Raw genomic sequence first — 132016 nt, forward strand, 5'->3', positions numbered from 1 at the left:
CTATGCTAATTAGCATTTTATTGGCTGTCCAAGGTACCAGTAGATATCATCACAATTGTCGTTTTTCTTAAATAACCGCACCATTAACCTTCAAAGTGTCCGTTTGGTTTAATTTTCCACCCGTAACCTGCTGTCACACAACCCCAAAACAAACAAACCAATGCAGCATAAAGTAATTAAAACATGACTCACCCTGGCGGAGTTTTCCAAACTAACATTGCGACGCAGCGGGAGACAACGCCGAAGAGGCAACAACCAGCGACCTGATGTCGACCCGAGCAGCATAGTGTCCACTGAACTGTTGTAATGACGCAGTGATTAACAAGTAAAGTTAACGCAACCAAACGCACCACGAACATATACTTCCGTTTGATCATTTTCAAAATAAAATACGACACTTTTCACTGTTCCTTTTTACCACTACACTATACAGCTAATTTGGTACTTAATTAAATAAGTCTGAAGTTACATATCTTCACTGAAAATTAAACTACTTTTTAGTTAGAACATATCAAACTCATTCCTTTTGTAATAAGGTAACATAATATAAATGTAGCTTAGTTACATCGGGATGAAGCGTGTATGACAGTTTTCATTGGAGGGAAAGAAAGCCACATCTGAATTTAGACATGTGACCTCTCCAAAAGGAAAAAAGGGAACCTAAAAGGCCCCACTTACTTTTTTTAAAGGTAACAAAATTATACAAACGGCACTCTGCTGGCTGTTGGAAGTAGTGGCATTCAACTGGAAAATGCACAGAGATCCGTGTAAGAATGACAAATTTATTACCATATAATTTTGAATAATGAATAGCTGATTAGAAAGTGTGTAACATCATGATTGATGGAGACTAAAAACTTTACAATTGTGTTTAAAGAAGGACTTTGATGATTTATTTAGTTTATTTAGTTTATATTTTGTTTCCAACAATGTTATGTTCTATGTAAAGCAATTCAGTGACCCAGTTGTTGAACTGTACTCCATAAATAAAAATTTCTTGCCTTGAATAACGACACAAATCCACAATTAAATGTACTTACCAACTGCTGTGCCGCTACTGAATTACACAGGGAATCATCTAAAACTACCTGATCACTATTAATGGAGAAATTACCGAATATTCTGGCATACAAATATGTGAGAGAAAGGAAAGATAATACCACACAGTGTGACATCACTTAATACTCGAAAAAGTCTTTCGGAAAGACACAAAATGTTTTGTAAAAGGCTATGCTTTATGTTGATCACCAGCATCACCAGTTTCCGGTCATTCCTGTACGAGTCACTGTGAGAAAAAAAAACTACCACCGGAAGGTGGGGCTGTAGGTCAAGGAAACGATACAGAAAGGTGGGCTCAAAGTCTCTTACCGGGGTCTGAAGTTACAGGTGGTGGCTACACCTTCTCCTGTCCACATAAGGTAAGTTAATCATTTGGTAATTTCTTTACCTTTAGCTATAACCTGACGTGTCGTTTCGTTGCCATGTTGAGGTGCCAGTTAGAAGTACACACAGCTGTTTTTTATGTGCTCTGCACCCGTATGCGGTGTGAAAACACAGTCAGGTCACGTAAACCCTCAGTCTTTTCCAAAATCCTTTTTTAAAATTCACTAATCGTACAAACAACATCGCTCTCTAATACATATATCCATGACCCATATATCGCCACGGATTAGTGTGGCCCGACATTGATTTGTCGCTAAAATCAGATTTACCTGCTTTAATTTATTTAACTTCTTTGCCGATATTAACAACAAGGAACTAAGAGTTTGGCAGTAATAAAAATAAAAAGTCATCTTTCACTCAATGTTCCGTTTCTGTGTAAGCAAATGTTATTTAAAGTGCCGTGATTATGAACGTAGTTTGGTGGAGGGAATCTGTGCTAGAAAGCTGCCAAAATAGTCACTTGGGACAGTTAATGACTGTTTATTGTGGAATCCCAATCACTACTGTTGTAAATTTAAAATTTTGTTGTCATGCTAGGTGATATGCCCTCTGATAGGCCATGTACCCCGTAGACCTGCCAGCTGTGGGTGACACTGAGCTGAAATCGGCATCTGAACATTACCTTTCTTCTCTGGATGCCAGATCTTGCCATAATGAGTGGTTTCAGTCATCAAAGACCTCAAAGGTACCATAACAGCTTTGTATGACTTTTACTAATGGTCCTCAACTGAGGAAAAAATAAAGAATGAAGAGCTTAACAAGAAATTTGTTGTAAGACGCTTTTAATTACATCACAGTTTAAAATATCTGAATGTTAATTAATTTCAATCTGTGTTTTTCCCCTAGAACTCAAAGGTAGTCACATTTTTTACATGAGAAACAACAAGTTTAGAATTCAAATATTTTATATTTTACATTATAATTAGCTTAATTATTTACCTGCTCACCAAGAATGCTGCAGTTTTTTTAATTAGTCAGTTAAATACTCGCTCATTTTATGCAAAGTACACATACACAAATACAAATAATACACTGTGATTTGGTATTAAAGTCCAGATTTAATTATAAAAAAATAGTTTAGGGAGGTTTTATTGCTTCATTATAAATCAAGCTGTTGTCTGGAGATCACAAGGTGCTTTTTTGTTTGTTATCTCATGATAACAAAGCTCTGTTTGGTGATAACCTGTCACTCACCTGTTTTTATCATTGGAAGTTCACTTGCAGTTTGATAAAGTTAAAGAAATAATCATTAAATTACTGTCTGCTTCACTTGATCATACCTGATCAAATCGCTCTCATGACTGTTTGAGAACAAACCTGAAGTTAAGCAGAAAGTATCTTATTATCATTGGGAAAGATACTGTTCTGTGCATCCAAAACCAAACAAATATCTATAATAATCAAGACTTTATCACCTCTCACTTCAATTCCTGCAGCAACTAAGTGGGAACCTGATGATTTTATATCATTACACCCTTTTTTAAAAGCCATTTCCATCTGTGCACAGGTGGCGATAACAGCAGCAAACGTAAGGCAGTTGCAGCTGTTCGAGGATGATCAACCTGCCTGTGCGCTGCTGGCGCTTCACCCTCCAGATGACCACACTCAAGGTTTGAACTAACATGTTCTTTTCTACAGGTGTTAAACAAAGACTAACCCTCGCTGCTCTACTGTTACCCTCCAGTTGTGGCGTTATACCTGCACGAGAAGTGGTGGCATTTGGATGACGTGTTGCGAACATCAAGTAAATCCAGATGTGGTTTAGTGTCAGTAAGTGTACCGACACATATATTCACACCATTGTAACAGTGTTATGTCACACAGCTTTACAGTCAGTCTTTACACCGTTTATGTCTTGTAAAATTTGCATTTCAGCCATACATTTAGCCAATCGTTACCTTTATAGTTTTACACTCTGGGGTTGAAACATCCCTGACTGTGAATCACTGATTGAGTCAAGAGGTCAAGAGTCAGTTTCAGTTTGCTCTTCTCATACAAGTAAAATCTGTTGCTTTTGTTTTTCTGAAGAGATTTGGTCTTTTCCCGTTGACTATTCAATAAAATGATCAACTGAACTGTTTTTATAGCTGGTTTTCAGTCATTCTTTCACTGATATCAGTGTGAAAATGACTTTAAAATTGTGTTTTGTGGTTCTTAAAAGGCTTTGAGTTTTCAAAATGACCATTGTTTAAGGTGTTTCGGGGCTTGTTGGTTTACAGCAACATTTTAGTTTCCATTTAGGATGAATTAAGTATTTGTTTTAATTTAAATTTAGGGCTATTTTCCTCTCTTTGGGAACTTAGTTATGTTGGTTTCTTCAGGCCTTGACCTTCAGTAGAGCTTCACTGCTGAGTGTGAAGCAGCTAGGATGAAAGTCTGTTCTTCCAAATCGGTGGCCGTAATTCTCAACCAGAAAAAGATGGAGGGCTTTCTCTGGGTCAGAGATGACTTTCTGCCTCAGGTGGAGGACTTTAAGTATCTCGGGCTCTCCCGTCTTCAGTGACGAAGTGACCCTTCGTCAGCAGAAATAAGGACGCTGCTCCGGAAGGAGAAGCTTTAGATTTACTGGTCTTTATTCGTTCCAACCCTCACGGATGGTCTCAGATCTGGGTAGTGACCGAAAAAATAAGATCATAGATAAAAGTGGTGGAAAAGAGTCTCCTTCCAAGGATGGCTGGGCTCAGCCTTAGAGATAGCTCAGAGTAGAGGGGCGACTCCTCCGCATCGAAAGGAGTCAGCTGAGGTGGTTCATCTGGTTAGGATGCCTCCTGGGAGGACCTGTTGCCTCTTGGACCCGACCTCGGATAAGCGGAAGATAATGGAGAGATTCTATCTTTGGGTGTGAGAGTTTCTAGTTTTAACTCCAATGTGTGAAGCTTTAGCAGCTCAAATATATATATATATATAATATATTTTTTTACAGTTAGGGACAAGTCAAAGTACTGTAGAGATGACTAAACAGCTGATTAAAATACATTATTTAAAAGCAAATTCAACATTTAAGAAGAAACAAACAAACCAAGGAGAACAAGTCAGACTTTTTACTTACTGAGCTCATAAATTCATGTCAAACTTTTTCTGTAGCTGGGATCAAATTTAAGTGTAGATTTAACTTATGAGCGTGTTGTCTGCAGGTGCAGTCGATTATGGAGAGAGTGATCGTGTTCCTGCTCAGTCAGGTGGTGGAGAGGCCTCCAGTTGGGGAGGTTTCGTTCTCCCTGCACCCCCGCTCAGAGAGCTGTAAAGTGCTTTGGAGGAACAGCCAGGCGGTCGGCTTCTACACCATCAAACACAAAGGTGGGATGGTGAAGGGTGGGACAGAGTGTGGAGGAGGACAAAAAGACAATAGTTAAATTATATCCACAAACGTTTCCAGATTATTTCCATCTGTGGGAGTGCGACGGGGGAATTTTACTCCTACAAAATGGAAAATGCCGATCAGCACGACACATTGTGTACCACTTGTTTGTTGTAATATTAGAGAATACGTTTAACTTCAAGCATCAGTAGCTGTAAGAAAGGGTTTGTTTGTTTCATCTTTCAACCCAGAAAGAGTTTGATTCCCTCCTACAGCTCCCAGCTCAGGCAGCTGTGCACGCTGTGAAGCACGTTTTAGACAGTAATGTTGGGGAACTTCGAGGTTATAAGTTAGAGTATAAACTTAAACTCCAGACTGTTGTTTAAAGGCCCTCCCAGCTCCAATTTAGTTCAGTTTTCCTGCAACATCCTTTTAACCCAAAAACATGGAGCTACAGAGGAATTTCTAAATGAGTTCATCAGAAAAGTCCAAATCTTGGGAAGTATTTTGTCAGTTACCAGAGAGGGATTCAGGACGCAGATGCAGGGTCGTGGTTTCAAGAGGGTTTTATTATAACCCTATGAAAATTAACGAACATAAAATCGCTCCACAACGGGAGGAAAACAGAAACGCTATGAACACTTCACAAAGCAAAGTCACGCTCTCAAAGTGAGGCGGATAAAACAAAGGCGCACTCGTTACAATAACAGAGGCTCTATAAAACTTTAAATTTAAGGCTCTCCTTTAACGGAGGCGACTTTGAATGGTTACAACGAAAAATCACTCCGTAAAAATGGAGGAAAAACAAAGGCTATGAAACTTACCGTCACAATAAATAAAATAAAGAGACAACATACTGGCACAAGACAAGGGAAACGCAGACTATTTGAACACACGAGGGACCAAGGGGAACAGGTGAAAACACTTGGGAATCAGGGAAGACAATCAGACGCTTGACACGGGAGGAAGGGCAAGTAACCTGAAACGAGAGGACAAGATTAGTGCTCTTTCAAAGTAAAACAGGAAATGACGGGACAAGATAAACCGTGACATATTTATGTCTTAGAAAGCCTTGAGGGTGAGGGGGTGAGATAGCAAGGTAGCTATCCATGATGATATCATCTACCTTTATGTTTAGTTGATGTAATTTTTGCATAGCTGCCCTTTGATATGCAAATATTACCAGTTCTTTGGAGAGTTGTAGACTCTAATAGTTCGTAATTACCAGGCACTTTTGTTGTCTCTGAACTTCAGTTTAAAGCCCTGAGATGATTTGACAACTAAAGTGGGATTCATGGTGGAATGTACATATGAACTGGCGCCTCTCCCATCCAAATACAGAGTGAAGGATTACTGGTGTTCAGCCAGTCCTCCAAAATGCTCACAGCACATGGTTGAAAGTTTGCTTCACTGGAAGGGAGGGGCGACCACAACAGATTGTGAAAAACAAAGGTGGAAAAACTCAGAAAGTAGCTGAACTGGACCATCTTTATTATTTTAACACAAAGGAGGTCTTTGTGCACATGGGTCTTGTAGCAGGTCTGAGCATACACCCATCCGTCACTGGGGGGCTGGAGCCTATCCCAGCTGCCATCAGCTGAGAGGCAGGGAACATGCCGGACAGATCGCCCCCCCAGCACAGGGCCACACATGAAACAAACAACCACACATGCTCACAATCACTCCTCGGGCCAGTTTAGAGGCACCAGTTAACCTGACATGCCTGTTTTTGATGGAGGGAGAAAGCTGGAGTACACACCACAGAAACAAACCACACCACACATGCAGCCCTCCTCAGATTCTTCTCCACATTTTTGAGGCAAAACACAACAATTGGTGTGTTTGCAAAGTTGTGTGGAGCACCAACACAGAGCAGATCTCCACCCATGGCCCTTAGGTGGTTGATATACCAGAAATCAACAGCTGTTTTACTCCTATTGTTCAATAAGACATATGAACATTTACATTATTCTTCAAACAAATCGATATTCGTGTTGTTTTTTTCTTTACAAAGCAGGTTAATGACAGTAAAGCCTTTATTTAACTCAGAAAACCTCTTGTTAATAGAGCCTTAGACACATATCTCTGACAGTTGTATGAAATGCAAATTAAATGTATACCAATACTGGGGATGCATGTGGAAATTATAAAATCACATGATAATATCCAGAGTATCTGTCAGTTTGAAATGATTGATGAAAGGTAGGTGTGTCCAAACAAAATGTTCAGCCTTAGGTCGATCACAGGATTTCTTCTGTCGCTTCATATTGGTCTGACTCAGCCCATTGGGAATTAATGAATTCTGTTTAGAAAGTAATAAAACAGCTTCGGTGAAGTGAAAAAAAAAAGCAGCTAAAGACTCTTAGCTCTTAGCTAAGGACATTCAGGTGATAAATATCCAGACGGATTTGTTTTAAATTAAAATATTTACTCCCCCTTGTGCTGTTTAAGGCACCCTGTGCGACAGCTGGAGCAGCTGCTGCTACCCGCTGCCCGTCCTGGACACGGTGCTGGTGAGGAGGAGCTGCAGGAGGAGAGGCTTTGGCCTTCAGATCCTGGAGGATTTCTGCTCCTCCTTCTCCACAGAGGAGTTTCTGGGAGTCAGCTCTCCTATATCACCCAATATGGCAGCAGGTCAGATGAGGTTCTCTTCTTCGGTTGCCAAAGTATTGCACTGCCTGCATTCATGCCAAAGGGGGAATAACAACGGCTACATACTCGGAAACACCCAACCACACACCCACTTGTTCATTTATGTTTGTTTGCAGATCAGACACACCATGTTGTAATGACATTTTAAGCTCAATTCCCAAACTAAAGCAACACTCATCAGAGATCCCAGATGTTAACAACCAAATCTGGAAGTTGGGGAGTGTGAGCACAAGATGTGTGACTCTCAAAAACGACCAAAACCAGACTTGGAAAATGCGTGTAAATACAGCAGCTGGATAATGCAGTTGGGACATAAATCAAGTATTTACATGCTTAACTAGATTCAAATGGGCCTAGGTGCTCTGTACATACTCTAAATATCAATCTTTTTGTAAAAATAAAGTGTGAGAGTATGTTAATACTGTTATAACACAGTTATTGTAGGAAGTTATTTAGGATGTTAAAGTAAAGCCCTTTTTACACTGGTCAAAAAGTTGCTAACATCTGTTTTTTAAATGCAATGTGGAAGTTTTTTTTAATCAGCATTCAGTCCTGCATCAAATGACTTGTTTATCGGCTCAGGCTCCGATCGGTATTGATTTTTATGTGAGGGTGCAGACAACTCACAGACTTAACTAGCCTATTCAGTCCAGAGAGTCGTACTTATCAGTATGTCTGATGCGTCTCTGATGGGTTTCACTCTGGATTTCTACTGTAGAGATCTAGGTAAGTCACACAAAACTGAGGATTTCTTAAAAAAGCTAAACTTTGCTGAATCTTTCAATGAATCTTTATATATGTTTCGGTCTTATCTGACGGTAAAACAGAAAGTAAAGAACATTGAAAGGACATGATCTCCATCCACCTCTTCACCTTCATATGTCAAACAGTTTGTTTCCTCAGTTTGTTTGTGTGTGAAAATGCTGTCAAGCATATGAAATCACCGCCTGGCTGACTGTATAAAGAGCTGAAGACTCATTGTGACTGGTCTAGTTTTCTTACCTCTACTTGGGTTTTTCCAGAGGTGACACAGCATCTATTGAAACGTCTATCAAAGCTGCAGATTTGTAGTTTTAGCCAGGATAATTCATCCGATTCACCATCCCACAAGTCTCTTCTTTCACTGAAAAGACCTGCAATGCTCCTCGTAATGGTTCACAGTTTATTCCAGCGTGCATTTAGTTTACAGCTGCCCCCTTTTCAGATAATTAAACCTACATATGTTGATGAGTAAGCGGGTCAGTGGGCGAGTATTCCTGAACGGGATGGTTAACAAAATGTTTTGTGTTTGCTTTCACTCAGACGAGCAGGAAGTGTTTAAATTTTTCATGTAAAAGTCTGAATTCTTTATAAAAAAAAGACCCATAGAGACACATAAGGGTAATTAAAAAAGTGAAATAAACCAGAATTATCTCTTAAGGTGCATGCAGCAGGTCACGTGACACTTAAGTCCGCTCAGGGTTTGTTAATGCTGTGCATTCAGTGATCAGGAGGTTCCTGCAGCAGCACGAGGAGTTTCGGGAGTGTCTGTACGAGGTGGAGGCTCCGGGAGGCTGGACTCAGCGGCGAAACATCTGGCTTAATATCCAGCTTGGCCGCTACTCTCTCAGTATGTTTTATTAGCTTACATTAGCTTAAAGATTAGATGCTGGCAAGAATTTCACATTTTATAAATGTTTGCTCAACTAAATCATTCAATAAAATGTCTGGCTATTGACATAAGGTGTGTGACATCATTTTAATCGAACTTTACTATTTGTTTAGGCATTAAAGAGGAGAGCGGTCCACCATCAGGACAAATGCAGCAGGTGAGAAACTCACTTTCTTTTAAATGAAATTGAATTAATACTTTTTAATGATAACTACAGTTTGTGGTAGTGGAGCGGAGAGAACCCAAATGCAGGTCAGCAGACTGGAAGCAGACAGAGAACTATTGATGACAAAATAGAAACGGTGCTTCGGTACGTACTGTAGCGAACTCAAGTGTGGAATTTAATACAAACTTAAGATTTTAAATGACTGCAACATTCTTTTGTGGGGATGGTCAGTATGGAAATACCAGATGGGGGATTCTACATCAAAGAAGAGAAATTTACAACCACCTTTGCCCACAAAAGCATTTTTGGGGGAGTTTTCTCATCCCCTCTTTCCACAGACCTGTGCCATAAATTTAGATAAATGCATTAATAGCTTAGTGCTAACTAAGCTGAACAAACAACGGACCCTCTCAGGAGAGTATTGGGGAAAACCAGAACAGGACCCCTCCCACCATATATGGTTCAAAGTAAACAATGGTGACAGTTTGCCCTGACTCTGATTCAAGCCAGAGACAGTCGCTGCACGGACCTCTCAAAGGATCTCACCCTGAATCACTTTTTGGCTGAATCTTGAAACTGTATTAAATGTGCTTTGTATCTTTGTACAAGTTCTTTCATGTTCTCAGTGATATCACAAGCTGCATTTTAATACCTTTTTCATGATCATACGCGGAACGATACGGAAGATATTATTATTTTGGAAAATTACTAATCATCCTATGGAGCCACATTGCCCCTGAGTGGTTCATAGTACTGAATAGTTAAACCCAAACTAATCAACAACTTGCATATGACATGTGACATTCATATGAAATAATGCAACTATTAACCAATTCTTCAGCTGTTTCTTATTGTATTCTGTGTTTAACACAGGAAAATAACATTGGTTGGTTCGTTATTCATACGTCATAACTTTCCATCTGAATTTTGAGACTCATAACCATCATGTTATGTTATGTTGTTTTTGATGTCTTTATATCCTAAGTTTATGCTATATCTTTACCCTTTACATCTTAACAAGTTATGGTGTTTTATCCTCTGAACAAATGTTTATGAGACGGAGGAATGCAGGAGTCGAATTCCTTTGACCCAAACCTCCTTGCAGGTCGCCTTACAAAATACGCCCAGGCAGACGTCACAACAGTTTCAGGCATACCATTGGCTGAAAGTGTAGCGTAGGCCTACGTCATGCCCCGCCTCCGCGAATCAAACTCCGGAACCCGCGAGGAAAAGTCAGAGTTATTGTCCGGTCATGGCATAAGATCGCATAAGTTCTTGAACAGAATATGGACGGAATATTGAAAGAGAATATTGAAGGTCCAGATCAGTAGAGAAGATGAAGAGCAGAGAGCTCGAGTTGATGGAATGAGAGTCTGGCGGAGAGTCTTTGAAAATGGCAGGAGAGGAAGATGAGATGGAAGAAGAAGGTCCGAACAAAGACAGAAAGAGAAGAATGTAGTAGAAAGATACATTTTGCGTTTTTGTTCGTCCATCATCCTGTCTCCTTTCTATAGCACGTTTTAAACTCTGCTGCTGCAGCCTCCTCACCTATTTTTCATCACCAAAAGGAGCCAGCGTTCAGCTTGTCAACCTTTTTGTCAATCTTTTGTGAATTTAAGTTCACCTCATCAGAGTTGGTCAGCAACCAAAACCAACTCGACCCTTGGACAAACTGTCCATTATTTGCTGTGAATTCAGACACACTACCTCGCTCGTCTTCAAGCTACCAGAAGGAAGGCTTATTAATCCGGCGCAGGAAAGCGACCGGTCCAGTCCCTACAAGTCAACCACAACGAAGGCCGCGAGACGCGGAACAGAGAGAGACCCAGTGGGACCCGCTGGCGATGACCTGTGGTTCGGAGCTGACCTAACCGTAAGATCTGCCCTGTTCTTACATTTCAGACGGTATGCGGTGGGTGTCGAGAGAATTCGCTGTTAAAATGATAAATCAACCCAAGTTGTTAGCTTTTAAATTCAAATAGTAACACAACGCGACTATTTGAATGATTCCGGTATCCATCCATCCCCTCCCCTTAGTTCTTTTCAATTCACTAAGTGTTTATTATATAATCATCCATATTCAAAGCATTTCTCCTGTTGTCTTAAGGTTCATGTCTTTGGTCATGTCATTTTAATAAATAGTTCATATATATAAATATAAAATTAACCGGCTTTTGTGTATGTGTTCTTTACGTACGTGTGAGTCCAACAAAACGAGAATTCACGAGTAGTGACTATATGAGACTGGAATTTATTAGTTATTAATTAATCATTGATTATTAATTTAACATACCAGAATCGTAAGATTCTGTCTTTTTCCTTCGATTGAAGGTGGTGCCCTAAAACGAGGTTAAATAAGGCTTATTCAGATAGTGAGAACTTTCGGATAAATCCTTATATCTTATCACATCACGCTACGTGTGTCTGCTATAAATATATATTGTTGGTGCCTTGTGTGCCGGCGATATATAATTTGGCTACAGTACTGAACCCTATGTGGAAGTTTTGATTCGAAACACTGTCTGTATCAAGAGAAGGACGTCTTGCTTCAGAACTGAAAGTGAAACATATGTTCCTCTAAACTGCAGTTTCCTCTAAACTGCACCCCACTTGAAATAAAATATCCTTCCTTCCATGCAAATAATACTAACACAAGAAGTCACAAGAGACAAAAAGACAAGAAAACATTCCACTGTAATATTTTAAAATCACATTTGTTTACACAGAGATGTTTCGAACATTTCAAAAGTTTGATTCTTTGTCAAAGGACCAAAACTGGAAGTAGATGACAAGAATCTAATGGCCCTTTTCCACAAGTACTTACTCAACTCGACTCAGTTTAAGTCTTTTCCATTACAATGGAGTACCACTTCAGCCTGGGAGAGGTCGTTATAACAAGAGGGCCCGAAAATCCTGGGACGTTATTTGTATGCGACACCTTCTCATTTGGGGTCGCTCCATCTTGTTCTCACTGGATTCTTTCGTCAGCCATCAAGCACAGAAGCGTCTGCACATCATCGTTGGACCACGGTGTTGGTTTGCGTGTAGCCGTTTACCTCATTGACGATCACAGAAATAATAAAATGTCACGGTTACTGTTGCAGAGTTTTTAAAAATGGCGGGGTTCTTGTGAAGGAGTCGCTTTCATGACTCATCCAGTGACATCACCTCCCTGGCCAATCAGTGGCCTGCAGTCTGTAGACGTCACATTTTCGGCTCGACTCAGCTCACTTGGAAGCCCGGATGAGTAGGTGTGAACATGTACCTGGTACCAGGTGCTACTAGCTAATGGAAAACCCTAAAAACTGAGTCGAGTTGAGCCGAGTAGGTAAAAGAAGAACACAGAAGACTGTGATCACAGAAAAGGCCAAAAACACAAAAAAGCATGAAGTAACTATGAACAACAAGACAAATCACAACTAGTCAGATGCAAATGGAATAAATCCGAATTAAAACCAAAGACTAAATAACACAAACAAGAAAAAACAAACCTTAATACCAGGAGCCTTTTCTGTAAGTGTGTATTCAAGTTTTAGTTTGATTAAATTGTTTCCTGGTTCTCATCAAAACGTTAAATCAGCAACATATCAGTTCGGGTTAAAGTCGGTTGGGAGCAGGTTTATCCACTGTCAGTATGAATGCATTGTGTACTTTGAACAGTGTTATATAAATCCTCCTCTACATTGTTGTGCCGCTGGGTGCAATTGGTGTATCGATCATAAAAACAGAAGCTAATCCCGGCACTAATCATCTATGACTGGAGGATGAATGTTTCTGGAGTCAGCTGGTGCTCCATTTTTTTCCTTTCTTGTTTCCTAATATGTTCATTTGAACTCATTGAAATATGCATGTTTTTTTACATTTAGCTTTTTCCAGGTGCTTGTCAGCCTTTTGATTGACTTTTCATCCATAAACACTGTAAATGATGCAATACTGTCATATCAACAGCTCTGATAATCTCTACATTGTGCTTAGCTGAGTCAGCTTTTGCAGAGTTGTGATACAGTGTGTTTACGTACATTAGCTGTCATCGAAACCTGGACATCAGGTGTTTAATTTAATGTAGTAAACGCAAAGATAATAAAGTGGTTTCTCCAGTCACACCAAAAACCTTAACAGCTCTAATATATAGATACAGTTACACTATTGATCCGAGAAGGAGCTTAGGAGTGTAGCGGTAAATTAGCATCAGATGCGAGTAAACAATTCTTTCTCATCAACAGTAATGGACCAAGCTGGAGATGAAAAAAGCGTAACTCATAGAAGTGCATGTTTTATATATCAATGTCATGAAGTAATTGTACTTGGAGATCTACATCTTTTTCAGAAACATGCTGATAATGTAATGTTAACAAACCGAGAGCAGTACACGGCTTTCAATGTAGCAACGAGAGTGAGGAGAGGACGAGTGTTGTGTTAAAAATACAAGAAGCTGTTAGAAACACAAGAAGCTGGCTTTATCCATCTAGCAGGGTGGACTGAGTGGGCGGGGCTTGGTAGAAGGAGGAGGAGTGAACTTAATGAGTGATGTCATTTTGAAATGAAAATCAGAACGGCTTGTTAAATGAGTTTTCAAATTTTCAAACAAAGCATAACTAAATAAAAATATCAAGGTTGTGTTTTTGGGCAGTTTTACACTTGCTGATGTCTTCGGATACCCTAATATATAATCCCAGGAACAGAAAAAAGTCATTTTTTACATAATATTTCACCTTTAAGAGTGCTCTTTCTCAACATCATTGAAGGCTGCAGGAAAACCTTTTGTTTATAAAAACCTATTATATGTGATCTGATTACAAATGATGGTTGGTGGGGGGAGTGATGACAATGTAATGGACATTTCATTAGAATATATAAATGAAAGCAGATGTGTAAGGTGTGTTTATCGAGCTGATTATGCTTTTCTGCATGCAGATTCATGGAACGGACCTGACCTCACAGAGCACCTGTAACATGAACGCTCCTCTGCTGACGGCCTCTGCTGAGCGACAGATTAAACCTTACGATGTGAACCAAGGACAAACCTCCCCGAGCAGCGAGCTCTCCGGGACAGGATGTAGCTCGGCAGCCCACGCTGCTGATGTTGTGGACTCTGAGCTGCTCACCAGGCCCCAAATCACAGAGCAGGCGCTGAAATCCAAGGCGGCTCTGTCAACAAAGCACAGTGGCGAAGAGCCAGAGGAAATGCAAAGAGGGGCCAAAAGAGCCAGAGTCACACATCGGGCCAAAGTGCACAATTGTGCAATGTCACTGAAGTGACTGACATCCACCTAAACCTTATAGATGACTGTATTTCTGTATTAGAAAGGGAAAAGTTTGAAGTTCTTACACAGAAAAAAATTATATAGTAAAATATAGTTTATGTTGCTGTGTTTCCCGCCCGTTTCTCAGGACAATCAAATGAAAGTCACGGTTTTGTCTCTTTTTTGTCATTTTCAAGCAACAAGAGTGAAGATGGAGGGATCACAGTGCTTCTCAGCTCAGAACAGTTGTAGTAACCCTCAATCTGTATTTATATCACACTTTTTCAAGCAATAATGCAACTCGAAGTGCTTAACAAAGCAAAAAAAGAACACAAATAAAGAATAAAAAACAAAATATAAAGAAATTTTAATGAATGGCAACTCTGATAAAAACATTTAAAAGTGAAATGTTGATAAAAACAACAAACAAATGTATAAAAAGAAGTGAAAACAGAATAAAACACGAAATATCCAAATTTATTGAAATTGTTCAATAAAGAGGAGGAAAAAACGCTTTTTGACTTCCTGTTTACATTGACTTTTTCAACCTAACCTTCACAGAATGCTGTCCCCGCCGTCGGGACATGCGCTGTTAAAAACCGAGCGCTTCTCTGTCGTGCAGATGTCGGAACAGGAAGTTTTGGAAATAGGAGAAATCTCGGGGAAGGGAAGAAAAGAAAAGTTAACATTTTCTGAAAGATGAGCCGAATTTATCACAACACGTCTTTACAAAACAAACCGGTACATAATGAGAAGTTTGACCGTGTGTGGTCACCGTCAACGTATGAAAGGTAGGGGCTTAAAGTTAGGGCGGTTATCCCTGATAGGCGGAGGCCCTACCAAACCCCAGAGGAAAACTGACATATTTTCATTTTTCTCACCACAAAGAGCAAATCGGCCTACTTTACTCATTTTAACGGGTTATTTTGAAGGCAAAAATATTACGGGTGTATTCGATACAGTATTGATGGACTGTGGCACTATTTCACCCTACAGGAACATGCAGCTTTTGCAGAAATTCAGCATCAACAAACACTTCATAACACGTTAAATATCAGGACATTGGCTGTAATAAGCCAGAACCTGATCCCAACACTCACATGGGGAAATTTCTGACCTCAGCAATTAAGCGATAAAAGTCTCTTTACTCGAGATAATTTGATTAATATGTTAAATTATTAGTGTAAACTAAATATTTCAGATTTTCCTAGATAAACAAAACTCATATGCACACATCACATCTGTTAAAAAAATAGTTTGACAGTTTTGCAACATTTTAGGGATCAAGTTATTAATTTAGATGACTGCGGGCTGTGTACTGTATTCATGTGTAAACAAGCTACTACAGCTCTGATTCTACAGTTGATTGAATCTCCATTTCCCATTTAATCTTAACCAAAATATAAATTATATTTACAGTTACTGCAAGCTAACACCTTCTGAGAAAGTGTGAGCAATGTTGGGTTTGTTGTTTTCCTAAAAGTATCAATTGAATTATTTGATATAGCCAAGTCTTTTCTTCTCTCACACAGCGGTCCTGGAGTCCTTCTGGAAGGAAAGCTGCTGGATGTTTCCAGACATTCAATCAGCGACACCAACGGTCAAAAGGTACAGTTGTAAAATCCAGTTACTCATCAGGAAAATACAAAAAATATATATTTATGCTTTTTTTTTTACCATGAAACTGAGTATCTAAAGCTGTTCTGTCTATTCTATTTGAAAGGGTTGTATAGTCTTTTAAAGAAACACTACATTTCTAGAAGTTTGTGAACCTTAAATGTATGTGTTTCTGACTCATTCTGAAGTAGAACCTTTGTTATGCACATTTTTTGGGCCTAAGCTGTTTTGGAGCACCTGCAGGCTGAGGACTTTACGGTACCACAAAATGCACCTGCAACTAAATAAAAAACGACTTTTGCCACAGTAAATAAATCACAAATGAAGTTTAAAAAAAGAAAGAACAAAACTCGATGACCCAAGACAAGGTTGTTTCAGGAAGTGAGGAAAAAGAGAGACACGGGACAAGAATAAAAATCTGATTGGATTTTATTGCTCAGAGAAAAACATAAGGAAGATAGATAGATTCAGAGTTGGCTTCTTGGTTCTTATCAATAAGTAACTGATTAGCTCTCTTGTTCTGCTGCTTTTGCATTTGTTCTGTCCACTGTCCTTTGCCCAATTGACCGTGTTAGACTTTAAGTCAGGTTTCTTTCTATAACACTTTTAAAAACCAAACACATCGGTACTCAAAGTGCCGTGACCCGACCTCAGGTAAGCAGAAGATAGTGGATGGATGGATGGAGTTGTGGTGTAAAAATGCTGCTTGAGCAATGATATTAGATTATATTTCACCAATGTGAACAGCAAAACATCCACATAGAAACTGTAAATATGGCCCTCTGTGTGCGGTGGATTGTTATTATTGTTGTTTTACCTTTTTGCTCGTTTATGAATGTGATGGCGGCTAAATACGCAGCACTTGGAGTCCCTACGGGGACAATAAAGTGTATCATATCGTATAATATTTTTATTCACTGAGAACCTTTAGATTTATAGAAACACTGACAAGAAAGTAAAGTGCTGTTACAAATTAAAGACCTAGATGTAGCAAGCTTCTTTCTCCTTCTCCCGTACTGATAAACGTAAAAATGTTGGATGTGGGCAGAGTTGATTAGTCCAACACCTTTCCTGAAGTCTCGAGAAGAGGCTGCTTGCAGAAACTTTACTAAGCTGGTGTAAACATAGACTTTTAATCCGTGTGAAAAATACTTTTTTGGACTTTGTGAATGTCTGTCTGATAGCAAAAAGGTTACAAACCACCGCCTGAAGTAAAAATTTAGAAAATATCACACTTAACATAACCACCGGCAGATAAAATTCAAACTACCACTTGTTTTTGTTGCTTTCATCGCGTAACACTCCCAGGTCCGTTTCTACGTGCTGTACATCAAACCCGGCCGCATCCATCAGAGGAAGTTTGACGCCTGCGGGAAGGAGATCGAGCCGAACTTCAGTGACACCAAAAAGGTCAACACTGGCTTCCTCATGTCCTCCTACAGTGAGTGGACAACAACAAACATCTGAGTTGACATTTGAATCTTTCCTCTCCTCTGTAAATGTTCTTTTTGGAGGGTTTTGTCACTTTGATTCTGTCTGCCAGAGTGAGCGGTCAAAATAAATCCTAAACTTCAGCTTATTTAAGTTGAATTTGTGAAATATGAACTAAAAATTTAAATTAGATTAAAAAAAAACACATATACACACTTTGTTGAGACATACGTTTTCATTTATTTTCATTTTTAAGTAGAGCAAATCACTTCACCTGTTTAGGTGAAATCTGCCAATAAATATATAAATCTGTGGACCAGAGTTTTTAAGTGTTCAGATGGAGTTTATTGCTGAAGCTTCTACATGAAAAGGGACGAGTTTCTCAGTCTTCAACTATAGATAGTTAGATAGTTATAGATAATGCAAACATGGAACAAAAGGTAGGACGAAACATCCAGTATGAGGAAAATACATCTGATATTCCCTTAATTCTGTGGGGTGAGGATCTTCTACATCTTAAATGTGTGTCTCGTCTTTAAAGAGGTGGAAGCTAAAGGGGAGTCAGACCTTCTGTCTGAGGAGCAGCTTTCAGCCACGGTGAACAAAGCTGAGCTGGTTATGATGACCGACAAACACGGACCTGCTGGGACATGGGCCTTCTGGTACCCCGAGTCAGAGATGGACAAAACGGAGCTGGAAACAGGACAGGAAGTACGACTGAAGACCAGAGGAAACAGTCCTTTCATATGTGAGTCTGCGTTACTTTAAGTTAAAATTACTAAAAACACATTTTTAGGATGAAGTTCATTTGTGACCTATATTAATAAAGGTAAAAAAAGTCTCTTTTTCAGGGATACCATGAAAGAACGTTTCTGTATTTGTGACGTTAGCTGAGAACTGATTTTATTCTGTTGACATAATGATCTTAATTACCTGTGATTATAATGTAAAACAAAACATTAAGAACAAGACAAAATAATTTAATTAATTTGACAATAAGGAAAAAAGGGAAAACTGTATCATTTGACCTCTAAAATATATAAAATGATATAAAACTTCTACTTTTAAAGCTTCTTTTTAAGCAATTTTACTGAAGCTTAATTTTAGAATAGTGTCTCTGTGTTTCATAAAGGTGTTTCACACTGCCTAACACTAAATGTCTATTCTTCTTTAGCATATTTTGTGCACCGTGACAGAAGGAAAATGAGTCTCGGCTAGTTGCTCATTAGGTTGTGGAGAGCAAAAGTCCTTTCATAAGGCAAGGGTGATGTGAAAGAATAAGTTATCTCCTGTTATCGATGCTTCAGCTAACAACGTGCTGGTGAGGAGGTTGAAACCTTATCCAGTTGGTCTGACCCAGGGATCCTGGTAGGTTTATTGTAGCAAGACACATCTTTTTATGAAAATTTCTAAGACACACCCATCTGTCTAACATAATACAACTTAATTTACATAATTTCTCTATAAAAAAATGTTCACTTTATTTAAAGAAATTCTTGTGTTTCAGCAAATTAATACAAAGTAAACAGTCCATAACTATAGAATATTGAATTAAAGAACTAAATAATAAATCACAATAAAATATACCTTTCATATAATCTATTGAAAACGTTTCATATAACCTAGTGAAAACCTTTCATAAAACCTAGTGAAAACCTTTTATTTAACCAAGTGAAAACCTTTCATATAAACTAGTGAAACCTTTCATATAACCTAGTGAGAACCTTTCATATAAACTAGTGAAAACCCTTCATATAACCTAGTGAAAACCTTTCATATAACCTAATGAAAACCTTTCATATAACCTAGTGAAAACCCTTCATATAACCTAGTGAAAACCTTTTATATAAACTAGTGACAACCTTTCATATAAACTAGTTAAACCTTTCATATAACCTAGTGAAACCTTTTATATAACCTAGTGAAACCTTTCATATAACCTAGTGAAAACTTTTCATATAACCTAGTGAAACCTTTCATATAACCTAGTGAAAACTTTTCATATAACTTAGTTAAAACCTTTCTTATAACCTTGTGAAACCCCTTTATATAAACAGTTGCAGTGGTGATCCAGTTACTCTTAATCTTATTGGAGGAGGCGTTTGTTAATTTTATAAACTATAAAAAGTATTATTTCAGCCAGGAGTCATAATGATGCAATGAGGAAAATATTTTGATACTATAAAGATATTTAAGCTCCTCTGGATGTCATTTTGCTGCTTTAAAAAACTTACTTTCTTTCCTATCCTCTAGTCTCTTTGGCCAAAGTGGACAGCGGGACGGTGACAAAGTGTAACTTTGCTGGAGATGAGAAAGCCGGAGCCTCATGGACGGACAAGATTATGGCCAACAAGGCCGACATCAGCAGCTCGCAGGAGCCTGGAGGAGGAGGAGGAGAGGGAGCAGAGGAAGACGAATGGGTGAGAGCCAAATCTATACCAAATAAAAACTGGGTCTCCTGGCTTGGAAATTTGCAGTCTTGTATTTTCTTGCTAATATCTGAAAGCTTTCCTCGTAATTTCCCAAATATGAGCTGCAGACTGCACATTTCCAAGAAATTATAATACAATTAGGTATCAATCATAAGGAAAATGCGAGTTTCATGCTATGATATAGTAGGATAAAATCTATGCTCTCGGCTGCTGTTGATTGTTTTGTGTTTCATGCTGTTATGACAATCAAATAATTATACTAAATAGTTATACTCACCATTACTTTTCCAACTAATTTAGAAATAAAGTGACTGGGTGTGTTTCCTTTTCCTGAAAACACCAAATAGAACAAGCAGGTCCTTTTTAACTGTGGCGACTCATCTTTTTCTGTCCTATAATGATTAACTGTGATGAATACATGGGCAAAGGCTTCATAATAGTGAGTTTTATGAACTTGTGAGAAAATTGGCAGGAAATTACATGAAGATCAGAGTGTTTGTTCAGTTATTTAGTCCCTCACAGTTAAGGTGTAGGCGGTGTGTTAACGGTCAGACTGCTGACAGGCTGTTGATGGAAACAAGTCTCCCAGTTTGTCTCTGTGGACCACATTATTTAACCCACTGTTCAGTGTTTTTAGATTTCACCAGTGGATGCAAACGGAAAGACATTCACAGATATTTTGGTCCTGTAATTTATGATAGTGCCACCCCCTCCCCAGGGCCTTTCTGTCCAGAAAGGAGTCATTCTTTGTTCTTTTAGCTGTCCGAACATTAAGATGTGGTTTGTGAGTTTTCTGTTAGGAAATAAAATAGCACCTGTCTGATTCTTTGAACACCCCCAGCGCTGTATTTAGCTCCTCAGTTACTCGCCTTGACTCTTTCTTCGAGATCAATGATTTGTGAACCCTTTATCTCACACGATTCTTTTCCCTCTTGGCACCATAAGTAGTCAGCTGAACAGCAACAATTCAAAATGAGGATCAGCTGCCGCATATCAGTCAATGAAGACTGAATTCGAAGTGTTTTTCTCCCAGTTTCTTGATGGATGTGACATGGAGAACAAACTGATTAATGCACTGGAACGGACAGCAGAACCTGTCGCTGCCTCATTTGTTATAAACACGCTTCTTGTTTTTTTTCTCCTTCAGGACGATTGAGGAACCGTCTCTCTCATCAGACTCTTGGCTCTGATCCAGTCTCCATGGTGGACATTAAACAGTCTCACATACGGGAACTCGGGGCTGGAAACTTGCTCCACCTCTGCATGTTGGACTGGATGCTTACATCTCTGAAACACTGCTCTTCTCTTGTTGTATGATTTAACATAGAACCCACTCATTTTAATAGATGGGACTACCCAACATACCTGCAAACACAACTATGTCCTGCTTTTAATTGCTGTTACAAATGAATTTTTCAACACACTTATATTGCATTCTGTATCGGAGACACTTTGTATTTAAAGCCTTTTCGAAACAAACACCTGCTTCCTGTCATAAAGCTTTTCTTTTGAGTTTTCATCATCGATTCACCTCTGGAACAACCTCAGCTGCTGTATTAACAGTGGAATAGCTGGTCCTCATCTTTCTATGTATCTTTTAACATATACAGAATAATTGCCCTGACCACATGAGGCGTTTTGGGGGGGTCCTTACAGGCCTGGACACGCCCACTTGTACAACAGACCCAGCCTGAATAACAGAACTTATTGTTGAAAATGTACGTTATTTGAAAGATCCCAGGAATATGTTGTGCTGTTGGCTGTGATAGCAGTCGACAAAGAAACCCCAAAATGCAGTTTTATTCCATCCCAAAGGACGTAGACCAGCGGAATAAATGGTTAGCTGCAAGAACAAGAAACCACTGGCATGATCTGGGTGAACCACAAACAGTCTAGTTTACACGAAAAGACGAACATACGTTTCCCTTCTTAGATGATAAAGCATGGATGTCAGCTGGCAGCTAAGGTGGGAACGTAAACGTTAGCGCCGGAGCGAGCAGCTCGCTAGCTAACAATCAGGGTAATGTTAGCGGTAAACTAGTACCAAAACCACACGTTTAAAAACTTATTGAATTATTTACAAGTGCTGTGATGACATGTAATTTCTTTGCCTCCAGGTGCCATAACTGTGATTCCTTCACTCATCCAGCAACAGCTGGTAGGCATCCATGCTCTTAAAAGCCATCAGGCTTTGTAGGGATTGTAGATTGTGGATCAAATAAGAGATCAAATAGGGAACGAGAGTTGGGAGTTGGGTTTTGCAGAAGTTAGCGGACAAAATGCTGTTGATAGTATCAAATACTCGATTATAAAGTGAGCAGAAGAAAACCGGATCAATGTCCTAATTATAGTTGGATACAGTCTATTTTTCAATTACTCGTATCAACTAAAGTCTTTTTAGTTCTACAGATCCAAAACTCAAATTTCCCTCGGAGCACGTAGCGCCCATGAAAACGTGAGGAATATCAGCGTGGAGCAGGGATACCCACAGCCGGTCGTCGAGGGCTACTGTCCTGTAGGTTTTAGACGTTCCCCTGCTACAACACACCTGATTCAGATCAATGCATCATTAGCAGGCTTGTGCGGGATCTGAAGAGATCCATTTAATCTGAAGCAAGCGTGTTGAAGCAGGGAAACCTGCAGGTCAGCGGCCCTCGATGACCGGATGTGGGTATCTATTTCCTAAAGACACAATTACTAGCGTTTTAAACAATGAACACCAGCATAGAAAACAAACAGTGACTTAAAAAGGTGTCTTGATAACTGCTGTTGGCATATTCCACTGCAGACACAGACAATATAACAATTCCTGTTGAATTCCTCTTAAAAACATGACATGCGCTCAATGGCTCGTGTTTAACACAATATTGGTTTAATTAATAAAACATAACAATCTCAGCAACACAGCCATGATAATTGGTTTATTTGATTACAACATACATCATGAACTAAACATCTTGTGGAAATGTGAGACGTGCGTCCAGAGATGGGAAGATTTTCGAGAAGACGCTGTTAAATTTCAGTGTTGATTTTGAGTTCAATCTGTATTGTATTTTTGTTTTTTCGGGGGATTTTTTTGTTTGCACGACATTATTCTCAGAACTAAGCAGCAAGAAAAGAGATTTTGTTTTCATGTAAGGATACAGCTTCACTGCGGACTGATTCTGAGTGAGCAGCTCGCAGAAACTTCACAAACAGGAAGTCAAAATACTTTTATTATATGTATTGGACACATTATAAATAATGCACATTAGTATATACATAAACACCATGATGCTTCTTGTCTGTGCTCTTCTTTCATGATGCATAGTCCTGGTTCAGTCTGATGAGAGGGAAGTCTAGTGAAGTCAAATTTTCTGTCACAACTGCAGCTCTGATCTGATCTGAGAGGCCATGAAACTACATCTGCAGCTGCTGAAATTATTCTAAATGAGCAGTTTCTCCCTCAAACCACTCCAGGATGGCGGATTTGTTGTCGCTGACCCACTGGATGTTGACTTGGGTTTGCTCTATGGCCAGCTCGACGGCCCTGAAGGCACCGTGCATCTCTTTGTTCTGGGCAAAATACTCCAGCTGTGCACACAAACAGATCAGAAAGACACAATGTTAGGTGAGTTTTGTTGGTATTCTATATATGAGCTATAATCTTGGACATAAGGAAGATATTTAAGAGGATTTCTTTCTGCTGGACTTTGAGCTGCACATGAAGGTGTGAGATAAGGACGCAAAACAATTAATTCTTTATCTATCCCAAAGGGAAATGATGCATCTATATAATAATGTATATTAATATAACATGAATATAGTAATATACTGTTTAAAAGTAAGCATATAACAGTTGATATGCTGCTTAAATCACAAACTATGTATGAAGTCACTTTAAGTAGTTAATAAATGTTACCAAAGACAGTAAAATCAATAAATATAACAATCAAAAAATTATGAAATCAAACAATAAATGCAGGATAGTGGTTGACAAGGCAAAAGTTAACGATAAATGATTAAAATAATTTATTAGAGATAGTATAAGTTGAAAAGGGTAAAAGTTATAAAGATAATTACCTGCAAGTGGTGAGAAGACATAAAAATAATGATAAAAGTTACGGATAAATGTTTGAAATACTTAGTTATAGCAGAGGAATTTTGAAAAGGCAACGATACACGCACAACTGAAATATTTTCAGCAACAAAAGCTTCAATCTGAAAGGAGTGTGTAGGAGTAACTGATAAATGTTTACGGTTAAAGATTGTGGATGAATGTAAAACAGAACAGCTACAGATATCAGTCTGAAATGAGAGCATAAACACCAGAAAAGTTAGATTACACACGCTTAAAGGATAAATTTAGGCCAAAATTCTGCAGACAGTTCATAAAACATCTGAACAACCAAGGAGCTCCTTTCTGCTCCAGCTGGTGGTTGAGACATTCCGAGTCCGGGTCTCAGATCGGATCAGCATGTAAATCCTTTAGTTCGCTCCATTTTTTACCAAACGAGGAATGCTCTTTTGAGATGGACATGGAAATGATCGTCCATGCTTTTGTTTCTTCTCCTCTGCAAGGTCCCGTATAAAAAATCTTAATTTATTTACAATGCCTCACAATCAGGTTCAGATACCTGCTAAAAATCCTCGCTCTAACTTTCGGAGCTTCATTTGTGAGACTTACTAAAGCCTCGCAGGACCTCAAGGTCCTCTCATCAGGGGTTGTTGGTTGTTCCTCGATCTCACTCAAATCAGAACAAAAGGAGATTATTGCCCCCAAACTTTTTAAACTAGCTTTTGTTCAGTTGTGTCTCATTTTATGTTTTTACCCATTTTTTTTCCACGAAGGCATTTTACTTTGATCTCTTTCTCCCTTTTTACTTTTCTTTGTGAAGCACTTTGTGACAATTTAAAGCTACTTTTATTTCCTAGATGATTGAAATAATCCTTTTTGCATTGGTTTTACAACATCGATCAACTACCTCCAGCAGAAAGAACCTCCCCGGGGAGAAAAGAGCTAAACTTTATGCTTGAATTTAAAGATGAGTGGCTAAAGGTAGTGGATTAATGTTGAATTTAAAGCTTTTTAAAGCTAAAAACTCATCCAGTGTCTGTCTCAAGTGTGACTGCAAACATGACCAAACAAACCTGGTAATAACCAGAATATGAAGATATGAGGGCTATGAGGAACATAATAAAGTGCCATTGATTAATTGAATTAATCTTAGTCAGAGTCATCTTGAATCACGGCTCAAAGGTGAATTAAAAGAATAAATATCATCATATATTGACATTAGGTCGGCACAGATTTCTGATACGGTATCAGGGTGTATCCAGTCGCTCATTTCGTTGAAACTGATATTCGTTTTGTAGCCGGAGGACACGAGTGTAGCCACTGTTATCACGTCACAGAGACACATTTCAAGTAAATTACCTCGTCCAGTTCAAACTGTGTGGAGAATCTGCGGGTGACTCCCTCAATCAGCGATGCTGCGTCCCTGTCAAAACATCAGTAACAGCGCTCAGAATATGTGAATAAACACTCAGTATTTAGATATGTGAAAGCAAAACACAGACTGCCGTGTGAATAGTTTTGTACTCGAACAGAAACTGAAGGAATCAGTGAATCCAGAAGGTTGTTGTGTAATTTACCGTAGAAAACCTCAGTGCAGGCCCATAAAATGAAAGCCTGTCTCCTGAGTGTATTTATACTTTGATACCAATAATTTCAGCTTCCTGGTAACGGAGCAAACAGTGGAGACTTTACAACGACAACGATAAGCTCCTGATTAAACAATAGGACCTTTGCACTTAATGACTCATTGCAGGATTTTTTGTAAATCACTGTTTATTATCACTGGGTCTTTACGGCTCTGCTCCTCTGCGGGTTACTTCAGTATCACGAAACTTCTGTGAACAACGGGTTCGAAACAGAGAGAAAACACTAACAGCACTGGTGGCTTTTTGAGAGAGGGTGGGGGCTCAGCCCCTCAAAGCGAGTTATGAGACTGAGCAAAGAACCAAGATAAACAACAGTGGGGATGTCCTGAGTGGCTGGTGGTCATCTAATTACTTCTATACGTCACTGCTCTATGAACCCAAGTTTATGGTTAGATAGCTGATTTTATTGTCTGCAAAAATAAGCGTTATGTATGATTAACAGTGTGTTATATACTGCTAAGATTTATAGAGTTCCATACTTTATCCTTTCTAAGGATATCCTCAATGCTAATGGATAACCGATTTAAATGAATCAGCTTTACATTTTTCAATTTAGAGATCGCGTTCACACATCCGAGCCATTTTGAGTCGTGTGTCGTAAGCACTACATCACGAATGAATTGTGGACCGGCCTGGGGAGGGGTCTAAGGGTCTGGTCAGGGGCAGCTTTACCTTACTGAGAGGTAGGCTGTGGGCTGGGAACAGGCTAACATACGTCAGACGGATGTTACAGCAGGAGTTTTTCCTGTTTCTTTTACTAAAATAAGGAAAGAAAATACAATGAGACGTATTTAGTATAAATGCCTGTTTCTGTCTCATCCTGATGCACCTGCCGTGAGCCTGTTCATTCATTCACTCAGTCAGTCTCTCTCGTTTCTTGACTTTTCTGTACAAACTTTACATTTCGGGACGTTTTTTCTTTAAACAAGGAACACAACAAACAAGGTGCTGAGTTAGGGATGGATGGGATTATAGACAGACAGGTTAAAACATCCCCCTCTCCCTGAACCTACCTTCCCACTCAGTCTGGGCCAATAAACACCCAGTGTGCACCGCTCGACCAGGTCACAAACCAATCGATTTTAACCCGAATTATTATTTTAACATTTCATAGTAACCAGCCCACTCAGCCGGTCCGCCCTCGCCCTTATGGGAGCAGAAGATCATCTAAAATGCTTTGTCCTTGCAGATTTAATACCAATTAAAAGAAAAAACTGGTTCATCAGGTATCTTTTTCACATAGATTCTCGGGGTGTAAATCACAAAATTACATCGAGGGATATTTGCTGATTTGAGAAATTCTGCCATGATGTGATTTTGATTTGATTCACTTCAGGAGCCAGCGTGTGTTTTGGGTAAACCATGAATACTTTTCTAGTAAATCCACTGGAATAAAATGCCACTGGAATAAAATGCAGTGTATTATCACTGATGCAAACGTGGCCTTTTAAAGGGCCTCAAACCAAAAAACTGCCATTGCATCCTTTTTTTAAAGTTCACATTGATCAAACGAACAGTGTGGGTAATATTGAAGACTTGTTTGTGACTCAGAAGATGATAACATTGATATTAGAGATAGAAGACACAGTCCAAAAAGCAACCTACCCCTGACTGACGTAATCCCAGTTCGCTCTGATAAAGTTCCAGGCCAGCAGGTGCCCTGCGACATTTTCAGCAATGTTGTTAATTGTGGATGCGACATCCATTAGACGTATCTTGTCAGGGTTCAAAGTGTATTCCAGGTATCTGCAAGATAAGGAAGGCACTGACTGACTGCTCACTCGGTGATACCTGCATGTTTTGGATTCGCCTTATCATGGGTGTGTTTGTTATTGAAGGTAGTTTTGTACGTCACCTGTTGAGCAGCCAGGTCTTCTTGGTGCAGGACAGAGCGTATCGGAGCTGGTCTTTCTCTGAGGAGTCCGTGGAGCTCTGAAACTTCTCCCAGGCAAACTCCCACTCTTTCTTCCCGCCAGCAGCCACAGCTTGGCAGTAGATTACAGACCGCAGATTGGCGTGGATGCTGAATCACAAACACAACAAATACTTTACTTTCCCTGCTGGGAAAAATCGATCATTTTCACATTTTTCTTGGTTACGCTGAACTGCTGACTTGATCTTTTCTTGGCGCATATTCACATACTTTCTCCAACAAATCTGTGGGCAGTTAACGGTATTACACCCCCAAAAATCTTCTGCCCCGTGACAGCAAAAGTCATTCTCTGAATCAGAGTTTGGACTGAGACGTGACAAAAATAAAAAAAAGTGTAGGGGACTAACTGTTTCCTTAATGCGCTTTAGTTTATTGAGGGCACTCGTTACTGTTTAACACATACACATGCAAATGTGGGCAAGCACTGATACAATAACACACTCACATGCATGTATATATAACACATGCAAAAAACATTTACTGAAAAAACACTGTTTCTATTTCAAAGTTGCACCTGGAAATGTTTCACATTAAAAAAAGCTCATGACTTTCATTACTTTAACAGAGCTTAAACATCCCAACAAGTGCAGCTTTAAAGGTAACCACACTGTGGAAAACAGCCACTATAACGGACACAAAACGTCGTCAGGTTACACCTACCTTTACTAAACCTTCGGGTGAAGCAAAACAGAATATACAGAAAAGCTATTACGGTCGGAGCATTTTAAAGGGCAAACTGAAAAAGTGAGGTGCAGAAATCACACTTAAGTTCATGCCTGTTGGTGGTGTTGCTGTTCATCCAGTCGGCGAACTTGTCTGTAGCCATCTCGATGCATTCTGGGAGTCCACTGGAACAGGCCAACTGTATGGCGATGATCTGGTTGTGCCTTTGGGATGAAGCACAGTTTTATGTCATAAAGTAAATGGTGATTGAGACGTGTGTAAAAAGCTGCTAAAATGTTTCTTAGAAGTCAAGGAAACTCCACTTTAAGTTTAAACGTTGAATAATCCGAGCAGACTAAGTTTATTGTGGAGTTGTTGCAAACTTTAAAACAAACATTCAACTCTCCGAGCTGTTCCTATTATCTCGTGTAAAGATATTGAAATATTTTCTGAAAAGAATAAGTCTGTGCATGCTGTGGATTCTATGATTGATCTAAAAATAGAAGATGATATCATGTCAATGTCTGAGCTGTCAGAAAAAAGAAAGTAAATGGGAAAGCTTTTCATAATGACTATTAATTCTGTTCTATTTATTTCTTTCTATCTATTTTATACTAAATTAACTGCTTTTCTGTTGCCATTATCATCCTCCCTCAAATTTTAGTTCCTCTGGACACAATGAAAACCTCCCGGATTGATTCTCAAAGCAAACTAAACTCAATCAAGCTTGTCAGAAACTTCCTGGTTGTCACAATGTCTGTCAGGTCAATGTCAGGAGCTAAACAGAGAAATAACTGAGAGTAATGACCAGAACAAGAATCTAAAACACAAAACAAGGCATGAACACAACTAATAAGGAGGAAATAAACCAGAGAAAAGGCCAGAAACACAAAAAAGCACGGATCATGATGCTGGTCATACAAATCTGGAGATTGTTGTATGTTTTCTAACAAGCTGCTTTTTGTGTCGAATTCATAAATTGATCATAAAAAATTTATTTTTCACTGATCACAGTAAGAAAAGAATAAATAATCAACTGATTTTTTTTATCTATTCTGCATAAATTGTCCAATACACAAGATAAAAGTCAAATTTAATGATTTTGCTTAAAGAAAAGCTAAGAAAATAGAAGCGGACGGCTGCCCTTCCTGGTTCTGGTTCTGATGGAGGTTTCTTCCTGTTAAAAGGGAATCATTTCTCTCCACAGTTGCCTCTTGAACGCTCAGGACGGGAGATTGGACCGAAGAGAAGTTTCGATCTTTATAAATTTGGCGCTTTATGAATAACTAAACTAATAACTAATAACTAAATTGAATTGAGTTAATTTGACTGTCTGTGTGGAGAATTTTACTTTATAACATAACTTTAAAGGAGTAAGACTGCCCTTAATTTCACTTCGAATTTTTCAATAAAAGCAAAATACACAACTTTAAAGGAAACTAGTGAATGCAAAAGAAGCCATTAGACAGACAAGTCAGACTCAAATAGATTAAAACAAAGTTTTAAACACAAAGTCCACTCCACTCACCCACCATAATTTTAAATCTAAATGTAAGATTCTTACATATTCTTTATCGATCTGGTGTGAAAAGAGGAGCCAGAGTGTAAAAATGACCGTCAGAGCTCATGTGAGAAGACAACAGTCATGATTAGAGTCTCTATATCAGAGCTGTCTGATGACACAACCTTGTATAGTTCCCTCAGCTGCCTCGACTCCGCTTCTGTAAATGTTTCAGCAGCTTTCTGGGACAAATTCCAAGCTTGTGAAGACAGAAAATCACACAAAGTCCTGAGCAAAACTTTGGCTCTCAGCTGCAGAAGAAGAACCAGAATGTCCAAACTAACCTGTTCATCCACCCAACATAACAGTGACACAGCGCAGCTCACTGCAGTAACATGTTGTGATAAGTGGTCATTGAGTTATTTTATTTAATGTTTTGTTTTTCTTATGAGAAGTTACTGTGGCTGTAAGCAAGATAAGCCGGTAGAAACACGAAGCGTATCGGACAGGTTGAAGGGTGTGGTTTTGGCTCGGCTGCTGAGCAGGGCAGTGGAGCAAAGGTTCAGCAAACAGCACTGGGTTGGTCTGATTAACACAGCTGTGGGGCATCGGTTCATCTGTGGAGCACTGAGGGGCCTCGACGGCCAAACCACAAGTGGCCAAGCCGAGATACATTCCAGTAAGCTCATGCTGAGTGTTTGCTTGTTAGATGTTTGTGGTCGGCGAATCGGACTTCAACAGCACAGCCAGGCATGGCATGAGGGTTAATTCCTGATAGTGACCCAAGGAATTCACCCAAAGGTTAAGGCTCAATGCCAAATCAGTACATTTACGGGTTATTTATTTAGAAAACTAGTACTGACTGTTTATGACTTCTTGGGGTGTTTACTGTTTATTGCATATGACTAAAAACGTAATGATGAGCTGAGTTGCTGCCCGTCTTTGAAATCCAACAGATTTTGCCTTGAATTGGCGAAATCCAACAGATCTGCAGACGATCGTGTCTGCTGCAAAACTGAAACAGTTACCTGACAGAATCTTGGTTTATCTGAAAGGGACATCACAATTCAGTGATGAAAATAACTTATACGTAGGCCGCTGTTTTGTGTAGGAAAGCTCACAAGCCACACATGTAACCTTGCATATCAATTCTAACTCCAGCTTTGTGCGAGCAAGACCAGAAAAGAAAAGAAAAGATAAAATGTGTAAGATGGGTCCCAAACCTATTAACTCTTGCACAGAACTCAACAATCAAACGCCACACTCCTCTTTATAAATGAACCAATCAAAGGCGAGCAACATGCATCACGTAGCGAGATGTCGCAGGTGAACGGTGTCATCATGCAGCGTAGGGAAGCAGCATCATGTCTCTCAGTATAGAAAAAGAGAAATGAGGGTGAAAAACTTTGATTGTGGAACTCTAACGTTTTGGGCTGTGGACCAACATATTATCAGATTAGGTTGGAAATTACTCAGTATGGTTACACGCTCAGCTATCATCAAAGCTCAACTTGGCCATTTAATGGGACCTTTTTGGACCTTTTGGCCTGTCCCAGTATATGTGTACGGGAGTGGAATCAAGTTTCTATCCAACTAGGAGCATGAGGGGTAGTGATAACAAACCAGTAAATTTCATTCATCTAAAAAAGATGGACAAAATTGTTCAAAATTCCAACAGGATCCCATCCCAGACATTTAAATGTACTTTGTATAGTGACAATAAAGGAATATTGAATCAAATTTGCTGAGAAACTGAGATCCCAACACTATTCCTGACAAAAAGTGGATTTCAGGCTTCTTGTTGGGAACGTTACATATCGAGCCCAGTGAAATTTATATTACCACTATGCAGTTGATATCATCAAATAAGGAGAGAAGAAACACGAATGTCGAAAAATCAGGAATCAGAAATGTTGTATCTTCCTTAAGTCTGTGTCAAATCTCGTTTTATGATTGAATCATTTCAATACTGAGACAACAATAGCGTGCAAATGATGAAAATATGTTTATCAAAGAAGGTAATTACAGCCATATGACTGCCATCTTTGCTTTTAAACCCTGGATGTATAAAAGAAACAAGTCTCTTGACCACAGTGAAAGAGACGCTGTGGACTGTGTGAGAAGACATCAAAGACGCTTCTAATTGTACATGGAAGTACTTCAGATGAGGCTGTGGTTATAAAATCAGGATTTTAAAAGAGCAGAGCGACAGTCTGGAGATGCTTTAGGTGACTGTGAGCTGACACATAGTCTTAATGGGACGATTTAATGAATAATTTCTGATGTGTTTAGTCGTCTGACAAAAGAAACAGAAAAATATGTGAATACGAGCAGCTTCACTGGGAATCCAGCCGTATTAATATACTCCTAAATAAAAAAAAAGATGGAACTTCGGAGAATGTGTGGAGCACCTCAGCTCATTTGGGTCTAGTCGATTGTTTACATTTAAAATGATTTGATCATCAACTGTGTTATTTAGGTGTTTTAGTCTGGTTTTCAGAGCTTTCAATGTCTTTTCTCTGTTCCGTGAAACAACTTTCATTTAAAATAAGATTTCTAGCTGCTGGAGTTCAGAGTTCTGCTCACTTCTGCTCGCAGCTGCTTTACAATCGTTGTAATTTTCACCTGAACTTGCCGGTAGTGCGAGTCCACAGTAAATGAACACATGCACGTTACTGACAACACTTACACATATTTGCTCCGCATTGGCACTTTTGAACTGAACTGTGCATTGGAAAGGCTGCAAACTTGTAAGTCTGGCAATCATTAACCCTGATAAATGCTTTATGAACAATTAGACAGTTAAGAGTTAAAGGGACATCTTTTCTTACTGTAAAGAGTGATCGTCTGGGACTCTTGATTGATCTGTGTGGTTCCTGAAGAAGTCATACAGCCCTCTGACCTTGTCCTGGAAATAAAGCTGCAGGCAGACGGGTTTTAAAGCAGACTTTTACAAATATGTGGAGCTTTATATCATGTTTTATCATGGATGAACCTTAACCAAAGCAAATAACACTTGGTCGGATAGATCAGTCTTCTAAAAGTCATTGAAGTGAGTGATATGACTAAGTTTTTAAATGACACATGCCTGCATGGGTCCATAAACCTCAGTGCGGTCAAACATGAGAATGAAGTATTCAATATTCCTCTCTGCTGACTCCCAGGGAAGGTACTCCTTCTCGTTACTGAGGAAGCGGGTTGCATTCAGAGCCAGAGTCACATCGATCAGTTTGGCCCTGAGGAGAAAAGAGATTGGACTTCGGTAAGATGTCGGCTTTACAGTGAAACATGAAACACCATCAACATTTCCTGAGTATAGCTTCAATATGTCAACTTTGGTTCTCAGTAACAGTTTCCTCTAAGTCTTCATAGCAGGTGCTTTCAAAGGAAGATCCTCTTCTTCTTGATGTGTTTCTGCCTCAGTGTAGGTATTCTCCAGCACGAGGAGGACCTTCTGTGATGGTAACCGGCCCATAAAACATAAATACAGTGACTGGCTGAATGTAACACTGGTATTACAAATAAATAAACCGACCAGAAGGATGGAGCAACGGCTGATATGTGACTTTCTTGGGAGGAACAATGCAGTTGCAAAAGGAAAAATGGATCCTTTCTATCCAAGAAATGGAAAGCAACGAGTTAAGAATGTGTTTTGTGGGACTAATAGTTGCTTAAAAAAGGTTATCATATATTGTGGTGGCTGTTGTAGTCAGAGGTTTGTCAAATACGTTTAGGAGATGATGTACTAATAAGCTAAACGTGCAGAAACGGACACAAATGTTTAGATTTTTCTCTGAGTATCTGGTTCAGAGGCACAGGCCTCTCCAACCATACTATCAGGGATGGGTGATTGTACAGTAACTGCTTTACCAGTGTCAGGAAGTCAGATTATTTAATGAACAAATCTACAACAAACAGATGTAAAACAGAATCATCAGGTATAAAACTAACTGACTGACTGGTCCACAGGTTTGACCAAAGTCTTTGTAAAATCTAACAATGTTTCAGGGGATTCTTACAGTGCTCCATCCAACAGTTCCAACAGCATGATGTTATTGTGACCTTGCTTCGTCCACATCGACTGAAGTTATCAGCCTTCTCCTACAGTGTTGTCTTAAACTTACAGCCATCCATCAACAAATGGATGCAGTGCTTGTGTCAAGCCATAACGTTTGACCTTCTAACATGCGTTGATAGAGAAAAGAGTTTGTAGAAGCCTGATAGAGACTCCAATATGAAGAAAATTAAATGTAAGGAATTAAACAGCAGGCACCATTTGGAGGCACTCTGCTGCAAGGCTTTAAGCTTCAGCAGAATTTCTCACTCCTGGGCATCTATTTTAATCTCTCAGTTTTATGTCATAACACATGTATTTGTTAAAGGATAGTACCTTGCCAGGTTGAAGGCATCATCAACAAGCTGCCCTCTGTTCATCAGTGGGATTCCCTGGAAAAGGTGAAAAATTTCTGTGAACACGTCTCAACAAAAGAGCAGGACATACTGACATCTGGGCAGATCTCTACTGATTAAAGTGTGTAAAGAGCATCTTTAACAGCATCTGCTTAGTATTATCAGCACATTGGAAAGAGTAATGTTTAAGAAGTGTCTGCACAGCTTTGGGATTCTGTAAATCTCTGGCCTAAAATTAATTACCTGTAACTTTCCATCTGCTAAAACATTTCTTATTTTCCCCCCGAGTTTCTCAGGTCAGTTTGAGTTTGGAGTGCTCTGGTCTTCTTCAGATAAGTCACTCAGCCGTTGAAAAAAAGCTGATCAAACGCTAATCTTTTGGATAATTTTTATCATTTCTCATAAAAATTTGAGATGATTTTGACAGTCTAGAACACGCCGATGACCCTGAGATGTGTGCCTGGGTCAAATAATTTATCTTATTTGATCAAAATGTGGTTATTTACCTTCCATTTTCCCTGTAAAAGCTGCTTAGAAAACCTTTTAATCGAACAGCATCTCGAGGGGTTTGGTTCATGTGGAGCTCTGTTATCTGCTCACTCATTATCTGGCCCTGTACTCACATCTGGATTTGTTTCCAGCTGAGTGAGGAGGCGCTGCCAGTTCTCTAGGTTGTAATTCACTCTGTAGTATCCATAACAGTCGACGTTAGCCAGGATCCACTCGTCTCTCCTGGAAATAAATTCTTCTTTCTTGACTGTTTCAGAGACAAATATTTGTACGACATAAGTTAAACTCACCACAAAGGACAAGTTGATGGAAAAGTACAAAAGAGAAAGAAAATAGAATGTAAAAGGGGGTCTTATGTGTCCCTGGACAAATCATGACTATGGGCCTCTGGGTACAATGATGTAAAAGGCTTCCCACCCAAACCTAGAACAGATGTATTATGTACAATCATGTGGTGCCTGTTCGCTCAGTTTTGTGTCTCTTCACAGTTGTTTCACTCTTCTTTGTGATGTCATTTTTTGTATGATTTTGTGTCTTTTTGCTCATTTTACATTTACATTTCTGCAATTGTTTTACATTTTTTCCGATTCTTACATCGCTTTGTTCTCATTTTAGTTGTTTTGTGTCGTACGCCATCTTTTAACAGCTCTATAATCCTTTTTTTGTCTGTGCTTAATTAGTTGTTTTCTCTCTGTGCTTATGTTATGTCACTTTATGGTCACTAAAAGTGGTTGTTTTACACATTTGTGGTAATTTTGGATCTATTTGTAGTCTTTTTTTCTGTGTTTACACTCTTGAACCGGTAGACAGTTCACTGAAAAAACTCAACTTTTAAAAACAAACAACCAAAAACTTAATAAAATTAAGATAAAATTTGATATATAATAATTGAAATAAAATGATCTTACCAAGAATTTGAAGTTGAGTGACCAGACTAAAACCTTTTTCTTGTTACAAGGAATATAATTATGTTCAGTTTTGTACTTGTCAATGTTCATAAAAATCTCACAGTCTCAGTAGCGAGCTATAATATCTTATAAAGATGATAAAGAGCCAAAGCACTTAATGAACAGTATACTCTTACCTAAAATTGTCCTGATATATACTTCATATATATGAGTTATTTAATCTTGCTTAAATTTAAGGTTTTGCTGTGTTTAAGAGTCTAATTTAAAAGACTTTTCCACAGATTTTAAAGACTGAGGGGATAGATAAATACTCTCCCCTTTGGGTCCATTAGGCCGTTCAGTAATCTTCCTGTGTATATCTGTCTCATTACACCCCCATCTGACCTGTATCCCATGAAAGCCATCACATGAGTGTATGGGTGTCTATCAATCAACATTTTTAATGTTTCTCTCCTTAGGTTTCTGTGATCTTCATGAAACAGAAAGTGTTGGACAAAATGTTTTTCTTAAATATGAAAACAAAGCTGTTAAAAAACTATTTTTTTGTGTGAATACCTAATTTGGCTTTGTGTTGTGTACTTCTACAAGTTACCTGGGCCTCTTTCGTACAGCCAGAGAAGAGAGGTATCAGAGTTGTTGGACTTAACTCTGATCGGGATGGGCCACCAGAGACTAAAGAGGAAAAAAACACATTATAGCATGAAATTTAACCAGATAATTTGAAATAGCATGATGTCAGTCAGAGTCTCCTGAGTCCTGAGGTGTGGCAGTCTGGATGTAACAGCTCAAAACCAGGCCACAGTTGGTTAAATCTCCGTGCAATTTACCACAGCAGTGTTATGACATAAATATTTATATAACACAACCTCAAAAATTCTGCAGGGCCAAAGGTATAATCTACTGTAATGAGCAGCAATGATTTCATGCAGGCATAGCAGAAAAATACAAGCAAGGTGGCCTTTGGGGAATCTTTTTGTTTGTTTTTGCAGCTGGAATAGAAATGACATTTTTTTGTGATTTGGTGAGCTGTTTTTCTGAGAGAGTTAGAAATGTGCTGAAGGTACTGGATGATAGATTTATGATGATAACGAGTGCAGGTGAACAAATGAAAGATGAACTTTCCCGCAGTATCAGCCATTCACTATCCAAACACTATGTGAAATCACTTATAGCCTACTGTCACGCTATGTTATTTGTAACAGTATTTGATCTGAATTCAATTTGTGAAACAGAAAATTACACAATCTAATAAAGTTGGTCAAACTCTAGTCTAACCATCAAATAACAACACTAGTTCTTCTTGGTTGATGGAAGCGACGTTTGCAGCAGGGAGTATGCCAAAAATAAGACTACTAGCAACTGATGTCGATCCTGATAGCAGGGCTCCTAAATGAGATTTTGGGAGGATCTTTTTCCTATCACCAGAATCACATCAACCTCATTGTCATCAATGTTATTCACACTCCTTATTAATCTTAAATTTATTTAGGAGTATGAATGGCTTTTATAACAGACATAATGAACAGAAATGCTTTACATTAGCATAGAGATGCAAGCTTTTTTGAAGTGAAAATTCTCTAGTTTCTGGGAATATTTGAACTAAATTGAACAAATTAACCATAATTATTCCCTAGTGTGTTTACATGCAATGCTATTAGTAAATACTTTGATATCTCTATTAAGAACCTGTGGTGGTACATTAGATGCAGGTAGGAGATACTTTTTCAGGTTTTTCATGAATCCTGTGTGCATACTAACTTCATGTGGCTTCAGTTAATTGAGTAATTGTACTGCCATGCCTTTTTTTTGTTGTCTAATAGGTTTTATATTGTGCTACAGCTTCATGTGTCATGATGTGCTTAATCAAACATTACACTTACACAAAAGATTATCTTTCTGGAGGCAATTAAAACCAGAGGTGATTTTTTTCTCCATCGACATGAAGTGAAGGGAGACGATGTGGCATCTTAAAGCACATACCTAGATTCTGCGGTGTCGTTGAACAGGAACTGTTTCTGGTAGATTTCTCCGTTGTTAGTGTTGATGGTGATGACGGGATAGCCCTTTTGTTTGGTCCAAGGTTCCATGAACTTACCAACTTCTGAACCAGATTTATCATGTCTGGCCTGCCAACATTAACATATCATTTTAGAATGCTTGATGTAATGACTGACTGAAGCCGTATTATTACTAATAAATCACAAGATTTTACCATTTGCATCAATTCCCACAGGTCGTTCTGGTCTGCGTTTCCGTTACTGAAAGTCTTGAGGTACCTCTAAAAACACCCACAGACAAAAAGAAATCCAAGTAGTTACAGAGTATGACCACTTGTACTCAAACGAACTAGAGATGATTAAAAGAAACCCATAAATCTTTCATCTTTCTGATAGATAAAAGTGAGCTTTAAACTTTCACAAAGCTACCAATATTTTCAGGGCTGCTGTAGCCAGTTTTATGAATTATAGTTACACCATTAATGTAAATCTAGAAAGAGACACTGAATTTAATACAACATACAAAAAAACACAGATGCTTCCCTGGTGTTAGACCAAAACTTAAGTGAAACTAGACCTTTCCAGGATTGAAAATGAATGTTGATCCATGTATCAAAATCCCTTTTCTCTCGACTTTCTTTGGCACTTTAAAGTCTCAAAGTACAGATAGTGTTAAAGAAACTGTGGCTGAATAAAACCACAATCTGGCAACACTCATGACCAACCAAATCAGCCCCTTTTCATGACCACAACTGCCTGCGAACGCCTCTCAGGACATTTAATGTCATAAAGACTTTACTTTTCTTGACTTTGGTTGCAGAAATTGTTTGTCTGTTTTATTTTTAATCACAACAACTTAGGACTGCGCACTTAGTCTGAGTCTTAACTCTAAACAGACTGTTTATGAGGTCAGGGTCAGAGGTTATCTTTAGTCTTGAGACACAAAGTCTGCCTGCAGGATTCTGTCTAAAGTATTTTTTAAGGATTGCTGTAGAATTTCAGGCACTCTACGTGAGGTTAAAAACAGCAGCTTACTTTGATGCCACTGTTGAAAGGCCTTTCTCCCACAAAATTGGCCAGCATTCTCAGCACCATAGCCCCCTTTGGAGTAAACACAAATCACAAGTTAATATTAACAGAATACAAGTATGAGTGAAAAAATAAGTACATATGATGAAAACCTGTTCAACAATGTTGGATAAGTAAATATGGGATCCTCTGCGAAACAGTGCCTGCCAATAAAGGTGCTACACTTAAACAAATTGCAGTAAAACTGACATTTTGGAGTAATTTTCAGTCAAAAAGAGTGTTAAAAGAGAAAACATCCCTAGATTCATCACACCCTCAAAATCACCAAGTTAGAATCCAGATTTCCAGGTTAGTAGACAGTGACCATCTTTAAAATGTTGTTTCTCCAATGTCTTTGGTATTAAAAGTGTGTTGTGTTATTATGCCAAGATCTGAGGGGCTTCCTGCAGCTTTAAGGACCTGCTACTTCCCAAAAATCAAGTCAAGAGAGGAGCATCTGATGCACAAATAAATCACCCATAACCCCTCATTTTTAGCAAAGGAACTGCAGGTTTTGTGTCTTCAATAAGAAAAAGGTTGCACATTACCAAACTATATGGAAGTTGTAGTATTTAAAAGGTTTTGCTGTTTCCCTTATTGTCAATAAACATTTAGACAAAGACGTTGCCTGCTTCAATCACCTGCTCAGGACAGATGGATTAATTACACTAAAAGTACAAATGTTTGACACAAACTGAGGCATCTTTTTTAGTAGAAGTACCTCTGTGAAACTGCACCGTGCTGGAAGTTATATGTTATATGTTATACCATCACTGCCTCATAGAGAGGGCAGTCAGTGATGCAACTTTGAATTCTCCAAAATCATCATTGTCATGTTAAAAGGTCAGCTGACCATTGTCATTGAAGACAAGTTAAAGATGAACTCGAATCAGAACTTTAAACACTATAAAGATCCTCAGCTCACGTTGTGTCTGAATGCTTGACTGAACGATGACGTCATGATGACATCAAACTGGTGGACATTTATGCTAAAGGTTTAGCTTTACTCGCCTCTGAGGATAAAAGTGAATTTACTATTTTGTTTTTGGTTAAATATTTACAAAAGGTCTTTGTTGTGTTTTTTGGGCATGCACCCTCTGTTTCAATGACGACCGCATGTGTTTCGTCAAAACATGTTGAAGGACGGTACGTCTTTAAAACCCCAACAGTAACATTTTGATCTGGAGTAAAGCCAAACTGTTTGATGTTAATTAAAGAAGTCTGGTTTCTTTCTGTGTGGCGCATCATCATTGTGGTCTGAAGACATGTTCTGTACCCACTGTTCTGACACTCTACCTTGCTGTAGGATATGGCATCAAACATCCCAAGGATCTCAGAAGTTGTTGCGACATCTTCCGGCGCAGCACTGAGAGGATGGGATGATTCCAGAGCGTCCTCCTCAAATGCTGAGTGGAGTTCATACATAACTAATGTGTCTTTCTGTGGAAAGCAGAGATTAAACTGTTGCGTGACACAGAAATGTATTGAAAATGTGACTTTTTTTAGGTGTGTACTGTACTTGCAACGCTATTACTATTATGTGTGTAGATCTTGAAATGATCAGACTATCGCAAAGAGAGAAATACCTACATTTGAAGAGCGCTTCTTATAATCGTGCCCAACTCCCACTTCATTGTGAGAACAAATGTAATAAGTTCCAGATCTTGTAGTTTCAAGAATCATTTGTCAGTATAATGCAGTAATACACAAGAGATGAATGTGGGAATATTTGGCAGTAGTACCGTCAGATGTTGGATAATCATTACGTTATATTACAACATTAATGTCAGTACTTCCATTACTTAGATCTTTATGGTTTTTGGCTGTATAATTATACAACTTTAAGTAATTAATTACATTATTTCTGCTTTAGATTTGAATAATGATGTGCGGCAGTTTTTATTGACTCAGCCAAGGCTTTTGGCATCTTCACTCATTACACTTTTTGAGAATTTTCTGTGGGAGATCATTGGGAGTAAGTGTAGCTGGTTTTACTGCACAGACGTTGTCTTTAAGACACTTAAATCTTATTTAGTCAGATGATGCTGCAATAAATCATTTTAGCCTTTTGACAAAGGAAACAAAAATATGTGAATGAGAACAGCTTTAGTGGAATTTCAACTGGATACAATAACGTTTACACTCCACCATTTTTATGAAACGCATGTACAGAGTGCCTAGGCCTATTTAAGTCTAGTTTAGTGCAGGATGGGGTAACACAAACCCTAACTGGATTATCAGGGTGAGATAGTCCGGCTTTGAGGAGCTTAATTTTGTATGATTTTAAACTGATAACCTAATATTTAAACGCATTTAAAGTCCAGTTTTGGTTGAACTGACACAATAAATCGGTTTTCTTGAGTTCTCAAACTACTTTACTGATAGGGTGCGACGTATTAAATTAAAGCGCGACCTTTCTCAGCTCCTGAGGTGTACCTCAGGGTCCGATACTTGGTCCAGTGATATTTTGTTCTCTAGGCCACCCATTCATCCACCTCTACGCTTATGACACAGCAATTTATGCTTTTGGTCCTTACCCTGATGTAGCACGTACATTACGTCAAGATAATTTCTTTAGGGTTCAACAGGCCTTGTCTTCTTTAGGTGTTCTTTAACAAATTGCTAAGATCAAGACCATGTGGATCAGTAGGAAGATTTAGTCCCCCCGCATGGATCCAAAAATTCCTAATCTTGATGGGGTTGTCAAAGATAATGTAACTGAATATAACTACTTGGATATCCGTCTGAACAGAACTCAGCCTTTTCATAGGGTTTTATAGAATGTGTTGCCTTTATTCACCATACTGGGTGGGCTCTTGTTCAAATGATCATCCTTCCAATGTTAGACTACGGTGATGTAATTTATCAATAAGCCAACAAGGTGGCTCTACAGAAGCTGGATCCTCTTTATAACTTTTAAATGGTCATCTTAGCACATGATGGTTTATGCTCATTTACTAAACCCTCCATGGTGAACACAGACATGAGATAGAATTTTAGATTTGTTGAGACTTGTGCTTACACAGGGTATAATTATCTGTGATTTCAGAGCCCACTGACAAGATTCCTCAGCTTCTAACTGAGTTGCAGCACGTCGAAGATATTTCATGACCCCCACAAGAGGTTAAATACCTTTGATTCCTTATCACTAAGTCAAAACCAAGGAAGATTCTTGAGCAAAAGGTGAAAGCTTCTTTCTACAAAAGATTACTGAAATCTTTGAAAATCCACACATTATTTACAATGTGCATCACAAATAAAGGTTTTCAAAAATTTTTAGACCAATTTGTTTGTCATCACATTCAATGTTGCAATGATAAAAACAAATATCAAACAAATATATCAATAAATATTAAGCAGGGCTTAACTTGTACCTAAGAGTTACACTAATTGTACTCAGTGTTTCTTAGAATTTCTGTTTATATGGATAATAAAAATAAAACATAGTTTAGTACTGCATCAGAAAAATAACATTTTCTTATAGCAAACACTTCTTATGAGGTCTCCACAGTTTTCTGTTGTGTTTGCCAAATCGGCTATGCTCAGAGCATGTAGTACGAGAGGATTTTAAGCCGAGCTTACCATTTTGAACGTAGGCTCAACGTGGTCCACTGCAAAAGGTGCCAAGTACGTGGCAAAGCCCTCTTTCAGCCAAAGTTCATTCCACCATTTCATCGTCACCAGATTTCCAAACCACTGTCAACAAAACAAGAAGAAATCATGAAAAAAGAGGAAATATTACGTCTGTATTTACAGTAAAACGGAACCTGTCGTAATAGTAAAGAAGATACTGAGTCTGAGAAGTTTTCTAAATGCACTGATTGTTTTTTTGTTTCAAGGCAATACATATGTAACATAAAAAGTAAATAATGTAATCGTTTTATTAAAAGGAAATAAAATGTGTTGTATTTCCTTACCTGGTGTGCAAGCTCATGTGCAATAGTAGTGGCGATCACTTCCTTGTGCAACAATGAGGATACTCCTTCTTCATAAAGCAAAGCTCCTTCCTGGTATGTCACCAGTCCCCAGTTTTCCATTGCCAAGGCAATAAGGTCTGGCACCGCCACTTGTTCTAAAAGAATCGCAAAGTTAGAATTATACAGCCTGTTTATGTTAAGCCTTCTTTGGAAATAGTATGTTACAATGTCCAGTAGGTTTATCAGTAGAAAGAACATTTAAAATGCCTGCTTATTTGAGTGAACTTTTTATACATCATATTTAATTGAAATGATGAGAAAAAAGTTGAAAATATCAATGTGGGAGTTGAGAAGACTTTCAATTAATATAAGAGTTTTTGAAATCCAAAATACATGTTATATGTCAGCTGCTGATTCTGTTTATAATTTGAATAATAAAGTCAAAGATAGATGAGCTTAGCCAAAGCTTATGTTAGTTGGTCACTGGTCAACTTGGAGGTGTCCCGAGGGCTACTTGTGAAGTATCTTTGAAATATCTTGTCCTCCAGACTTTATTTGACTGACATCTGTTTTTCTACGAGGACTGCGCTCACCCCACATTTAAGGTCTGCTGTCACCAACTTAGGTGTAAAAGTTGATGTAGCCCTTAGATTTGATAACCATGTTAATGGTGTGGTTAAATCATCCTTTTTTCATCTTTTTTCTTTCCTTTCCTTGGAAACAGTAATCCATTCGTTTATAACCCCCAGGTTGGATTACTGTAACTCTCTTTTAACAGGAATTAGCCAGGTCACCCTGTCACGTCTTCAGTTAGGCTTTGTACGATTTTTAACACGTACAAAGAAACGAGAGCACATCACCCCGATTATAACCTCCTTGATTTGAACTCTGAAACCACGAAGGCTTCCTATTTATTTCAGGATCAGTTTTAAAGTTTTTAAAGTTTTTTTAATGGCCTTGCTCCAGCTTATTTGTCTAACCTGCTGCACCCCGTCTCATTCCCAGACGTCAGATGACCAGATGCTGCTGGTGATTCCCAAATCACCAGCAATTTGAAGGAAAATTCAATTCAGTTTTATTTATAAAGCGCCAAATTACAACAAATGTCATCTCAAGGCACTTAGATAATATAGCCCAATTCAAGCCAATTGGAATTCAATGAGAGGTGATCAATCTTTTTCCGTTTTGGCCCCAAAGCTGCGGAACAAGCTTCCTTTGCACATAAGACAAGCTCCTTCAGTTGATGTTTTTAAATCTCGTATTTGGCCTTTAACCCAGTGGGAGACTCAGTGGGTCTACATGATGAGATTAACTCGATTATAGCTATAGTTGGGTTATGCTTCTTATCTGAGGGTAATTATCCTTTGTTACATGGCGGTGAATGTATCGAATCACTGGCACATGCATGCAATACCACAGTAGATAGGTGGCGCTGTACCCATTTCAACTATCGCTAATAGAGCCACTTCCTGTTGACGTCTTCACCAAAAACAAACTCAGGCATTCGAGAAAGATGGCGAATGAAGAGCAAGATGAAGCTACGTCCCTCTACATTTGTGATGAGCTGGTTATGAAACAAACGCGTTGTTTGTTTCTTTCTGACGGCGGCGACAACAACAGTAATATTGTCTCCTTTGACTTCCGGGTGACGATCGCGGGAAAAAATCTTGAGCATGCGCAGAACGCTCGATCCTATTCACTTTCGTCTCCAGGCACGTTAAGTGGGGAATCGGATCGAGTTATCCCGGAGTCTTAATTCGATCGCAAGTAACCCAATCTGATTCAATTACTTGTCGTTAATCCGACAAGTAATTGAGCTGAATAATTCAATCTTATTGTAATTTAGCCATTAATCCAATCCGATTGCCCGTATGTAACTGCACTGACTGACAATGATTTGACTGTTTATTCAGTTTTAATTGCACTATGTTCTGTCTGTTTTTAGATAACTTTAATTTCTCTCTGTTTTTAGTGTTTTTGTGGTTTTTATCTGTGGGGTCTTATGATGGGCAGCACTTTGGTCAACCAGGTTTGTTTGTTTTTAAAGTGCTATATAAATAAATATGGCTTGGCATCTGTTACAATCTATCCAACACTGTATCCATCATATAAAAAAATAAAGTATTATTTTTATTTTAAACTATTTTAATCTATTTAAACTTTCTGGACAGGTATTTTCTGCTTACTTAAAAGTAGTAAAATTGAATAAAACTAACAGGACAATGATTACAGGAACGAGATCTGGCTCAATTCCTCAAACTTCCCGTTACCATCTTAAGCCGACGTGGACGACACAGTAGCGATGCAACAAGAACCTGACTCTGAGACTCATAAAAGTTTAGGCACAGAGCGGTTTTATAGGTCTGCATTACCCTGCGTGTGTCTCAAATTAAGCACCTTCAAAATCTTCTTCTTCTTCTTCATTGAAAGAAAAGACCATGAAGCCCTGAATCCTTACAGTTATATCCACACAAAGTCTTACCGAGCTTGTTAGGTTCATATTCAATTTTAAATAGGTTCTCGTAGTATGTGAGGATCTTTCCAGTGATGTTGGCGGCATACTTGGCGTGTCCCGCATCAATGGCCTCAGGACGGGCATACGTCTGCATGAGCAAAAAGGTTAACAGAGGTCAACTTGTATTTAGTCTGGTTTGGCTTAATCCGACCGGACAGATGTTGGAAGGACAGTTTATAAACCATGAAAATAATTGGTTTTAACGTGGAGAATAAAGCAAAACTGGACTCAAGTCTGTCAGTGAAATCTGAAGTTTATAGATGAGAATAATAATGTAATACACACTCTAATTTTTTTCACAGGGTGTGGGCTTTCAATTGATTTGAACTCTGAAACCATGAAGGCAAACAAGTAGGTCGACATCACCGGTGTCGGTCGAAAACTTGTGTATTTCCATTCATCATCTATAATATTGGAGACTGGAAGAGAAGAAAGAATGAAGGAATATTAAGTGAAGATATATTTCATTCTGTTCTTAAAGTTAATACAAGCACAGGACTTTTTTAAATAGTTTTACCTGCTTGTACTGCATTTCCCAGAGCGATTGTGTCTCGCCTGTGGATGATTGTCAAATCAAATACGGCCTTCATTTCTGGCTCATCTAAACAAGGAAACAGTTTCCTCGCATCGGTTGGCTCCAAATTTGTGGCAGCAAGAAATCTGTGAAAACAGAGGGAGTGAAGATAAGAAACAATCAGGAGGTGATCTGGATTTCAAAAGGCACCCTGGGGACTGTCTAATCATTGCTACTTTTTAAAAAAAAAAAAACTGGCAGAAAGTGATTTTACATCCACTGAAGAGGAGTTTTTCTTGGATCGTCTCTGTCCTGGGGAATCAACAAAAGGCCCAGCATGAGAAAATGTGACAAATCCTGTCAGTTCCTTTGACTTTACATTCAATCTCAGTGCAACATTCGTTGTGCTGCTGCACTTCTCCACAAAGAAACAGAATTAATTGCTTCCACACATCCAGCTCATTTCATGATTCAATGTTGATTTTTCAGCTGAGACCCGTGGACTCGAACTAAATCAGCAGGAGCGGACATGTCTCAACAGGAATTACAACCTTTAACTAAACATGCACGTAAGAAGAGTGGCGATAAACCAGCGTGAGCTTCGCAAGAAAATGATTATCTTCTATCAGGTCCATTTATTTCTTGTACAGTGAAGAAATTTGAATTAACATCAACTCATAAACTAATAAGACTAATAAAATTAACCTATTTAATGGAAAAATGCAAAAAAAATGCAAAAAAGAAATTAGGCATATAGATGAGTTCTTACAGTTCAATAAATAAGTAACTTTTTTTATGAAATTTGACTATTAATTCATATTTCGACTTGTATTTTCCAGTGTAACACTGACTGACACCTCTTTTCTCAATCAAAGGGTTTGATAAATGTCTCGAACCCTTAAAGCAACACAATTTACTTCCCCCTAACGTTGTGGGATGTAACACCACTGTTATAAATATACAGTCATACACACAAATTTGCTTAAGGCGCCACGAAGATGCCATCGAAATCCCACACAAATATCAAGCAACCGTAAAGAAACCAAAACCAAAGTCCTGAACTGCTTTATTTCAGCTCCCGGTTATAGTAAAAGAAATAGAAACAGAAATAGATTCGCTTTAACGTTCACAAACCTCTCTGGTGTTACTTTGAAACCTTTTATGTAAATTATGGGGCTAATAAAAGGTTAATAAGGTCATACTATTTTGAAAATAGTAAAAAAAAAAAAAGGATCATTTTGGCACCAACATTCCAGCTTTTACAAAGATTTCTTCTTGTAATCTTATTTTCTCAACCTTTTTTATTCATCTTATTAATCTGAAAAATGTACATTTAGTTGCGTTTTTGTTTAATTCTATTGTGGATTATCTTTCCTCAGCACTGGCCCTTCAGACCTCAGGCAGCTTTCACCTTTTAAGTTGAGTGTCACAGCAACATTTTCCAACAAACGCAGTTATCATTTCCTTTTTTAATACGGATAACATGAGGGGAAAGTTAATAATTTACAGTAAAAGGTGTCGGTCTAGTGTTTTTTAGCTTATTTAGAAGCTGAGAAATGAAAGATTATCATTTGAAGTCGGATAACTTTTCTTGTGACTGTTTTTTTTTTTATTTAAACAGCGACTATTCCCCAACATGAAAAAAAAACATTTTTCTGAGAGTAAAACTGGACTGGATGCATGTTTCTTTCCAAATTTAGAAATTATTTCTCTTATATAACAATGTTTGAGGGAAAATGAACAGCTTGCAAATGTCAGACTGAGAATATTTGTTATTTTTTTGTAGTCTTAAAGCCTTCAAGTGTACGGGTTTGTATATGATATCATGTTCAGAATATGAAGGGAAAAACTTTTAAAGACTTACCTCTCTACATCTGTGTCACCTTCATAAGCAGGGCTACCTTCAGTATATGTGCTTACATACAGCGCTTCAAGATTTTCTGATATTTGTCCCTGGAATTCCAGAAACAAACTATAGTTCCCTCTAGCCTCCAAAAACCCATCCAACTCGATCTCCAAGAAATCCGTTTCGTCTTCGTGGTGTTTCAGTGCGTTAACCCCAACTTTTTCATTTGTGTCTTTGTTAATCACTTGTGGGTTGGAAACGATCAGGTCCTTGCTGTTGAGGTAGATGTGGCCTGTTTTTTGGACACAGAGGAAGTGGAGGGTAGAGTTTCCAGTGAAGACCATCGTCTGGTTGGGGCTGGTGACGTTCACCTCCGAGATGATTCTGGAGTAGAGTTGAGGCCTGAGTTTGATCTCGTACCTCTGAGGTACCAGGTCCTTCGGCAGCCGCGTGACAGGTGGCGGGCTGAGGGTGGTGGACGGGGGAGTTGGAGGGGGCGACGGATTCATTTCGTCGATCTCAATCTTGTACACGATGATCATGGTGATGAGGCCAGCGATGGCAGAGATTGTCAGGACGGCGAAAGCGCCGGCAAAAACCTTGGCTACGCCTGAGTTTTCTGGCATTGTGACTGCTTCCTTCGGTCAGTCCTAAAGCTCAGAGATGAGTCTCTGAGCGAATCTGCTTCTGGTCTGCGCCGACTGCTCTGCACGCATCAACCTAACCTTTCCCCCTTAAACAGGGCTTGGCCTCAGCAATTAAGTTTCTGTACTCAGATTAAGCATTAACTTGGGCACCACCAAAGAAGGGAATTGTAGGTGCTGTTGTGTGAAGAGGGCAATGTTCATTTTAGACAATCAGTCAGGCTGTGCTCTCAAACATCTGGAGGTGGTTACTGTGGTTTTTCTCACTAATGCAGGGGCTAAGGAAACCTGAGGGAACATTTAATCCTCACACCGCTCTCTCCAGTCCATCGCCCTCTCCTTCACGTTCCCTGGGTTTGATAACAGCTCGCACAGCTCAGACAATCACAGTAAAATGCCTCAAATTAAACAAGAAAATCCCTCAAGGTGAGACCCATCACTTCTGATTGTAGCTGAAGCTGTCCAGAGTTTCAGGCTGCGGCACGTTGCCATCCACAGGTAGGTAAGTCCTCACCGCAGAGGGGTTCAAACCTTCGCATCCGCACACAGACCCTGCGAGATTGACAAACTCCCAGGAAACAAGAAGCATATGAGGGGAGGACTTCTGAGGGCGCCGGATAAAAAAAAAAAAAAAAAGAAGAAGAAGGGGGAGGAGAAGTAACAAAAACAGAATTTGGGAAAAACTGCCTGGAAAGCCTCATCCACAGGGAGCAACAACCACCATGACCACGACACACACATTCCTCACCTCAGGAGAAGGAACCGGGAGACAAACAGGCAGACGGGGAGCGTAGGAAACGGTGGTTGTTTGTACTGAGAACAGATGTTCCTGTTGGGGTTGAGAAGCAGCCCATCACCGTGGTTGGAGTCAGGTGGAGGAGCGGCCGAGGCAACATTTCTGCTTCACAGTATGAATCATACATCGTTTGATTGGTGGGCCCTTAAAGACGTCATGACGTGAATAAAATAAAAACCAAAAACAAGAAAAACCCCAAAGCACAAACGTTTTATTATGTGGAAAAAGTGGAGCAGATGTTACAACATCTGCACACACGTCAGGGTGTCCTGCTCATGTGCAGGAGGAACCGAGTTAATCATTCAGCAGCAGGGATGGGATCTAAAAAAAACAACAGAGCAGAAATCTTTACGGACCATCTTGTGACATGTCACATAAATCTCAACTCATGTATAAATACCCCAAAGCACACATCAGTCAGGCTGTTGGTGACGCTCTACAGCTGCGAACACGGCCACGTTTGTGTTTAAGGGGGAAACCTTCACGGCCAAATCTTTGAGAACAAGGACCTCTACTGATTAGGAAGATAACTGCAAAACGCACTGATTGGACTCCTCTGCAGACGCCAGCAAACAGCTGAAGTTTGTGGTCAAATAAAGCATCAGGAAAACAGCTGGAATTTGGTGGCTTGCTCTCAACAAACAACCTCCCGTGACAGCAAACAGGAAATGTGCAAAGAGTTTCGAAACATCACTTAAAGACAATCGGGTCCAACTTTCTGCAAAACTTCATCAGTTCAGTTACCACAAACATTGTGAAGAAAGCAAACAAACTTGAGATCTGAAAAACACGGTCCAGCACTGGAATTAACGCTCATTTGCATTCTTGGCAGGCTATGATTGGAATTAAACCAGCTTAACACCGGCCGTCTGAATGTGCAAAGTATTCAGCAGCCGACTCAGAGGTCTTTGGTCCAACTGATTGTGCCTTTTTTTGTGTGTGTTAATATAATTTAGCTCAAATGCACCGTTCACACTTAATCAGTCTTAAATAATTACTGCATACGTTCTCTAATCTCACGTCTCCTTTCTACAAATGTCTCGAAAACGACTCAATTTCTGGAACAGCTTGAAGCAGCAGTTGACTGGATTAAAAACAACTGAAGTCAAACAATTAACCAAACTACAAACAATACAGTTTACAGTACAGTATATGTCATTTTCCACAGTGGAGACACGACTTATCAAGGTGCTCCGATGGTAAGAAGAAAGGCAAAATATTTCAAACGATAAGTCGTGATACTTTGAGAAGAGAGAGACGATATTTTGAGGTTTAATTTGTGACATAAATCTGGAATTATATTCTAAGAGGCACAACACTTACAAATAAAGTGTAAATTTGGGAGAAAAATCAGACAAATTTGTCAGAAATGCAATTTTAAAACTATAAATAGTTCAACGTCTTCCTGAAATGAAGACAACTACCTGAAAATAATTAAAAGCTTTGAACTGCTGACGTATCAGAGCTCCAATAAAAATGACTTTTTTTAAACCCCTTTTCCTAAAATCCTGGTTTTATTTTTCATTAATAAAATAATTTAACAATATTTTGCCTTCATGCTTAACTTCTCAACAGTGGGCTCGAGTTAAGAGGTTTGAAACGAATCACAGAAGTCATCAGGCTTCATGTAGTCCTGGTCCATGTGAGCTGGGCTCCGGGTGCAGCTCGTGTGGAGAGTTCATCCAGGCCAGCGCGGCACAGTGGAATCAGCATAAAGCACCAGATCGCCTCTCGAAAGCCTCTCTGCCTCGTTAACATTTAAGAACAAGTATGTAACAGCTAATTTCTGTTAATGAAATGGAAATGAGTTGTGTTCAAGTCTCAGTTTTTATCTCCAACTCCGAGCAACGACTTTGTGTCTCTGAGCTTCAGTAAATCGAAAGTCTGTCCAAGTTCGTGGAGTGAAATAAGCCATATTTTGCTTTCTTCAGGATTCCACCCATTTCCGTTGCCTACCAAAGCCAGCTGTCTAGATGCTGAACACAGTAACAGGACTGTTCCAGGATAGCAGTCAGCTCCCCATAGCTTTCCTCTCTCCACGTAGGAAGGAGCCTTTCGTTGTTGAGAGCCTGAAGCTTCGGCGTCCCCTCCCGGAGGACGTGGTACAAGCAGGGCCACCGGCTCTGGATCCGCAGCCTGGTCCTCCGATCCAACGTGATACCACGCACAATCTTCTTAGCTCGAAGCTCTCGCAGAGCCGGCAGCTTCAGGAAGGAGAAGACCAAACCTCGGCTGGGAGACACGTCCAGGAACTCCAGGGACGGCGACTCCAGGGTGTAGGAGATGCCGAGGTTCCTCAGCGGCACCAGGATGTGTAAAGTCAGAGACTTTAGGTTAGGCAGAGATTTGGTTAGCGTCTGCAGTGTCCCTGGCGTGACTCCTTTGAAGACCCAGAAGTATTTGAGCTCGAGGACTCGCAGCTGCTGGAACTGAGTGAGCAGCGACACGGACAAATCCGACCAGTCAAAATGAAGCCGCATCTTGGAGATGCGTGGGCAGCTATGGGTGAGTTTGCTCAGCAGCTCCTGAAAGCTGGTCACCTGCCAAGTCAAAGCAAAGACAGTCACACGTCAGCGCAGGCAGTGGCGCGATTCCTCCTTCTACACAAATAACATCTGGGTATTAACATATTGACGTACTGTAGCTCTAGTTAATACCCGTCACTTTAAACAAGCCTGGTTGAGTTACCATGAAGAGGTCGAATTGACCCATTCGTGGAGCGAATGTTTGTGGAAGACTCTGGGGGGAAAACTGCATTCCCTTCAGACTAATACTACAAAATTAGGTGAGGATGCAGAAATGTGGGTGTAAAACATGATATCGATCTCCTGAAAACGTTGTTTTGTTTGTTGTCTTTCGAATTTACATGAAAAAGTAAAAAGAAACTCTTTCAGCTACTACCAGACTTTTCTCAACCATGCAAGTTGTCTGGATGCATAAAAATGGGTAAAAAATGGATTATTTATGAACAACAAATCATCACAAGAGTGGTTTCTACACTTACCGTGTCACACACCCCTTTAAAAAAAAAGGGCTGGTCATGAAGGAGAAAACCAGCACGAACCATCAAAGACTTATTAAACATGAGTAAACCCATTGATACCAGCTAACAGACTCATTTCCCACTGCCAATGGCAGCGCGGTTATGTCATTAAACCATCCTGAAGGCTGTGGTGCCCCACAGTTTGACGGTCTGAGAAAAGCGGTTTAATACTTTCAACTTTTCAGACTTTTGTCTCTTTATGAGCAGGTTATTATTCAAGTTCTTTGTAAAGAAAAAAACATAAATAAAAAGCACAGTGGTCTTTAAAACATACTAAAAAAAAGATATTAAGATGATCATTTAAAAAAGACAAAACCATGGTCAGTTAATGGGTCCATGTTTTTCTGTGTTTAAAATACCAGATAAACTTTATTTATAACACACTTTTCAAAACAAATTATCAAAAGAAAACAATAAATCAAGTAAAAACAACTTGAAACTAATCAATAAAGCTGTGTACTGTAATAAAATTGTAGGGCTATCATTTTACCAATCAATCAGTAACAAAAAAACCCAGACAAATCAGGTAAAAATCAGGAAAGGCTCTGTGATAAAAGTATGTTTTCAGAAGATATTCAAAAGAAGAAACCGACTCTGAACCAAGGATGTCCACATCCGGTCCTGCAGGTTTCCCTGCTTCAACACGACTGATTCAGATCAATGCATCATTATTTCATGTATTTTACCTGGTCCATTTTGTTGAAGCTGTCCTGGTGTGAACTGGAGCTGGAGTGGACCCTGAGGTCCAGCGGTTCGAGAAGAGTAAAGGTCCAGTTGAGGTCCAGGTGACTGAGGTCTCTGCAGTGGACGTTATCTAGCAGGTGGCTCAGCAGCTCACTCCACTTGTTGCATCGGTCCCCCAGGTCGAAGCTGGCCTTCAGCGTGAGCAGGCTGGCGCGGCGGGAGATGAGGTGGTGGGTGTAGTGGTGGACCCATGATTTCCACCTCTCAAACTCACGGTTGGAAACCAGCAGGCCCTCCTGACCGAGATGGAAAACACCGCGACGGGAATAGTCCGCCACCCGCCAAAGCTTCCACGAGCGGACCAGGCAGCTCCAGCTCAGGCAAACCAGAGCGCAGCTACATTTATCCACCTCGTTCAGGAAGGACAAGACGTGCAGCTGGCACTCCACCGGCAGGAGGTTGAAGGGGAAGTATTCATCCACTGCTTTCCGCCTGCTGCTCACTGGGACCAGAGGTCTTTTCCGTGGTGACATGTTGACGGACGGCGAAATGCTTGTGGTCATTGGTGGAGGTCAGACGCTCCACCTGGTGGTCTTGTGGTTTCATAAATACGTCTGCCTTGAGAAACTTTGACAAAAAGAAATTAAACAGATAGTAAATAAGTGAGTGGTTGTTTAATTTCTGTAGTCACTCTGCTCTACAGCTCACTGTCCAGCATGGTACCGAAAGGAACATTTACACAAATAACACCAGTTTTGGGTCCACAGCTCAGTGAAGGGTTTACTCTTCAAGTCTATCGATCATTCTGAAACTAGCTCCTCCTTCAAACTAATTCATGTGCTCCTTGTTCACAATAAGTCGACAGCCTCTACAGACTCTTGCCTCATGTGGCGGTTTACATTCGCCCACTTTAGTCACGCAAAGCTTTGAGTGTGAAATTTCAAACCGCTTAACTAAATCAAACACAGCATCAATTCTGAGACCTTTGAATGTCAGTAAGTATTCTGAGTAGTGGAGGAATTTTAGCCTTTTGAACAATACAGGTTTGAAGCTGCCTTTGATCTGTTTAAGAAGCAGGAAATCAGAAACCAGTCCTTTTTTTTTTAAATACTGGATGAAATGGGATCAACAGTTACACGTTTCAAATGAAAACAGATCCACTGCATCCACTTATAGTTATTGTTTTAAGACAAAACTTCATTTTCTGCGTGTAATTCCTCTTTAACTCTTCTGTGCAATGTCCCCTTGATTGGAACAAATGAAGGGCGTTTATAAGCTCATAAGATCTGCTGTTTTTGGCAGCTAATAAAAGGAACTTCCAGTGCTCCACCTCATAACACAGAGGTGCAAAATGAAAACATCAAAACCGCAGCGCTTTCCACAAAAAACCCCACAGTAAATCACGATGTGCAAACGGTGTATTCGATACTTTTCAATGAGAAAAAAACATTACTTAAGAATGTGTTTAATCGACACCCCTAATCTGAAGTTTGCACGTGCAGTTATTAAGCATTAAAAAAATAAATGTAATGTGGAAATAAACTGCCATTAAAGACTCATTAGAACATAAAACAGTGTACCTGCCCATCAACTGATAAAGGGTTATATTTAACTTTCTAGCATCATAATGACGAATAAAATGCATTTTCGTTTATAGTTAAAGTTAATTTTGTTTTCACTGGCCACAGATGCATCTGAACTGCAAGTAATGTGATGTTCACGTGCGCACGTATCAAAGCGTTACATTCATATGGTTAATTACACGTCGGATTGAAACATTAGTCCTTTGACAACTCCGTAATTCACCTCCTTCCCTTCAGGTTACTGTCAGAACATTGGCCGCACATTTACAAAGTTGACCCTACTGTTCATCAGAAGCAAACCATGGATTATGTGACGGTTTCTGCGCCATTATGAAGACAAAATCGACTCGTTACCTTCAGTTCGATGAGGCTCCGTCTTGTTTAAATGCTAACCTCTTAGCAGACAAAGGAAGATAAAATTAAAGCCAAATAAAGCGCATAACTGAACATGTTATCACACAAGCCGCATACCCGTGTGTGTCACTAACTATTAACCTTGTAATGAAATAAAAAAAATTAAACAAAGAATAAAGAAGTGCGCTGACTAACTAGGCCGGCTAGTTAGCATTTAAACAGCTGAGTTCTGTTGTTGTTTTTGTTGTGGCTCGTAGTTGATGATGTCATCAATATGCGCTCGGCTGTGCGGCATCTTTTGTAACATGGCGTTGCACCACCGGGCGGAGATTAGTAAAAACTAATAGAAAAGTTTGATAATAGTACTCATTCTGAACTTAATTGTAAACAGATGCAACATTGGTAACACAAAACAATAAATCTATGATGATTCATGATGATAAATGGTACTTTTATTTGGCATTTGAAAATTTGATAGAAAGAACGAGCGCCCCCTGGTGCATGCTTGAAGGATCTGCTTATTTTGTTGTTTATGTATTTTATATCTAAATATTCAATATTTTGACATTTTGGTTCATTTATTTCTATTTCACTATTTCACTATTTCTATTTTTCTTTTTTCTGAATTAAAGCATGAAGTGTTTTGTTTATCTCTGCAGGGACTTTCTTTTGTAAGTAACAAAGAGCGAAATAATAGTATTTTTGAAGGAAATAAGGAATAATATAGCACAATATGATCAAATATTATCATAAGATGTGTTGTAAAAATATATTGAATGTATCATTTTAATCTCAGACATGTCCATACCTTGACATGTCCTATAGATATGCATCTTTTACACTGAATGATCAGCAAGCTACTCTTGACTTAGATTCCTCAGTTTCTATTGCAAAGTTATAACAAGTTAAGTTGTTATAAAGGGTACAATTATCATGAGTACCACTTTTTCGTTATCAGGCCTGACACATGAAACAGGAAAGATAAAAAAAATGGAGGAAAGAGCAAACAACTCCATGGAAAATGTTTGCATTTATTTGTCACCATTCCTCAGTGACTTGTGTGACAGTAACTGCATTAAGAGCCTTCAACTCCAACGTGTGCTGTGATAAGTTGTCCACTAGAGTCCGCCATTCATCCATAAATCTGAAGTAATTACCATTTAGCCTAAGCCTCTCCATGAAAAATACTCTAAATGTCCCCAAATGTTTTACATAAATCCTGAGTGATAGTGACAGTGCCATATCCAACAACAGCGTGGATATGCTTGTGTCCATGACTGTTTATATATTTACCAACAGGTCTTTAGTTATGAATGACTAAAAGTTAGATATCCTTAAATAACTTTAGAGGCAATGCTTGTATATGCTACCTTTATATAGTATTTGTTTTCTTTATGTGTCCTTTGTTATTTGGGGAAAATGCAGCATTTCTTGCACTTTTTGCACAGAGAAAATTGAGTTTCTGGCCAAAATCACATCATTACTAAACACCTTCACTGTAAACAAAGTCCACAAATAAGACAAATGGTGGCTCTCATCCCAATAATCATAAAATAGCTCATTTAAAATATGCCATCACCGTGCCTACAGAATTAACATGTTGTCCAGACTTCTTGAAGGACATCCCAAAGCTCTTCTTTGGATGTCGGCTGCCTTTTGTTCCGTTCTCTGCCAAGATGATCCCACACTGCTTCAATAATGTTGAAGTCCGGGCTCTGGGGAGGATTCATCCCTCCATAAGACCTGTTGCCACTGATTTTCAGTCCACTTCTTGTGTCATTTGGCATAGCTCAGCCTTTTCTCCCTGTTTCCCTTCCTTAAGAATGGCTTCTTGACAGCCACCCTTCCATGGAGACCATTTCTGATGAGGCTTGGGCCAACAGTAGATGGATCAGCTGAAGGTCCAGATGCATCTCTTTGCTGGATTTTTTCCTATTTCTTAAGGACATCACTTTCAGATCCTGTTCATCTGCTGTAGATAGTGTTTTAGGCCTGACACTTCTTCTTTTGTCCTCCACTTGTCCAGTTTCCTCAAATGTTTTAAGGACACACTGCACACCATGCTAAGATATGCCAAGTTTTCAGCTAACAACTCTTTGGGAATCACCTTGTTGCTGCAGAAATGCTATTTTCTGTCTGTCAAACTGTGTTATTTTTGGTGTTTTTCACAAATGAAACTAAAGAAACAGGAACAAAGTATGTGTCTTCGTGATAAGCTTCTCGTAACAAAGTGTTATGTGTTGACACAACACTGGTTTAACCCATGAGTTCGGTGCTTTTTTCTTTTTACCTAAATATTAAGTGGCTTAACAAACAAAAACACACATTCCACTGAAAATGATCAGCTACAAGGACTGGACTGAAAATGAGTGAAAAAGCAGCTAATGCCCAAAGAAAAACCTTGAAAACTCTCAGAAAGATAGGAGAAGTGTTGCTCAAGACACTTTAAAAGTTTACAACAGAATCTGGCTGCTTGGAAGGAAAAATAAAGAAATGAGGGGTGTATGTTAGTGCTCCTCCAGGACTTTGGTTCTGCCTTTAACACAGTCATCCCTCACTCTTTCATCAGCTAACTGCTGCGGTCCTGAGCCCTACACCCTAAAGATAGAATTTAATTAGTCCCCCAATGGGGGAAATTCACACGACTAACGCGTCACTTCTCAGCATCATAGCTGAGCAAATCACAATGTGAAGTTTGCAGATGGCAGGTCTGTGGTGGTTTGTGTGGTGAGGAGGGCTCTCACTTCCTGTAACACATGCGGTACAGGAAGTGCTCTGCTGCTGGCAGGAAGGCACCGCGGTGGGTGGTAAAATCTGCTCAGAAACACACACTGAAGACATTTATATAAACAAATTCAGAGGCAGGGTGTCCCGCACCATGGAAGACCCCATCCTTCATGAGGACTGTCCCCCCCCCTTAAACACAAAGCTACGAAGCATCAAAGGCTGAACTCATGACTGACCTCACAGCTCCTCCTTTCATTCCTTTCCCTGCTCTTGTTTTAATAAGCGGTTTCTTCATAATCTTCTCTCGTTCACTGATAAACTTTACATCCTTGCATTGCTAAGCCATTCTAGCCATTTGACTACCACTGTTTGGTACACCTTAGAGAACATCAGGAGCTCAACAGTTTGATGTTTTCAGTGAATCAGGTTGGGACAGTTTGAAATAAAACCCTGGGACCTCTTAGTAAACATTCATAATTACTGCAGAGGATTGCTTCAGCATTACCTTGCTGAACTAAACAAGACTCTGCCTGACATATGCTTTCTCTTTTCTCCAGGATCTTCAGAAAAAATAAAAATACATTTGTTTATATGAGTTTTTTTCTGTGACAAGCTGCATCCACCGACTTTCACTGCCCTACAGTGATTTCCACCTGAGAGCCTGGAGATTACCAGTATCCATGATTGGTTTTCAGTTTTATCCCCCGTGTACAAGGATTTCACCAGATTTGCTGAGTCACTGAATATTCTGGACCACAGATGATGAACTATTTACAATTCTCCTGATTTTATTTTCTCCTCAAGGTCTTAAACTTGCTACCGATCTGTTAACATACTCAGTCGACAACTTAAAGTTCACTCAATGAGACACGATAGATAAACAAAGACACAAAAACCCTCCCTAATAACAACGTTGATAGTTAAAGCTTTTTAAAATGAATCAAACAGACCAATACAATGTAAAAGAAGAGAGGAGATGAAGAGTTCAACTTCCAGAAATATATTCAGCATGATACAGATGTTTCGGTCATTTTCGTCTCTTTATTGGAACGTGAACAGAGTGAAAAGTCACGGTATTTGTTTACAGAGGGGGGACGACGACCGACCATCCCTCCTGTGTAAAAGAGATAACTTAGTATTTATAGATTTTAACTCATGTGTTTTTGGTATTTAAGCAACCATTTTTACGCTCATCGAACTAACCTTTTCCTGCCTGTCTTCTCGGCAGGTTACCTGCTTTAATGCATCTGGAGCAAACCAATTTAACGAGTGGGAGGGGGGAGTCATTGGATGTGTATATGTAAATATTTATCCTTTATTCTCTGTTTTGTGGGGTGTTGGTTTTATGTAAATAATTTGTGATTCTTTTTATAGTCTAGTGGGCTGTTCCAGTTAATGATCCACAGCAGGAGGGTATAAAAGCACTTAGTCGCCCTCCGAAGTGTTGTAAATAAATGTCGCTGTTGGTGCATGGAAACCCGCAGAAGTCTGTCTTAATTAAACATGTGGAGTAATTGACAATTACATTGAGGGACTGCAGCATCCACAACCAGTTATAACCAAGAGTTTGTATTTTTTTTCTTAATTCAGCTGGATAATAGCAAAAGAGAGATGGTAAAACTGTTGTCTCGTAGGCTGTTCTCTTGGTTCAAGAGGTTCAAGACGACCAGGGGTTGCAGTGAAAGAACGTGTTACAGTTAATTAAACGAGAAGATGTTATTTGCTGGCATCAAATGAAAGATCTGTGTTAAATTCTTTGAAAAAACAATACGATTTCTCAGTTCCAACAATTGATTTTCTGTTTTTTTTTTCTCCAACAGGTTTAGTTAAATATAACCCCGGGTTTCTGTTTTATTGTCATCTCAAACAGCCCAGCTTTGAATTAAATATTGCGTTTTTAACAACACATTTACTTTCTGTTAAGGTTCTTAACTAAATTACTGAAAAAAGACTGCAGATAACATCTTAAATTGCTGATGCAGAGAGTTTGCTTCTCTGCTGGAAGGAACCAAAGATACACCTACTCAGATTAAGTGCAAGGAAAAGCTAAATGATCATATTGGTCTGAATTTTAATCCCACATTCTGCAGGAATTCAGTGTTGGTGAATGAACCAGTCCTAAATTCACCGTTACTGCTCTGGCTTTCAGATTTCCCTTGGTACACACAGAGACTGTAAGAGGAGTTGTTGACATTTTTAAATATATAAAAACAACATTTTTAATGTAACAACAGGCGACCAGACAGTGGCAGGAGTGAGGATACATTTCTATCCAAACAGAGGACATTTTCTAGCTACGTGACCGACGAGCGAGAAGCGACAGATGCTGATGATGCGTTCAGGAGTCCGAAGAAAGTCAGGTTGAAATAACGTGCAAGTGTACAAATGTTTAAAATGAGGCTGAAAGCCCTTCGTTGTAAAATATGTCAAACTTAATCATAGTGAAGTAATGCACATTACTTAAATCCACAAATCGTTACAAAAGAAACCCTCAGGCGATACAATATGAGGTATTAAACGTAAATATGAATACAAATCAGCTGGTTCCTGTTTGTTGTTTAAAGTCTCATTTTATCATAATTATTGATGTTTTCTGTGAATTGTGGTAATTTTGAGTCTCTTTGGTGTGAAATAGTGTTTATTGTGGTAGTTCTGAGTGTCTTTGTGGTATTTTTGAGCCTCTGTAGTCGGTCTGTCTGTTGTAGTTTTAAGACTTTCCGTCTCTTTCTGTTCAGTCAGATTATTTTAGTGGTTGTATTTTTTAGATTATATTATGTTTGTTGTATTAAGTGGTTATTTTGACTCTAATTATGTCAGATTTTCTGTGTTTTTGTCTCTTTGATATGATCTTGAGATAGTTTTTGTGTGTCCAAATGCAGACTTTCTATTCTTCTGTGGTTCTTTGAGGTATTTAGAGTCTATTTGTGGTTGTTTTGTGTCTGTTTGTGATTGTTTTAAACCTTTTCATCCCTTTAATTCAGTAAGCTGTTTTATTGTATCTCCATGTGGACAGTTTGGTAATCCTTGTGATTGTTTTATGTATATTTCTGTCATTTTTAGCCTTTTCGTAGTAGTTTCACATCTTTTCATGTACGCTTTAAATTAACTATTAAAACAAGAAACAATTACCGAAATTATTAATAATAAATTATTAATGATCATTGAGCGTCTATTTGTCCATAAGACGAAACCAGCATACGGGTATATTGTTTTCGAAGAACATTATCTTAAAAATGATCTCGTGTTAGTCCGACAGTCCATGAAGGTCCCTAAGGGTTTGTTATGACCCAGCTCCAAGCCGATTGTGTTCCGGTCGACCAATCAGAGAAGAGAATGGGGCGCGGCAGCTCCTCCCACCTCGTCCTGCCCACTTCTCTCACACTGCGCGCATCTCTGAGCCTTGATTCATTCCCTGCCAGTAAACGCTGCTTTTCGTTACCTATCTCCGTTATTTTCGTCCGCTACTCCAAGCCTGTAATAAAGAAAAAGAACCAAACCGCATCACGCAGTTTTCTTCAAACATTCACCGAGAGAAACAACGAAATAAATCCTGCGACACAAATCAAAAAGGCGGAGGGGCTGCGTTTTTCATTCTTCTTTGTTTTGAAATTATCTCTGCAAAATGAAAACGAAATTCATCAACGGGGTTTCTTCTTCCCCCTCCATGTCGCTGGGCCTCCTGGTGACCGAGAACGCTCTGCAGGTCCAACCCGACACCCAGGAGGACTGCAAGGAGTTGGTCCGCCCCGATCAGCCCGACCTAGACACCCGCCGCAAGGCGTATATGTGGTGCAGGGAGTTCCTGCACGGAGCCTGGAAAAGGCTGGCCGAGGATGATTTCCAGATCGCCATCATAAGGTACAACGTGCTCACCGTGACTGTGCAACACGCTTTTAATATAAAAACTAATATCTCCTGCAGTCAAGTCGTTATTTTTATGCGTCAGATCTGGTGTTTCTTAAGATGAGGTCACACTCGGCAGAAGAACCATGTGACAGGATGATGTTACACTCCTCAAATAAACCAAAATTAAACCAGTTTTCGTATTTCTGGGGCGTCTCTAGAGGCTTCAAGGTGGTTGATTCACCAAAACCTGTCAATGTAATCTTCGTTCGCACCTAAACTTTACCTTTTAATATCATTTGTTATAATACAAATTTAGGGCCCAATAATTGGTCTTATTTGCCGTCTATCCAGACAGTTTTACGGAAATATAATCAGCTTGAATGTTTTTGCATTTCTTTTGAAAAGAAGATCATACATTTCAGGCCATTTGGAGGCTGTAAATGTGTTATTTTTTAGCAAAAAAAGATGAAAGAAAGGTAAGTATAGCTAAACGTGATTCTTTGGTGTTTCGTCTACAGCCCCAGAGTGTCCTTCACATTTCGAGTTAAAGGGACAGGCAGACATTTAGACTGAAGTACTGTCTCAATACACCCCGATCCAAAGAGCTGCATCTCTTCATGTTTCGCACAGCTGGACTTTATACATGAAGCTTAGGAGCTACATCTGTAACGTTGAGTGTGTGAAATGAGGTATATGAGAACACATGTAGGCTTCATACTCACTGCATGTCTGATTGTCTGTCCTCCAGGGGTGGTTTGAGCAACAAATTGTTCCTGTGCAGCCTCCCCGACAGCCTGGACTCTGTCGGGGACGAGCCGAGAAGCATCCTGCTGCGCCTCTATGGGGCCATCCTGCAGGTGGGAGTTGTTTTACTCGACAAAAATTACATTTATTCAAACTACAAATAGTCCAGACTCTTCAAAATGGTGTGTGTGTGTGTGTGTGTGTGAGAAAATAGTCACCCCTCAGTCGTGTTTAGCTGTTAGTGTGTAATTACTGCTTTTAAGTGCTGCCTTACACACAGTTAACAGCTGAAATCGTGCACTGATTAGCTAAATTAAAACTGTTTGGCTAATCTGCCTTTGATATAGGGCTCAGTGTGATGTGTCAGCTCCACCATCAGAGGTTGTGTGTGCGCTTGTAGCTCATATGCTTTTGTTAGAGTATGCATGCATGTGTAGTTATGTTTTCACGCGTGTGTGTATGTGTGTGTGTGAGAGTGAGCGTGTTAGCCATTGTTGTACATGGTGATGTACCCCCATGGCTGTACATGCATGTGTTCTTTGCCGTAGGCTTCCCAAAGGAGCATGCCTTGGGCACACTTGTTCCCAGGTGAACCCACCAAAAAACACGGTACAGTATGAGATCTCTGAAATCTCAAAGATGTAACAAGCACTCACGTAGCACAGCGCCGGGGAGACACTTTCCTTCTCTAAACCCCTGCCTTTTGATTCTTGATCGTTAAGAAGTCAGCTTAGTTTTTTTAAAAAGCTAAATAGGAAAGAAGCAGAAGATGTTGGCGATGACTCTGCAGCTGCACATCTTCTCTCATTCATTCTTATCTCCCAGCACTATGTGGCCGGTGAGTCCAAAGTTCACGTTTCCAGACTCATCCTGGTGTCTCGCTACATTCGAGATGCTTTAGAAAAGTTTACTCAGCGCCACATTGGCCAGAGTAACAAAAATTCAAGGACTTCATGACGTTAGCAACAGCATATTCTAACCTCCTGCTGGCAGTTTGTCACAGGCAGCGCTCGCTGTTGGCTCTGACCTGAAACTAGACCCAAAACAAAGAAACAGATTCAAATTGCAGCTGTAAAGAAATAAATTTTTATTAAAACGCAAACTGATGAGAGTCTGGGTAATTGCTAATGGGTGCGCAAACATGCTTTTATTGCTTGGGACGTCTTGAGCGAGCAGAAGCAGTGTCCTTCACCAAGGTAACTGCAGCCATCTCCGCCATGACGAGCTGAATCTCAGGAGGAATTAGTGATGTCTAATCAGAAAGCTAATATGATTAAGGAACTCAGAGGCTTTTGTCCGAGAGCGCAGCCACTACTACTAATGATTAATCTAGCTCTAAGTGCGCTGCAGACTGGGTTTCTCAGCAGTGAATATATGTGGTGCAGGTTAATTTACAGTTGAGCAGGTTTATGACCCGTCTGCCCTCCGTTTAGCCTCTGCACGCTCATTTCCAAACGACCTGGTGTGTTTTTGAACTCATACTGTACTGTCTGCTCTGCGGGCATGGTCAGGTTTAGGTGTTGACCCTCATGGATGGCTTCGCTTGTATTCATGGATAGTTCTTTCCTTTTTCTCTTGTTGATAGATGTCCTGTAATAAAGGAGATTCGCGACAGTCAAACAAAGAAAATCACTTCCAAGTAAGTAAACGATGATGGCGCTGCCATACAGAATGCTTCTCTGCTCGGGGAGTCCGCCTGCAACACCTGCCTCATGCCATGACACGTCGGCCCCCACCTCCCACTGATGTATGAAACCTTCTGATGCATCCCTAAATTCTTCTCTAACTCCTGTTGAACTCTCTACTGAGCAGAGGATCTGCCTGTTCCTTTGAGCACACGAGGCAGTGGGCGTTTTTGGGGAATTCATAGACAAAGCCGCACCTCTGTAAACCTCTGGCTCAGAAGCCCAGAGTTTATCTCACCCATGTCTCCCCTCTCTCACCTCCTGACACAGCATGACTGTAAAAACTAGGTTGGGAAATGTTTTTGATGCGTCCCTGTGTCTGTTCCCCTTTAAGTTGTAACACGTTAACCTCTGAACGGTGGTGTTAGACATAGTTTGAAAGCACAAAGCAGACATCAGCAGCACAATGGTCTCGTTCTAAAGGCATATCTGATGGAAAAACTGCATGTTGCTCTCTGCTTTAACTCTAAGAGTCCAACAAAGAAAATGCTTCCATCTGTTATATTAAGAAATTAAGGGGATGCTTGGCTCCCACAGCCTAAATTAGGGAGGTGAATGGTCTTATTTGACCAAGATGCTGTCCAATGTTTGCTAATCATTCAAAAACAAACAACTCCAAACTGGGTTTGGTTTCTCCAAATTTTTTACGAGCTCTGTGCAAATACGTGCGCACAGATTTTTGGCAAAAAGCTAGTTGCAAGGGACAAAGGATGGGATCTCCATCTCCTATCGGCCGCACAGCTCTGCCTCGTCCAAACCCTGAAACGTGGATTTCACCAGGTCTGTCATGGTCCAGTGTCACATTACGCCCACCCTGCTCAGTCTTTCTGTCTACTTTCTGTGCTTTTACTTTTCCAGAAGAGTGAACGTTAGAAAGAACTCAGGTTTATGTAACTGGTTGCAAAAAGGTCGATGAGTTGACTCGCCGTTGCTGAGTCGACTGACTCTTCTCGACAGTGCTGACTATCCAGATGTGTTTTGTATCCAATTCCAAAGACATTGACTGACCAGACTGTGGATATTTAGATCTTTATATTTAGTTTCTTTACAACTCCCTCTGAAAAAACTTGAGTCTGAATGCACAGAGATCAAAATGAAGGTTACAGCTGGAAAAATCTACAATTCAACAAAGTTTGGTTACAGATTAAAGTTGTTGGAATAAACCTGAACTATAATTAAGATATTAAAAGAATGAAATATTGATCTTGTTGATGTTTTTGACATTATCGGTTGCAAAGCAGCGTTTTATCTCCTCTTTGTTTCCTCCTTATCGGAGTGTAATTCAGTTGTTAAAAGAAAGGGAGACAAAAACATAAATGAACTGATGGCAGTATTTTGTTTTGAGTTTTCAATTGATATGATGACTGCTTTTGACCCCGATTATCATGTTTTGAGAATCCTAACATTGTCACTGCCCTATGACAGATAGAAGTACCCTGTTTTTAATTAAGAGGGATGTAATAAATCAGATTATAAAGGATTGGTGCACAGGAAGTTGCCACCAGCGTGGTCAACTAACTCGATTCGAGTTGCAGCTACGCATCAGTACAACAATGCAGGTATTGATAATCAGCTGCTGAAACCGAGGTAGGAACATGAGTTAGTTTAAACATTTTTTAAAATGTGCTAAGGTGTTATTTTAACCATTAAGCATAGGCCTGTCCTCAGCTGTTAGTCCCACAAACTGCACCCCCCTCAAAGACCTCACAGCTGACAACTTACAGAGACAACAAAAACTGAACATCCTAACTTAGACTCAGGGAGGATTTAAGGCAAAAACTGCTTCTTAAGTTGAGCTCGGTGTGCTCAGTAAACTGTCAGCTGACTGCGTTCTATAACTGATGCTTCAAACCGCTGCACCCGTCAGCATGTTTCTTACACACTCAAAGTTCAGTAACCATTGCTAACAGGAAGCAGGGAGGCCAAAATGCTGAGTCTTAAATGGCATTTCATTAAATGAAGGCACTTTATAGATTAAAAGATTCTTGTTCTGGTAAAATAGATCATCAGCAGAGCAAAGTGTGAGAAAAGGCATCGTTGCAGCCGGATGTTTTGAGTCGCTGCCTGCCAACTCTCAAACCCACTGACCTAGAAATGCCTTTTCCTCACACTAAGCCACGTGACTACGACCTTTGACCCTTGTGTTTCAAAGCTGAATAATGACTGCCCATCACATGATCGAGGTGATGTCATCTCCCAGTTAGCTACTGTGACCGCACTGGCACCTCTTCCTCAAGATTACTGCTCCTCCTCAGCCTCCTCCCTCCCGGCTAATCCAGCCTCTTTATGCAGAACTGAGGCTGTGTCGGTGCTTTGGGATAAACTCGCTTGTATCCAACCTCCCACACTTTGCTGTCTGGTCACCACCGCACAGACGGTCACATGTCAGACAGACGTTACAATCACATGACGAGGGCGCAGTGACATCATTCTAATGAGAACAGATCCATTTGTGACGAGAGGCTGTGCAGATATACGACACATCTAAACGCAGTATATTCACAAATGATATATATTGTGCTGCTGGAAGCCGTTTAACCCACGACGGAGTGAGGTTTGCCCTCTAAAATCAGAGGTTGACTGGAAAACTTGAACCTTTCATTCCTCAGCCTCTGAGGAATGAGATATTAAACCCCCTGCTTTTATTGTAAATGATTGAATTTGCCCTCTTGTTTTTCGATATTTTACAAGAAGTATAATCTCATGTCTTGAAAACGTTGATGCAACTTGGATGTCACTCCAGGCTTGAGAGGTTAAAGCACACATTTGTAGCACCGATCCTTTTTTCGCCTCACGGTTGTTTTAATGTGACACTTTGCGTGGTATGATCATTATATAATCCACAGGACCATTCATGGTTTGTAAATTATATTCTGATGAGCACCAATAGGAAATATGGCAAAAAATACCTTGATTACAGGTTCACAAATTTAAATATTTTCTTGATTTCTTGCATTAATGTTTAGTGATCAGCTCATTTTTTAGTATGTTAAATGTCAGGAAATGCTGAATATGTCAGAAAGTGAGGGAAATAATTGTTTCAACCCATACTCCGTCTGTTATGTAACTAAATGTGACTTTACTCTTATCACCGTCCACTTCAGTGCTGTAGACATGAGTGGAACTAATGCATCACCGTAGTTTTGCTTCATTCAGATGGCTTCGACCAGTCTGAACTTTGCTAATCCATCCCCCTACTGGCTTATTGACACACATAGCAGGGGAGATAAGTACCGAGGTCAAAGCAGCAGCTGTCAGCGGCTCACAACACACCTGCTGCATCTCTCCAAGGCCAGCCACTGAATATCCCAAAGCAAAGGAGCAGCACTGACATGCAACCAGAGTAACAAAAGTAAGCAAATACTGAGCAGGAACAGAACGTGAATAAGACTGAATGTGATGTGGAAGCAAAAAAATGACAGGAATGGTAGAAAAGATAACAGCTTTACTACAGGAAGTTTCTGTTTCCGGTCTGACATCAGGAAACAGGGGGAAGGGGGCGTTTTCCAGCAGAGTTTAGATTCCTCTGTTTCTGAACAGCAGCCCGGCATCACATGTTTTACTTGTTGATTGTTAACTTTTCAGCGGATGAAAGACGTATTCAGAGAGAGAGTGAGGCAAATCAAACAACCACCCAAGCGAGCACTGACATTTAAAATAGGTCAGGGGAAATGAAAGTGAGGCTGACTGAGGACTTCAGGCCTGTCAGACAGTCAATATTAGGGCAACGAGGTTCAGTGTGTGGGCTGACGTTGCAGCCTCTAAACAGCAAAGCCAACACGAACTGCCTCGTAGTGCATTCACCGAATCCGAATTAGGATCGAGAAAAGGACTTTGCAGCCTCGAAAAGCCTGTCGGTCTCCTTAGATTGCTGCTTTTAGTGATTAACTTACACCCAAAAATATGTTCCTTTTTTACTTCATTGGCTATTTTTTCTTTAAGACTCGATGTAACAAAAAAAGTTGCACCTGCATAAGACCCTGTCGGAGGGAAGCTTGTAATGGTGAAGATATTTGATATTTATATTATGAGGAGGCCTGCAGGAGGCCGCCATGTGCTCACAGTAACTTTATGTTAGAGACTCCTCCTCACCCCGAGCTGTGTTCACAAAGCTGTGGTAGAGTCATGCTCATCAGATCAGAAGCTTTGTGGTACAGTTTCAGCAAATATGACCGATGTCTCTGTCCAACAGTCACAATTTTCTTTCTTCCGTCAGTGTCATAGTCAATTTTACTTCAATAGCACGTTTAAAAACAACAAGGTTGACCAAAGTGCTTTACAAGTTCATTTAAAAACAGAAAACCATCAATTAACAAAGTAAATATACAGTACAAATGAAACATAAAAGCAAACAAATGCAGTAAAATGGACTGAAAACACGTTAAAACAAAGAGACGCCACAACATAAAAGACCTGATGGGATTCAAACTGAACTAAAAAGAAAGCCAAGGTATAAAAGGGAGTTTTCAGGCAGGATTTCGAATATCGAGTGGCAGGTTATTCCAGAGTCCAGGGGCCCGAGCCCCCCATGCTTTAAATGAGACCTCAGCTGCACCAAGAGCGTCTGGCTCGATGATCTAAGTGCTTTATTTATTTATATATATATGCTTATATAAGACATGCAGCAGCATGCTGGACCAACTGCAAGCGTATAAGGAATCGCAGCAGTCCAATCCTGAGGCGATAAAGGCACGAATAAATCTTTTGAGGTATTCTTGAAGAAGATAAGATATTACTTTGGCAATTTGATGTGACTGATAAAAACTGGTCTCGCCAACTGTGGTCACTTGCTTCTCTAATTTGAAAGAACTACCTAAAACCGTATATAACCGTGATTCTCTGGTTTATGTTAGTTTTTCATGACCCTGTTACCAACTAGTTATTCAAGTTATTCTAGATATTTGCATTTTGTAAAGGTCTGGCTGTGACTAAAGGCAGGGACAGCTCAGGTGAAACGGTTCGTAAACAGGCAAAGATGTTTTGGACTTTTAAAGAGGAGGAAATATTGGACAAAGGGTAGTAAGATGGAGCTGCCAGGCCGGAGGAAAAGAGGACGACCTCAGATAAGGTTTTAGTTCAGTTAAAAGAGAACTTTTTTTTGGATAAGTGGGTCATGTTCCTGGAGAGAACAGCTGATGTGTCCAAATCATGACAATTTGCTCCAAATAAATCCAGATGGATAAACATCAGTACATGCCAGAGGAAAGTTATTTGTATTTGCTTTAGAGTTGAACTTTGTCATTAAGCAGTAGGCTAATTTTTTGGAATTTCCACCTGAAAAAACACCCAAATTTTGCTTGCGACACCCTCACAGCCGAAAAGCAGTGGCCTTTACGGATATGAAATAATAAGAATTAGGTCTGAAAAGTCCTGTAGATGTACTGTGAATTACATTCATTACAGCTTCATAACATGTTTTTGAGCGTGTTTTTAAACCCTTTAGCTGCATTTTCAATCAAATCTAAAGCAACAGACATGAAGGACAACAAGGTAAAAGTGGGGATAAGTAGCAGCAAATAACAGATACAAAATTTGTTAGAAATAAAATGGTTCAAGGATAAACATCCCTGGCAGTTTGGACATAAAAATAATGTCATCCTGTGGTGAGACTCGTGGCACAGAAGTGAAGCTTCCTTACTTTTACAGAAGAAAAGGCGAGCTGTGCAGCAAGGTTTTTAGTATGGCGTTTATATCCAGAAGGTCTGGGTCAGTAAAGTTAAGGCACCAGAGGAGATGTACTCCTCGCTGGGTCAAGGGAATGCTGATACATCCCATAAGCAGCCCCTCACAGGAGCTTCATGCACAGGCTGCCTGCCAGCTATGTGTGTCAAGATGATTATGGTAATGTGGATAATTCACGTTGGAGATCTGAAACTGCATGTGATCAGCATTCAGGAGATAAGACGTTATGTAACCACAGGGAGTATTGTCTGAGCAAACGGAGTAGAGTGAGCCGCAGAACTTCTATCGTTTGATCAAGATGTCCAGTCACTTCCAAAGTTTTCACTGTTTCCTGTTACTGAGGAAATGCAGGTTCAAACATCATGCACATGTGAAATATTTGCTTTGAACAACACTCTCTGTTCTTTCTGTTGACTTTCCGTCCCGTCACTGCGAAGAAGAAAGCTCTTCTTTTCATGACATGGTGCTTTTTATCAGATATAAACTACAGAAGTGGCACATTTAGCACATTTATTAACTCACTAATCTTTCTTCTCGACCGCTTTGTTGCTCTAAGAAACGTTGTCTTGGATACATGAGAAAACATACAAAGTGAGACCGTTAGATTTAGTTTTTTTGGGGGCAGAAATCCTGACACCATGAGCAGTAATTCAGCTGAACATGACCCCTCAACTATGACCTTATAGATCCTAAAGTACATTCGCTTTTAGTCGGCTAAATGTAGCATCGAGCCACGTATTCGGCCTCCAGCTTACTGATCATCCAGCCTTGAATGTCAAATTTCCTATAGGATTCAGTTTAAAAAAAACTTTTACCCCTGTGGACACAAGATGTCATTCATATCTTTCACTTCGCTGGTGATTGAGCAATGAAGATAATAAATAATGTGGATCTCTACTTTGCCAGAAACACTTGAACCATGTGAACCAGGTGATATCTCCTTTTCCCAACAGATTATTATTGAATTTCCACCTTTTTTTCTGGCTGTGCTTCATTCAGCTTTATCATAGCAGACGTACCATCATCCCCCAAAGGAAGAGTTCAGTGCTCAGCTTCTCTGCAGGTGCTTCAGTTCTGTTTTGAGAGGTTTGTTGGCAGCGTGGCTCAAAATACCACGTGTATCATCTCAGAGGCCGAAAAGAGGGCGGTGTTGTTTTATTTGAGCTTGTTTCCTGCTGAAGGCTCCATATGAAACACATTCCTCTGCCTATGAGACCTCAACATTCAGATCCAGGTCTAATGGCTTTAAAAAGTGGACTGACGCTGGTTTGACTCTGAGACCGTCAGGGAGGGTGAAACAGAGCAAAATGGTCTTCAGTGTGTGACTCCCTTTCAGTTTTTTATAGCTATTTAATCAAATTAAATCGCCATCAGGTCAGGGCAGTGTCTCTGATTGGCTGTTCAGCGTACTGAATGAACTGCAGTGAGCTATTTTTCAGTGAACAAAGCTTAAATGCTTAATAAAAGCACACAAGTACAACACAATCCATCGGATGTGTTGGTTTGAATCAAAACAGAAGTTGTGTCCTCTTGGCAGAAAGAGTCTGGGGGCTGCTGTTGCCACTTGTTTTTGGTGTCCCAACAGCGAGCCGTCTCTAACCAACGATGTCGTCGTCACACGTCTGACTTGTCAGGAAGCACAAGCTGATGTGAGCCTGACCTTCCTCTGTCTGGCATGTGTGAATTACCAAAGAGGAATGGTGGCAGGCCAACAAGGATGCCTTTTTTTGCGCTGATAAGGAGCAACTGACACGTTAAAAGGGCTTCCTTCTCTTCAGCAATCTGTCGATAATTCACTTTAAGAGGGTTGAAGTGGCAGTGTGTTGTCCTGCCTTTTATTTGGAACCCCTGGACTTTGATTCAAATTTAGTAAACTGGTCAAATTTATTCTCTTAAAAATGAATTCCAGTAAAGTTGTTGGAGTCCCTTAAAGGGCTCAGTCTTAAGAGTTCTACATTTCCCACAATGCAATGCAATCATCTCCTCTCCTTTATCAGATCCCCTGACTGCCTGGTAAATCGAGGCAGCTCTCATGCTTCAACTTGAAACTTTGGTCGATGTTTTAAGACAGAAAAAGACAACATGAGAGACAGACCAAGGTTTGTGTATTTTGGATGAAACTGGGACTTGACATGACAAGACAAAACTTCTCAAATCTGAATTTTTGGTTTCCCACAGGATAAATCAGCTGTACAATGAGTCCTAAACCTGTTCACCCCGTTAGCTGTGCTGTTTATTAACAAGCGAACCCTCTCTTCTGCCAATGGCATCCTGCCTACTTGGTGAGAAGCCCTGCTTTCTGTCTTCCCCGTACAAAGGGATGGAGGTGAATCATGTTGGTGAGAAACCAGGCCTCAGATTAAGTCTGTCACGTGGTTCTGTTGGTATGAGAGAAGTTGTCCTCGTTAGCCTTGAGCCCCCGTTGGCCTCCGGGCTGCATGTGTTGGCGTGGGACTTTTGTGAGTCCGTAAGATAAAGTGAGAAAGACAAGGCTATTTTCTCTGCTTCAGCGGTGACTGCTGCTGTGGGACGGCCAAGTTTCCCCTCAAAGTTTGAATCTGCCTCTTGTGTTCTGCTCACCGCTCTGACAGGCAGACCTTACTAACCCTAACCACAGCATTTCTCTTTCATTCCAACTCATCCATCTTTCTCTTCCACCCCCTAACTTTCTCTGAAGCCCCTTTCAGACATGCACTTCACCCTAATGTTGGCTAATGTTCAGGCGTTCTCACACATCGTGCCTCACAAGCAGCTTTGGTGTGTTTCCAGCTTGGAAACTTTGGAATGTGCTCAATTTTGTGGTGTAAATGTTTAGAAATGCACTTTTTGTCAATGTGGTTTCAAACAATGCAAAAGTCTGATTATCATTTCTTATGAAAAAGAGTGCTAAATCTGTTTAGTGAGCTCTAAATCAAGTAGGAAGGATATAACATCAGCGGAGCTTGTTTTATTGTTATTGTTTGACAATAAATTGCAAAATGAAAAGGACAATCTGTATCTTTACCATCTAATTTCTTCCCCATGACACCTTCATCCAAGTTTTTTGTTTGTTTTTAGGTGCAACACTGAAATTAAATCTCTTGTTTGATCTAGAGTCTCGTGTCTCACTCTGTTCTCATGTCACTCAGAAACACTGACGGTGTTGACTGCTGTGCTTAAACGTTTCTTACCGTCTGTGTGTTTGCAGGGGGCGGAGGCCATGGTGCTGGAGAGCGTGATGTTTGCCATCTTGGCAGAGAGGGAGCTGGGTCCGAAACTCTACGGCATTTTCCCTCAGGGCCGCCTGGAGCAGTACGTCCCCGTAAGTCAACAGGATATGGGTTTGTTTATTTGTAAAACTCTTGTGATAGATGGACTACATGATCGGAAAACACCTGATGTCGGCCCTTCAGAGAATGCAAATTGTTGCTGGAGCATGTCAGTAATTCTCAATGAATTATTAAAATGAACGTTTGAAGCCAGCAGTCGAGTTTCAGACAGAACAGTTTGAGAAAGATGTCGTCATAGATAAATCTGTAGCTTTAGAACCAGTTTTTCAGCTCAGGATTGAGCATTTACAGCCTCTTACTAAAAACAGGAAATCCAAACACACGTTAGTGTAGTAGACCATTCTTGAGGGTCTCGGGCCGTCTTTTCAAGTATAGAACGTCTGAAAAGTCAGGTGACGCCTTTCAGAAAACACGTTTTCACATTAAAAATCTAGAATTAGTCAGTTTATAATGAAATAAGTGAAAGAAAAACACATTTGGGCAGCTGAAACCATCAAATTAAAGGACATTTTTGCTTATTGAATTGCGAAAGCAAACCCGCCATCAATCGGCTAATTGTTTCAGGCGTTGATTTGTTAGTGACAGTGCGGCTGTAATGGTGTCCAACAATGTCCTTGCTGCCAAAATACTGGATTTTTTATCCATAGACGGTGTTGATCGCGTTCCTCCATTAACTAGAGTAGCAGAGTACTATTAAAAAATTCAAACGATACGAATTCTGTGTAGTTTTCCACATTTTTATCTTCATAGAAGAAGAGAATGTGAGTAGACTTGAGTTGTTTGCTCTCTAAAGCACGTTGGGACGAGCGCTACGTGTGTGTGTGTGATGTTAAATGATACATTATTGTTCAGAGACAATTGATAAGGCATAAAATATCTGCTCTTCACTGTTGTTTCACATGTGGAGCAGAATAAAGGTCATCTTAGCTGACTCCTTGCTGGAATTATTGATCTGTGACTGAAAGACACGCTTTATATTATCTTATTCAGATACGTACTGCGAGATAATGAAAGTAGATGGAAAAATTTAACTACTACGTGCAGTTTTGGTGTGAGAGGCTTTAAAACCTGAATGCAATCCCATAAATCAAAGGAATTCTGATTTAGCTCACATTTGTTAACAGGACTCTCCTCCAAGCAGCAGCTTTAAAGTTTAACATGTACACATCACAGAGACATGTTTCGTGGTCAAATAATAACTAAATTATTTATATTTATGATTAAACAGAACATCGAACACAGAGATAGTTTTAAATGGTCATTTTTTCTGTTTCTTTTTCTGTTCAAAGTGACGAAAATGTCTTTAAACGCTTTAAAATTACCTTTAAAGTTCACATGGGTCTAATGTAAAAAAAACTAAAATGATTGTTTAATATATACTTTCCCAACAGTTTTAACGGGATTTAATTCAGCTTTTATTTCCAATAAGCAAACATCCAGAGTATTTTGCATATGCTGAAACTCACTGGGAGACCCAGGATGAAGGTCATGTTGTTTTAACAGTGTTTGTCAAGAAAACGCAACAACAACCAAAACCTTTGCAGTTGATAATCAGATGTGTTATCTGTCCGACAGAGTCGTAAACTGGACACCTGCGAGTTAAGTGACCCGAGCATTTCGGCTGAGGTTGCGGAGAAGATGGTCAAGTTTCATGGAATGAGGATGCCCTTTAACAAGGAGCCAAAGTGGCTGTTTGGAACCATGGACAAGTGAGTCATTCAGGTCTTTGCACCCCATGTAACTTTGGAAGGTTTCCCAAGATAACACACGGCACCACTGATAACCCGTGGATAGGTATGTCCGCTGTGTGCATGTCGAGATTCTGTTTGACGATTTTTTTAAAGGTTTATGTTGCACAATGTTTGTCAGCATGTGATAATAAAGTCCAGTGTTACATCCCTCTGGCCCTTTGTGGAGATACCTAAATGCTCCCTTATCGCCTCCTGTGGAATTTTGACCCATCATGTGTCCGTTTTTTTTAAACTTCCACGTCGCTATTAAGGAATTACGCTGAAGTAAATGAACTCAAACAAGAAACTTCAGTCTGGAAACTTGTAGATGAGTTTAACATTTATGGAAAGTGGCTGAAATTGTTAAAATCTCTTGAAACTAGGGTCGATGTGTTCTGAACGTCCAACAAAGCCAGGAGCTTTTGAACGCACCCTGCGTCATATCAAACATGAACTTAATTAATATAAAAAAAAGTTGGATAAATTCACCTTTTTAAAGTAGTTGGACAGTGAGAAATGTAAGTTTTATGAACACTAACAAATTCCACAACATATTTCAATGTTAAATTAGCTAAACTTTATCTCAGACCTTTTGCAAAAGTAATGATACTAAACTATAATTTAAAGGCCAGCACTGAGAAGTCACTGATGATTTAGATTATTGTGATATGATGGTGAAATAAGCTATTTATGGCTATGACAAGGTGTCATTTAAAGCCTTTACACCCTTCAAAACCCGGCATGAGATCGGAGAAATATTTACCTCCAACAAACCAAGAGGAAACCAGAAATCTTAATGTTATTCAAGCAATTATTGAATCCAAATTTGATCCAATGAAAAAGCGTGATTCTTGTATTTAAACATATTCTTTTAATAAAACTACTGACAGAACAGGACCGATCTCACGTCATGAGCTGCGTCCACCTTGGTGAATATTCTCATGTTTTTAAAAACAATGTCCTGGAAATAATAATTTGTTTTGTGCTGATTCATGCAAATGACTTTGCTGATATTTAGTATAATTCTTCCCATTATAAAACCAAGCATTACAGCAAGTTTTCAACCTATCCATCTTTATCTGTCACTTCATGAAGTTGAAACTTAAATTGCTGTTTCAGAGATAAATGGAAATGAGTCTTTGCCTCTTAGAAATATTTCAGGCAGGTTACATCATGTAGCTTTTTTGGCTGTTGGATCTATCCACTTTAAACCCTTTTATTTTAGGGAATTTCTACCTGAGAAAACAACTAAATTCCATCAGTAAATGCACCACATCTGCCAACCCAGACAATCTTGGTGTCTCTGGTCTTGCTAAGATATGCACAATAATATAAAAACATAATATAGAGAGTTCATAAGAGCATTGCAGCAGCTGCAACCCTCTGAAATGTGCACAGCCTGGTTACTTTATAGGAAAGTAAACACTCTTTGTGACATTGAAATGTGGAAAATACTTTAATGTGGTCCTTTTATGAGAAAACGGGTGGAGTAACTGTGGACGTCACACTCTCACCAGGTACCTGAACCAAGTCATGAGGCTGAACTTCACCAGGGAGTCCCACCTGCGCCGATTCAACCGCCTGCTCGCCCACAACCTGCCACAGGAGTTAGAAATACTCAAGTATGTCCCCCCTTCTTCTAAAACAGAACACACACATATGCATGGGCATTTACCTCATGTGGCGTTATTAAACAGAATGTGTTGCACGTATGAGTCCTGTGATGATGACACATCATACTGGCATGTTGTTTTCTGAGTTGATGTCCGTCCCAAGAGCGCAACCACAACTTCAGAGACATTTCAGACCGAGCTATAGTGTTGAGTCAGTAAAAAACAGACACAGGCTCTTTGTTAGCATTTGGCTCATGAATTGTGGCAGTCTGTCATGCTTTTAATCCTTCGTTACCCAGAATTAAACCAGTCAGACCTAATTATGAAAGCCAAGTGTGCTAAACAGCAGTCATCAGAGTCTTCTGAATCATCACTTAATTATTGACAATTAAATTCAACAGCACTTGGTGGAAGTTTGGATTCGAGTCCATAACACTGAATGATATTGTGCCAGTTTACGTTGTTCTATCAGAATATGTCTACTGGCTTTAAAGCAACACTTTAGAAGTCTGTGAACCTCAAAGCTACGTGTTTCGGACTCATGAAGTGCATTGCACATTCCCTGACACTGCCCTGGAGTGGTTTCCAGCCCAGCTGAGAAGACAGGAAAGAAGGGACAACAAGCACCGTAACACCAGGCCAGGGATACCTGCTGAGAAAGAGAAACACAGCATATAGCAGCATAACTATGGGATGTTTCAGGGTCACCTGAGCCATCCCTAACTATAAGCTTTATCAGAAAGGAAAGTTTAAGCCTAATCTTAAAGGTAGCGAGGGTGTCTGCTTCTTGAACCCAAACTGGCAGCTGGTTCCACCGAGAGGGGCCTGATAACTGAAGGCTCTGCCTCCCATTCTACTTTTAGAAACTAACAAGTAAACCTGCAGTCTGAGAGCAAAGTGATCTCTTGGGAAAATATCCAACTATGAGATCTTTAAGATATTATGGAGCTCGGTCATTAAGAGCTTTATATGTGAGGAGAAGAATTTCAAATTCTATTCTGAATCTAACAGGGAGCCAATGAACTGGAGAAATATGATCTCTCCTGTTAGTTCTCACCAGAACTCTGGCTGCAGCATTTTGGATCAGCTGGAGAATGTTTTTTGGACCATCCAATAATAAAGAATTACAGAAGTCCAGTGTTGAAGTAACAAATGCAGGGAGCAGTTTTTCTGCGACAGGATGTTCCTAATTTAGGTGCTATTACGAAAGTGAAAGAAGACAGTCCTGGAAACCTGTTTCACATGTGTGTCAAAGGACAGGTTCTGGTCAAAAATAACTCCAAGGTTCCTCACTGTAGCACTAGAAGAGCGCTCTCAAACAAAGCATGATGATTTGTTTTTATGACAGTGATGTTATGTCCCACAAAGAGCAGTTTTACTATAATGTCCACTCGATGACATTACCACGCCTCCTAAATGCACCATTTCAGGTCCCGTCTCTTTAAGGCGTCCCTCTCTAAAGCTCCAGTCTGCTCTGATTGGTCACCATGTTCCATGCAGTTTACGACAGTGTCTTCTGTAAAAGATGATAACTTCTTTTGGTTTGGGCTTTGTTTTTATTGTCGCACTGCAGACATTATTATGTCCACAGAAAGCCACATATCACAGCGAGGGAAAGGAAAGACCTCATAAAGCATAATCCAACCTCTTTAAACTGCCAGATCATGTGACCAGAACACTGGCTTATGTGGGCCATTAATGTAAAGAAGACGTCTTTTTAGGTGCTGACTTTCTGATGTGTTTGTGTGTGGTCAGGTCGCTGCTGGAGTCCACCCATTCTCCTGTGGTTTTCTGCCACAACGACTGCCAAGAAGGTAACACAAACCAACACAAACACGTTGTTTATATTCCTTATTTGCTTTTGTTTCTTACAGAGGAACTAACTTCTGTTTGTGTGCTGCTTTCAGGGAACATCCTGCTGCTGAAGGGCTGCCAGAGCTCAGACAAACAGAAGCTGATGCTTATTGACTTTGAATACAGCAGCTACAACTACAGGTACTTTAGCAACAACTGGAGCGTAGCTTTAAGAGCTGATGTTTGCTTCTAAACCAAAAACCTAAAAACATTTTGTTCCGTGAATTCCCCGCCTCCAAACAGCTCATTTTGTTGGCTTGACCTTTTCATGATGTACGGAAATGAAACCTGAAGACAAAGGGAAGGAATTGGCTGCTTTGTCCTTGAGCACCTGCCAAAGTTATGTTTTTCACAGAAAACTCTGTGCGTGTTCTTGTAGCTGCGGCTCGTCAGATATGTTGTAGAAACGCAGGTGTTTTCCTGTTTGCAGCTATAAATAAGTTTGACCTTGTGGATCTATTCTGTCCAGCTTTTCCACGGAAGCCTAATGTTTCAGTGTTTAAAAAGACCAGAAACCTGCACTTATGAATTTTAGCCTCATGTTGCTCTTTATAGTCCAGTCACACAACCCCACCAAGTTCATTAGCCTGCATGTGCAGCCTTTAAAGATAAAGGAAGAAAAATACGTAAATAAGTATGAAGATACTTACAAAGTGAGGCCGGCATTGGTTTTTATCTTGTTAGTCTTTCTTTGTGTGTTCAGTATGACAACATGTAGATACTTGAGACTCCTACTGTAGTAAAAACTTTTTTGGCGAACCGTCATTCGACACAAATGCCCCAAAATTGTAATATTTTCCTCAGTTGGTGTAGCTGGAGAGCTTATTGACTCCATGGTTGGTGTGATCCTGTCATAAGATGTGACTCTGAGCTCACAGGCTGGACGGAATATCAACTTTTTATTCTATATTATTTTTCAAACTGCATGTGTGCTTAAGGTTGATGTTGAACGTGCTTTTTTCCTGTGAAGCCGTTCACGTCAACTTGTTCTCCTTGTTGCTTGCTTTGCAGCTTCATATTGTTTATGAAGCGTGATTCTGTGTGATCATTTAAGACGTAAACACAGCCACCATCCTTTATGTTATGGTTCTAAAAATCAGTCACTGCTGATTAATGTTGAGTCTGAACAGGCTGCATTTCAGTCGCTATTTCAGATGATGAAAAACTAGAGAATAATAGCACCTTTATCAGGAATTTAGCAATGTGTGAACACAGAAAGTAGGAGGTGTGGAGGTGACATGAGACAAGTAAAATGCTTAATAACATTATATATACACGCACATATAAATATATATTAATTCTCTTTCTCTGTTCATTCTTTTAAAGTTATAGTATAAGCCTACTGATGATTTAAGCATTCACACGACCATAACAAGAAACTTTATTAGAAATAAATACAGGATCATGAACAGAAGTGATGTTCAAAGTGACAATAAGAAGTAAAGAAAGGAATCAAAAGTAACTTTACAAGTTAATTTGAACTTCAGGAAGTAACAAGGTGCATAAAAGGCAGCTTTAGACTAAGATGAGTGGAAATTAAAAGGGTGCGAGGGAAAGAAAAGTGACACAATGAAGAAAAAATTGAAAATATTAAATCCATCCAATTCTGTTGTGAAAAGAGAAACATTTATGAAAATCAGTTTAAAAGATACATAATACAAACGTACCAGATTATAATTACATCTGTCGTCCTGAGGCAGGAAAGGAGAGAAAAACACAACAAGACACCACACAGATTTCACACAATTTGCAAATCATCTTGTTTATTTAATATTGAACACTTCAAATCATAAAAAAAAACAGTTCAGTATGAAGATTCAAACAGATTTATGTAAGAAGTAGTTACGATCTCCAGACTGTTTAACCCCCCTGCACACAGATAGATGCATGTCACTGCAGAAAAGTACACTGGAAGGCCCAGAAAGTGTCCTAAAGGAACATTTTGAAGGTAAAAGCTGACACCACAGGGTGCATAATTGTTCTTTTAATAAGCGTGTGGTAAAGGCATGAAGACAGAATAAACTGAGCTGCTTTTAGTCTATTAAACTTAATGGCAGGATATATTTTTTGCGGAGTGCATTTGTTGATTTAACGTATATAGTTTTGTAGCAACAAGGCGAATGCACCTTTTAGGGACCCTTCCAGCTGCTTGATTTTTTTAGCGTGTGTTGTTGCATCACCATCACTCATCTTCCTTCCAGTAATTCTCCTCCCATCTAACCTTTAGCCCACTGAAATGGGGCTGTTGGTAATCTGCAGGAGAATAATCTGGGTGAACCATAGCAGAGAGAAATCAAAATCAGTGGGATCAGGGGAAAAGAAAGTGGTTGTTTAATCAATATTTACTGACCGTGGCTGCCATAATTCAACCTAGTAAAATGTTCATTGCAGCTGTTATGTAACCACAGTTTGGCAGGCGAGTGAGGGCGCCCAGGGTGGAGGTAATGGAAGGACCCATCTGAGTGACTTATGGAGATGATGGTGCGGTGGATTTCCAATACAACTTGCACACAGGACACCAGAGATATACTGACGCAGAAAGGAGCGGTGTGACGCGCTCATGTATCTGCAGGAGTGCTTTTTGTGTGTGTGTGTGTGAATTCCTGAGCGGCTCATTTCTGGGAAAAAGTGTGGCTCACAATGAGCTCCCAGCTCCCCTTCAGAGCGGCCCCTTTAAGTCTCTCCAAATGTTGCATTGCGAACATGTGACTCCGTGGTGCACAAATGATCATACATGCAAAAACATGCTGTGTTGTGTATGTACAGGAAGAACACATCCCCTTCTGCACGCAGTCCAACACATGCTGTGGGCGTTAGTTGTTTTTTTGGTCTTCATTGGCTACAAGAGGAAACGTGAGTGGGTGGAAAGGCCCATTTTGCAGCCTCCTCAGAGCAGGGGGAGGTTTTATGTTGAAAACGGTCCTATGTTCCTGATAACAGTATGGGAAACGGCATCCAAGTGCTATTTTAGGGCATGACCTCATGTAGCCACATTCTACTGACGGAGAATTAAATGAAACAACATTTATCTCATCTGTAACTTAAATGGTTATCTTAATGGCCACTGTCAGAGCAGTGCGGTTTAACAAATAATTTAATAATTAACTTTACGTGTTGTTGTTTCAGCTAATCTGCTTTGCGTACGTGGTGCATGTCGTTACGTCACAAACAGAAGCAAACACCCTCTGCTCGGCTAAAGCCGCTCGGCTAAAGCCACACTGCACCATTTCCCTCATGTTTTTAGGACATCAGGTGGTTTAGGATCAAAGCAGGATCAGCACACGAAAGCTTCAGGGAGTGGAAGCAGGAGCAGTGAGCGACAAATAAAAACAACAAATTTGGCAGCATTTCAAAGAAACTTTCTGAACCAAAAGTATCTCCAACTGCCACACATTCACACAAAGAGAAACACACTCATAAACTGGAGGTAATAGAGATTCGTCGTACATCCACCAACATAAGTATAAGTAATTCTGTTTGATGTTTGCTTCGTTCTTTTGATTGATTTTTTTAATGTTGAGTAATACTGTTTTAATAGTCAGCCATTTTGTTTTTGCATAAACACACTTATAGTCATATAAACATGACAAATTAGGGAGCTTAAATCACATAAATACATGAAATTAACACAGTTTAACTGTGTGAAATAAGCATTTGGAAACATATGTCTTTGCATTTTCTTATTGTCTTGTGGCAATAATAGTCAGAATCAGTGTTTTCCCACAAAAAATTATGGACTTTCCATTAGCGTAACATCCCTAAACTGAATGGTAGAGCTGGTTGAGGTCAGTTTACTTCTACAAATATTTTATAAGATGCAGCATAGTCTGAAAAGTGTAGGACATTAAAGGGTTTAATAGCACAAACTATGAGAAATCAAGCTAAATGTTTTTTTTATTCTAAAATCCTCATCAGTCTCTGTCCCTCTTCTTACCTTGCAGGGGATTCGATATTGGCAACCATTTCTGTGAGTGGATGTACGACTACAACTGTGATGAGTTTCCCTTCTTCAAAGTCAGTCCTCAGAACTACCCTTCAAAAGCCCAACAGGTATGTATGACTCTTTCTTTTTTAGTAAGCGCTCTCTGATGTTTCTTTGTTTTTCTCTGACGGACCACCAACTGCTGTGACATGTTTATGCCCAGCTCCACTTTATCGAAAGCTACCTGAGCGAGTCCGGTCGAGGGTTTGACAACCTGAGCCTTGAGGAACAAATTAGGCTGAAGGAGGAGCTGTATGTGGAGGTCAACAGGTGAGTTCAGGTGTAGTAGGAGGCCTGGAATATATTTTGATAAAATAGCATTATGAGAAAGGTTTAAACATTATGTTTGTGTTTCTGGGTACAGGTTCGCCCTGGCATCTCACTTCTTTTGGGGCTTGTGGTCCATTATCCAGGCCCGATTGTCCACCATTGAGTTTGGATACTTGGTGAGCCTTTAATTTCTTAAGAAAGAATTAATATTAAAATGTCTTACTTATTGCAACATCTGGATTTTTTGTTCGGAAGAGGGGTGGCAATTGAGAATTTTACATTTTCTTTGAAAGATCGGATATAATATTATTATTACTTGGAATTTTGCTTATGTACTAATGATATATTGTTTGATTGTGTTGTAGGAGTATGCCCAGGCCAGATTTGAGGCCTACTTCCAGCAGAAGAAGATCTGGGCCGCCTAACGGAGAAAGATGATCGGATGGTTTGTCAACACATTGAGCCACAATGTCATGAGGATGACATACAGGCTGAGAGAGATTCCACGATCTATGCTTTACTTACACTCCCTGCCTTCAGGGGATTTGCTGCCTACCTGTTGGTGTTGTGTTGACCAAAGCCGAAACCTAATCACATGGCTTGGTGCTAAAAGTACGCCCCTCAATCCATCGCAGCTCTGAGTTTACACTGCGTCACTACCTGAAGGCCAACAAAGAAAGAACGAGAAAACATCAACTTTTACTAACCTTCATTGCCGGTCAGAAGTACTCCCTGCTTCCGCCTTGTCGATATATCGCAAACAGGATGGTTTTGAGTAGGAGAACAGTGGATTTCGGTTACTGCTAGGTCAGAGATGTTAACATTGCATCAATGTGTATGTATAGATCATTCCCTCATGGAAATGCTCTATGGGAAATAACCAAAATGCAAACTTTTCTGGGTAGCCAGTTTCTAACTATGTATATTATATATAGATTTCAATGTGCCAGTAGCCTAACCCTGTCTGTTAATGATGGGCTGAGTAGGCTGGTGGATTCATGACTTGATCTACAGGTCTTGTTTTCAGTACACACTTGCTGTTTGTTTGATTTTGTTTTTTTAAATTGAAATATTTGACGTTGTCATAGGGCCAGGGCTGAGGAAGTTATTTTGTATTTTTAAAGATGTGAATATTTGCCTGGGTGGCTCCACCAAATCAACATCAAAGACCTCAAACTTCAGGCAACTCCATCATGATAATGCCTGATTGTTTGTGACGTCCTTACTAATACCCCAGTTTTGCTCAGCGTTATAAGAAGCTGAGGTGTGGAGACTTTTAAAGTATTGTTTCTGTTCACTGTGACAAGTAGGTCTACATCTTCACGTCTGTGTCGTTTACACATTAGGTTGCATTATGTGATGGACATGGCTGCTAAATACTGTTTGGGCAATCATACATTGAAGAAAGCTTCACACAGTGCACGTGACGGTGGTTCCTTCTTGTGGAAATGGATTCTTTGGTGACGGCTCACTGGTGTTTTGGCACAAGTACCTGGTACCAAGTCGTTGCACCGAAAATCCAGAATATTGACCCAGGTGGTCTCATCATGCAGCACAGCTGATTTTTGCATAAATTACTATTAAGTAAGTTGTGAATAAACTGCTGTGCAGTTAATCTGCTACTACTTATTTCTCATTGCTCATGAGAATCTCAAATCTAAGCTCATATTATGACCACTGTGTCCTTCACATTTAACAAGTAAATGCAATGGACAAATGTGTGTTTCAAATTAACCTCAAAGGTTCTTTAAGTGTATTCCAATGCAGAGGGACTACTTTTTAAAATTAGACCTGATGAGTGTGAATACAAACTAACCCCATTACATCTTTATACACCAAACACTTAATGATGATATTATATATCTTCAAAATTTTTCAGTTTGCCACTACAGCTTCTTCAGTTTGGCGTACAAATAGGCCAGGTATAATACTTGAAATTCATGGTAATTATTGAATTATTGTGTGGGTTATTCATTTTAGACAGAGGTCGACAAAAAGCAAGTCAATTTCTAGCCAGTGGCTATTAATTTTTCCGTGTAGTATGACAGCTGTTATAATCTGTACACAAAGTTAAAATTAGTTTCAGAGATTGTTGCAAAAATTTGATTTTAGAAAAACAAAAAACCTTATATGAAAAGAATAGTCTCTCTTTTAAAAAAGAATAGTCAAAACCAAACCAGTTGAAACTAGTTTCAAAGCTAACTTTAGCTTGTGCTTCTACATCTTAGAAATTGGATATGTAATTGAAACACTTAAATAAGGGGGCAGCTAAAGCTAATCATAATAGTAATGCAAGCTAACTAGCCTAGCATAGATGTCTAGCATGGATTTTACCTTATATACCTTTTCCTTATGGGGAATATTCCCTTAAGGGTCTTATTACAGGAATGTTGTCTGTATGAAGCTTTATAACTCTTGTGCAAGCAGCTTTTAAATATTGTATTGTATTATAATTATTCGAGCACACTTACAGATGCTAATGTTAGCCTAACAAAAAAAGCGCACAAACCTTAAAAAACTACTAAGAAATAAACTTGCTGTGAGAGGTTATTCATAGGTTTTAACCTTACAAATAAAGGGGGTTAGTTTGAGTTGTTGCTTGGTTTAGTGGTGATTTTTGGACACTGTCAGCTAAAGTAAGTTAATTATGTGAATTTGCCAATAAACAAGTACGGTAAGCTACTATGCCATGACTTAACCTTTATTTTTGGGATGAGGGCTTTTAGCAAAATTCGGATCAAAAGATAGTGGTCACAGTGGTCATAATATTGCTGAACATCTGCCAACTCCTGAAACACTTAAAATGTAGAAAATGTTTCACCATAAGACTCTGCTGCTACAGATAAAAGTTGTGCAACTTCCACAAAAGCTAACATGCATATTCATTCCTGTGACGTCATTGTGAATTTATACATCTGGAAATATTTCCTGTTAGTTATTCTGTGAGTTAGTGGGTATAGCATGGAAGCCACCGCATGACTATGTGATGGTTGTGAAGACTGCATTTCTTGTGACACTGAGAGAATAGAGTAGAATACGAAACTGGTCGCTGTCCCTGATACTGGAACCATTCAGCGGCATTTGAATGTCCACTGTGGCACTTTTTAGGACAGAAAATAAATTAAAAATGTAAAAATTGGGGTTGATAAACTGTGACATTGTCAGAATGTTAGTTTTACTTTACTATTTATATTTACGTTTGATTGTGTTTGTTGTATAGATTTGATTTTTTGTTGTTGTACTGCACTTGAGCTTCACCAACAGAATGTGCAGCAGGTTATACTGGACAGATAACGATGTAAAATGTTACTGGTATATCTATACAGTCTGTATCTTTTTTTTTTTCTTTTTTTTTGAAATACCATCCAGTGGCATCTTCTTTTAGTTAACCTGAATCTTTATTTTCTCATAAATACGTTTTTATGTATTATTTGCCACGTTCTTTCACAATTGTTCATTTGTTGTAGAAAAAAACAAACATATTAGTGTTAAATAATGCAACATTCAATACTTGTTAAATCACCTGCAGGATAACACAACCATTGGACCAAGACAGACCTAAAGCCTAGCTCTGACTGGTTCTTCCAGTAAAACTGTAGTTTGTCTAAGTAGAGAAAAAATACACCTTGATTCTTTTGTTGTAATATTCACTAACAAATACATACAGAAATATTCAATTATAAATAATGACAAAGTTTTACCTTTTGATTATTGCCAATGTATACTGTGGTAATATTTTATTCTATGATGGGCAGCCACACCTACAACAGGATGTGACTCAGCGATCACCTTTGCCATCTATGCAGCTAAACTAAATGCATATGTACTCTCAGCATACTTTGTAATCACAAAGGTTTTGGGGGAAATGCTGTTGCACAGAAATGATTTTGCCTGTAAATTTACTGCTTTGCACAAATGAAATAAAATTCTGAAGATGACGCAACGGAGTGGCTTTGTTTGTTTCTTTCTACATGCAATTATGATACAAAATATTTATAATTCCTTTTAAATAACCTTTTTTTTTTACAATAATCAGTTCAAGCTGAAAGCCAATCAGCCAATGAGCTATCTTTTCTTAGATCATAGTTTATAGTTCTAATTTTGGATAAATCTCTAACTAAATTTCCCCCTACACACAGGAACCAGTGTGCTAACATGCTAACATGGACAATATTGTTGCTGTACTTGTTAAACTCTGTACCAGATTGCTATGAAATTTCTGTAAAAATTAATTTTCAAAGTATCTTAGATTATGAGTGAATTCTGAATTGCAACACCAAAAATGTGAAGAATGGCGAAAATGAACAGAACTGCAACAACAGGTCCAATGGCATGTGTAAGGAAAATAATCAATAATGATGAGTGGATCAGATGAGTTAGGTGACCAAAACTGAGTAAGACCTTAAAATCCATTTACAAGAATTCAATTCAAGGTGAAGGAATGTCAGCTGTTATATTGACCCTCTCCACCTTGGACGTCCCTGAACTGTGTCAAGCATGTATCTGCATTTGAAACACATGGTACCACCATTTTTAGAAGGTCGCTGAGTGTGCAACATTTAGTGGAGAGTTTTAAAAGAGCACAGCATTTGTTGTGTGTCATTACTCAAATTTCAGAGTTGTATTGGAGTTTACTTAGTTTCAGTAACATTGTCTGGATGCCCAAATGTGAGACTGAAGAGGTGAGGTAAGTGAACAAAGGCTTTATTAAAAGCTAAAGCAGGTTAAACATATGAAAACACAAAGACTAAAAGATCTATCAAACAACAGGGGCAGGCTGATCGAGCAACAGAACAGACAAAAAACTTGCAGAACTAGCATGGAACGACATCAATAAAATAGCATGTGGATGTGAAAACCACTACACTAATACACAGGGCAGGTGGAACTGATTGGAAGAAGAAAGGGAACTGAGGGCGTCTACGGATGGTGGCAAGAATCTGACCCCAACCCAAAACTAAACCAAAAACCTAAAAAAGACAAAAACAAACCATCATGATTCATTACAAAGATCATTGTCACTAAGTTATTTTTTAAAGACTGTAATGAACTTCGTTTTAAGTTAACCTTTGCACAGCGATGGCTTGCAGGATGTAATTATTGGCAAAAAAAACCATAGTAAGAGGAGGGAATTAATCTCTAAAGACTTTTTAAAATATTGTCATGCATCTGTAATTATCACAAGTGCTTTAAATACATTTTAAGTTATGTATAAAGATATCTTAAGGCTACTGAAAGTGATATACTGAGGGAGAGCCCTTTTTTATTTACTGGTATACAAAACCTCTAACATCCGGCTTCTGAGTAAAATTGGAAAGTAATCGGCATTCAGTCGCCTCGTTTTAGCATTTAACTAAGCTACCTTTCAATCAAAAACTGTGTAAATGTATGTCAAGTTTTTTTAAGGCATAGATTAAAAAAATATCCAAAGGGGGAGTATCTACATCTGTTGTATGAATAATACATCCAGAGCTTCTTTTAGCCAACATTAGCCTAAAGAAGCTAACGTTGGTTAGTATGTGCCCATAACAAAATGTACCCTTTTTAGGCGTTACCTCATTGTGTGCCAACCTTTTTAAAATATAAATCTGTGTTGAAAGACATCTAATTTATAGTATGCTAAAGTATGCTTGTGGTGCTCAGCATCTTCGGTATCAGACTGCAGTGTTGTATTAAACTGAAGTAAACACTAAGTACAGCTGAAATTGATGTTAGCTATTTTGACTTTATTAAGCTTTATTTTCTGCAAATGCAGCAGTCTGTTGGACGCAGTCAGGACAGATTTATATGGTGCACTCATTTAGATAATGGACAGACCAGTGAGAAGTTGGATAGCTGCTGAGTCACACTTGGCCTCCTGGAGAGAAACTGCAGCCAAATGCACTATTCATACAATATCACCTTCGCCAATGTCACACTGTTGCCAATAACAAAAACTTTGACTGGTCAAATCCAACTAAGCAAATTCTACTATTTCTAAAATGGAGGTTTCTGCTTGTAAAAGAATCTTTTTAAGAAAATTGAGACAATAAGTCCATTGTGTATGTAGCAAATAGCCATTTTACAGTTGTGCTCCTTCACCGTTAGTGGTGTTGTTACTCTGCATCAAATAAAGTGTTATGCAACAAAGCAAGAAAAAGTTTACCTGTATCTGGTGATATTTTCACTTATGCAAGCAAGGTCACACTTTTTGGAGCATTTATCAGTTGTGTTTGCTTTGCACTTTGCCCTGTTGTGAAACAGACTATTTAAATCCCCCTCTGGCTCACTGCATGATAAACTTAAACTGGACAAAATTTCCAGAGTAGAAGTTCCACAATACAGCCGCATCTGTAAATAACTCACACCTTGTTCCTTGTGGTGCTGGTTTGGCAGTTCCAAATCAGAACAAAGCTATTTCTCCATATTTATTAGCTAAAGAATGATTTAGTGTCTTCTTACTTATTGAGTGAAAGGAGATCTATGAACCTCCTTCTCTCTGCTAAGCAATGGCCACTTCAAATATTGGTTTAATTCAGTCAAATATTTACATCTGCAATGTATTTTGATTGTACATTTAATAAGACTGTATTACAAAAATATTTATTCATACATCTTTGAACCACAGTGGAAGGAATCATACAAGGTTAGCTGCACACAGAAGAGGCAAGGCCAAACAAGGCTCTGTGGCATTTGATGAGCTGTACAAGCTTGTCATGCTTGTTTACCTCAAAGCCTACAGGCTACAGGGTTACATGGAGAACAAGCTTAAAGTTGGCTTGTCGCCCAGCAGAGAGTCCACTTTGCCAATTCTTAGGTTAGACCAGTTTCTGAAATCTTTTAGCTCAGCGCTCCCAGATCAAGAGCAAGCATCAAGCTTCCCGCCACCTCTAATGGCTCACTGACTGCATTGGCCATACTTCTTCCGTGTTCTCTATATTCTCTTCAACTTTGTTGCCTCTCATTGTATCTGTTCCTCATAGTGCATGCAAAATAGCTGTAGAGCATCACCCCACAAGTTTTAGGATTGGTTGGTGCTGGTTCCTCTAAGCAGCCTACGTAGAAAATACAAAGCAGAAAGCCTATGCCACAGCACGGATGGCTGATTTTACACATGAAACACATTAAAAACATCTCATGGACGTGTTAAAAAAGAACTAAAACTTAATAAAGTTTCACACAGACACTGCAGCCCTGAAATTATCGAGATAATATTCGTAGAAACCCTTCTTTGATGAGTTTTCTCAGTTAGAGCCTCTGATACAAAGTGTAGGTAACGACTGAGCTCATGTGTATTTCATTGGTATACTTTGAAATATTAACATCAAATTGTCTGTGGATTGCTTTCTTACTGGTATTCAGATAATGGAGATTCACCCAAACACTTATAGTATTGACATACTAGGCATCTGACAAGGACATTTTATTATTGTCTGCATTCTATATAAACAGAAAAATGTGGAAAATATCCATCCAGTTCATGACTACAAAGCTGCTCCTAACAATAATCAGCTATTTATGTGCCTGAACCTAACCAAACAAAAATAAGAGTTCAATTTCTGGTCCCGTGAGATCAGATAGCAGTTTACATGCAGTGTTGGCAGGTCAAAGTTAGTTAATATTTATGACTTATTTGTAAAGATTTTAAAAGATTTTTAGTCACATTAATGACACCAGTTTAATCTCCAGCTGTTGTTTGAATATTTTTTTTTTTGTGGGAGCTAACTGAGAAATTCTTTAACATAAAAAGATCAATTATATTTGGATTCTTTTGAAAGGACATTGCTAATTCATGTCTACTTCCCTTTCTAAAGCTTCTGGTAAGAGTTGATGCCAGCACAGAAGGGCTGAGGATCAGTGGTAAGAGGCAAGGAAAGGTATGAGGTAAAACAAACGAGGGGAAAAATAGGGGTGTGACTGCAAGTGTGTGTTTTCGGTTGTGTTTGGAAAGGAATGTGAGCAAGGGAGTGCAGACTGGGAGGAGGGACAATGATCAATGACCACTGCTTGAGTTGCTTTTTAATCTTTCTTTTCCTTATAAGAGACAGAAAAGTCAGCAATATCGTTCGACAACAGTTCTTCTGTAGTGGGGCATCAATAATAAACGTGTTTCAGTTGCTACCTGCTGTATTGAGCTGAATATTTAGTTTGATGAGATTTCACCTCTTTATAAGAGACTGACAAGGCTGAACATTTGGGCTGGCAGCGAGGTGGAGATTCAGTCACAGAGACATGAAGTCACAGTCACCTTGGTTCCCACTGCTCACACAGAAGGGAATGTCAACATAAAGAGAAGTGGAAGGCTGATGGGTTGGCATGACAAGCTGGGAAATTTTGCCCAAGTAAGTTGTTGGTTTATATCAGTTCAGCGAAACTGACCACGGTGATGACAGGAGGTGGAGGGTGAACTTAACTTGCTTTCTTTACAAACTCTAACAAACTCTAAGTTCAGTCAACACAGAACTAAATGGTGAAAAAGCAAAACCTAAGTACTCCTGAGGTTATGTTCTAACAAACCCAGACTCTGACAAAGGACCACAAACTAGATAAACTGCGCCACAAACCATGGACTTGTAACAGCAAATAGCTGACAAAGACTATGACAAACCAGGGAGCTTAAATACTGTGACAAACCTGATGAGTGAATGGAAAGCAGCTGTGAAGATTGAAAACCGGTGAGTGAGAGGAGCTAATGACCTGAACATGGAGACTGAGGAACCTGAGTGAGAATGTGACACAATTCAATGAAATTCAATTCAATTTTATTTATATAGCGCCAGATTACAACAATTGTCATCTCAAGGCACTTAAGTAATATAGTCCAATTCAAGCCAATTGGAATTCAATTCATTGTAATCATAATCCAATTAATTCATATAGAGCCAATTCAAAAAATTTATATCCTAGCTAAGGAAACCAACAGATTGCACCGAAACTTGTCTTCAGTCCAATCTCCCGTCCTGAGCGTGCCTGTGGCGACTGTGGAAAGGAACGACTCCCTTTTAACAGGAAGAAACCTCTGGCAGAACCAGACTCAGGAAGGGTGGCCATCCGCCTCGACCAGCTGGGGTTTGAGAAGACAGAAAAGAGGGAAAAAAGGGGGAAAAACACCATAACGCCATTCAAAGGATATCTGTTGCTCCTTTTGTGTTTTTTAGAGAAGTGTGTAAGACTACAACTCTGCATCCTGGTCTCAACCCTGGGTTGTCATGTTTTTGGATGACTAATAAATTCGTCCATATTTCTAGAAATGAGAGCCGCTCCTTCCAAAGTGGGATGGATGCCGTCTCTCCTCATCAGACCAGGTTTTCTCCAGAAAGATTGCCAATTATCGATGTAGCCCACGTTGTTTGCTGGACACAAGAAACTTACATGACTGAAGACAAGACTAAAACACCCTAATGAAAACCAATCACCCAAGCTGAAAAGAAACAAAACACAGAAAAACTAAGATATTCAAACCCTGACAATAACGTCCTCTGTGGCTTAGATCTAAAAACACAGACGAGGCATTTAGACAGGTTGGTCTGAACAAGATAAGAGAGAAGTACCAGGGAGATCGTGGTCATAAGAATCAGCATTTTATGATCATATTTCTGCATTTGTTCATGTTTGTCCGAAGCAAAATTAACAAAAGCAAATTAATACTATAAAGTCTTTATCACCCAGTTATAATGAAGAAGTAAATAATTGAAGAAATAAAGTAAACTGCCTCTGGCACTCCGTGGCAGCCTCGGGCACTCTGTAGTAACCTCTGGCACGCTGTGGCAGCCTTTCGCACGCTGTGGTAGCCTCTGGCATCCTTTGGTAGCCTCTGGTACCCTCTGGCATCCTCTGGTAGCCTCTGGTACCTTCTAGCACTCAGTGTCATCCTCCGGACCCCCATGACAGCCTCTGGCAACCTGTGGCAGCTGCCATTGTTAGTTGCCAATGCCACAGTTTAAGCTTGGCCCTGTTGCCTTTTCTCCACTGTTGGTGTGTTAGCTACAGTAGAAAGTTTTCAACAGTTTAGAGGAGCAGACAGGAGCCAGAGCCAACAGACTCCATTGACAAAAACTGTAATTTTATTGAACTTTTATTTCATCGAACAAACCTCTCCGCAGCTGTGGCGAGATAAATAAAAGGCAAGTGGCAAGGATCTATCTGCAAAGTGCAACAGCTTGCTCCAGAAATATTCAATAACCCCGCTCTAACGAGTCCTAATGTTGAACCAAGGATCACAGTAATGAAAGAATGGTTGATTACTTCTGTCACTTAGAGCTTTCCTCCGCAGCAAATGGGAGTGTGTTTGTCTTTGTCCATTTATTTCCCTGTAAATCTCTGATATTCCTTTTCATGAATTTGTCTCGATTTGATTTTTTTCTGGTTTTGTGTAAAGGTTTAATGTTTCAAGTATTGTTTCACTGTGAAGCTGCATCGGGGTCTGCAAGATGATCTGAACCCTGTTGCTTTTTGTCTCACTTCAGTACCCAACCACGAAATAATGGCGCCATCTAGCGGTTGTGACATTTCTGTCTTTCTTTCTCAGTTAACGCTGACTTCATGCACCCATTTGCAAACAATCCACTTAGGAACCACATGAAGAAGCAGATTGTGAAGAAGGAGACAGTAAAGGGCTGCGTTGTGACTTTTAAACCTTCCTCTCTGACACATGAAGAAACTAGACTGATCCACTATGTAAGAATGTTGCATAGTGTGCTTGACCTCAGTAGGTTTGTAATAAAAGGTTTTTAAGGAAACTTGCAGCATGGAGGGATTCTTCAACACCAAATGTAAAAAAACTCAGCTCGAACACATTTTTATTACTCAAATAATAGTGTTGCAAACTGTGCAGAGAGCAGAGAAATAAGTGAAGAAATAAAGTAATTCACAAACAATAAAAATATTACTAACATATTTATCTGTAAATTGTTCCATTTCTACTTTATGATTGAATATACATACACGATGTATTTAAGTATTTAGTCCCCATTGGTTTTATTGATCTATTTTTCTTTTAACTCAATCAAAAAATGTTCAACAAACTCTTTGTATGAACATAAGCTCTGAATATAAAGTCGTTGAGTGTCATACAAAACCCTATTTTGGCCCTCACTGTTAAATTCTGAATAAACATACCTATTCAGAACTTCTGGTAGGTGTGTTCAACACAACAAACACATCACAGAAGCTGCCTGGTAAAATGAAAAATGAACATAAAGAAAATGCTGCAACAAACGTCCAACTGATCCATCTGGTGGCAGCAAAACGTAATGAACTCTATGCTTTACATGCACGAATTATGAAAGCCTCAATCAAGTGTTTTTATTTATCTTTAGCCATAAAAAGAACAAATTATTATTATTATTATTATTATTATTATTATTATTATTATTATTATTATTATATATTTTTTTACACCCATTATTTAAGGAGTTACTGAAATGTCACAAGGAATGGACATTGTGCATGTGAGGAACAGAAGCAGAAAACGTGATGCTTTAACGTCCACTTTAGTGGCCTATGTGCAACTTTGACAAAAAAAGAAACAACATTTATTTTGATTTAAAAAAATGTGTTTATTTCCGTCCACTCAAGTGGACATCGTGCATGGAAGGGTTAAAAGCGAGACAACTAAGAAAAGTGAGGAGCTGAGACAGGAAATTTACGTTTTTAACAATTAAGAAATTTTACTTAAATATCAGTCAAACCAGCAGACTGTCCTTAATCATACTAAAGTAGGAGTGAAAGTATAAAGCACCAGCTGATTCAGAACGAATCAGAAATAATTTTCCTGCTATTTAATGAACACTGGTCAGAAATAAAGTGTGATATTCACAGGAACGATTAACTACGATTATAATTATTTTGAATAAAAGTTTATGTATATATGTCACAGTGCCACATTGTGCCTTTGTGGAGGCTCCTGACCCTTCCTCTGAAGTAAGATTTAAGAAACCTCGGTAGAATACCTTTCAATTTTAAACACGGACAGCGTATGCGCTCGTGGATACGAGTTCCTGCGGCTGCCTAGCAACAGTTGCTAGACCCAAGTTTTTTTTTTCAGATGAAAGGAGCGGTGGGCGGGGCTTACTTTGATGCTAAAACGTTTATGACGTGACCAACTACGTCACCACTTTGTGTAGTATCTAAACATATTCCAAGAATATTCATTCCAATATAACTTTGAAAGACAATTCAAGAGCATACAGCATATACAAAATATTTAACACAACAAATACAAAGGACTTAACACACAAACCTTTCGACATGGAAGAAACCAGTACTTCACGCCCTTTGAGGATCAAAGTGAGACCACTTTATGGACCAATGGACTCTGATGAAGAGGAGGACCATGTGGAAACCCCAAAGACCCCGGACGTCAAACCAAGAACTGATATAAAATGTCTTAGTTCAGACCTTAGTCAGTTACCTAACCTGATCTTTAAATGTCCATTGAGGATCACAGTTCGACCACTGTATGGACCGATAAATTCTGACGAAGAAGAGGACAATATGGAGCTGTCAAAAAGCTGTCCAACGAAAGTAAAAGTTTATGAATTAGACCCTGATGAGAGGCCTGTAGCTTCCCCTATAGCTCCAATCACAACCAAGCCCAAAATAAGGAGAAAACCAATCAAAGAATTTTGTAAATGGGAGGAACCTGTTGACACAGCGACACCACAGCAGATTACAGAGACCACTCCTGTGGAGGACTTTGTCAAGGCTGAGCAGTTGTCAAAGTCGCCCCCTAGGAAGTATTCTGGACCTCAGCAGCAGCCTCTCAAGGACACAGTTGTGAAGACCATTGTGCCTCAAGCAAATAGCTCTGTGTATGCTCTGTTTAATGTAGGAAAAGATGAAGACGAGCTGAAAAAAAAGAACAAATCATTCAAGGCATTTGTCAGTCGTCTTGTTGAAGCAACAGTGATGCGGGCCATCAGAAAATCTAACGGCCACGATCCAATAAATACTGATAAAGTCAAAAATAGAGTTTTTGACCAAATCTGGAATGAAGTCAAGGAAGTAGACTATCAAAGGCCTATGGACCAAAAGAGAGTTCAAAAACTCAGCAAGGCCATTTACAAAGATATCTGCCAACAGAGTTCAAACCCTCCAAAAAGGATGATTGTAGCTTATTTAGAAAAGCCAGTAATAGATGACTTGATCATCTCTTGTTTTAAAGACCAGCTGATGAAACCCAAGAAACCTGCCACCATCAAGGCGTTCTTCGCCTCAGCAGGCAAAATGTTCCTCAAACTGTCAAGAGCCACAGGGAAGGAAGATCAGAAATCTGTGATCCCAAACAGCCAGGAGGCAGCCACAAGTTCTGAGGAGAGCTGTTCAAGGGAAGAATCAAGAGCTGAAACGGACGCCGAAAGACTTACACCAGACTCTGGCACCCCTCTGAAGAAAACCTGTGTAAAAGCTGCCATTGGACCTGAAGAAACTGTTCCAGCTGCTGCCATCGGATCAGAGGATAAACACAAAGAGGATGCAACAACAAGGGGAGGGATAAAAAAGGCTGTGAAGACTCTTGGTGAGAAACTGATCTTGCGGTGCATGAAAAAATTGTCACTGACTTACCCTCAGAGAAAGTTTGACGACGCTAGTGAGTGGCTTTTTGACAGAATCTGGGCTGAAGTCAAGGATGAAGAGTTCAACGTCGCCCCTAAGAAGATTATTGGCCTTGAGAAGGTTATATACAAGGACATTTGCAGGAAGTGGCCCTCTCTGAGCAAAACATCAACTTTCATGGACTTAGATGACCCACTAATTGCCAACATAATCGTGTCCACTTCCAAAGAACACCTAACTACATTATCAAGAAAGGTTCACCGACGAAAACGTTTCTTCCATCTGTGGTGAACACCAGCTGAAAGCCCTCTGTTCGTACAGGTGTTTTGGAGAAAGACAAGAAGAAAAACCAAAGAAAAGAAAAAAATATTCAATAAAAATTGAATAGAAAATATATAATTATTCTCTGTGTTGTTCTGTCTGAATAGATGTAAATATTTTTATTACTGATTCATTTTGTTCAGGTTGAATTCTTTTGGGTAGAAAACTGGTCGTATTGCAGCAGGATTTTCTCCTTCCCCCATTGGGACTTTTAATGTTGCACCTGAAAATAAATTTAGTCAAGTTTTGATCGCGCAACCTCTGAAGTTTAAAGCATGCACCTAACAGTCTGAGCTATTCTCCCAGACGCTTGTAAGTCCTATCCTACAGATTTTCTCTCTGTTTGATTTGACCTATAAAATACATTACCTTACATTCATGATTTTAGATGAGACACCCTGAGAACTGACGTGGTTACAGCCAACAGTAACCGTTCATGCTCTATAATAAATTGAATATTTATCATCCTTTCAGCACGTCCAGTTGGACGCTATAACAAATACAAAACGCTATGTAAGACATAGTTTCCATCTCAAGTAAATGCAGTGATTTTGTATTATGGGTCTAAAATCAGCGTTGGCTTTCACAAACGATGGCAGAAGTCATGGCATGGCTGTGGCAGTGTCTTAAAGGCTTTTACACTCCGTGGCAGCCTCTGGCACTGTGTGGTAACCTCTGGCACGCTGTGGCAGCCTTTCTCACGCTGTGGTAGCCTCTGGCATCCTGTGGTAGCCTCTGGCATCCTTTGGTAGCCTCTGGCACCCTCTGGCATCCTCTGGTACCCTCAAGCATCCTTTGGTAGCCTCTGGCACCCTCTGGCATCCTGTGGTAGCCTCTGGTACCTTCTAGCACTCAGTGGCATCCTCCGGGCCCCCATGACAGCCTCTGGCAACCTGTGGCAGCTGCCATTGTTAGTTGCCAATGCCACAGTTTAAGCTTGGCCCTGTTGCCTTTTCTCCACTGTTGGTGTGTTAGCTACAGTAGAAAGTTTTCAACAGTTTAGAGGAGCAGACAGGAGCCACAGCCAACAGACTCCATTGACAAAAACTGTAATTTTATTGAACTTTTATTTCACCAAACAAACCTCTCCGCAGCTGTGGCGAGATAAATAAAAGGCAAGTGGCAAGGATCTGTCTGCAAAGTGCAACAGCTTGCTCCAGAAATATTCAATAACCCCGCTCTAACGAGTCCTAATGTTGAACCAAGGATCACAGTAATGAAAGAATGGTTGATTACTTCTGTCACTTAGAGCTTTCCTCCGCAGCAAATGGGAGTGTGTTTGTCCATTTTTTTCCCTGTAAATCTCTGATATTCCTTTTCATGAATTTGTCTCGATTTTATTTTTTTCTGGTTTTGTGTAAAGGTTTAATGTTTCAAGTATTGTTTCACTGTGAAGCTGCATCGGGGTCTGCAAGATGATCTGAACCCTGTTGCTTTTTGTCTCACTTCAGTACCCATCAACGGAATAATGGCGCCATCTAGCGGTTGTGACATTTCTGTCTTTCTTTCTCAGTTAACGCTGACTTCATGCACCCATTTGCAAACAATCCACTTAGGAACCACATGAAGAAGCAGATTGTGAAGAAGGAGACAGTAAAGGGCTGCGTTGTGACTTTTAAACCTTCCTCTCTGACACATGAAGAAACTAGACTGATCCACTATGTAAGAATGTTGCATAGTGTGCTTGACCTCAGTAGGTTTGTAATAAGTGTAATCAAGTGGACATCGTGCATGGAAGGGTTAAAAGCGAGACAACTAAGAAAAGTGAGGAGCTGAGACAGGAAATTTACGTTTTTAACAATTAAGAAATTTTACTTAAATATCAGTCAAACCAGCAGACTATCCTTAATCATACTAAAGTAGGAGTGAAAGTATAAAGCACCAGCTGATTCAGAACGAATCAGAAATAATTTTCCTGCTATTTAATGAACACTGGTCAGAAATAAAGTGTGATATTCACAGGAACGATTAACTACGATTATAGTTATTTTGAATAAAAGTTTATGTATATATGTCACAGTGCCACATTGTGAATTTGTGGAGGCTCCTGACCCTTCCTCTGAAGTAAGATTTAAGAAACCTCGGTAGAATACCTTTCAATTTTAAACACGGACAGCGTATGCGCTCGTGGATACGAGTTCCTGCCGCTGCCTAGCAACAGTTGCTAGACCCAAGTTTTTTTTTCAGATGAAAGGAGCGGTGGGCGGGGCTTACTTTGATGCTAAAACGTTTATGACGTGACCAACTACGTCACCACTTTGTGTAGTATCTAAACATATTCCAAGAATATTCATTCCAATATAACTTTGAAAGACAATTCAAGAGCATACAGCATATACAAAATATTTAACACAACAAATACAAAGGACTTAACACACAAACCTTTCGACATGGAAGAAACCAGTACTTCACGCCCTTTGAGGATCAAAGTGAGACCACTTTATGGACCAATGGACTCTGATGAAGAGGAGGACCATGTGGAAACCCCAAAGACCCCGGACGTCAAACCAAGAACTGATATAAAATGTCTTAGTTCAGACCTTAGTCAGTTACCTAACCTGATCTTTAAATGTCCATTGAGGATCACAGTTCGACCACTGTATGGACCGATAAATTCTGACGAAGAAGAGAACAATATGGAGCTGTCAAAAAGCTGTCCAACGAAAGTAAAAGTTTATGAATTAGACCCTGATGAGAGGCCTGTAGCTTCCCCTATAGCTCCAATCACAACCAAGCCCAAAAGAAGGAGAAAACCAATCAAAGAATTTTGTAAATGGGAGGAACCTGTTGACACAGCGACACCACAGCAGATTACAGAGACCACTCCTGTGGAGGACTTTGTCAAGGCTGAGCAGTTGTCAAAGTCGCCCCCTAGGAAGTATTCTGGACCTCAGCAGCAGCCTCTCAAGGACACAGTTGTGAAGACCATTGTGCCTCAAGCAAATAGCTCTGTGTATGCTCTGTTTAATGTAGGAAAAGATGAAGACGAGCTGAAAAAAAAGAACAAATCATTCAAGGCATTTGTCAGTCGTCTTGTTGAAGCAACAGTGATGCGGGCCATCAGAAAATCTAACGGCCACGATCCAATAAATACTGATAAAGTCAAAAATAGAGTTTTTGACCAAATCTGGAATGAAGTCAAGGAAGTAGACTATCAAAGGCCTATGGACCAAAAGAGAGTTCAAAAACTCAGCAAGGCCATTTACAAAGATATCTGCCAACAGAGTTCAAACCCTCCAAAAAGGATGATTGTAGCTTATTTAGAAAAGCCAGTAATAGATGACTTGATCATCTCTTGTTTTAAAGACCAGCTGATGAAACCCAAGAAACCTGCCACCATCAAGGCGTTCTTCGCCTCAGCAGGCAAAATGTTCCTCAAACTGTCAAGAGCCACAGGGAAGGAAGATCAGAAATCTGTGATCCCAAACAGCCAGGAGGCAGCCACAAGTTCTGAGGAGAGCTGTTCAAGGGAAGAATCAAGAGCTGAAACGGACGCCGAAAGACTTACACCAGACTCTGGCACCCCTCTGAAGAAAACCTGTGTAAAAGCTGCCATTGGACCTGAAGAAACTGTTCCAGCTGCTGCCATCGGATCAGAGGATAAACACAAAGAGGATGCAACAACAAGGGGAGGGATAAAAAAGGCTGTGAAGACTCTTGGTGAGAAACTGATCTTGCGGTGCATGAAAAAATTGTCACTGACTTACCCTCAGAGAAAGTTTGACGACGCTAGTGAGTGGCTTTTTGACAGAATCTGGGCTGAAGTCAAGGATGAAGAGTTCAACGTCGCCCCTAAGAAGATTATTGGCCTTGAGAAGGTTATATACAAGGACATTTGCAGGAAGTGGCCCTCTCTGAGCAAAACATCAACTTTCATGGACTTAGATGACCCACTAATTGCCAACATAATCGTGTCCACTTCCAAAGAACACCTAACTACATTATCAAGAAAGGTTCACCGACGAAAACGTTTCTTCCATCTGTGGTGAACACCAGCTGAAAGCCCTCTGTTCGTACAGGTGTTTTGGAGAAAGACAAGAAGAAAAACCAAAGAAAAGAAAAAAAGATTCAATAAAAATTGAATAGAAAATACATAATTATTCTCTGTGTTGTTCTGTCTGAATAGATGTAAATATTTTTATTACTGATTCATTTTGTTCAGGTTGAATTCTTTTGGGTAGAAAACTGGTCGTATTGCAGCAGGATTTTCTCCTTCCCCCATTGGGACTTTTAATGTTGCACCTGAAAATAAATTTAGTCAAGTTTTGATCGTGCAACCTCTGAAGTTTAAAGCATGCACCTAACAGTCTGAGCTATTCTCCCAGACGCTTGTAAGTCCTATCCTACAGATTTTCTCTCTGTTTGATTTGACCTATAAAATACATTACCTTACATTCATGATTTTAGATGAGACACCCTGAGAACTGACGTGGTTACAGCCAACAGTAACCGTTCATGCTCTATAATAAATTGAATATTTGTCATCCTTTCAGCACGTCCAGTTGGACGCTATAACAAATACAAAACGCTATGTAAGACATAGTTTCCATCTCAAGTAAATGCAGTGATTTTGTATTATGGGTCTAAAATCAGCGTTGGCTTTCACAAACGGTGGCAGAAGTCATGGCATGGCTGTGGCAGTGTCTTAAAGGCTTTTACACTCCGTGGCAGCCTCTGGCACTGTGTGGTAACCTCTGGCACGCTGTGGCAGCCTTTCTCACGCTGTGGTAGCCTCTGGCACCCTCTGGCATCCTCTGGTACCCTCAAGCATCCTTTGGTAGCCTCTGGCACCCTCTGGCATCCTTTGGTAGCCTCTGGCACCCTCTGGCATCCTTTGGTAGCCTCTGGCACCCTCTGGCATCCTCTGGTAGCCTCTGGTACCTTCTAGCACTCAGTGGCATCCTCCGGGCCCCCATGACAGCCTCTGGCAACCTGTGGCAGCTGCCATTGTTAGTTGCCAATGCCACAGTTTAAGCTTGGCCCTGTTGCCTTTTCTCCACTGTTGGTGTGTTAGCTACAGTAGAAAGTTTTCAACAGTTTAGAGGAGCAGACAGGAGCCACAGCCAACAGACTCCATTGACAAAAACTGTAATTTTATTGAACTTTTATTTCACCGAACAAACCTCTCCGCAGCTGTGGCGAGATAAATAAAAGGCAAGTGGCAAGGATCTGTCTGCAAAGTGCAACAGCTTGCTCCAGAAATATTCAATAACCCCGCTCTAACGAGTCCTAATGTTGAACCAAGGATCACAGTAATGAAAGAATGGTTGATTACTTCTGTCACTTAGAGCTTTCCTCCGCAGCAAATGGGAGTGTGTTTGTCTTTGTCCATTTATTTCCCTGTAAATCTCTGATATTCCTTTTCATGAATTTGTCTCGATTTTATTTTTTTCTGGTTTTGTGTAAAGGTTTAATGTTTCAAGTATTGTTTCACTGTGAAGCTGCATCGGGGTCTGCAAGATGATCTGAACCCTGTTGCTTTTTGTCTCACTTCAGTACCCATCAACGGAATAATGGCGCCATCTAGCGGTTGTGACATTTCTGTCTTTCTTTCTCAGTTAACGCTGACTTCATGCACCTATTTGCAAACAATCCACTTAGGAACCACATGAAGAAGCAGATTGTGAAGAAGGAGACAGTAAAGGGCTGCGGTGTGACTTTTAAACCTTCCTCTCTGACACATGAAGAAACTAGACTGATCCACTATGTAAGAATGTTGCATAGTGTGCTTAACCTCAGTAGGTTTGTAATAAGTGTAATCAAGTGGACATCGTGCATGGAAGGGTTAAAAGCGAGACAACTAAGAAAAGTGAGGAGCTGAGACAGGAAATTTACGTTTTTAACAATTAAGAAATTTTACTTAAATATCAGTCAAACCAGCAGATTATCCTTAATCATACTAAAGTAGGAGTGAAAGTATAAAGCACCAGCTGATTCAGGACGAATCAGAAATAATTTTCCTGCTATTTAATGAACACTGGTCAGAAATAAAGTGTGATATTCACAGGAACGATTAACTACGATTATAATTATTTTGAATAAAAGTTTATGTATATATGTCACAGTGCCACATTGTGCCTTTGTGGAGGCTCCTGACCCTTCCTCTGAAGTAAGATTTAAGAAACCTCGGTAGAATACCTTTCAATTTTAAACACGGACAGCGTATGCGCTCGTGGATACGAGTTCCTGCCGCTGCCTAGCAACAGTTGCTAGACCCAAGTTTTTTTTTCAGATGAAAAGAGCGGTGGGCGGGGCTTACATTGATGCTAAAACGTTTATGACGTGCCAACTACGTCACCACTTTGTGTAGTATCTAAACATATTCCAAGAATATTCATTCCAATATAACTTTGAAAGACAATTCAAGAGCATACAGCATATACAAAATATTTAACACAACAAATACAAAGGACTTAACACACAAACCTTTCGACATGGAAGAAACCAGTACTTCACGCCCTTTGAGGATCAAAGTGAGACCACTTTATGGACCAATGGACTCTGATGAAGAGGAGGACCATGTGGAAACCCCAAAGACCCCGGACGTCAAACCAAGACCTGATATAAAATGTCTTAGTTCAGACCTTAGTCAGTTACCTAACCTGATCTTTAAATGTCCATTGAGGATCACAGTTCGACCACTGTATGGACCGATAAATTCTGACGAAGAAGAGGACAATATGGAGCTGTCAAAAAGCTGTCCAACGAAAGTAAAAGTTTATGAATTAGACCCTGATGAGAGGCCTGTAGCTTCCCCTATAGCTCCAATCACAACCAAGCCCAAAAGAAGGAGAAAACCAATCAAAGAATTTTGTAAATGGGAGGAACCTGTTGACACAGCGACACCACAGCAGATTACAGAGACCACTCCTGTGGAGGACTTTGTCAAGGCTGAGCAGTTGTCAAAGTCGCCCCCTAGGAAGTATTCTGGACCTCAGCAGCAGCCTCTCAAGGACACAGTTGTGAAGACCATTGTGCCTCAAGCAAATAGCTCTGTGTATGCTCTGTTTAATGTAGGAAAAGATGAAGACGAGCTGAAAAAAAAGAACAAATCATTCAAGGCATTTGTCAGTCGTCTTGTTGAAGCAACAGTGATGCGGGCCATCAGAAAATCTAACGGCCACGATCCAATAAATACTGATAAAGTCAAAAATAGAGTTTTTGACCAAATCTGGAATGAAGTCAAGGAAGTAGACTATCAAAGGCCTATGGACCAACAGAGAGTTCAAAAACTCAGCAAGGCCATTTACAAAGATATCTGCCAACAGAGTTCAAACCCTCCAAAAAGGATGATTGTAGCTTATTTAGAAAAGCCAGTAATAGATGACTTGATCATCTCTTGTTTTAAAGACCAGCTGATGAAACCCAAGAAACCTGCCACCATCAAGGCGTTCTTCGCCTCAGCAGGCAAAATGTTCCTCAAACTGTCAAGAGCCACAGGGAAGGAAGATCAGAAATCTGTGATCCCAAACAGCGAGGAGGCAGCCACAAGTTCTGAGGAGAGCAGTTCAAGGGAAGAATCAGGAGCTGAAACGGACGCCGAAAGACTTACACCAGACTCTGGCACCCCTCTGAAGAAAACCTGTGTAAAAGCTGCCATTGGACCTGAAGAAACTGTTCCAGCTGCTGCCATCGGATCAGAGGATAAACACAAAGAGGATGCAACAACAAGGGGAGGGATAAAAAAGGCTGTGAAGACTCTTGGTGAGAAACTGATCTTGCGGTGCATGAAAAAATTGTCACTGACTTACCCTCAGAGAAAGTTTGACGACGCTAGTGAGTGGCTTTTTGACAGAATCTGGGCTGAAGTCAAGGATGAAGAGTTCAACGTCGCCCCTAAGAAGATTATTGGCCTTGAGAAGGTTATATACAAGGACATTTGCAGGAAGTGGCCCTCTCTGAGCAAAACATCAACTTTCATGGACTTAGATGACCCACTAATTGCCAACATAATCGTGTCCACTTCCAAAGAACACCTAACTACATTATCAAGAAAGGTTCACCGACGAAAACGTTTCTTCCATCTGTGGTGAACACCAGCTGAAAGCCCTCTGTTCGTACAGGTGTTTTGGAGAAAGACAAGAAGAAAAACCAAAGAAAAGAAAAAAATATTCAATAAAAATTGAATAGAAAATATATAATTATTCTCTGTGTTGTTCTGTCTGAATAGATGTAAATATTTTTATTACTGATTCATTTTGTTCAGGTTGAATTCTTTTGGGTAGAAAACTGGTCGTATTGCAGCAGGATTTTCTCCTTCCCCCATTGGGACTTTTAATGTTGCACCTGAAAATAAATTTAGTCAAGTTTTGATCGCGCAACCTCTGAAGTTTAAAGCATGCACCTAACAGTCTGAGCTATTCTCCCAGACGCTTGTAAGTCCTATCCTACAGATTTTCTCTCTGTTTGATTTGACCTATAAAATACATTACCTTACATTCATGATTTTAGATGAGACACCCTGAGAACTGACGTGGTTACAGCCAACAGTAACCGTTCATGCTCTATAATAAATTTAATATTTGTCATCCTTTCAGCACGTCCAGTTGGACGCTATAACAAATACAAAACGCTATGTAAGACATAGTTTCCATCTCAAGTAAATGCAGTGATTTTGTATTATGGGTCTAAAATCAGCGTTGGCTTTCACAAACGGTGGCAGAAGTCATGGCATGGCTGTGGCAGTGTCTTAAAGGCTTTTACACTCCGTGGCAGCCTCTGGCACTGTGTGGTAACCTCTGGCACGCTGTGGCAGCCTTTCTCACGCTGTGGTAGCCTCTGGCATCCTTTGGTAGCCTCTGGCACCCTCTGGCATCCTGTGGTAGCCTCTGGCATCCTCTGGTACCCTCAGGCATCCTTTGGTAGCCTCTGGCACCCTCTGGCATCCTTTGGTAGCCTCTGGCACCCTCTGGCATCCTCTGGTACCCTCAAGCATCCTTTGGTAGCCTCTGGCACCCTCTGGCATCCTTTGGTAGCCTCTGGTACCCTCAAGCATCCTTTGGTAGCCTCTGGCACCCTCTGGCATCCTGTGGTAGCCTCTGGTACCTTCTAGCACTCAGTGGCATCCTCCGGGCCCCCATGACAGCCTCTGGCAACCTGTGGCAGCTGCCATTGTTAGTTGCCAATGCCACAGTTTAAGCTTGGCCCTGTTGCCTTTTCTCCACTGTTGGTGTGTTAGCTACAGTAGAAAGTTTTCAACAGTTTAGAGGAGCAGACAGGAGCCACAGCCAACAGACTCCATTGACAAAAACTGTAATTTTATTGAACTTTTATTTCACCAAACAAACCTCTCCGCAGCTGTGGCGAGATAAATAAAAGGCAAGTGGCAAGGATCTGTCTGCAAAGTGCAACAGCTTGCTCCAGAAATATTCAATAACCCCGCTCTAACGAGTCCTAATGTTGAACCAAGGATCACAGTAATGAAAGAATGGTTGATTACTTCTGTCACTTAGAGCTTTCCTCCGCAGCAAATGGGAGTGTGTTTGTCCATTTTTTTCCCTGTAAATCTCTGATATTCCTTTTCATGAATTTGTCTCGATTTTATTTTTTTCTGGTTTTGTGTAAAGGTTTAATGTTTCAAGTATTGTTTCACTGTGAAGCTGCATCGGGGTCTGCAAGATGATCTGAACCCTGTTGCTTTTTGTCTCACTTCAGTACCCATCAACGGAATAATGGCGCCATCTAGCGGTTGTGACATTTCTGTCTTTCTTTCTCAGTTAACGCTGACTTCATGCACCTATTTGCAAACAATCCACTTAGGAACCACATGAAGAAGCAGATTGTGAAGAAGGAGACAGTAAAGGGCTGCGGTGTGACTTTTAAACCTTCCTCTCTGACACATGAAGAAACTAGACTGATCCACTATGTAAGAATGTTGCATAGTGTGCTTAACCTCAGTAGGTTTGTAATAAGTGTAATCAAGTGGACATCGTGCATGGAAGGGTTAAAAGCGAGACAACTAAGAAAAGTGAGGAGCTGAGACAGGAAATTTACGTTTTTAACAATTAAGAAATTTTACTTAAATATCAGTCAAACCAGCAGATTATCCTTAATCATACTAAAGTAGGAGTGAAAGTATAAAGCACCAGCTGATTCAGGACGAATCAGAAATAATTTTCCTGCTATTTAATGAACACTGGTCAGAAATAAAGTGTGATATTCACAGGAACGATTAACTACGATTATAATTATTTTGAATAAAAGTTTATGTATATATGTCACAGTGCCACATTGTGCCTTTGTGGAGGCTCCTGACCCTTCCTCTGAAGTAAGATTTAAGAAACCTCGGTAGAATACCTTTCAATTTTAAACACGGACAGCGTATGCGCTCGTGGATACGAGTTCCTGCCGCTGCCTAGCAACAGTTGCTAGACCCAAGTTTTTTTTTTCAGATGAAAAGAGCGGTGGGCGGGGCTTACTTTGATGCTAAAACGTTTATGACGTGCCAACTACGTCACCACTTTGTGTAGTATCTAAACATATTCCAAGAATATTCATTCCAATATAACTTTGAAAGACAATTCAAGAGCATACAGCATATACAAAATATTTAACACAACAAATACAAAGGACTTAACACACAAACCTTTCGACATGGAAGAAACCAGTACTTCACGCCCTTTGAGGATCAAAGTGAGACCACTTTATGGACCAATGGACTCTGATGAAGAGGAGGACCATGTGGAAACCCCAAAGACCCCGGACGTCAAACCAAGACCTGATATAAAATGTCTTAGTTCAGACCTTAGTCAGTTACCTAACCTGATCTTTAAATGTCCATTGAGGATCACAGTTCGACCACTGTATGGACCGATAAATTCTGACGAAGAAGAGGACAATATGGAGCTGTCAAAAAGCTGTCCAACGAAAGTAAAAGTTTATGAATTAGACCCTGATGAGAGGCCTGTAGCTTCCCCTATAGCTCCAATCACAACCAAGCCCAAAAGAAGGAGAAAACCAATCAAAGAATTTTGTAAATGGGAGGAACCTGTTGACACAGCGACACCACAGCAGATTACAGAGACCACTCCTGTGGAGGACTTTGTCAAGGCTGAGCAGTTGTCAAAGTCGCCCCCTAGGAAGTATTCTGGACCTCAGCAGCAGCCTCTCAAGGACACAGTTGTGAAGACCATTGTGCCTCAAGCAAATAGCTCTGTGTATGCTCTGTTTAATGTAGGAAAAGATGAAGACGAGCTGAAAAAAAAGAACAAATCATTCAAGGCATTTGTCAGTCGTCTTGTTGAAGCAACAGTGATGCGGGCCATCAGAAAATCTAACGGCCACGATCCAATAAATACTGATAAAGTCAAAAATAGAGTTTTTGACCAAATCTGGAATGAAGTCAAGGAAGTAGACTATCAAAGGCCTATGGACCAACAGAGAGTTCAAAAACTCAGCAAGGCCATTTACAAAGATATCTGCCAACAGAGTTCAAACCCTCCAAAAAGGATGATTGTAGCTTATTTAGAAAAGCCAGTAATAGATGACTTGATCATCTCTTGTTTTAAAGACCAGCTGATGAAACCCAAGAAACCTGCCACCATCAAGGCGTTCTTCGCCTCAGCAGGCAAAATGTTCCTCAAACTGTCAAGAGCCACAGGGAAGGAAGATCAGAAATCTGTGATCCCAAACAGCCAGGAGGCAGCCACAAGTTCTGAGGAGAGCTGTTCAAGGGAAGAATCAGGAGCTGAAACGGACGCCGAAAGACTTACACCAGACTCTGGCACCCCTCTGAAGAAAACCTGTGTAAAAGCTGCCATTGGACCTGAAGAAACTGTTCCAGCTGCTGCCATCGGATCAGAGGATAAACACAAAGAGGATGCAACAACAAGGGGAGGGATAAAAAAGGCTGTGAAGACTCTTGGTGAGAAACTGATCTTGCGGTGCATGAAAAAATTGTCACTGACTTACCCTCAGAGAAAGTTTGACGACGCTAGTGAGTGGCTTTTTGACAGAATCTGGGCTGAAGTCAAGGATGAAGAGTTCAACGTCGCCCCTAAGAAGATTATTGGCCTTGAGAAGGTTATATACAAGGACATTTGCAGGAAGTGGCCCTCTCTGAGCAAAACATCAACTTTCATGGACTTAGATGACCCACTAATTGCCAACATAATCGTGTCCACTTCCAAAGAACACCTAACTACATTATCAAGAAAGGTTCACCGACGAAAACGTTTCTTCCATCTGTGGTGAACACCAGCTGAAAGCCCTCTGTTCGTACAGGTGTTTTGGAGAAAGACAAGAAGAAAAACCAAAGAAAAGAAAAAAATATTCAATAAAAATTGAATAGAAAATATATAATTATTCTCTGTGTTGTTCTGTCTGAATAGATGTAAATATTTTTATTACTGATTCATTTTGTTCTGGTTGAATTCTTTTGGGTAGAAAACTGGTCGTATTGCAGCAGGATTTTCTCCTTCCCCCATTGGGACTTTTAATGTTGCACCTGAAAATAAATTTAGTCAAGTTTTGATCGTGCAACCTCTGAAGTTTAAAGCATGCACCTAACAGTCTGAGCAATTCTCCCAGACGCTTGTAAGTCCTATCCTACAGATTTTCTCTCTGTTTGATTTGACCTATAAAATACATTACCTTACATTCATGATTTTAGATGAGACACCCTGAGAACTGACGTGGTTACAGCCAACAGTAACCGTTCATGCTCTATAATAAATTGAATATTTGTCATCCTTTCAGCACGTCCAGTTGGACGCTATAACAAATACAAAACGCTATGTAAGACATAGTTTCCATCTCAAGTAAATGCAGTGATTTTGTATTATGGGTCTAAAATCAGTGTTGGCTTTCACAAACGGTGGCAGAAGTCATGGCATGGCTGTGGCAGTGTCTTAAAGGCTTTTACACTCCGTGGCAGCCTCTGGCACTGTGTGGTAACCTCTGGCACGCTGTGGCAGCCTTTCTCACGCTTTGGTAGCCTCTGGCATCCTTTGGTAGCCTCTGGCACCCTCTGGCGTCCTGTGGCAGCCTCTGGCACCATCTGGCACCCTCTGGCATCCTCTGGTACCCTCAGGCATCCTGTGGTAGCCTCTGGCACCCTCTGGCATCCTCTGGTACCCTCAAGCATCCTTTGGTAGCCTCTGGCACCCTCAAGCATCCTTTGGTAGCCTCTGGCACCCTCTGGCATCCTGTGGTAGCCTCTGGTACCTTCTAGCACTCAGTGGCATCCTCCGGGCCCCCATGACAGCCTCTGGCAACCTGTGGCAGCTGCCATTGTTAGTTGCCAATGCCACAGTTTAAGCTTGGCCCTGTTGCCTTTTCTCCACTGTTGGTGTGTTAGCTACAGTAGAAAGTTTTCAACAGTTTAGAGGAGCAGACAGGAGCCACAGCCAACAGACTCCATTGACAAAAACTGCAATTTTATTGAACTTTTATTTCACCGAACAAACCTCTCCGCAGCTGTGGCGAGATAAATAAAAGGCAAGTGGCAAGGATCTGTCTGCAAAGTGCAACAGCTTGCTCCAGAAATATTCAATAACTCCGCTCTAACGAGTCCTAATGTTGAACCAAAGATCACAGTAATGAAAGAATGGTTGATTACTTCTGTCACTTAGAGCTTTCCTCCGCAGCAAATGGGAGTGTGTTTGTCTTTGTCCATTTATTTCCCTGTAAATCTCTGATATTCCTTTTCATGAATTTGTCTCGATTTGATTTTTTTCTGGTTTTGTGTAAAGGTTTAATGTTTCAAGTATTGTTTCACTGTGAAGCTGCATCGGGGTCTGCAAGATGATCTGAACCCTGTTGCTTTTTGTCTCACTTCAGTACCCATCAACGGAATAATGGCGCCATCTAGCGGTTGTGACATTTCTGTCTTTCTTTCTCAGTTAACGCTGACTTCATGCACCTATTTGCAAACAATCCACTTAGGAACCACATGAAGAAGCAGATTGTGAAGAAGGAGACAGTAAAGGGCTGCGTTGTGACTTTTAAACCTTCCTCTCTGACACATGAAGAAACTAGACTGATCCACTATGTAAGAATGTTGCATAGTGTGCTTGACCTCAGTAGGTTTGTAATAAGTGTAATCAAGTGGACATCGTGCATGGAAGGGTTAAAAGCGAGACAACTAAGAAAAGTGAGGAGCTGAGACAGGAAATTTACGTTTTTAACAATTAAGAAATTTTACTTAAATATCAGTCAAACCAGCAGACTATCCTTAATCATACTAAAGTAGGAGTGAAAGTATAAAGCACCAGCTGATTCAGAACGAATCAGAAATAATTTTCCTGCTATTTAATGAACACTGGTCAGAAATAAAGTGTGATATTCACAGGAACGATTAACTACGATTATAATTATTTTGAATAAAAGTTTATGTATATATGTCACAGTGCCACATTGTGCCTTTGTGGAGGCTCCTGACCCTTCCTCTGAAGTAAGATTTAAGAAACCTCGGTAGAATACCTTTCAATTTTAAACACGGACAGCGTATGCGCTCGTGGATACGAGTTCCTGCCGCTGCCTAGCAACAGTTGCTAGACCCAAGTTTTTTTTTTCAGATGAAAGGAGCGGTGGGCGGGGCTTACTTTGATGCTAAAACGTTTATGACGTGACCATCTACGTCACCACTTTGTGTAGTATCTAAACATATTCCAAGAATATTCATTCCAATATAACTTTGAAAGACAATTCAAGAGCATACAGCATATACAAAATATTTAACACAACAAATACAAAGGACTTAACACACAAACCTTTCGACATGGAAGAAACCAGCACTTCACGCCCTGTGAAGATCAAAGTGAGACCACTTTATGGACCAATGGACTCTGATGAAGAGGAGGACCATGTGGAAACCCCAAAGACCCCGGACGTCAAACCAAGACCTGATATAAAATGTCTTAGTTCAGACCTTAGTCAGTTACCTAACCTGATCTTTAAATGTCCATTGAGGATCACAGTTCGACCACTGTATGGACCGATAAATTCTGACGAAGAAGAGGACAATATGGAGCTGTCAAAAAGCTGTCCAACGAAAGTAAAAGTTTATGAATTAGACCCTGATGAGAGGCCTGTAGCTTCCCCTATAGCTCCAATCACAACCAAGCCCAAAAGAAGGAGAAAACCAATCAAAGAATTTTGTAAATGGGAGGAACCTGTTGACACAGCGACACCACAGCAGATTACAGAGACCACTCCTGTGGAGGACTTTGTCAAGGCTGAGCAGTTGTCAAAGTCGCCCCCTAGGAAGTATTCTGGACCTCAGCAGCAGCCTCTCAAGGACACAGTTGTGAAGACCATTGTGCCTCAAGCAAATAGCTCTGTGTATGCTCTGTTTAATGTAGGAAAAGATGAAGACGAGCTGAAAAAAAAGAACAAATCATTCAAGGCATTTGTCAGTCGTCTTGTTGAAGCAACAGTGATGCGGGCCATCAGAAAATCTAACGGCCACGATCCAATAAATACTGATAAAGTCAAAAATAGAGTTTTTGACCAAATCTGGAATGAAGTCAAGGAAGTAGACTATCAAAGGCCTATGGACCAAAAGAGAGTTCAAAAACTCAGCAAGGCCATTTACAAAGATATCTGCCAACAGAGTTCAAACCCTCCAAAAAGGATGATTGTAGCTTATTTAGAAAAGCCAGTAATAGATGACTTGATCATCTCTTGTTTTAAAGACCAGCTGATGAAACCCAAGAAACCTGCCACCATCAAGGCGTTCTTCGCCTCAGCAGGCAAAATGTTCCTCAAACTGTCAAGAGCCACAGGGAAGGAAGATCAGAAATCTGTGATCCCAAACAGCCAGGAGGCAGCCACAAGTTCTGAGGAGAGCTGTTCAAGGGAAGAATCAAGAGCTGAAACGGACGCCGAAAGACTTACACCAGACTCTGGCACCCCTCTGAAGAAAACCTGTGTAAAAGCTGCCATTGGACCTGAAGAAACTGTTCCAGCTGCTGCCATCGGATCAGAGGATAAACACAAAGAGGATGCAACAACAAGGGGAGGGATAAAAAAGGCTGTGAAGACTCTTGGTGAGAAACTGATCTTGCGGTGCATGAAAAAATTGTCACTGACTTACCCTCAGAGAAAGTTTGACGACGCTAGTGAGTGGCTTTTTGACAGAATCTGGGCTGAAGTCAAGGATGAAGAGTTCAACGTCGCCCCTAAGAAGATTATTGGCCTTGAGAAGGTTATATACAAGGACATTTGCAGGAAGTGGCCCTCTCTGAGCAAAACATCAACTTTCATGGACTTAGATGACCCACTAATTGCCAACATAATCGTGTCCACTTCCAAAGAACACCTAACTACATTATCAAGAAAGGTTCACCGACGAAAACGTTTCTTCCATCTGTGGTGAACACCAGCTGAAAGCCCTCTGTTCGTACAGGTGTTTTGGAGAAAGACAAGAAGAAAAACCAAAGAAAAGAAAAAAATATTCAATAAAAATTGAATAGAAAATATATAATTATTCTCTGTGTTGTTCTGTCTGAATAGATGTAAATATTTTTATTACTGATTCATTTTGTTCTGGTTGAATTCTTTTGGGTAGAAAACTGGTCGTATTGCAGCAGGATTTTCTCCTTCCCCCATTGGGACTTTTAATGTTGCACCTGAAAATAAATTTAGTCAAGTTTTGATCGTGCAACCTCTGAAGTTTAAAGCATGCACCTAACAGTCTGAGCAATTCTCCCAGACGCTTGTAAGTCCTATCCTACAGATTTTCTCTCTGTTTGATTTGACCTAAAAAATACATTACCTTACATTCATGATTTTAGATGAGACACCCTGAGAACTGACGTGGTTACAGCCAACAGTAACCGTTCATGCTCTATAATAAATTGAATATTTGTCATCCTTTCAGCACGTCCAGTTGGACGCTATAACAAATACAAAACGCTATGTAAGACATAGTTTCCATCTCAAGTAAATGCAGTGATTTTGTATTATGGGTCTAAAATCAGTGTTGGCTTTCACAAACGGTGGCAGAAGTCATGGCATGGCTGTGGCAGTGTCTTAAAGGCTTTTACACTCCGTGGCAGCCTCTGGCACTGTGTGGTAACCTCTGGCACGCTGTGGCAGCCTTTCTCACGCTTTGGTAGCCTCTGGCATCCTTTGGTAGCCTCTGGCACCCTCTGGCATCCTGTGGCAGCCTCTGGCACCATCTGGCACCCTCTGGCATCCTCTGGTACCCTCAGGCATCCTGTGGTAGCCTCTGGCACCCTCTGGCATCCTCTGGTACCCTCAAGCATCCTTTGGTAGCCTCTGGCACCCTCAAGCATCCTTTGGTAGCCTCTGGCACCCTCTGGCATCCTGTGGTAGCCTCTGGTACCTTCTAGCACTCAGTGGCATCCTCCGGGCCCCCATGACAGCCTCTGGCAACCTGTGGCAGCTGCCATTGTTAGTTGCCAATGCCACAGTTTAAGCTTGGCCCTGTTGCCTTTTCTCCACTGTTGGTGTGTTAGCTACAGTAGAAAGTTTTCAACAGTTTAGAGGAGCAGACAGGAGCCACAGCCAACAGACTCCATTGACAAAAACTGCAATTTTATTGAACTTTTATTTCACCGAACAAACCTCTCCGCAGCTGTGGCGAGATAAATAAAAGGCAAGTGGCAAGGATCTGTCTGCAAAGTGCAACAGCTTGCTCCAGAAATATTCAATAACTCCGCTCTAACGAGTCCTAATGTTGAACCAAAGATCACAGTAATGAAAGAATGGTTGATTACTTCTGTCACTTAGAGCTTTCCTCCGCAGCAAATGGGAGTGTGTTTGTCTTTGTCCATTTATTTCCCTGTAAATCTCTGATATTCCTTTTCATGAATTTGTCTCGATTTGATTTTTTTCTGGTTTTGTGTAAAGGTTTAATGTTTCAAGTATTGTTTCACTGTGAAGCTGCATCGGGGTCTGCAAGATGATCTGAACCCTGTTGCTTTTTGTCTCACTTCAGTACCCATCAACGGAATAATGGCGCCATCTAGCGGTTGTGACATTTCTGTCTTTCTTTCTCAGTTAACGCTGACTTCATGCACCTATTTGCAAACAATCCACTTAGGAACCACATGAAGAAGCAGATTGTGAAGAAGGAGACAGTAAAGGGCTGCGTTGTGACTTTTAAACCTTCCTCTCTGACACATGAAGAAACTAGACTGATCCACTATGTAAGAATGTTGCATAGTGTGCTTGACCTCAGTAGGTTTGTAATAAGTGTAATCAAGTGGACATCGTGCATGGAAGGGTTAAAAGCGAGACAACTAAGAAAAGTGAGGAGCTGAGACAGGAAATTTACGTTTTTAACAATTAAGAAATTTTACTTAAATATCAGTCAAACCAGCAGACTATCCTTAATCATACTAAAGTAGGAGTGAAAGTATAAAGCACCAGCTGATTCAGAACGAATCAGAAATAATTTTCCTGCTATTTAATGAACACTGGTCAGAAATAAAGTGTGATATTCACAGGAACGATTAACTACGATTATAATTATTTTGAATAAAAGTTTATGTATATATGTCACAGTGCCACATTGTGCCTTTGTGGAGGCTCCTGACCCTTCCTCTGAAGTAAGATTTAAGAAACCTCGGTAGAATACCTTTCAATTTTAAACACGGACAGCGTATGCGCTCGTGGATACGAGTTCCTGCCGCTGCCTAGCAACAGTTGCTAGACCCAAGTTTTTTTTTTCAGATGAAAGGAGCGGTGGGCGGGGCTTACTTTGATGCTAAAACGTTTATGACGTGACCATCTACGTCACCACTTTGTGTAGTATCTAAACATATTCCAAGAATATTCATTCCAATATAACTTTGAAAGACAATTCAAGAGCATACAGCATATACAAAATATTTAACACAACAAATACAAAGGACTTAACACACAAACCTTTCGACATGGAAGAAACCAGCACTTCACGCCCTGTGAAGATCAAAGTGAGACCACTTTATGGACCAATGGACTCTGATGAAGAGGAGGACCATGTGGAAACCCCAAAGACCCCGGACGTCAAACCAAGACCTGATATAAAATGTCTTAGTTCAGACCTTAGTCAGTTACCTAACCTGATCTTTAAATGTCCATTGAGGATCACAGTTCGACCACTGTATGGACCGATAAATTCTGACGAAGAAGAGGACAATATGGAGCTGTCAAAAAGCTGTCCAACGAAAGTAAAAGTTTATGAATTAGACCCTGATGAGAGGCCTGTAGCTTCCCCTATAGCTCCAATCACAACCAAGCCCAAAAGAAGGAGAAAACCAATCAAAGAATTTTGTAAATGGGAGGAACCTGTTGACACAGCGACACCACAGCAGATTACAGAGACCACTCCTGTGGAGGACTTTGTCAAGGCTGAGCAGTTGTCAAAGTCGCCCCCTAGGAAGTATTCTGGACCTCAGCAGCAGCCTCTCAAGGACACAGTTGTGAAGACCATTGTGCCTCAAGCAAATAGCTCTGTGTATGCTCTGTTTAATGTAGGAAAAGATGAAGACGAGCTGAAAAAAAAGAACAAATCATTCAAGGCATTTGTCAGTCGTCTTGTTGAAGCAACAGTGATGCGGGCCATCAGAAAATCTAACGGCCACGATCCAATAAATACTGATAAAGTCAAAAATAGAGTTTTTGACCAAATCTGGAATGAAGTCAAGGAAGTAGACTATCAAAGGCCTATGGACCAAAAGAGAGTTCAAAAACTCAGCAAGGCCATTTACAAAGATATCTGCCAACAGAGTTCAAACCCTCCAAAAAGGATGATTGTAGCTTATTTAGAAAAGCCAGTAATAGATGACTTGATCATCTCTTGTTTTAAAGACCAGCTGATGAAACCCAAGAAACCTGCCACCATCAAGGCGTTCTTCGCCTCAGCAGGCAAAATGTTCCTCAAACTGTCAAGAGCCACAGGGAAGGAAGATCAGAAATCTGTGATCCCAAACAGCCAGGAGGCAGCCACAAGTTCTGAGGAGAGCTGTTCAAGGGAAGAATCAGGAGCTGAAACGGACGCCGAAAGACTTACACCAGACTCTGGCACCCCTCTGAAGAAAACCTGTGTAAAAGCTGCCATTGGACCTGAAGAAACTGTTCCAGCTGCTGCCATCGGATCAGAGGATAAACACAAAGAGGATGCAACAACAAGGGGAGGGATAAAAAAGGCTGTGAAGACTCTTGGTGAGAAACTGATCTTGCGGTGCATGAAAAAATTGTCACTGACTTACCCTCAGAGAAAGTTTGACGACGCTAGTGAGTGGCTTTTTGACAGAATCTGGGCTGAAGTCAAGGATGAAGAGTTCAACGTCGCCCCTAAGAAGATTATTGGCCTTGAGAAGGTTATATACAAGGACATTTGCAGGAAGTGGCCCTCTCTGAGCAAAACATCAACTTTCATGGACTTAGATGACCCACTAATTGCCAACATAATCGTGTCCACTTCCAAAGAACACCTAACTACATTATCAAGAAAGGTTCACCGACGAAAACGTTTCTTCCATCTGTGGTGAACACCAGCTGAAAGCCCTCTGTTCGTACAGGTGTTTTGGAGAAAGACAAGAAGAAAAACCAAAGAAAAGAAAAAAATATTCAATAAAAATTGAATAGAAAATATATAATTATTCTCTGTGTTGTTCTGTCTGAATAGATGTAAATATTTTTATTACTGATTCATTTTGTTCAGGTTGAATTCTTTTGGGTAGAAAACTGGTCGTATTGCAGCAGGATTTTCTCCTTCCCCCATTGGGACTTTTAATGTTGCACCTTAAAATAAATTTAGTCAAGTTTTGATCGTGCAACCTCTGAAGTTTAAAGCATGCACCTAACAGTCTGAGCTATTCTCCCAGACGCTTGTAAGTCCTATCCTACAGATTTTCTCTCTGTTTGATTTGACCTATAAAATACATTACCTTACATTCATGATTTTAGATGAGACACCCTGAGAACTGACGTGGTTACAGCCAACAGTAACCGTTCATGCTCTATAATAAATTGAATATTTGTCATCCTTTCAGCACGTCCAGTTGGACACTATAACAAATACAAAACGCTATGTAAGACATAGTTTCCATCTCAAGTAAATGCAGTGATTTTGTATTATGGGTCTAAAATCAGCGTTGGCTTTCACAAACGGTGGCAGAAGTCATGGCATGGCTGTGGCAGTGTCTTAAAGGCTTTTACACTCCGTGGCAGCCTCTGGCACTGTGTGGTAACCTCTGGCACGCTGCGGCAGCCTTTCTCACGCTGTGGTAGCCTCTGGCATCCTTTGGTAGCCTCTGGCATCCTTTGGTAGCCTCTGGCACCCTCTGGCATCCTGTGGTAGCCTCTGGCATCCTCTGGTACCCTCAGGCATCCTGTGGTAGCCTCTGGCATCCTTTGGTAGCCTCTGGCACCCTCTGGCATCCTCTGGTACCCTCAAGCATCCTTTGGTAGCCTCTGGCACCCTCTGGCATCCTGTGGTAGCCTCTGGTACCTTCTAGCACTCAGTGGCATCCTCCGGGCCCCCATGACAGCCTCTGGCAACCTGTGGCAGCTGCCATTGTTAGTTGCCAATGCCACAGTTTAAGCTTGGCCCTGTTGCCTTTTCTCCACTGTTGGTGTGTTAGCTATAGTAGAAAGTTTTCAACAGTTTAGAGGAGCAGACAGGAGCCACAGCCAACAGACTCCATTGACAAAAACTGTAATTTTATTGAACTTTTATTTCACCGAACAAACCTCTCCGCAGCTGTGGCGAGATAAATAAAAGGCAAGTGGCAAGGATCTGTCTGCAAAGTGCAACAGCTTGCTCCAGAAATATTCAATAACCCCGCTCTAACGAGTCCTAATGTTGAACCAAGGATCACAGTAATGAAAGAATGGTTGATTACTTCTGTCACTTAGAGCTTTCCTCCGCAGCAAATGGGAGTGTGTTTGTCTTTGTCCATTTATTTCCCTGTAAATCTCTGATATTCCTTTTCATGAATTTGTCTCGATTTGATTTTTTTCTGGTTTTGTGTAAAGGTTTAATGTTTCAAGTATTGTTTCACTGTGAAGCTGCATCGGGGTCTGCAAGATGATCTGAACCCTGTTGCTTTTTGTCTCACTTCAGTACCCATCAACGGAATAATGGCGCCATCTAGCGGTTGTGACATTTCTGTCTTTCTTTCTCAGTTAACGCTGACTTCATGCACCTATTTGCAAACAATCCACTTAGGAACCACATGAAGAAGCAGATTGTGAAGAAGGAGACAGTAAAGGGCTGCGGTGGGACTTTTAAACCTTCCTCTCTGACACATGAAGAAACTAGACTGATCCACTATGTAAGAATGTTGCATAGTGTGCTTGACCTCAGTAGGTTTGTAATAAGTGTAATCAAGTGGACATCGTGCATGGAAGGGTTAAAAGCGAGACAACTAAGAAAAGTGAGGAGCTGAGACAGGAAATTTACGTTTTTAACAGTTAAGAAATTTTACTTAAATATCAGTCAAACCAGCAGACTATCCTTAATCATACTAAAGTAGGAGTGAAAGTATAAAGCACCAGCTGATTCAGAACGAATCAGAAATAATTTTCCTGCTATTTAATGAACACTGGTCAGAAATAAAGTGTGATATTCACAGGAACGATTAACTACGATTATAATTATTTTGAATAAAAGTTTATGTATATATGTCACAGTGCCACATTGTGCCTTTGTGGAGGCTCCTGACCCTTCCTCTGAAGTAAGATTTAAGAAACCTCGGTAGAATACCTTTCAATTTTAAACACGGACAGCGTATGCGCTCGTGGATACGAGTTCCTGCCGCTGCCTAGCAACAGTTGCTAGACCCAAGTTTTTTTTTTCAGATGAAAGGAGCGGTGGGCGGGGCTTACTTTGATGCTAAAACGTTTATGACGTGACCAACTACGTCACCACTTTGTGTAGTATCTAAACATATTCCAAGAATATTCATTCCAATATAACTTTGAAAGATAATTCAAGAGCATACAGCATATACAAAATATTTAACACAACAAATACAAAGGACTTAACACACAAACCTTTCGACATGGAAGAAACCAGTACTTCACGCCCTTTGAGGATCAAAGTGAGACCACTTTATGGACCAATGGACTCTGATGAAGAGGAGGACCATGTGGAAACCCCAAAGACCCCGGACGTCAAACCAAGACCTGATATAAAATGTCTTAGTTCAGACCTTAGTCAGTTACCTAACCTGATCTTTAAATGTCCATTGAGGATCACAGTTCGACCACTGTATGGACCGATAAATTCTGACGAAGAAGAGGACAATATGGAGCTGTCAAAAAGCTGTCCAACGAAAGTAAAAGTTTATGAATTAGACCCTGATGAGAGGCCTGTAGCTTCCCCTATAGCTCCAATCACAACCAAGCCCAAAAGAAGGAGAAAACCAATCAAAGAATTTTGTAAATGGGAGGAACCTGTTGACACAGCGACACCACAGCAGATTACAGAGACCACTCCTGTGGAGGACTTTGTCAAGGCTGAGCAGTTGTCAAAGTCGCCCCCTAGGAAGTATTCTGGACCTCAGCAGCAGCCTCTCAAGGACACAGTTGTGAAGACCATTGTGCCTCAAGCAAATAGCTCTGTGTATGCTCTGTTTAATGTAGGAAAAGATGAAGACGAGCTGAAAAAAAAGAACAAATCATTCAAGGCATTTGTCAGTCGTCTTGTTGAAGCAACAGTGATGCGGGCCATCAGAAAATCTAACGGCCACGATCCAATAAATACTGATAAAGTCAAAAATAGAGTTTTTGACCAAATCTGGAATGAAGTCAAGGAAGTAGACTATCAAAGGCCTATGGACCAAAAGAGAGTTCAAAAACTCAGCAAGGCCATTTACAAAGATATCTGCCAACAGAGTTCAAACCCTCCAAAAAGGATGATTGTAGCTTATTTAGAAAAGCCAGTAATAGATGACTTGATCATCTCTTGTTTTAAAGACCAGCTGATGAAACCCAAGAAACCTGCCACCATCAAGGCGTTCTTCGCCTCAGCAGGCAAAATGTTCCTCAAACTGTCAAGAGCCACAGGGAAGGAAGATCAGAAATCTGTGATCCCAAACAGCCAGGAGGCAGCCACAAGTTCTGAGGAGAGCTGTTCAAGGGAAGAATCTGGAGCTGAAACGGACGCCGAAAGACTTACACCAGACTCTGGCACCCCTCTGAAGAAAACCTGTGTAAAAGCTGCCATTGGACCTGAAGAAACTGTTCCAGCTGCTGCCATCGGATCAGAGGATAAACACAAAGAGGATGCAACAACAAGGGGAGGGATAAAAAAGGCTGTGAAGACTCTTGGTGAGAAACTGATCTTGCGGTGCATGAAAAAATTGTCACTGACTTACCCTCAGAGAAAGTTTGACGACGCTAGTGAGTGGCTTTTTGACAGAATCTGGGCTGAAGTCAAGGATGAAGAGTTCAACGTCGCCCCTAAGAAGATTATTGGCCTTGAGAAGGTTATATACAAGGACATTTGCAGGAAGTGGCCCTCTCTGAGCAAAACATCAACTTTCATGGACTTAGATGACCCACTAATTGCCAACATAATCGTGTCCACTTCCAAAGAACACCTAACTACATTATCAAGAAAGGTTCACCGACGAAAACGTTTCTTCCATCTGTGGTGAACACCAGCTGAAAGCCCTCTGTTCGTACAGGTGTTTTGGAGAAAGACAAGAAGAAAAACCAAAGAAAAGAAAAAAATATTCAATAAAAATTGAATAGAAAATATATAATTATTCTCTGTGTTGTTCTGTCTGAATAGATGTAAATATTTTTATTACTGATTCATTTTGTTCAGGTTGAATTCTTTTGGGTAGAAAACTGGTCGTATTGCAGCAGGATTTTCTCCTTCCCCCATTGGGACTTTTAATGTTGCACCTGAAAATAAATTTAGTCAAGTTTTGATCGCGCAACCTCTGAAGTTTAAAGCATGCACCTAACAGTCTGAGCTATTCTCCCAGACGCTTGTAAGTCCTATCCTACAGATTTTCTCTCTGTTTGATTTGACCTATAAAATACATTACCTTACATTCATGATTTTAGATGACACCCTGAGAACTGACGTGGTTACAGCCAACAGTAACCGTTCATGCTCTATAATAAATTTAATATTTGTCATCCTTTCAGCACGTCCAGTTGGACGCTATAACAAATACAAAACGCTATGTAAGACATAGTTTCCATCTCAAGTAAATGCAGTGATTTTGTATTATGGGTCTAAAATCAGCGTTGGCTTTCACAAACGGTGGCAGAAGTCATGGCATGGCTGTGGCAGTGTCTTAAAGGCTTTTACACTCCGTGGCAGCCTCTGGCACTGTGTGGTAACCTCTGGCACGCTGTGGCAGCCTTTCTCACGCTGTGGTAGCCTCTGGCATCCTGTGGTAGCCTCTGGCACCATCTGGCACCCTCTGGCATCCTCTGGTACCCTCAGGCATCCTGTGGTAGCCTCTGGCACCATCTGGCACCCTCTGGCATCCTCTGGTACCCTCAGGCATCCTGTGGCAGCCTCTGGCATCCTTTGGTAGCCTCTGGCACCCTCTGGCATCCTCTGGTACCCTCAAGCATCCTTTGGTAGCCTCTGGCACCCTCTGGCATCCTGTGGTAGCCTCTGGTACCTTCTAGCACTCAGTGGCATCCTCCGGGCCCCCATGACAGCGTCTGGCAACCTGTGGCAGCTGCCATTGTTAGTTGCCAATGCCACAGTTTAAGCTTGGCCCTGTTGCCTTTTCTCCACTGTTGGTGTGTTAGCTACAGTAGAAAGTTTTCAACAGTTTAGAGGAGCAGGCAGGAGCCACAGCCAACAGACTCCATTGACAAAAACTGTAATTTTATTGAACTTTTATTTCACCGAACAAACCTCTCCGCAGCTGTGGCGAGATAAATAAAAGGCAAGTGGCAAGGATCTGTCTGCAAAGTGCAACAGCTTGCTCCAGAAATATTCAATAACTCCGCTCTAACGAGTCCTAATGTTGAACCAAAGATCACAGTAATGAAAGAATGGTTGATTACTTCTGTCACTTAGAGCTTTCCTCCGCAGCAAATGGGAGTGTGTTTGTCTTTGTCCATTTATTTCCCTGTAAATCTCTGATATTCCTTTTCATGAATTTGTCTCGATTTGATTTTTTTCTGGTTTTGTGTAAAGGTTTAATGTTTCAAGTATTGTTTCACTGTGAAGCTGCATCGGTCTGCAAGATGATCTGAACCCTGTTGCTTTTTGTCTCACTTCAGTACCGAACAACGAAATAATGGCGCCATCTAGCGGTTGTGACATTTCTGTCTTTCTTTCTCAGTTAACGCTGACTTCATGCACCCATTTGCAAACTATCCACTTAGGAACCACATGAAGAAGCAGATTGTGAAGAAGGAGACAGTAAAGGGCTGCGGTGTGACTTTTAAACCTTCCTCTCTGACACATGAAGAAACTAGACTGATCCACTATGTAAGAATGTTGCATAGTGTGCTTGACCTCAGTAGGTTTGTAATAAGTGTAATCAAGTGGACATCGTGCATGGAAGGGTTAAAAGCGAGACAACTAAGAAAAGTGAATAGCTGAGACAGGAAATTTACGTTTTTAACAATTAAGAAATTTGACTTAAATATCAGTCAAACCAGCAGACTATCCTTAATCATACTAAAGTAGGAGTGAAAGTATAAAGCACCAGCTGATTCAGAACGAATCAGAAATAATTTTCCTGCTATTTAATGAACACTGGTCAGAAATAAAGTGTGATATTCACAGGAACGATTAACTACGATTATAATTATTTTGAATAAAAGTTTATGTATATATGTCACAGTGCCACATTGTGCCTTTGTGGAGGCTCCTGACCCTTCCTCTGAAGTCAGATTTAAGAAACCTCGGTAGAATACCTTTCAATTTTAAACACGGACAGCGTATGCGCTCGTGGATACGAGTTCCTGCCGCTACCTAGCAACAGTTGCTAGACCCAAGTTTTTTTTTCAGATGAAAGGAGCTGTGGGCGGGGCTTACTTTGATGCTAAAACGTTTATGACGTGACCAACTACGTCACCACTTTGTGTAGTATCTAAACATATTCCAAGAATATTCATTCCAATATAACTTTGAAAGACAATTCAAGAGCATACAGCATATACAAAATATTTAACACAACAAATACAAAGGACTTAACACACAAACCTTTCGACATGGAAGAAACCAGCACTTCACGCCCTGTAAAGATCAAAGTGAGACCACTTTATGGACCAATGGACTCTGATGAAGAGGAGGACCATGTGGAAACCCCAAAGACCCCGGACGTCAAACCAAGACCTGATATAAAATGTCTTAGTTCAGACCTTAGTCAGTTACCTAACCTGATCTTTAAATGTCCATTGAGGATCACAGTTCGACCACTTTATGGACCGATAAATTCTGACGAAGAAGAGGACAATATGGAGCTGTCAAAAAGCTGTCCAACGAAAGTAAAAGTTTATGAATTAGACCCTGATGAGAGGCCTGTAGCTTCCCCTATAGCTCCAATCACAACCAAGCCCAAAAGAAGAAGAAAACCAATCAAAGAATTTTGTAAATGGGAGGAACCTGTTGACACAGCGACACCACAGCAGATTACAGAGACCACTCCTGTGGAGGACTTTGTCAAGGCTGAGCAGTTGTCAAAGTCGCCCCCTAGGAAGTATTCTGGACCTCAGCAGCAGCCTCTCAAGGACACAGTTGTGAAGACCATTGTGCCTCAAGCAAATAGCTCTGTGTATGCTCTGTTTAATGTAGGAAAAGATGAAGACGAGCTGAAAAAAAAGAACAAATCATTCAAGGCATTTGTCAGTCGTCTTGTTGAAGCAACAGTGATGCGGGCCATCAGAAAATCTAACGGCCACGATCCAATAAATACTGATAAAGTCAAAAATAGAGTTTTTGACCAAATCTGGAATGAAGTCAAGGAAGTAGACTATCAAAGGCCTATGGACCAAAAGAGAGTTCAAAAACTCAGCAAGGCCATTTACAAAGATATCTGCCAACAGAGTTCAAACCCTCCAAAAAGGATGATTGTAGCTTATTTAGAAAAGCCAGTAATAGATGACTTGATCATCTCTTGTTTTAAAGACCAGCTGATGAAACCCAAGAAACCTGCCACCATCAAGGCGTTCTTTGCCTCAGCAGGCAAAATGTTCCTCAAACTGTCAAGAGCCACAGGGAAGGAAGATCAGAAATCTGTGATCCCAAACAGCCAGGAGGCAGCCACAAGTTCTGAGGAGAGCTGTTCAAGGGAAGAATCAGGAGCTGAAACGGACGCCGAAAGACTTACACCAGACTCTGGCACCCCTCTGAAGAAAACCTGTGTAAAAGCTGCCATTGGACCTGAAGAAACTGTTCCAGCTGCTGCCATCGGATCAGAGGATAAACACAAAGAGGATGCAACAACAAGGGGAGGGATAAAAAAGGCTGTGAAGACTCTTGGTGAGAAACTGATCTTGCGGTGCATGAAAAAATTGTCACTGACTTACCCTCAGAGAAAGTTTGACGACGCTAGTGAGTGGCTTTTTGACAGAATCTGGGCTGAAGTCAAGGATGAAGAGTTCAACGTCGCCCCTAAGAAGATTATTGGCCTTGAGAAGGTTATATACAAGGACATTTGCAGGAAGTGGCCCTCTCTGAGCAAAACATCAACTTTCATGGACTTAGATGACCCACTAATTGCCAACATAATCGTGTCCACTTCCAAAGAACACCTAACTACATTATCAAGAAAGGTTCACCGACGAAAACGTTTCTTCCATCTGTGGTGAACACCAGCTGAAAGCCCTCTGTTCGTACAGGTGTTTTGGAGAAAGACAAGAAGAAAAACCAAAGAAAAGAAAAAAATATTCAATAAAAATTGAATAGAAAATATATAATTATTCTCTGTGTTGTTCTGTCTGAATAGATGTAAATATTTTTATTACTGATTCATTTTGTTCAGGTTGAATTCTTTTGGCTAGAAAACTGGTCGTATTGCAGCAGGATTTTCTCCTTCCCCCATTGGGACTTTTAATGTTGCACCTGAAAATAAATTTAGTCAAGTTTTGATCGTGCAACCTCTGAAGTTTAAAGCATGCACCTAACAGTCTGAGCTATTCTCCCAGACGCTTGTAAGTCCTATCCTACAGATTTTCTCTCTGTTTGATTTGACCTATAAAATACATTACCTTACATTCATGATTTTAGATGAGACACCCTGAGAACTGACGTGGTTACAGCCAACAGTAACCGTTCATGCTCTATAATAAATTGAATATTTGTCATCCTTTCAGCACGTCCAGTTGGACGCTATAACAAATACAAAACGCTATGTAAGACATAGTTGCCATCTCAAGTAAATGCAGTGATTTTGTATTATGGATCTAAAATCAGCGTTGGGTTTCACAAACGGTGGCAGAAGTCATGGCATGGCTGTGGCAGTGTCTTAAAGGCTTTTACACTCCGTGGCAGCCTCTGGCACTGTGTGGTAACCTCTGGCACGCTGTGGCAGCCTTTCTCACGCTGTGGTAGCCTCTGGCATCCTTTGGTAGCCTCTGGCACCTTCTGGCATCCTTTGGTAGCCTCTGGCACCCTCTGGCATCCTCTGGTACCCTCAAGCATCCTTTGGTAGCCTCTGGCACCCTCTGGCATCCTGTGGTAGCCTCTGGTACCTTCTAGCACTCAGTGGCATCCTCCGGGCCCCCATGACAGCCTCTGGCAACCTGTGGCAGCTGCCATTGTTAGTTGCCAATGCCACAGTTTAAGCTTGGCCCTGTTGCCTTTTCTCCACTGTTGGTGTGTTAGCTATAGTAGAAAGTTTTCAACAGTTTAGAGGAGCAGACAGGAGCCACAGCCAACAGACTCCATTGACAAAAACTGTAATTTTATTGAACTTTTATTTCACCGAACAAACCTCTCCGCAGCTGTGGCGAGATAAATAAAAGGCAAGTGGCAAGGATCTGTCTGCAAAGTGCAACAGCTTGCTCCAGAAATATTCAATAACTCCGCTCTAACGAGTCCTAATGTTGAACCAAGGATCACAGTAATGAAAGAATGGTTGATTACTTCTGTCACTTAGAGCTTTCCTCCGCAGCAAATGGGAGTGTGTTTGTCCATTTTTTTCCCTGTAAATCTCTGATATTCCTTTTCATGAATTTGTCTCGATTTGATTTTTTTCTGGTTTTGTGTAAAGGTTTAATGTTTCAAGTATTGTTTCACTGTGAAGCTGCATCGGGGTCTGCAAGATGATCTGAACCCTGTTGCTTTTTGTCTCACTTCAGTACCCATCAACGGAATAATGGCGCCATCTAGCGGTTGTGACATTTCTGTCTTTCTTTCTCAGTTAACGCTGACTTCATGCACCTATTTGCAAACAATCCACTTAGGAACCACATGAAGAAGCAGGTTGTGAAGAAGGAGACAGTAAAGGGCTGCGTTGTGACTTTTAAACCTTCCTCTCTGACACATGAAGAAACTAGACTGATCCACTATGTAAGAATGTTGCATAGTGTGCTTGACCTCAGTAGGTTTGTAATAAGTGTAATCAAGTGGACATCGTGCATGGAAGGGTTAAAAGCGAGACAACTAAGAAAAGTGAGGAGCTGAGACAGGAAATTTACGTTTTTAACAACTAAGAAATTTTACTTAAATATCAGTCAAACCAGCAGACTGTCCTTAATCATACTAAAGTAGGAGTGAAAGTATAAAGCACCAGCTGATTCAGGACGAATCAGAAATAATTTTCCTGCTATTTAATGAACACTGGTCAGAAATAAAGTGTGATATTCACAGGAACGATTAACTACGATTATAATTATTTTGAATAAAAGTTTATGTATATATGTCACAGTGCCACATTGTGCCTTTGTGGAGGCTCCTGACCCTTCCTCTGAAGTAAGATTTAAGAAACCTCGGTAGAATATCTTTCAATTTTAAACACGGACAGCGTATGCGCTCGTGGATACGAGTTCCTCCCGCTGCCTAGCAACAGTTGCTAGACCCAAGTTTTTTTTTTCAGATGAAAGGAGCGGTGGGCGGGGCTTACTTTGATGCTAAAACGTTTATGACGTCACCAACTACGTCACCACTTTGTGTAGTATCTAAACATATTCCAAGAATATTCATTCCAATATAACTTTGAAAGACAATTCAAGAGCATACAGCATATACAAAATATTTAACACAACAAATACAAAGGACTTAACACACAAACCTTTCGACATGGAAGAAACCAGCACTTCACGCCCTTTGAGGATCAAAGTGAGACCACTTTATGGACCAATGGACTCTGATGAAGAGGAGGACCATGTGGAAACCCCAAAGACCCCGGACGTCAAACCAAGACCTGATATAAAATGTCTTAGTTCAGACCTTAGTCAGTTACCTAACCTGATCTTTAAATGTCCATTGAGGATCACAGTTCGACCACTGTATGGACCGATAAATTCTGACGAAGAAGAGGACAATATGGAGCTGTCAAAAAGCTGTCCAACGAAAGTAAAAGTTTATGAATTAGACCCTGATGAGAGGCCTGTAGCTTCCCCTATAGCTACAATCACAACCAAGCCCAAAAGAAGGAGAAAACCAATCAAAGAATTTTGTAAATGGGAGGAACCTGTTGACACAGCGACACCACAGCAGATTACAGAGACCACTCCTGTGGAGGACTTTGTCAAGGCTGAGCAGTTGTCAAAGTCGCCCCCTAGGAAGTATTCTGGACCTCAGCAGCAGCCTCTCAAGGACACAGTTGTGAAGACCATTGTGCCTCAAGCAAATAGCTCTGTGTATGCTCTGTTTAATGTAGGAAAAGATGAAGACGAGCTGAAAAAAAAGAACAAATCATTCAAGGCATTTGTCAGTCGTCTTGTTGAAGCAACAGTGATGCGGGCCATCAGAAAATCTAACGGCCACGATCCAATAAATACTGATAAAGTCAAAAATAGAGTTTTTGACCAAATCTGGAATGAAGTCAAGGAAGTAGACTATCAAAGGCCTATGGACCAAAAGAGAGTTCAAAAACTCAGCAAGGCCATTTACAAAGATATCTGCCAACAGAGTTCAAACCCTCCAAAAAGGATGATTGTAGCTTATTTAGAAAAGCCAGTAATAGATGACTTGATCATCTCTTGTTTTAAAGACCAGCTGATGAAACCCAAGAAACCTGCCACCATCAAGGCGTTCTTCGCCTCAGCAGGCAAAATGTTCCTCAAACTGTCAAGAGCCACAGGGAAGGAAGATCAGAAATCTGTGATCCCAAACAGCCAGGAGGCAGCCACAAGTTCTGAGGAGAGCTGTTCAAGGGAAGAATCAGGAGCTGAAACGGACGCCGAAAGACTTACACCAGACTCTGGCACCCCTCTGAAGAAAACCTGTGTAAAAGCTGCCATTGGACCTGAAGAAACTGTTCCAGCTGCTGCCATCGGATCAGAGGATAAACACAAAGAGGATGCAACAACAAGGGGAGGGATAAAAAAGGCTGTGAAGACTCTTGGTGAGAAACTGATCTTGCGGTGCATGAAAAAATTGTCACTGACTTACCCTCAGAGAAAGTTTGACGACGCTAGTGAGTGGCTTTTTGACAGAATCTGGGCTGAAGTCAAGGATGAAGAGTTCAACGTCGCCCCTAAGAAGATTATTGGCCTTGAGAAGGTTATATACAAGGACATTTGCAGGAAGTGGCCATCTCTGAGCAAAACATCAACTTTCATGGACTTAGATGACCCACTAATTGCCAACATAATCGTGTCCACTTCCAAAGAACACCTAACTACATTATCAAGAAAGGTTCACCGACGAAAACGTTTCTTCCATCTGTGGTGAACACCAGCTGAAAGCCCTCTGTTCGTACAGGTGTTTTGGAGAAAGACAAGAAGAAAAACCAAAGAAAAGAAAAAAATATTCAATAAAAATTGAATAGAAAATATATAATTATTCTCTGTGTTGTTCTGTCTGAATAGATGTAAATATTTTTATTACTGATTCATTTTGTTCAGGTTGAATTCTTTTGGGTAGAAAACTGGTCGTATTGCAGCAGGATTTTCTCCTTCCCCCATTGGGACTTTTAATGTTGCACCTGAAAATAAATTTAGTCAAGTTTTGATCGCGCAACCTCTGAAGTTTAAAGCATACACCTAACAGTCTGAGCTATTCTCCCAGACGCTTGTAAGTCCTATCCTACAGATTTTCTCTCTGTTTGATTTGACCTATAAAATACATTACCTTACATTCATGATTTTAGATGAGACACCCTGAGAACTGACGTGGTTACAGCCAACAGTAACCGTTCATGCTCTATAATAAATTGAATATTTGTCATCCTTTCAGCACGTCCAGTTGGACGCTATAACAAATACAAAATGCTATGTAAGACATAGTTTCCATCTCAAGTAAATGCAGTGATTTTGTATTATGGGTCTAAAATCAGCGTTGGCTTTCACAAACGATGGCAGAAGTCATGGCATGGCTGTGGCAGTGTCTTAAAGGCTTTTACACTCCGTGGCAGCCTCTGGCACTGTGTGGTAACCTCTGGCACGCTGTGGCAGCCTTTCTCACGCTGTGGTAGCCTCTGGCATCCTTTGGTAGCCTCTGGCACCCTCTGGCATCCTGTGGCAGCCTCTGGCACCATCTGGCACCCTCTGGTACCCTCAAGCATCCTTTGGTAGCCTCTGGCATCCTTTGGTAGCCTCTGGCACCCTCTGGCATCCTCTGGTACCCTCAAGCATCCTTTGGTAGCCTCTGGCAACCTCTGGCATCCTGTGGTAGCCTCTGGTACCTTCTAGCACTCAGTGGCATCCTCCGGGCCCCCATGACAGCCTCTGGCAACCTGTGGCAGCTGCCATTGTTAGTTGCCAATGCCACAGTTTAAGCTTGGCCCTGTTGCCTTTTCTCCACTGTTGGTGTGTTAGCTACAGTAGAAAGTTTTCAACAGTTTAGAGGAGCAGACAGGAGCCACAGCCAACAGACTCCATTGACAAAAACTGTAATTTTATTGAACTTTTATTTCACCGAACAAACCTCTCCGCAGCTGTGGCGAGATAAATAAAAGGCAAGTGGCAAGGATCTGTCTGCAAAGTGCAACAGCTTGCTCCAGAAATATTCAATAACTCCGCTCTAACGAGTCCTAATGTTGAACCAAAGATCACAGTAATGAAAGAATGGTTGATTACTTCTGTCACTTAGAGCTTTCCTCCGCAGCAAATGGGAGTGTGTTTGTCTTTGTCCATTTATTTCCCTGTAAATCTCTGATATTCCTTTTCATGAATTTGTCTCGATTTTATTTTTTTCTGGTTTTGTGTAAAGGTTTAATGTTTCAAGTATTGTTTCACTGTGAAGCTGCATCGGGGTCTGCAAGATGATCTGAACCCTGTTGCTTTTTGTCTCACTTCAGTACCCATCAACGGAATAATGGCGCCATCTAGCGGTTGTGACATTTCTGTCTTTCTTTCTCAGTTAACGCTGACTTCATGCACCTATTTGCAAACAATCCACTTAGGAACCACATGAAGAAGCAGATTGTGAAGAAGGAGACAGTAAAGGGCTGCGGTGTGACTTTTAAACCTTCCTCTCTGACACATGAAGAAACTAGACTGATCCACTATGTAAGAATGTTGCATAGTGTGCTTGACCACAGTAGGTTTGTAATAAGTGTAATCAAGTGGACATCGTGCATGGAAGGGTTAAAAGCGAGACAACTAAGAAAAGTGAGGAGCTGAGACAGGAAATTTACGTTTTTAACAATTAAGAAATTTTACTTAAATATCAGTCAAACCAGCAGACTATCCTTAATCATACTAAAGTAGGAGTGAAAGTATAAAGCACCAGCTGATTCAGAACGAATCAGAAATAATTTTCCTGCTATTTAATGAACACTGGTCAGAAATAAAGTGTGATATTCACAGGAACGATTAACTACGATTATATTTATTTTGAATAAAAGTTTATGTATATATGTCACAGTGCCACATTGTGCCTTTGTGGAGGCTCCTGACCCTTCCTCTGAAGTAAGATTTAAGAAACCTCGGTAGAATACCTTTCAATTTTAAACACGGACAGCGTATGCGCTCGTGGATACGAGTTCCTGCGGCTGCCTAGCAACAGTTGCTAGACCCAAGTTTTTTTTTTCAGATGAAAGGAGCGGTGGGCGGGGCTTACTTTGATGCTAAAACGTTTATGACGTGACCAACTACGTCACCACTTTGTGTAGTATCTAAACATATTCCAAGAATATTCATTCCAATATAACTTTGAAAGACAATTCAAGAGCATACAGCATATACAAAATATTTAACACAGCAAATACAAAGGACTTAACCCACAAACCTTTCGACATGGAAGAAACCAGTACTTCACGCCCTTTGAGGATCAAAGTGAGACCACTTTATGGACCAATGGACTCTGATGAAGAGGAGGACCATGTGGAAACCCCAAAGACCCCGGACGTCAAACCAAGACCTGATATTAAATGTCTTAGTTCAGACCTTAGTCAGTTACCTAACCTGATCTTTAAATGTCCATTGAGGATCACAGTTCGACCACTGTATGGACCGATAAATTCTGACGAAGAAGAGGACAATATGGAGCTGTCAAAAAGCTGTCCAACGAAAGTAAAAGTTTATGAATTAGACCCTGATGAGAGGCCTGTAGCTTCCCCTATAGCTCCAATCACAACCAAGCCCAAAAGAAGGAGAAAACCAATCAAAGAATTTTGTAAATGGGAGGAACCTGTTGACACAGCGACACCACAGCAGATTACAGAGACCACTCCTGTGGAGGACTTTGTCAAGGCTGAGCAGTTGTCAAAGTCGCCCCCTAGGAAGTATTCTGGACCTCAGCAGCAGCCTCTCAAGGACACAGTTGTGAAGACCATTGTGCCTCAAGCAAATAGCTCTGTGTATGCTCTGTTTAATGTAGGAAAAGATGAAGACGAGCTGAAAAAAAAGAACAAATCATTCAAGGCATTTGTCAGTCGTCTTGTTGAAGCAACAGTGATGCGGGCCATCAGAAAATCTAACGGCCACGATCCAATAAATACTGATAAAGTCAAAAATAGAGTTTTTGACCAAATCTGGAATGAAGTCAAGGAAGTAGACTATCAAAGGCCTATGGACCAAAAGAGAGTTCAAAAACTCAGCAAGGCCATTTACAAAGATATCTGCCAACAGAGTTCAAACCCTCCAAAAAGGATGATTGTAGCTTATTTAGAAAAGCCAGTAATAGATGACTTGATCATCTCTTGTTTTAAAGACCAGCTGATGAAACCCAAGAAACCTGCCACCATCAAGGCGTTCTTCGCCTCAGCAGGCAAAATGTTCCTCAAACTGTCAA

At 40.2% G+C, this 132016-nt stretch overlaps 5 protein-coding genes across 6 annotated transcripts; 3 read left to right on the top strand and 2 right to left on the bottom strand.

Moving 5' to 3' along the window:
• Positions 1 to 1361: 1361 nt before the first annotated feature.
• fam169b (family with sequence similarity 169 member B) lies at positions 1362 to 14961 on the top strand. The gene is made up of 9 exons (XM_072386587.1): positions 1362 to 1418; positions 1981 to 2128; positions 2951 to 3053; positions 3128 to 3213; positions 4578 to 4740; positions 7193 to 7375; positions 8877 to 9002; positions 9158 to 9201; positions 14125 to 14961. Exons 2-9 carry the CDS (start codon positions 2003 to 2005, stop codon positions 14467 to 14469), a joined length of 1176 nt encoding a protein of 391 aa, XP_072242688.1. The 5' UTR covers positions 1362 to 1418; positions 1981 to 2002; the 3' UTR covers positions 14470 to 14961.
• An 82-nt stretch (positions 14962 to 15043) lies between these two features.
• Positions 15044 to 21412, top strand: arpin (actin related protein 2/3 complex inhibitor). Its single transcript, XM_072386588.1, has 6 exons — positions 15044 to 15244; positions 15986 to 16061; positions 17379 to 17511; positions 18043 to 18249; positions 19755 to 19921; positions 21081 to 21412. The coding sequence occupies exons 1-6, from the start codon at positions 15153 to 15155 to the stop codon at positions 21087 to 21089; spliced, it is 684 nt and encodes a 227-aa protein (XP_072242689.1). The 5' UTR covers positions 15044 to 15152; the 3' UTR covers positions 21090 to 21412.
• A 1599-nt stretch (positions 21413 to 23011) lies between these two features.
• On the bottom strand, positions 23012 to 48629 carry anpeplb (alanyl (membrane) aminopeptidase-like b). The gene is made up of 20 exons (XM_072386589.1): positions 47437 to 48629; positions 45576 to 45718; positions 45344 to 45477; positions 45026 to 45146; positions 42544 to 42698; positions 42209 to 42322; positions 39923 to 40066; positions 38594 to 38659; positions 37774 to 37839; positions 37542 to 37687; positions 36154 to 36233; positions 34767 to 34900; positions 34124 to 34179; positions 32822 to 32969; positions 32565 to 32653; positions 28346 to 28456; positions 27492 to 27659; positions 27242 to 27382; positions 25350 to 25413; positions 23012 to 23506 (listed from the first exon to the last, which is right to left on the bottom strand). The coding sequence occupies exons 1-20, from the start codon at positions 48042 to 48044 to the stop codon at positions 23354 to 23356; spliced, it is 2841 nt and encodes a 946-aa protein (XP_072242690.1). The 5' UTR covers positions 48045 to 48629; the 3' UTR covers positions 23012 to 23353.
• Positions 48630 to 49057: 428 nt separating this feature from the next.
• Positions 49058 to 54767, bottom strand: LOC140307623 (uncharacterized). The gene is made up of 3 exons (XM_072386590.1): positions 54523 to 54767; positions 52588 to 53212; positions 49058 to 51398 (listed from the first exon to the last, which is right to left on the bottom strand). Exons 2-3 carry the CDS (start codon positions 53146 to 53148, stop codon positions 50811 to 50813), a joined length of 1149 nt encoding a protein of 382 aa, XP_072242691.1. The 5' UTR covers positions 53149 to 53212; positions 54523 to 54767; the 3' UTR covers positions 49058 to 50810.
• Positions 54768 to 60613: 5846 nt separating this feature from the next.
• chka (choline kinase alpha) lies at positions 60614 to 85862 on the top strand. 2 transcript variants are annotated; one of them, XM_072386591.1, is made up of 12 exons: positions 60614 to 61107; positions 61844 to 61952; positions 63425 to 63478; positions 72394 to 72507; positions 74051 to 74184; positions 75723 to 75827; positions 77574 to 77632; positions 77726 to 77813; positions 81614 to 81722; positions 81818 to 81924; positions 82019 to 82100; positions 82290 to 85862. In XM_072386591.1, the coding sequence occupies exons 1-12, from the start codon at positions 60872 to 60874 to the stop codon at positions 82347 to 82349; spliced, it is 1257 nt and encodes a 418-aa protein (XP_072242692.1). In that variant the 5' UTR covers positions 60614 to 60871; the 3' UTR covers positions 82350 to 85862. The 2 variants fall into 2 exon arrangements, with proteins under 2 accessions (XP_072242692.1, XP_072242693.1); XM_072386592.1 differs by lacking the exon at positions 63425 to 63478.
• The last annotated feature ends 46154 nt before the right edge of the window (positions 85863 to 132016 follow it).

The sequence above is a fragment of the Leuresthes tenuis genome, unplaced genomic scaffold, assembly GCF_036924035.1.
Source record: "Leuresthes tenuis unplaced genomic scaffold, fLeuTen1.0.hap1 SCAF_5, whole genome shotgun sequence".
Taxonomy (NCBI): domain Eukaryota; kingdom Metazoa; phylum Chordata; class Actinopteri; order Atheriniformes; family Atherinopsidae; genus Leuresthes; species Leuresthes tenuis.

Coding starts and splice junctions, on each gene's coding strand:
- fam169b (XM_072386587.1), top strand. CDS start 2,003: ATGTACCCCGTAGACCTGCCAGCTGTGGGTGACACTGAGCTGAAATCG. Junction 9,003..9,157: donor GCTTGGCCGCTACTCTCTCA/GTATGTTTTATT, acceptor CTATTTGTTTAG/GCATTAAAGAGGAGAGCGGT. Junction 9,202..14,124: donor CATCAGGACAAATGCAGCAG/GTGAGAAACTCA, acceptor TTCTGCATGCAG/ATTCATGGAACGGACCTGAC.
- arpin (XM_072386588.1), top strand. CDS start 15,153: ATGAGCCGAATTTATCACAACACGTCTTTACAAAACAAACCGGTACAT. Junction 15,245..15,985: donor TCACCGTCAACGTATGAAAG/GTAGGGGCTTAA, acceptor TCTCTCACACAG/CGGTCCTGGAGTCCTTCTGG. Junction 17,512..18,042: donor CTTCCTCATGTCCTCCTACA/GTGAGTGGACAA, acceptor TCGTCTTTAAAG/AGGTGGAAGCTAAAGGGGAG.
- anpeplb (XM_072386589.1), bottom strand. CDS start 48,044: ATGCCAGAAAACTCAGGCGTAGCCAAGGTTTTTGCCGGCGCTTTCGCC. Junction 38,660..39,922: donor ATGCCATATCCTACAGCAAG/GTAGAGTGTCAG, acceptor TTTACTCCAAAG/GGGGCTATGGTGCTGAGAAT. Junction 36,234..37,541: donor AACGACACCGCAGAATCTAG/GTATGTGCTTTA, acceptor TTTCCTCTTTAG/TCTCTGGTGGCCCATCCCGA.
- LOC140307623 (XM_072386590.1), bottom strand. CDS start 53,148: ATGACCACAAGCATTTCGCCGTCCGTCAACATGTCACCACGGAAAAGA. Junction 51,399..52,587: donor GCTTCAACAAAATGGACCAG/GTAAAATACATG, acceptor TTGACTTGGCAG/GTGACCAGCTTTCAGGAGCT.
- chka (XM_072386591.1), top strand. CDS start 60,872: ATGAAAACGAAATTCATCAACGGGGTTTCTTCTTCCCCCTCCATGTCG. Junction 74,185..75,722: donor CTGTTTGGAACCATGGACAA/GTGAGTCATTCA, acceptor CACTCTCACCAG/GTACCTGAACCAAGTCATGA. Junction 81,723..81,817: donor ACCCTTCAAAAGCCCAACAG/GTATGTATGACT, acceptor GTTTATGCCCAG/CTCCACTTTATCGAAAGCTA.